The 121,896-nt window shown below is 37.8% G+C and overlaps 3 protein-coding genes across 6 annotated transcripts; 2 read left to right on the forward strand and 1 right to left on the reverse strand.

Annotated features, from left to right (window-relative positions):
- Positions 1–14,223: 14,223 nt before the first annotated feature.
- On the reverse strand, positions 14,224–84,832 carry NAA15 (N-alpha-acetyltransferase 15, NatA auxiliary subunit). Of its 3 annotated transcripts, none has more exons than XM_069557303.1 (20): positions 84,428–84,832; positions 60,830–60,914; positions 58,566–58,670; positions 55,006–55,163; positions 53,593–53,727; positions 52,178–52,331; positions 45,698–45,817; positions 44,268–44,363; positions 44,007–44,113; positions 41,869–41,941; positions 39,139–39,308; positions 37,842–37,994; positions 37,024–37,152; positions 35,629–35,842; positions 30,762–30,955; positions 25,905–26,013; positions 23,899–23,997; positions 19,067–19,210; positions 18,042–18,139; positions 14,224–17,012 (listed from the first exon to the last, which is right to left on the reverse strand). In XM_069557303.1, the coding sequence occupies exons 1-20, from the start codon at positions 84,479–84,481 to the stop codon at positions 16,812–16,814; spliced, it is 2,598 nt and encodes an 865-aa protein (XP_069413404.1). In that variant the 5' UTR covers positions 84,482–84,832; the 3' UTR covers positions 14,224–16,811. The 3 variants fall into 3 exon arrangements, with proteins under 3 accessions (XP_069413404.1, XP_069413403.1, XP_069413405.1); XM_069557302.1 differs by having other exon boundaries at positions 19,067–19,213; XM_069557304.1 differs by lacking the exon at positions 23,899–23,997 and having other exon boundaries at positions 19,067–19,213.
- Positions 84,833–89,278: 4,446 nt separating this feature from the next.
- NDUFC1 (NADH:ubiquinone oxidoreductase subunit C1) lies at positions 89,279–99,187 on the forward strand. 2 transcript variants are annotated; one of them, XR_011249866.1, is made up of 5 exons: positions 89,279–92,695; positions 93,185–93,288; positions 95,147–95,226; positions 96,132–96,210; positions 96,338–99,187. XR_011249866.1 is itself a non-coding variant. In XM_069557306.1 (4 exons), exons 1-3 carry the CDS (start codon positions 92,509–92,511, stop codon positions 95,204–95,206), a joined length of 351 nt encoding a protein of 116 aa, XP_069413407.1. In that variant the 5' UTR covers positions 89,279–92,508; the 3' UTR covers positions 95,207–95,226; positions 96,132–99,187. The 2 variants fall into 2 exon arrangements, 1 of the variants encoding a protein (XP_069413407.1); XM_069557306.1 differs by having other exon boundaries at positions 96,132–99,187.
- A 3,711-nt stretch (positions 99,188–102,898) lies between these two features.
- MGARP (mitochondria localized glutamic acid rich protein) lies at positions 102,899–114,845 on the forward strand. The gene is made up of 4 exons (XM_069557305.1): positions 102,899–103,684; positions 107,540–107,643; positions 112,477–112,570; positions 113,994–114,845. Exons 1-4 carry the CDS (start codon positions 103,456–103,458, stop codon positions 114,434–114,436), a joined length of 870 nt encoding a protein of 289 aa, XP_069413406.1. The 5' UTR covers positions 102,899–103,455; the 3' UTR covers positions 114,437–114,845.
- The last annotated feature ends 7,051 nt before the right edge of the window (positions 114,846–121,896 follow it).

Consider the following 121,896-nt stretch of genomic DNA (forward strand, 5'->3'; position numbering starts at 1 on the left):
TTCAGTTCGTTCAGTAGTGTGCCAACTCTTTGCAACCCCATGGACTGCAGCGTGCCAGGCTTCCCTGCCCATCACCAACTCCCAGAGTTTACCCAAACTCATGTCCATTGAGTCAGTGATGCCATCTAACCATCTTATCCTCTGTCGTCCCCTTCTCCTCCCACCTTCAATCTTTCCAAGCATCGGGGTATTTTCCAATCAGTCAGTTCTTCGCATCAGGTGGCCAAAGTATTGGAGTTTCAGCTTCGGCACCAGTCCTTCCAATGAATATTCAGGACTGATTTCCTTTAGGACTGACTGGTTTGATTTCCTTGTAGTGCAAGGGACTCTCAAGAGTCTTTTCCAACACCACAGTTCAAAAGCATCAATTCTTCGGCTCTCAGCTTACTTTACGGTTCAACTCTCACATCCATACATGATTAATGGAAAAACCATAGTTTTGACTAGATGGAGCTTTGTTGGCAAAGTAATGTCTCTGCTTTTTAATATGCTGTCTAGGTTGGTCATACTTTTTCTTCCAAGAAGCAAGAGTCTTTCAAATTCATGGCTGCAGTCACTATCTGTAGTGATTTTGGAGCCCAAGAAAATAATGTCTGTCACTGTTTCCATTGTTTCCCCCAATTATTTGCCATGAAGTAATGGGACTGGATGCCATGATCTTAGTTTTTTGAATAGACAGCTCTTTTACTCTCCTCTTTCACTTTCATCAAGAGGCCCTTTAGTTCCTCTTCACTTTCTGCCATAATGGGGGTGTCATCTTCATATCTGAGGTTATTGATATTTCTCCCAGCAATCTTGATTCCAGTTTGTGCTTCACCCAGCCTGGCATTTTGCATGATGTACTCAGCATATAAGTTAAATAAACAAGGTAACATTATACAGACTTGATGCACTCCTTTCCCAATTTGGAACCAGTCTGTTGCTCCATGTCCAGTTCTAACTGTTGTTTCTTGACCTGCCTACAGGTTTCTCAGGAGACAGGTAAGATGATGGTCTGGTATTCCCATTTCTTTAAGAATTTTCCACAGTTTGTTGTGATCCACAAAGTCAAAGGCTTTGGCGTAGACAATGAAGCAGAAATAGATGTTTTTTTGGAGCTCTTGCTTTTTCTGTGATCCAACGGATGTTGGCACTACTGTATCATACTCTCTCCAAAAGACTGGCGAATGAAATCTTTTTCAAAAGCAGGAAAAAAGGGAATTGCGTATTATGTAAAGCACAGATACTCATCCTTATACTAGAGAGGGTGCAGTCCTATAAAGAAAGTCCAGGGTCCTGTTCTCTAGAAGATGGGGTGCTGCACACCAGCCAGAGTATGGCAAATCCCTGGCAGCTTGTTTTAAATCACAAGGAAGTCCAGCAGAGACTAGGCCAAATACTTCCACACTTAACCTTCTGCAGAGCAATCCCTGCAAAGCAGTAGCAATTACCACCATACCACACTCCTACAAAGTTAAGGCTAAACACTCCCTGGGACCCTCAGTTAACCAGTTTTGTTCAAAACAACTGGATAAAAAGCTGAGAAACCATAGTTCCATCCCAACTTTTCATTCCTGGTCACTGCTCAAAAGGCAGCCTCCTCACCCATCCATCAGCTTCCTGTCATTTCTCATCTCCTGACTGCTGCGTGCCTGACAGCCTGCCCTCTTGACCCCTCATCTCCACCGTCCCCACAAAACCCTCCCTTGGCCCTTGGTGTGGGCCTTGGCAACCTATTCTGCAATAAGTAAACTCACCTATATCTTTACAGCCTTTTTTGTAGGCTCTTATTTCCTAGACTTCTTTCTCAAAGACACTGTCTCCTTGGCAGTTTCCCCAAGCTGTATGTTCCACAAAGCTCAGAACTGGTATTGCCCTTTTTTGTCCCATAGTCCCTTCTAAAGCATTTCACTTTTCTATAAAAACTTGCATTCTTTTGAAGTTTATGCCATCCAATTTTGCTACTCTTTGCCTTGCTTTTGTCCTTCACATCTTAATCTCCAGGTCATTCTCCAGAATAACATTATACCTGGATCATTTTATTCCTTTAAACTTCAATTCACTGCATGAAACATTTCCTATTTCCATATCTGTGTGGATGGTCTGTTGAACAGCCGAACATCGCAGATCAAGGGCTACTTCAACCTCATTCCGTGGGCCGCAGTCTCTGCTTTGCTATGGAGTAGCTCGGAGTGATTTCAATACCCTTATCCTTCCATCCAAAGTGTCCTCACTATGCCTGATCCACAAGCTCATCAAGACCTTCGTTCCTATAATACTGCCTTTGCTTCCAGGTCATTCTTCATTCCATTTCCTTCCATAACCGGTTTTTACTTGGTGCTTCCAATCCTCCATCATGTGTTCCCTTCCCCGCTCTCTTCCAACACACATTTGTAGAACATCGCTGTATTTTGCTGGGCATGACTGCCCTCAGCCCGCTTCCCTTCATCCTCGTCTTATCTTCTCTGTATCTCATCCAACTCACAGTTCTCGGTCAGTCCTGTAACATGCCTCGTTCTATGAGCCATTCAGCTGAGGTACTAGAAACAATCAGAAAATCACTATACTTTCATGATTTCCAAAATCAATTCAGTGGTTAACACTGTTCACTAATGTTTTTGTCTTTAGTCAGCTGTTTATTCCAAACCATCTCCATCTTCTTTTCAAACCCCTCCCTGGCTTCACTTCCCACTACTCTATGGAAACTGATTTTGCAAAGTTTGTGAAGGACTTCCTAACTACAAAATGTAACAAACATTAGAATTGTGAGTTTATGCTACTTTTCACTAGTGGTAATTTTTTTCTCATTTTATTCAGGAAGAGTCACTCTTTGGTTTGAAGTATAATATTGTAGTTGGTGTGAAAGGACAAAATAGACTCAATTATCTCAGTTTTTAATCATAATACTTTAGCAAGACCGCCTGACAATCTCTAATAATCAATACATCTATACCTTACAGCTCTTGGCCAGGTTACTATGGGTATCTTAGCAACTGCAGTTGTTTCTTTCACTGCATGTAAATTAAGGAATAAATGGTGAGTTGGTAAATGGCCTTAAGGGATCTTAAGGAATAAAGGAGGAGCTGGTAAACGATCTTAAACATAGATCTTCACTATGTTAAAAATTCACTTCCCACTGAGTGGAAATCCAAACATAAAAAGGAGTTATGGGGGAAAAAAGGTTAAGTTTGAAACAAAGCAGTGTCAACATAAAATATGTTGTATAAAGCAAAAAGGAGAAACAAATACTGTACAAAAATGCACAGTTTAGAAAAATATCCATTTTTTTAAATGGCAGCAACTATCTTCTAAGACAGTTCTAAATACCCAAGGCATTTAACCTCAGTAATAGGTCTTCAAGGGGCTTCCCTGGTGGCTCAGAGGTTAAAGCGTCTGCCTGCAATGTAGGAGACCTGAGTTCAATCCCTGGATCAGGAAGACTCCCTGGAGAAGGAAACGGCAACCCACTCCAGTATTCTTGCCTGGACAATCCCAAGGACAGAGGAGCCTGGTGGGCTACAGTCCATGGGGTCGCAAAGAGTCAGACACAACTGAGCGACTTCACTTTCACTTTTAGCTCTTTAAGCAAAATAATGTGATCCAGGAATACTGTGTAGTTTATAGTTTGCCTTGAAAGAAAAACCTGGGCTCAAGTTCTGCTCTAACATCTAATTTCAATGGTAGAAGGAACACAAGGAAAGATGCACACAGGTCCATTGAACCAGCTTTCTACTACTAGCTGGATACTCTTTAGCCAGTCATGTAACGTCTCTGAGACACATCTCTTCATCCATAAAGGAAGGAAAATAATACCTACACATGAGCACTTTGTTCTCGAAGGCCAAACTTGCCTGTTACTCCAGTTATCTCTTGACTTTTGCATTTCAATACCCTATGATGAAAAGGATGGGAAAAAGGCCAGTTTTCACTCCAATCCCAAAAGACAATGCCCAAGAATGTTCAAGCTACCATACAATGGCATTCATTTCACATGCTAACAAGGTCATGCTCAAAATCCTTCAAGCTAGGCTTCAGCATTACGTGAACCTAGAACTTCTGGGTTTAGAAAAGGCAGAGGAACCAGAGATCAAATTGCCAACACTGGTTGAATCAGGGAAAGCAAGGGAATTCCAGAAAAACATCTATTTCTGCTTCATTGACTACGTGAAAGCCTTTGACTGTGTGATCACAACAAACTGCAAAATTCTTAGAGAGAAGAGAATACCAGACCACCTTATCTGTCTCCTGAGAAACCTGTAGGCAGGTCAAGAAGCAACGGTTAGAACTGGACATGGAACAACTGATTGGTTCAAAACTGGAAAAGGAGTACATCAAGGCTATATATTGTCCCTCTGCTTATTTAACTTCTATGCAAAATACATCATGTGAAATGCCAGGCTGGATGAAGCAGAAGCTGGAATCAAGACTGCCAGAAGAAATATCAATAACCTCAGAAACACAGATGATACCACTCTAATGGCAGAAAGCAACAAACTAAAGAGCCTCTTGATAAGGGTGAAAGAGAGAGTGAGAAAGCTGGCTTAGAACTCAATATTCAAAAAACTAAGATCATGGCATCTGGTCCCATCACTTCATGGCAAATGGAGAAAAAGTGAGAACAGTGACAGATTTTATTTCTTTGGGGTCCAAAATCACTGGTGACTACAGGCATGAAAGGAAAAGATGCCTGCTTCTCTGAAGGAAACTATGACAAACCTAGACAGTGTATCAAAAACATCATTTTGCTGACAAAGATCTGTATATTCAAAGTTATGGCTTTTTCAGTAGTCATGTATGGATGTGAGAGTTGGACCATAAAGAAGGCTGAGCAGCAAAGAATTGATGCTTTTGAATTGTGGTGCTGGAGACTTCTGAGAGTCCCGTGGACTGCAAGGAGATCAAACCAGTTCATCCTAAAGGAAATTAACACTGAATATTCATTGGAAGGACTAATGCTGAAGCTCCGATCCTTTGGCCACCTGATGCGAAGAGCTGACTCACTGGAAAAGACCCTGATGCTGGGAAAGACTGAGGGCAGGAGAAGCGGGCAACAGAAGTTGAGATGGTTAGATAGCATCACCAACTCATCGGACATGAGTTTGAGCAAACTCTGGGAGACAGTGAAGCATAGGGAAGTCTGGCACGTTGCAGTCCACACAGTGGCAAAGAGTTGGACATGACTTCAGTTCAGTTCAGTTGCTCAGTCGTGTCCGACTATTTGAGACCCCATGAATCGTAGCACTCCAGGCCTCCCTGTCCATCATCAACTCCCAGAGTTCACTCAGACTCACGTCCATCGAGTCAGTGATGCCATCCAGCCATCTCATCCTCTGTCATCCCCTTCTCCTCCTGCCCCTAATCCCTCCCAGCATCAGAGTCTTTTCCAATGAGTCAACACTTCGCAGGAGGTGGCCAAAGTACTGGAGTTTCAGCTTCAGCATTAATCCTTCCAGTGAAAACCCAGGACTGATCTCTGTTACGATGGACTGGTTGGATCTCCTTGCAGTCCAAGGGACTCTCAAGAGTCTTCTCCAACACCACAGTTCAAAAGCATCAATTCTTCGGTGCTCAGCTTTCTTCACAGTCCAACTCTCACATCCATACATGACCCCTGGAAAAACTATAGCCTTCACTAGATGGACTTTTGTTGGCAAAGTTAATGTCTCAGCTTTCTAATATGCTATCTAGGTTGGTCATAACTTTCCTTCCAAGGAGTAAGGGTCTTTTAATTTCATGGCTGCAATCACCATCTACAGTGATTTTGAATCCCCCAAAATTGAAGTCTGACACTGTTTCCCCTGTTTCCCCATCTATTTCCCATGCAGTGATGGAATCAGATGCCATGATCTTCGTTTTCTGAATGTTGAGCTTTAAGCCAACTTTTTCACTCTCCTCTTTCATCAAGAGGCTTTTTAGTTCCTCTTCACTTTCTGCCATAAGGGTGGTGTCATCTGCATATCTGAGGTTATTGATATTTCTCCTGGCAATCTTGATTCCAGCTTGTGCTTCTTCCAGTCCAGCGTTTCTCATGATGTACTCTGCATAGAAGTTAAATAAGCAGGGTGACAATATACAGCCTTGACGTACTCCTTTTCCTATTTGGAACCAGTCTGCTGTTCAATGTCTAGCTCTAACTGTTGCTTCCTGACCTGCATATAGGTTTCTCAAGAGGCAGGTCAGGTGATCTGATATTCCCATCTCTTTCAGAATTTTCCACAGTTTCTTGTGATCCACACAGTCAAAGGCTTTGGCATAGTCAATAAAGCAGAAATAGAAATGTTTCTGGAATTCTCTTGCTTTTTCCATGATCCACCAGATGTTGGCAATTTGATCTCTGGTTCCTTTTCCTTTTTTAAAACCAGTTTGAACATCTGGAAGTTCACGGTTCATGTATTGCTGAAGCCTGGCTTGGAGAATTTTGAGCATTACTTTACTAGTGTGTGAGATGAGTGCAATTGTGTGGTAGTTTGAGCATTCTTTGGCATTGCCTTTCTTTGGGACTGGAATGAAAACTGACCTTTTCCAGTCCTATGGCCACTGCTGAGTTTTCCAAATTTGCTGGCATACTGAGTGCAGCACTTTCACAGCATCATCTTTCAGGATTTGAAATAGCTCAACTGGAATGCCATCACCTCCACTAGCTTTGTTTGTAGTGATGCTTTCTAAGGCCCACTTGACTTCACATTCCAGGATGTCTGGCTCTAGGTGAGTGATCAAACCATCGTGATTATCTTGTTTGTGAGGATCTTTTTTGTACAGTTCTTCTGTGTATTCTTGCCACCTCTTCTTAATATCTTCTGCTTCTGTTAGGTCCAGACCATTTCTGTCCTTTATCTAGCCCATCTTTGCATAAAATGTTCCCTTGGTATCTCTTTCTTGAAGAGATCTTTAGTCTTTCCCATTCTGTTCCTCTATTTCTTTGCATTGATCGCTGAGGAAGGCTTTCTTATCTCTTCTTGATATTCTTTGGAACTCTGCATTCAGATGCTTATATCTTTCCTTTTCTCCTTTGCTTTTCGCTTCTCTTCTTTTCACAGCTATTTGTAAGGCCTCCCCAGACAGCCATTTGCTTCTCTGCATTTCTTTTCCATGGGAATGGTCTTGATCCCTGTCTCCTGTACAATGTCACGAACCTCAGCAACTATTATTTAGTTGCTAAGTCAGGACATGACTTAGCAACTAAATAATAAATGAGTACTTTGAAAATTACAAAGGGCAATGTTTTAGATATTATTTGAGTCTCTTTTCTTCTGGAAAAATTGTTACACATCCTCCGACTGAGTCTCCCTTGCTGTTTGGGCTTTTCTCTAGTTGTGGCAAGCAGGTGCTTTTCATTGCGGTGGGTTTTCTTATTGCGGAGCACGGGCTCTAGGGCTCGTAGGCTTCAGTCGTTGTGGTTCCCAGGCTGCAGAGCACGGACGGGTCAATAGTTGTAGAGCATGGCTTGGGTGCTCCACAGTCTGTGAGATCTTCCTGGACCAGGGACTGAAACCGTGTCTCCTGCATCGGCAAGTGGATTCCTTACCACTGAGCCACCAGGGAAGCCCCTCATCACTCTTCATTTTGCCATGTTTATCTCAAACATGTTTTTTAGGAAATAAAAACTCAAGGACCCTCACCTTCCCAACATGATTTTCCCTTGTTTAAAGAGAACCACTGTCCTGAATTCTGGACAGTGGTTCTGGACAGTTTAAAATTCCCAAAGCTGTTTTTAAACTTTTACTTTATGTGAATATTCACATAAGCTATACTTAGAATTATCTGGCTTAAAAATTTTAGAAGAAATTTCAAAATTTCTACATATAAGAAATATAATGCCATTTAACTTCTTTTTGCTTTTGGGTCATTCCTGTTTTGGAGAGCAATTCTTGATTCACTTAATGCTAGCTTATTGAATTGTAGAGCATTTCATTAAATGAATATACCACAATTTACTCATTTATGTTACATTTTATTTCCAAGTTTCATTATTATAAACAATATTGCAATGAACATCCTTATACGTATCTCTGGCAAATGTGTGGGAATGTTTACAGGGCATATCTCTATATATCTACAGACACAGAGATCTATATCGAGAGTTAGATCTACAGATACAGGTATCCTATCAGAATAGCTGGTTTATGCACGTTTCATTTTAGTAAATGAATATTGCCCTCATAATGATTATACCAGTCTATACACTCTAAGACAGGATACCTGAGAGTTCCTCTATTGTTTTTCAACATTTTGGCCAACATTTGATATCCAGACTTATTCCAAAATGTTAACAGATAGATGTGAATTATCGGGTCTTGATTTTGAACTTATTGACCCCAATCCTTGAAAACCCTTGATTCCTCAAAACTACTATTTTCAAATTCGAGCTCCTTGACTACTATGTTCTTCTCCTAGCTTCTCTTCCTCTGCCCTTTTTTTATTCTTTTTGAGCAGTCTTGTCAAGTCATACCACTCATGGCTCACCCTTCAAGTCACTTTTCTTGTACGTTTTAGACTCATGTACCTAGCTGCCCACTACACGTTGTTACATGTCTAAAATTCATGTCTGAAAAGACCTTTCTTTTCCCCTCAATTTCTCCTTCTCAATTCTTGACCCTGTTTAATGATGTTAAAGATAGTTGTTTTTTGCCGAAACCCTGCGCATCACTGCTAACTTTGACGCTCGCTGATGGAGGTCCTATCTGCCTAACATTTCTTGTATCCTTGGCTCTCTTCTTCATGTTAATACTCAACTGTTGCTGTCCTCACTTCTTTCCAGTTGTTATACTGATCTGAAGCAAGTACTTTGTTAGACATACCTGGGCCTGAATGCCTATTTTTCTCACTCACAAGCTATGTGACCAGTGGAAAATTATGATTCTCAAGCTGTTAAATGGGAACAATACCTGCCTCTTACTTTTTTAAGGTTTAAATGAGCTAACCAGTACAAAATGCTTACTACATTGCCTGGCACAGGAGTATTAGCTCAGCTTGAGTCTTCTGATTAGCCTTGGCGCCTCCAATCTCACTCCCTACTCCCACCATCACATTGCTAGTGGAATTTTCTCAAATACTTATGCTCCTTCCCAATTCTTCAATAACTGACCTTTGCTTCTGCTGCTGCTAAGTCACTTCAGTCATGTCTGACTGTGTGACCCCATAGAGCCAAATCTAGCCTTTTAGTAGCCATCTAAGTATTGCTAACTTGAGCTCCACCCTTATTTCCCAGATTCTGTTCATACTATTTTACAGTCCCTGAATACATGACCATGCTTCACGTATCTGAACCTTCAGGCACACGCTATCTTTTGTCTGTATATGAAATTCATCTTTATCTCTCCAAGCTCAAGGAACATACTCTGTTAAGCTTCTCCCAGTTCATCCAAACAGAAATGAGTACTGATTCCTAGGGGTTTATATATTGCTGCTGCAATCATTTCTTGATTTGCCCGTCTCCTTCACTAGCCTGTGAAAACTGTGAGAGCAACAGGTATGTCCTATATCCCCAGTATGAAGCATAGTTTCTAGAGGTGGTAGGCCTTTTCTAACTACTGAATGGATGAAAGGAAAGACACTGGGACTGGTGTTATTTTGTATCTTCTAAATAACTATAAAAGCAGCATCAGGAAATCTGCCAAGTTCACTAATACTAGTAAAAGTTTCCATGAATGTCAGAATGATGGGAGGACAGAGGTGTTACTGGTGGTTTTCTCTATTGTATGAAAAGGCAAAGTAATCCAAAGTGCTAGAACATGTAAAGTAAAACACTAGGGGGAAAAAGCATAATTTGAGCTGTTAATATCTACAAAAAGATTATAAACTATTTCCTGAGTATACTGGTCCAGCGTACTACAGGAGATAAACAGAGATAATCAAATAGAACGCTGAAAAGTAAACAGAAGGGAACATCCTTTTGCAAATACTAACACTTAAAATGAATGCTTATAAATAATGCCTATGAATATTTATAATGAATCCATATATGTCAGGCTTTCTGATAACCACATATAAAATATGTTACTTAATCCTTCCAACAACTGTATGAACTAGGAATTCCTAGTATCTTGCCTAAGATACCTGAGCCAGGATTTAAACTTGGTTCTGTCTTAAGGTAAGTTTAACTTAACTTAAACTTAAGATAAAGGAAAACCATCCATATCTATAAACACAAAAATGACAATGAACAGTATTAGCTTGTCTCATGCATCAAAATCTTTAACCAATCAGGAATAAAGTAGATACACATAAGGGCTGGTCTATAAAACAATTGCCATTTCATTACAGAAAACTACTAGGTTGGATAAATTTGGGAGAACTATTCAGAATATTATTTCAACAACTCTCATAAACTAGTTTTTAATTTGATATATGATTCTGTAGCACATAAACCTCCTTACCAGGTTGTATACCAACAAGCCGTATTTTAATTCTGTCTGTCACAGAATCAGGGTTCCTCTCATACCTGAGATCTGTAATAGAAATTCATTCATTTATAGAAATACAGGGACGTGCCCGGTGGTCCAGGGGTTAAGAATCTACCTTTCAATGCAGAGGGCAGAGTTTTGATCCCTGGTCAGGGAACTAAGAGCCCACATACTGCAGGGCAACTAAGACTGCATGCCACAGCTGGAGAGCCCACACACTGCGACTGCTGAGCCAACGCTCTCTAGAGCCCGTGCTCCGCAAGAGAAGCCTGCACGCCGCAACTAGAGAAAGCCCGCTGCCACAACAAAGACCCAGTGTAGCCAAAATTTAAATTTTAAATTAAAATAAAAATTTTTTTAAAGGTAACTTTAAATTAAAAGAAAGAAGGAAAATGTAGTCCTTTATGGAAGAAAAAAAAAACCCTACATATTTGATTGGAGGCTTAGGTTTGTGTATTAGGAGTGTATGAACTCTCAGGGAATAATACCACCACCCATCCTTATTTGAACGACTTTGTGCTTTGCTTTGGTATGCATCCATTAGAAAGCTCCATCATGCATCTACAGGAATTACTGCTTAAATGAAGCCAAGTCACCAGGACATGTAACAAAACTATGCAGAAGTGATTCTTTTTTTCTTCTTCTTTGAATACCAGCATCTCAGAACAGGAAGATTTCCTGGAGTAGAAAATGGCAACCCAATGCAGTATTCGTGACTGGAAAATCCCATGGACACAGGAGCCCGGTAGGCTACACAGTCCAGAGGGTCTCAAACAGACACAACTGAGTGACCAAGTGTCCACACACCTCAGGCAGCAGAGCAGCAGAATGAGGGAAAGAGGCGAAATATACATTCTTCCCCTTAACGTAAGATGGGGGAAAGTTCATCTTTTTGTATCTCTGTAAAATATTTGAACTTCCTCAAAAAAAAAAAACCACAACAGTCTACCTTAAGAATCACTGGGGTAGTCTTGAAAGAAAGAAAATAAAAGACCAATTTCCAGGCCTGGCTCCAGGTCATTTAAATTAGAACTTTGCAGGCGGGCCTGGGCACTGGGGTTTGTGGCTTTTAAATAATCCCCCTGGGATTCTAATATACAACTAGGATTAAGTTTTAAAAGATTCAATTGCCAGCCCTAAGTAGATCAGATCAACTAGACCACAATTCCAGTTGTGACGAACACTGGCTATCTATAGGTCAAGTGTTTAGAAATAACTGCTCCAGACTTCCACCTAGTGTCTCTCCTTACTTGTAATGATTGAAAGTGGAGATACTATGATCCATGTGGTCGCAGAGTCAAACATGACTGAGCAACTGAACTAACTACCACGCAGAAAACAGAGCCTTAAAGGTTAAGTGGTTTGTGTTACGAGCCTCCCTGTACTGTTTGAAAGAAAGAAAAACTACTGAGTGACAATCTTTGAAGTCACTTAATTCCACTGCACATGATCGTTACCTGACTGGCTGGTTGCTAAAGACATGACGGAGGAGTCACTGCCAACTAAAGCCACAATGAACAGGCAACTGAGAAAGAGGATGGTCCTTCAGTCATCTGCTTCCTACAAGGCCAGTCACAACCACTCCTCTGACAAACTATAGGAAGAAAACCAAAAATTAGACGTGAGAAATTCATTCAACATAAAGTAAAATGGATCTGTGGTATTCCGAGGAAATCTCTGAAGACCAACAGACAGGGCCAAAGGGAAGAAAAATGGGAATATTCTAAATCAATAGATTAAAAAAAAACTCTTTCAGCCTTTGCAGCAAATGACCTGAAAGTTAATAGTGCTTTATTGCTATTTTCTACCATCTGTAGGCCAATATTCATAGCAAATTTCACAAAGATTTGAATATCAACTATGTACTGAGTCACTACCCTAAAATGTACCCAGTGTAAATTCTTAAGATTTCATACATCACATTAAAAATGGCTTTACATTAATACTCATTTGACATTGTAATTAGATATTTCTCTAAGAAACAAGCATCCTAGCAGGTCACTAAAAAATACTATGAGAAATGGACGATGTCAGCCAATAGTAGGACTATTCAAAGGCAAATATTAACAGTTCAAAAGAGAGATGAGAGGTGTTTAGCTTAGTTATTCACTATTAAGAAACACTAAGAGTTTTAGAAGAATACTTTAGAAAACCCAGTACCTAGACCAGTCGTGGTAAGGCATCAGTCACTAGACAATGGACTTGATAAACCTGCAGATCAAAGTAAACAAATGGCAGGTTTATCAAAGCTCAATGCTAGAAAACTATGGTAGATTGGAAAGACAGCCAAAAAATGGTATGGAGACTTAAGACAATTCACAGGAACTAAATATAGAAGGCAAATTTAATTATTAGCTGAAGCAGGCCGCGGGATCCAGGATATATTCAAAAACTCTCTCCACTCCTATGTTGTTTCTGAAACATTATACCTATTGAGGCCAAGTTGAGGATTTAAGCAACAGCAGAATTCTTTATAACACAGATAGGAAATTTCCCATCACCATCAATTTTTTTTTTTCTTCAGTTAAAGAGAACTATACCAGTTGTATGAAATAAAACACTCTTTAGACACCAAAAAATGTGTATTAAAAAATGTAAGAACTATAATTACAATCTTATTAGATTGCCAAGTATTACTTTTGTTACAAGAAGCCTTGAAACAAAGTGTATTCTATTTCTTGCACACAGAACCCTAATAGCACTGAGGATTAAAATTCCAAGTTTATCTATAATTGACAGTTCAGTAAGTTCTAATTTAAATAGTACCAATTTTTCTTTCTTTGGCTATAATCCCAAGATGTCATCACTTCAAAGGCCAGCTGGGTAAACCAAGAGGCTGGAAAACTCTCTCCTACAACACACTGCTTCCCTTTCCTTCTGCCCATTGTTCCATCACCATAAGGGAGGGTATGTCCTGATGGAGGCAGCAGTGTTAGGCTGTGTAACCTAAAGTGTGTACCCAATAATCTGCTTCATCAAAGTGAGAGCATTCTTTTCTCCAGAACCTCCTGCACACTACCAACATCCCTCTAGTAGGAGCATACTGAAAGTGCAATTCAACAGAGAATAACCATTTCCAAAAATGTTTTATTGCTACAAGTTGTGAGATTTCCAACCATCAAAACTGGAACAAAACTTGAAAGGTTCAGCCCCCTATGGGGCCGCACGGCCACTTCATGGGAATTTTTCATGTAGATTTGGCAGTGGATTTAGCAAAGTTCAGATGTCAGCAGGATGGTATCAAGAAACCTTGCCTGTAACTTAAGAGGTGGAACACAGGTAGAACAAGACTACCTTCTACTGGAAAGCTCAGTCTTTCCTTGAATTCTTAGCAAGAGTAATTTCAAAGTTTAAGGCTGGTAAATATTAAGACAAATATATACATATCCTGTAAGAAAATCCAACACTTCGCTTTCAAACTTTTCCCGAACAGATGCTACATGTGGTAGCTGAAATATTCCTAGAAATGGTGTATAAGAGACTTCCCTGCATTTATCACAAATTTAGATAAATGATCTAGACCTACCTGATCTAGACCACATTTTCCTGGCCTCTTCTTACAGTCACAGCTTTCATTTCACAGCTCTAACAGCAATATATCGTGGAGTACAAACAACACTGTGAAAAACAAGGGCGTGATAAAACCCACAGGAAAGCTATTCACTAGTATCGGGATTCCTCTCAGTCATGCTATTAGATCACCTTTATTCTTGTGCATAATAAATAGGTACAGAAAAATGCTGAAAATGCGAAAGACTCAACTATCAAATTAAAGCTGAGCAAAACTAACCTGATAGTCAGATTTTAGTTTTTAAATGAGAAATGACAAGAGTAGTAAACATAAAGAAAAACAAAAAGAACTTTACTTCTCCTATGTTAATACAGGTCAAGGGACCCTTTCTTTTCAAAAGGGTTGATAACACCAGTTCTTAGCAATAAACATAAGGCACTTGTTTAGATTACATCATCACTGCATTTCCCCCCCTCCTTTTTTTCCTAACCCTGTTTTCCCCAACAGCATCATTTGGAATAGAATGAATGAGGCAAATGTAAGATGATCCAGTTCATACTATCCAGGGTAAGATAGCACAGTACAATGTTTTAGGGGTGATGTCTGGACATAAAATGAACCTCTGTCAATATCCTCTGAGACCAGATAATGTATCCACTAGCATGTAAACCTGAAAGAAAATAAAATATTTATTTAATAGTTCCAGTAAAATTGGTTTGGAATACAATATACATGTTAGGAATTGAGCTCCTCACGGGTGGCCTCTGCATCAAGAGTTCTTAGTACTTATGAATATTCATTCTAAGACAATCTACATCATTCGAACATTGTCAAGACAAATATAAGAACTTTGTTTCAATATACAGTAGAGTTTAAAACATGATTCACACATACACCCCCTACTTTATGGCTGGTGCCTCCTCCAAACACCTCATTAGTGGCAGAGGTAGCACTAGTGTTCTTTACCAACAAGAAGAACTTCAGTTGCCACTCATAGGAGAAGGTGAAAAAGTTTTGTTTTTGTTTTTGCCATCTGTTAAGATGTTCCTGAGACAGGGCCAGTTGATAAACATAACAAAGCACTAGAGTCCAGTCTGTACTTGTCTTTACACCACTAAATTACTAGACTGGGATGTGGAATGCAGGTCATGTACTATGAAATGCTGAGTTTAGCACAACTGTTCAATCAGTAAAAGGATCAGGTCTCCTGAAAATTCCCTTTAGAATATACTTTCTATAAACTAAAAGTACCACAAAAAGGTCAATTATATATACAATCGATTCATTTTACTTAATATCCTTATTTGCTGAGATCTTGAAAATGCAATGAGAATACAGAGCCTATGGCTAGTTCTCAGTGTTTGGGTTTAAAATTTTAAGGCTCATTTTCTCAAACAAAATAGCAGTTCTCACTTTTCCTTTCAAATTACTAATTATATTCATAGTACCTGCTGCCATCCTAGCCCTCAAGGAAATCTTAATGCAGGAACAGCACTATGCTTGCTTAATGGAATTTCCCTGACACCAACACTAAGTCCATTCCAAAAAGTTCCCATCTGAACTAACCTTACAGCATATTACACTGCCTCTGGCTTGCACCTCTGTTTCCACCTGTGTATTTTCACAGAAGCCCAACACATATTAGTTGAAATATTCACACAACTGTTTTTCAAAACAATTTATTGCATCATATTTGGTACCTTATGTTTGACAACAAAAAGGAAATTACATCTGTAACTGCAGGAAAAAGAAGCTGGTCTGTTATTGAAAAAAAAAAAAAGAAAGAAAGAAAGAAAGAAATCTTGGGCCCTTTAAAAATTACAAAGTCTTGGGCTTGCCTGAAACAACTGAGCAAGAAATATATTCTTAGAAATGTAGGGCTTCAAGTATTACAAACCTGTGACACTGTGGAAAAATTCCAGAGGTATCTAAACTGCAGCACATTTTTTTCTGCATATCGTGAACAAGGCCTGCTGAGGTTTTTAACTATTAGTCTCTTGATCAGTCATAGAATGGTAGTCAGGAGTTCTGCTCTTTAACTTCAAGCCATGGTAGATTTTCTTTTTTCACTCTTGGGTGAAAAGTTCATGCTTGCTAATTGGTTGGTGCCACATCACAGTGCATTTGGTTCTTGCATTACAGTTTTAACAAGTTTGGCCAAAACAATGCTGAAAGGTTCGCATTGTTATTTTAGTTCTTCAAGTTTTAGTTAGAATTGAGATTGTTCCAACTGGTTCCTTCAGTTAAAAACTGTGGTACAAGAACACCAAACTGATCATGTACAGTGAATTTTGGAAACACAACAAGCGTATTGAACACCCTCTAGGTTTTCTTATAATTCTGCTTGGTATCTATATGTCCCCGCTTCTACAACATCAAGCATCTGTTGTAGGTTTCTCTGTAAATAGTGATTCACATTGCATACTTCCTATGGTCATAATCAACCCCGTAACAAAATCAGTTAGATGCTAAAGCCCCAACAACTCTTTGTGCTCAGTGAAAGAATCCAGTGCTAAAACAGCATTTATGCTGTCTGAGATATAGTAAAATCTCACAAGACAAATTTAAAGTAATATTTCTGCCACACACCTGCTTTGTTAGCTGTAACAGCCTCCAGATTTTATATAAATTAGTTTAAAAACATGGGTGGGTAGGTAGGAATAGGATAAGGTATCTTTTTTTAACCCCTCAATTTTAGCAGCTTTTAATTTTTTAAGAAACTGAACCTATATCCTGTAATATGTTAGATATTTTATATATACTTTTTCAGCAGGATAAAAAACGTAAAACACTATTTGAAGGCAAGAACATTTACTCTTCTCATTCTGTGTAAGTTAGAGCAATGCAGCAGGTGCGTGACAAAAATATTATACACTAGATATGGTCCAAAGTCATTCCGTTTGCTTGTTTAATGATGTTCAAATTTCATTGGCCAGTTCTTCAGTTTCTGCAGAACTATCTCCATTAACTGTGATCTTCATATCCTCTTCATATCCAGGAGGCATGAAAGCCAAAGCGTAAGGGAAAAGCTTATGACAATTTGCTCTATAAACTTCAGCAGCTTCTTTACAGTCTCCTAGGCTACCATCACACAAGGCTTCTAATACCTCCATACATGTCTAGAGAAAGAAAAAAGGTCACATTATAATTTGCTTAAAAGAAAAAAAATTTTACTGTGAATTTATTGGACATCTCATTACCAAAAGGTTTTCAAAATGAGAGGCAAAATGTACATATTTAAAGAAAAGTATTTATTCCCGCTATGCATTCCATTAGAATTATTTTCTTCAAAACTGCAAGGTTTACACAAAAGGATGGATATATAAACAGGGTCAGGACTAAGGTGAGCCAAGCAAGGTGTGGGGTGCTACATCCAAAGACTCTCAGCAGGTAACCTCTGGCAATGGTGCCTCAGCCTACCTGGCTCTGTGCGTTAAGTGCTGAAATTTACATGCCGCTGTCAATGACTGTACCTAAGTCTTTAAATTTTTTGGAGGCTCAGAGCCAGACGGCAAAATCAAACGTTATTTTTTAACCTTCTATTAAAATTAAAGAGAACCTTTACGGTATGTCCACTGATGAAGAAGGAAAAAGCGTCTCAGAAACACAAAGCATATACATCCAAGGAAAAATTTTCATGAATACTAGTAATTCTTTCAACCAGACCCTTAAGTCGGTCTGCTTATATTTTTAAATGATTCATGGTGACTTGCATTTCTCATGTTTTCTTTCTTCACCTTTTCACTTGGAAAATACTACGAAGTTTCCAGACATACAGCACCCCACAGACTCTGACTGTTTACAAGGTTCTACTCTAACTGAAAGTGGAAGTGTTAGTTGCTCTGTCCTATGCAACCCCACAGACTGTAGCCAATCAGGCTTCTCTGTCCGTGGAATTTTCCAGGCAATAATACTGGAGTGGACAGTAGCCATTCCCTTCTCCAGGGGATCTTGCTGTATATGTGTGCACACATATACAATCTTAAATAAATTTAAGATAAACTAAGTTTCTGAGATGGAGCCATAATAGTTTGGAGAAGAATATGCATAAATAACAAAAAAAATTAATTGGTGAAAATTATTCTGGTGAAAGTAGAAACAGAAAGAGTCAAGTAACTCTTACAGAGAAATAATGAAAAACTCTTTACCTGGAGGTTTCTGTTAGTGAGGGATTCATCAAGTGTTGTTGCCAACTCTATAGCTCGCTTCTGACTAGAAGAATCTAAATAATATACCATTTTGGCAGCTAAATGAGAGGGGAAAAGAAAATGTTTTATTTCAAGGTAAACCCAGCATTTTTATCTTCTATCCATTCAAATATAAAAAGCAAGATCTATGTGCACACAGTGTGGCACTTTACTAGAAAAATGCAAACAGCCATTTGAAATACTGTTATTTGAAAAAACAAAAAACAAAAACTTGAGTAGACCAGAAACAGTCTAACTGTCCAAACTAAGAGAATGAGTAAGGTAAGAGACTATGAAAAAACACCAATATTTCTAATATTTGTCTTTATGTGGTGGGACCATGGATAGCTTTCTTCTTTCTAAAATGAAGGTAATTTGGGATTAAGGAGAATACTTGTGTGTGTGTTTTGACAGGTAGGGTTGTGTGTGTCTGTGTGTCTGGTGTGACGGAGAGGGGTATGGGAGATACCCAACCCTGACAGGCATGAGTTCACTGCTAAAGCACTACCCATGGGTCCCATCAAGTCCAGACGTTGGCTCATTAGCACAGACTCTTGCCAGATGATCCCTGCTTGTGAGATGGTTTTTAGGTGTGCAGCACTGTCAAGTTTCACAGCTTATATAAGCATGAGAAATGAAAGATGATGGTTGCATCTAAGTGAATTTTAAGAGCATGCTAATGAGAGAGAAAAATAAAGAGATTCTCCTTCAGTGTATGTAATAGATAGCTAAATTCAGTTACACTTGCTTCTTTGTAATGGCTATGCAGAACCAGGAGAAACTACTAACCCTGATTCATAGTAATGATTTTATCTAAAAGATTAAAAAATGTATAGGAGGTTAAGCTGCCTGTTTCATAGGATTCATATGTGACACATACACATTTGCCTCTGCCATACAAAAAGTGTGTAACCTGCCAATGACCCACTATTGTAAAAACTGAAGCTGTTTTAGAGCCCGAGATAAGGAAAAAATAAACTGATTACCTGATAATCTGTGTGGCAATGAATCAGAATTCCTTTTCAGAAAAGTTTCATTAAAGTTCTTTGGATTCGTTGCTCCAAAAAGACGATTCATTTCTTGTTTTAATACTGTTCTAACTGCATCGGGTAAATCTTTACTTTCACACACTGCTGAACAAATTAAAAACAAACTCTTATTAGCAGTTAGATACTGATACAATTTGTGGAATTAAGAAATTATCTACCTGATGAGGTCAATAAAACAAAGCAATTATATATACAAAGACTGGATAAACTTATTAATAATCCAACAATTTTCTAAAGGCTACCAGATATAGTGCAGAAGATTAAAAGAATTTTCCTCACCCTATTCCATCTTCTATATCCAAGTAAACCATTACAAATTTATCAGTTAAAAAAAGCCATGGATCTTTATATTCAGTGATTATGTGAACTTGCTATCACTACATAGTAATTTCCAAACAACCACCAAAGCATTCTCCTGTAAGGAATACACTGTTGTCATCATATGCTTTGGCATTTGGAGATGGAAAAACTGACTCCCAATCTCTCTGGGCGGAATCCTAGTTTGGTATAGAGAGATACCAAACAGACTTGAGTATGATTTGAGTGTGGACAAATCATAACCTCTCTGAACCTATTCCTTGATCTGTAAAACTGAGGTGATATCTAACCCAGAAAGATCACAGTAATAAAAAGCTACAAATAAAATGTTATTGTTTAGTCGCTAAGCCAGGCTCCTCTCTTCATGGAATTTTCCAGGCAAGAATACTGGAGTATATAGCCGTTTCGTGCTCCAGGGGATGGTCCCGACAAAGGGATCAAACTATATCAAGCCTGTGTCTCCTGCACTAGCAGGTGGATTCTTAGAGCTGAGTCATCTGGGAAGCCCCACAAATAAAATAGCTAATGACATAACAGATATTCCATATACTGTAGGTACTATTTTTGTCACAGATTGAAGAAAACATAAATAGATTTTCCTTATGATTAGCAACTAGCGTTGTGGCTTTCAAACTCTTGACTACAACCAAGTATCTGTACTCTGATGAGCATGTTTCCTATAAACATAACTTATTATGGGAAGCAAAAATTTCACAGAACACTGACCCTTACATTGTGCAGCACATTCTTGTATCTTATGCTCTAATTTATTTCTATTTTAAGTTTTCAAATGCTTCCAAATGATAATGACCCACTCAACTTCTTTCATTTTCTCACTAATAGATCACTACCCTAAGTTTAAAAACACTGAACTTTTGAATAGCAAACTTCCAAATGAAATATTCTACATGTAGTCAGTAACTAAATAATTGATATGTGCCCTTTGCTGGTTGAACAGCATTTCTTCTATCATTCTATAGAATTGGTTAACTCAAATAAATGAGCTACTAATTAAAGAATTTAGCTTAATCTCCATTATGCCTGTATTTTCAACTTGGATTTGGCAAATTTATCAATATTTGTCTTGGGGGTGGGGAATGGGCTTAGGAGTACAGAGTGAACTGGAAGGAGAAAATCTGTTAAAATAGGTTATAGCCAATTACAATGAACATTATGTCAACAAACAGGTATCTATACAATTTATTACTCCTACGGGCCTCAGTGGTTTGCCTACAATGCTTTCAGGACACTTTCTATATGCAGACAGGAAAGTAAACTTCTGGCTCATCTCTGGGAACCATACTTTTCATGCTTTTCATCACTTTTATTAACTTGTTTTCCTCAGATTAAAAAAACCTCAGAAAAATAAAAACTGCTATTAAAAAAAGCCCATACAGTTAAAAATACATAAATACATATGTCTTGTGTTTAGGACGTGTCAAAGAGGGAATATTTAAATAACTCCAAAAATCGACTAATAGCTATTTCCCTTTTTTTTGTAGTCATAGTTTATATTAATAAAGCATTCATTTATTTAACAGATTAAAAAAAGAATGTTTCTAAAAACACTTCCTTACTAATTCGAAAATTGTTTCTGGTCAACTAACTCAGTTTTCTCCTCTAATCACCAATCATGTAAACTGGAACTGAAATTTCCAGGAAGATATTACAATCAATCAACCAATCAATTCTACTGTGGCAAAATTTAGAATGTCCTATGGAAGGAGCAGCCTCAAATGTGCCAGATTTATTAAATAATCTTTTATGGGTGAAGAATAATGGAGGCACAGGGAGTCAATCTAAATATTTTGTGACACTGATAAAAAACTAACCAAAAATTACTGACATCTCAAGAAAGTAAAAAATCTCAGATTATCTAATTGTCTTCCATGATACATTAAACCTTTTCCAAGGGGCATATGAGTTGAGTCCTGAGACACCCTAAAATTAAAACAATGTTTGGTTCATGTTATTAGCAGACTGAATAAGTTTAGTCATCACCAACAGTTAAAAGTCACATTAAAGAAGGAGCTGATTCTTAGCAAAAGGAGTTTCCCTGGGTTCCCAGACTAGCCAGCATTTTTTGGTTAAAATTTCGGTAGAAAAGGATATTTTGTGTGAGACAATGATTACTCACTACTAGTTACAGTACAACCTACTAAGTGATTACCACTCAAAACAGCAAAATAAATAAATGACCATATTAATTAAGCAAGGTTTTTTTTTTGAGGAAATACATAAGTACAGATGAGAAATAAGCTGCAGAGAAAAGGAAAAAATGAGTTTGTACAAATGAGAGAGGAAAATAATATAAGATTCATTATAGATTAAGGTGACCAAAACCTACTAATTTTAAAAACATTTAAGGGAACATAAACATGTAAGCAGGTATCAAAACAAATAAATACCTAAGGTCCTATTTCGACTTAGAACTGACCAGAAATATAATAAAAATTGCCTTAAGTTCTATAACTTACAAAAAAAAAAGTGAAAAACTTGGAAGAGATAGTATCATTCTCATAATTAAAGGGGGAAGGGGACATCCTATATAGTAAATGACTTTGGGGACGATTACTACTTACACTGGTAGTGTAATGTTCTGGAGACTTGGAAGATGCTCATAACCATGCTAGAGTGAATATTCACTTAGAGAAGGTTCTACAACTAATAAAGTAAGTGTGGAGCCACTGTTTTTTCTTTATCCTCGTAATTTCTGGAAAGGTGTTATTGTGAGGGTTTCTTTGTAAAGAAATTACTACAATATAACTTAACATGACAAATGTGTTCCTGAAAAGTTACTTCAAGATCAAGTATTTTTCTCAAGACCCAAACATATTAATTAGTAAAAGGAACTCAGGGGGTTTACAGTAACAAAGATGCCTAAATTTAGTCAAAATAAGGATCACTTTGTAAATCTCTTCCTAACAATGATGTCAGATGAATACCTGAAGCAATGACAATAGCTAACATTAACTCCACTCAATTAATTCTAACTTTTAATGTTAGGACCATTCTTTGTTCTTCTAAAGTTCATAAGCATTTAAATTTTCTGAAACAACTGTTTCAAGAAAATGGTTATATGTTCATCAAGCCACACACTCATTACAAGTATATGCTTGTCACTTCCAATTTATATTTCAAACGAATATAACTCTAACTCCATAAACTTTACATGTACTATTTTATTATCTTTCAGGAAAAAACTGACTGTATAAAAATGAAGTATGTATATTGAAAATAGCTTGACTGCATTTCATCCTAACTGAAAATGATTTATGGCTGTTATTTCCAGCCTTAACTTATTGATTCACGATTTCAAAAATTTTTGTTCTTTAATACCAAAAAAAAAAAAGACTAAAAAGAAACTTCCTTATTTTCACTAAATACAGCAATTAGTTCTACTTTCTACAATATGACTACATTATTACTTTCAGAATTTTTTAAAATTGGGGGGAAATTTTCTATAATTTAGCCTCCGTAACAGGAAATCACTTTTTTGACAAGCCTAAATATGATCTAAATAAGGCTTTACCTTTTCTTATAAGTCAAAATAATGTTAACTGGGACAATTTAGCATTTTCAAAAGAATGACTGGGATACTTGGTTTAATCTCATTATTTTTATATAATGCATGGATTCACATGGGGTTGAGTATTTAGCAATGAGACAGCTAATAGTATTTTCAAATTCTGTAGACTGTTCTACTAAACACTGAATTTCTCCTTATCCAGTTACTTAAAAACAAAAACAAAAACTACTACTTGACTACAGAAGTACTTTATTCTAAATTTAAACCCTGGTAGTAGAAAGAACAATATGAAGATCTGAGTCTCATTCCTATTTCATTAATAATTATTGGTGTTATCGTAATTAAGTAATTTAGTGTTTTAGCATCCTAGATTTCTCAACTATGAGAGATAATTGGCATAATATCCCACCTTTCGTTTTCTAAAATTCTGTAGCTTTACTTCACATTAAAACTTACATATGGATCTTACTGACTAAACACTTGAAAAGGACAACAATTTGTTTTAAAGTTACTTTTACCCTACATTTACTGACAAAAATTTTATGATTCAAATCATTATACTAGAGACAGGTAAATGAGATAATTTGTCAATTTCAAAGAGATTTTTAAATTTTACAACAATTAACTACGTCACATAATGAAATACGATTCAAAATTTCAACTTATTAACCTTTAAGAAACAGAAATAAAGATGATTCTCAAATATCTGGACTGAATGATTCTGTGTCAAAATCAGGTAACATTTCTAGCCTTAAAATAAAGACCTTCACCACAAAGAAAAGACTTGTTTTTTCCACAGGCTAATTTAATACACAACAGCTTTCAAATGATTTGAGTTTATGATAAACTTGTATAAATCACTTATTCAGTCACTATCAGCTACTGTAGTCAAATATTTAAGTAACAGAAAATTAAAACATACCAGTACTAAAGAGTCGAATCATACATTCATGAAGCCAGGGATGACTAGAATCAATAGCAAATGCTCTCTTTACTGATTGTAGCATCAAAAGAAACTTTTCTATAAAAAGAAAAAGATATATTTTGATCATTTAATAAAAAGAGATACCCTCCTTTAGAGGACTAATAGTATCTTACAAATAGAAAAACTCATTTAGAGTCAATCACATCTGGAAAGCAACGTATGACTGAAGCAATTGACTTCCTCAGGTTAGCAACATTAGCCAATATTTTCCACACAACATTAAGAAAAATGGTTTTATTAAGTATAAAAAATTTAGATAGAAAACTTTGTTGATTACGCTCGAAAGTACATTGTTTACACCTTTCTTGTGTTTTGCGACATGTGAAATCATTTCCCTTCCACCTCAGTGTTCCTCTCCGGTCAATCCCTGGCTTCTCTTCCCCATCAAAGGTAGAGTATTGACCAAGGTTATGTTTTTAATCACCTTCTAATCTTTCCCAATGCTATCCCTTCTCACCCCATCCCTCATGTTTTCCAAGCTTTAGTAGTGTCTCCACTTATTGGATGGAAAAGTGCACCCAAATACTCACCACAATTCCAAGTCTCATCCACAGCTGTCTTTGTTAAGACTTCTCTAATAGGGTACAACTCTACAAATATCAAAATTTGAAACCCTAGGCTCTTCTGACAATTCCTTTTCCCCTAACTGCTACACTCAGAAAGCTAAAAATACAGCTATGTCCTTTATCATTGCCTATTTCATGCTGTAGCAACAGACTCCAAATGCTGGAGAGTGACTGAGAGGTGGTACATAGCAAAGAAGCCAACTTAGTAGGATTCAGACTGCCTTTCACTACTTACAGCAGAACAGCTTTTGTATTTTAAACTTTGGGGTTCCATGCAAAAATATTTGTTTAAAAAATATTTCCTTAAAAGAGAGCTGTGTTAACTATTAACAAAACTTTTAAATTACTGGACTATTTATTAAACTAATTTTCCCAATTACGACAGGAGCACTGTAGAAAATAGAAAATATAGAAGAAAGTATTTTAATCACTCAAACTCCATCAAGAGAGAGTCTCTTATGTTTTGATCTATTTTCTTCTTAGCTAGTGTTCTATTTTACATACTCATATAAGTATCTTAATAGAGATTAAAATAAACTATAGTTAGTTCTGAACCTTATTTTGAAACAATGTTATACAGTAACCTTTCCCCAGAATTTGATAATCATGATTTTTTGATGGATACTCTACAGAGGTATCATTTTATTCTATCTCTTTTAGCAGGACAGTTACTGTTTAGAGTAGTAACTTTTATCAGATGTTACTAACCAGTTTCTATTTCCGTGAATATGTATCATCCTAGTGATAAAATTTTTTTTCAATGAACCATTTGGATTACATCAATTCAATACCATAAAATCTTAGTATATCTACTACATATAGCTTATAAAAATTCTAAATCTAGGAACCAAAATCCTCCATCTAACCTTTACCTGGCTTAGGCAACAAAGGCAACCTCAACATTATTTATATACACTCGTTTTCTCTTAATAGATATTCTTCCCTTCTATGCATCTTTTCTTTTAGAAGTATGGTCTGTTCTTCAAGACACACCTCAAACATCACACCTTCTATCTGTAACAATGGCTAATGGCTGACATTATTTACTGCTTACTGTTTACCAGACACTATTCTAAGATCTATGTGTATTATTCAGTTACTAATTTTCATTCACATATGAGCATGATAATCACTATATTTCACCTTAATTTTAGTTATATATTGTACATCTATTTTTTATTTTAATGCCCTAGGAGAGATAACCACATCACTGTAATTCCCCATAACATGTTGTAAAAAGCAGGCATTTCTTTGTGAGGAAGCAGCACTTGCATTTGCCAAAATATCCTACAGTGGTGAGGCCATCAGAGTTGGCAACTATATTCTGAGAAATAAAGTGATCAATTTTATCAGAGCCACTATTCTCTAATTGCCTACCTTTCCTAAAGTAAATCTCAAAGGCAAAAAGATGAGTTTCTATCTTGTTCTTCACCAAGTTCTTCAATGGCGTTAAAAATTTAATAGCTTCTTCCAATGGAGTTTCAACCTAACAAAAATAAGAAATATTATATAAATGGAAGCAAGATTTGTGGGGGGGGGGGCGGGTTTCAATTTACTCTATTTATTAAAAACACTTTTTCGGTAAAAACCACTTACCAGTCACCCAGAAATACACTGCCATATTTTACCCTCCCACAATCTAAAGGAAGGTGATTCTGAACACCTCACTCACTGAGGTTATACATTATCTGTGGATAGAAACTATCCAACAAGTAAGGAAGAAGATAGAATAGAATGAGAACCAGGAAAAGAAAGATAGGAAGGAAACAGGTAAGATAGCCAAGGGCGGGAGGGGTGGGGTGGGGTGGAGAAAGGATGTGGAACAGGATGACAAGGGCTAAGAGAACATGAGAGAATGGGTGAAAGTTGAATATAATCAAGCTATTAAAAAATAGTACAATATCCATTCTGTGTTGCTTTGTTCCACTCCGCATTCTACAGAAATCCATATTTATTCAAATGCCATACTACACGTGCGGTGTCATTTGAAAAGTTTTATATTTACAGAATGCTGTCTCTACCACCCTGTGAGTACTGAGACAGGACTAGTCTCTGCAGACTGGGGCTGGGCTAGGGCACAACACTATATTCGCACTTAGCCTCTGGGTCCTTACACCTGCCCTCTCTCATCACTGAGGCAATAACAACGCACCCTCAGTGGAATTCAGATGTGCCATATCTGCCCATACAGTAATCTGTGGTTTCACCAACACAGATTTAGGCGAAGGAAATTATTTAACAGCATTAAAAGCAAAATCAAGTTACACAGTAAGTGGTGTCTATAGGATTTACCCTGTACTAGTATGTAAAACCAGAGAAAGCAATGGCAAGGAAACCCACTCCAGTGCTCTTGCCTGGAAAATCCCATGGACAGAGGAGCCTGGTGGGCTGCAGTCCATGGGGTCGCGAAGAGTGGGACATGACTGAGCAACTTAACTTTCATTTTTCGCTTTCACACACTGGAGAAGGAAATGGCAACCCACTCCAGAGCTCTTGCCTGGAGAATCCCAGGGACGGGGGAGCCTGGTGAGTTGCCATCTATGGGGTCACACAGTCGGACACGACTGAAGCAACTTAGCAGCAGCAGCACCTAGTCATTATTCAAGGATATAAGCTCTAAACCAGAAATCAGTATGTGGCAGTATCACTACTGTAATAGCTGTAGATATCAAGAGACAGAGGAGAAAATAGGGGCCCTCATAAGTATACTTTCCTCACACTGGTGAATTTTCTGCTTCTTCTTCCCATGACTCTTTTTTTTTTTAATTGAAGAGTAATTGCTTTATAGAATTTTGCTGTTTTCTGTCAAACCTCAATAACTCTATGCTTTAATGAGTTAGAATTTGTGGTATACAGGGGAGAAATGGTTACCAGGGAAAGTAGAGAACTGGAAACTGAAATTACCACCCAACTATAGCAACCTTTTCAATTCCTTAAGAAGTACAGACTGAAGTGAACGTCACTACATTGACCAGGATAATTTACTGGAGAAAGACATGGCTGCTATCATTATAAAATAGAAACAAAAAGGATATTGTGAAGTTGAATCATTACAAGCATTGGTAGTGGTGATGAAAGTTGCTCAGTCATGTCTGACTCTTTGAGACCCCCATGGACTATACAGTCCAAGGAATTCTTCAGGCCAGAATACTGGAGTGGGTAGCCTTTCTCTTCTCCAGGGGATCTTCCCAACCCAGGGATCGAACCCAGGTCTCCCACATTGCAGATGGATTCCTTACCAGCTAAGCCACAAAGGAAGCCCATTACAAGCACTACTCTGACTGAAATTGAGTATTTTACTTTAAAAAGAGAAAAGAGAGAAATTAATTCTGTCTGCAACTCTAATAAATGAAAACATATGCCCTCAAAGGAGCTGTGGATTTCTTGTCCCCACATGCTTCTATGGGCCTCTCAAAGGTAAGACTTTGTCAAGTTAACTCTAAATGATAAAATATTATGTACATAACCAAGACAAAGCTAACTACAGTCTACAGCTACATATATATAATACAGTGAAAGTGAAAGTGAAGTCACTCAGTCGTGTCCGGCTCTTTGTGACCCCGTGGACTGTAGCCTACCAAGCTCCTCTGTCCACAGGATTCTCCAGGCAAGAATATTGGAGTGGGTTGCCATTTCCTTCTCCAGGGGATCTTCCCGACCCAGGGATCAAATCCGGTTTCCCGCACTGGAGGCAGACGCTTTACCCTCTGAGCCACCAGGGAAGCCCATACAATACAGTAGAGAGTGACATAAACAAAAGCATATAAATAGGGATGATGTTCTACAACCAGTGCTTTAGGATAAACTACCCTTAAAAATCCCTGAAGGTAAGACACACAGATATAGCTATGAATGTACAGTATCACTAGTCTGTGTCATATGTATGCAAACCATATATTCAAGTATCAAAATCGCGATCACTGTAGTGAGACAGTCATACTCTGGCAGGCATGTAAGAACTGGGATGGCAGTCACACCCCCCCGCATCTCACACTCGGGGGGGTCGGGGGGGGGGGGTGGGCAATGTTCACTGAGACTGAGACTGGGGGACTGCCAGCACTGTGTGTACTCTTTTCTGCCTCTCTCTCAAAAGGGCAGGGGGTACAGATTCAAGATCAGAGTTAAGATCCCACAAGCCTTGCAGCCAAAAGCCCAAAACATAAAGCAGATGCAATAATGCAACAAATTCAATAGAGACTTTAAAAAATGGTCCACATCAAAAAAAAAAAAAAAATCTCTAAAAATATCAGCTAAAAACTGCCTCATGGTAGCTGGATAAGCAAGCAATACATTCCATCAAGCTTTCAGATTTACATTCAGTTAACTCAACATTAAGCTGATAAACCTCTCATTTTCCTTTTCTCTTTCTTAACTAGAATAACTGCTAATTTAACAATGCTTTTATTTAAATTATCTTGATCTGGTGAACTAAATTTATCATTCACTACCTGGAAGAATGATGAAATATAAGATTACCAAAACAAAAAGAAACAAACAAAAAAAGCAACTATAGATTACAGACCCATAATTGGCAGGCAGTTTCTAAAACAGCCTGCGATGCCCCTCCTGATTATGACAGCGTGGTGTAAAATCTGGCCTTGCCACTACTTTGGGGTATGGGTGAGTGGGTATTCTATTAGATGCAGACATCTTGGATGCAGGCATCCTAGAAACAGCAAGGTGTTACATGCGTATCAGGTAAGAACAGTATATACTAAAGAGGAGTCCATGAAACTGGCTGCCTTCCACTAGGCTCCTTCCAAGTAAAGGAGTCAAAAGTACTTTCTATAGTGCTTTTGCTGTGAGACTTTACAACCCTCCAGCTACAAATGACTAGACTGGAACTTGACATCTGGCCCCAAAGCAGCTATCATAGGCTAAGCAAAGAAAATGGAACAGCGTATAAGGAAACCAAGTGCGAGAAATCTGCTATGCAGGGCACTCCTTATCAGACAGCAACTACATACAAACAGAGCCCCTCTTTAAACTATAAAGAAAGACAAAAAGAGTTACAGGAAAAAGAGTCATTAAGTCATGAGACAGAAAATGGAAAGAATGAGAGTGGCAGGCAGTCAGTGATGGTGGTAAAAGTGGTAGTAAGAAAAGAGCGGAGGCATAAAGATGGAAGGCCCCATAAAGTTGGCATTATCCCCAAGGAACTCTGTAGTTCTCCATGGGGCCTGAAAGGTCAATTTTCCATGCTTCTTCAGATCGCTGTATAGTCTTTCAATAAACTCCCAACAACAATAAAAAGGCAGTATCTTTGTTTCTAAAAAGCACAAAATTATTTGTCAATTCAGCTTTGTGAAATCCAACCTACATTTATCAATGGTTCTTAATTAGCAATAATGCTATGAGATATTACTGTCCATCTGCTAGGATATAATTCTAAAAGTATTTTCGAACTCTATTCGTTAGGTATTACAATTTTCCTTAGTTATAAAGCAATCAATGACTTTGAATGTTTAGTTACTAATAAGGCTAAAGCTCAACTCTAGGGTTTTTATTATATTGCTTTAACGTAATAAAGCATGCAGTTACTCGCACATGTAGTAGGAGGGTGTCAAGGGTCAGAAAAAAAGTGCATAGGTATATTACTGATCAAAATGATTTACATGACAATGAATGCCTTGGTTTCAGTCTAACAGTTAAAAATGGCAGATAAGATTTTTGGCTTGGGGCAAATATTTGAGGACTTTAAAGATCTTAGGCACAAATATTTAATAAGTACAATATACTGTAAGTTGACAACACAAGTGAGAGACATAGAATTCACTTTTTAAGAAGCTCAATTTATACTATATAAAAACTTAAATGCTACCATTTATAACAGACTACATTCTATACACGTATATTTTCTCTAGTTCTAACATCTTGTCTAGTAATGATTTTGCCTAGTCACATTTTATAATTGAAAAAACCGTCAGAGAAGTTAGACAAAGTGTCTAAGATATACAGTGACACGTAAGAGCTAATTATGTGGTCCCAGATCAGAATGACTCAAAAGCCATAACTTTCCAATATGCCATACACAGTACTCAGAATCATTACTTCAAGTTTTAAATCTGACATACAGTCAGAAAAGAGAGAAGACAGAAGAGACAGAGGAAAGAAGAAAATGGAAAATAAATCTCTTACTCTAAAATCTATCATCAAATTGGCTGAAAAAGACTATAAAAACAATAGCTGGTCACGAAATTTTACTCAGTTGTGCTAAATACTATTTTTAAGTACCTTGGCCAGTTTCTCCGGAATAAGCTCTTCTTTTGGGCCTCCAATTTCCTCATCGTCATCATCTTTCTTCTTTTTCTGATTTCTCTGCTGCTTTTCTTTTTCTGCATTTTTTTTCTCTTCCTCTATCTGGGCTTTCTTTTGAGCTCTTCTTTGTTTATTACGTAGCTTCTTTAGCTCTTTATCAGACATGTTTGCTGTAAGCAGTGTTAATAAAACCATCAACGTGTTAATCAGATTTATAATGATTATTACTATGTATTAATAATATTCCCAAACTCCCATTAAAAATGTTTCATATTACACACGTTCACGTGCCTTTAATAAGGCTGCATTTGTTAAAGAACATAAACATCTTCAAAAAACTTGTGAAACCAAGAGGAGACCTACTGTGACAACCGCAGCAAAGCACAAAAGCGTGAGTTCCTCCTGCAAATTAGACGACTGGCAGCTCTAAGAATGCAACAAGCGGTTTCAGACCCCCACGGCATTGTATTATGCTTCAGTCAGGCCTTCTCTAAACCTGTCAAACAGTGCTGCCACCATGCCTCAGATATTCTGCTTGTCATGATACTTTGCCTATACCTCTGTTTCTCTTTTAGACTGTGAGCTCCGTGGTGGAAGAGACCTTGTTTTACTCAAAATCTTTGTGCTGTCAAGGCTTAGCAGCATACCAAAACACACAGAAAACATTCAAATATCTGTTGAAGGAAGAATGAATAACTGTATAGTAAATTTAAAATGTGACATGAAAAATTAACAATTATTCTTTGAGGTACAAGCCATAAAATGTCTCTTTAAATAAAGTCTAGAAATCTCTGATATACATGCTATAATACAGTGGGAAAATTGTATTGTGTAGACTTAAAGCAATAAATCTGAAAGCCACATGTTCAACAGGCATTTGAAAAACACTTGTTAATGAAATGAAAAAAGTCATTCTAAAATACTCTACCACTATGGTGATTTTAAAATATGGCCACAAATTCTTCCCTTCAAAAAGTAAAGCCTATTTCTCCTTCCCTTGAATGTGAGCTATACTTAGTGACTAGATTCTAACTAACAGAATGTACTAGAAGTGAGTATGTATGACATCCAAGATTAGGAAATATAAGTACTGTGGATTCCTCTTTGCTTTCCCTAGGATCATTCAGAGGAAGTCAGCTGTCATGATGTGAAGAAACCCAAACCACCTCATACAAATACCCATGTGGCCACGAACAGAACTCTGGCTGTGAGTAAGCCATCCTGGAAGTATATCCTCCAACCCAAGCCAATCCTTTGATGCCTTGGCTGATATCTTGACGTCAAGAAGAGAAAAATGGGTAATAGAAACCTGTGTACTAACATCAATACAACACAGTTTTCAGTATGACTTTATAAAAAGCTTTGGGCTTCCCTGGGGGCTCAGGAGTAAAGAGTCCACCTGCCAAAGCAGGAGATGCGGGTTCAATTCCTGGGATAGGAAGATACCCTGGAGAAGAAAATGGCAACCCACTCCAGTATTCTTGCCTGGAAAATCCCATGGACAGACGAGCTTGGCAGGCTACAGTGCATGGGGTTACAAAGAGTCAGACACGACTTAGCAACTACACAACAACAATAATAAATTTTAATATATGAGAGAACAAGACACCATGCCCACAACCCACCATAATATTTTTCAGAGCTTAGATTATGATAAAAGTGACATTTTAAACTTATGGATGACCTATTCAAATAAGTACTATTTCGAAGTCAGCAGTGTTTTATTTGGGGATAAAAAGGCCACCCTTCACCTTCCATCACATATAAAAATTATCTCCAGATGATCACACAGCCAAATGTAAAAATAACAAAGCAAACATTATGAGAAAACAAAGAAGATATTTATAAATATATTATACATTTTGAAGGAGAAAAGCCTTTCTAAGCCAAGGCCCAGAAGCCATAAAAGACTAAAATAGTTTTGTCTTAGAAAAATTAAAACTTTTCCATAATGAAAGATACCCATCATAAAGAAAGCTAAGACCTAAGCAACAGGAAGAAAACATCTGCAACACATAAATAAGGATTAAAGTCCTGAACACATACAGATAGATCTCCTACAAACCAAGAAGTTTCAAAATAAAATAGGTAAGATATGAACAGGCAATTCACGTAAGAAACCCAAAAGCAGGATTTCCCTGGTGGTCCAGTGATTAAGAATCTGCCTTGCAATTCTTCCCCCTTGCAAGGGACTCAAGATACAGGGAACTAAGATCCCACATGCCTCAGAGCAACTAAGCCTGCAAGCCACAACTACTGGGCTCTGTGTCACAACTACTGAATCCGTGTGCTGCAACAAAAGACCCGTACTATGCAATGAAGATCCTGTGTGTTACAACTAAGACCCAAAGTAGCCAAATAAATAAATGATTATAAATTAGATGTTTTCCCCTAAGTAAATGTAAAGGATGGACAATTTTCAGTGTTAGCAATAAAATAAAAGACAATCTCAATACACTGTTGGTGGCAACAAAAACTTTTATGGAAGGCTATGTAATTCTCATCATCTTTGACCTAGTAATCTCCTCTTCTAACAATCCCTGTTGAATAAATATGTGCACCATGATGACTTACAGGACATTTACTTTAGCACTGTAATGGAGACGAGGGAACCCTCGTTCCCATTAACAACATTTAAAATGTTATAAATTTTAGAACATTGTGAATGATATCATCCCATTTATGGGTTGAAAAAAAACGAACAAAACAACCAAAAGAACAAACCCTGAAACTGTGCAGAACATATGTGCATATGAAACTGAAAATGGTAATTGTGCACAAAAGAAATTGAACACTTAATAGGGACAGCCCTTTGAAAGGAGAAAACCTTCAGGCAGGATAAAAGCGAAGAGGGATTTTCACATCTGCTAGGTGTTTTTCTGAGTTGCTTTAACTTGGTATATTCCAGAGTTAATCGTGTATTGGGACTTCCTTGGTGGTCCAGTGGTTAGTGCTACACACTACCACTGCAAGGGTATGGGTTCAATTCCTGGTTTGGGAACTAAGATCTTGCATGCCACACATGTGGGGGAAAAAAAGAGTTAATTGTATGTTATCTACAGAATTCAAAGAAGATGTGGAAGGCAGGAAGAGTAAATAGGAAAGTAAATAAGCAAAGCCAGAGGATCACTGATATCATCTTCAATTATAAATTGTCCTATAGATTCTCACTAGCATTTTCTTTCCAGCTGAAGCAATAACAACAGAGATTTAAGTGAAATCTGTGCAAGGGTTTCAATATGAGACCTTAGAACCTTCTAAATTGTTCTTGCTGCTGCTGCTAAGTCACTTCAGTTGTGTCTGACTCTGTGTGACCCCATAGATGGTAGCCCACCAGGCTCCCCCATCCCTGGGATTCTCCAAGCAAGAACACTGGAGTGGGTTGCCATTTCCATCTCCAATGCATGAAAGTGAAAAGTGAAAGTGAAGTCGCTCAGTTGTGTCCGACTCTTTGCGACCTCATGGACTGCAGCCTACCAGGCTCCTCCATCCATGGGATTTTCCAGGCAAGAGTACTAGAGTAGGTTGCCATTGCCTCTTAGGTATTTTATAATAACAAATTTAAAAAAGGATGCAAAGGTCTTTAGCAGGAGGAAGAATATAGAAAGTAACCAACCATAACCTCAGAAGAGGAAGGAACTCAGGACTGAGGAAAAAAATTCTGACACAGTTTTTATGCCTCAACTCCCATAACATTTTTGCCCTGAATAAAGTCACAAAATTTGGGGGCAATTAATTATCTTTTTACATGCATAGGTCACTTTTATTCTGAGATCCTTTCCCAAATAATTATTTTAAGGAAGACTTCTTCCTACACATCCTGACATCTTGCTATTAAAATGGCATGTTAAAAATGGTCAAGTGATAAATCACTCAGCAATGTTACTGGCTTAATTTCAATTCTAACCTGGGTATTAACGTTCAAGCAATACCTATCTTTCAGTATGTCATGGCTTGTACTCAGTCGTGCCTCACTGTATTTGCAATCCCTCGAACTGTAGCCCACCAAGCTCCTCTGTCTATGGGATTTTCCCACCAAGAATACTGGAGTGGGTTGCCATTTCCTACTCCAGGGGATCTTCTCAACCCAGGGATCAAACCCACGTCTCCTGCATTGGCAGGCAAATTCTTTACCACAGAGCCACCGTATTAAGTTAAAGTTGATGAAATTCAACTCCTTAAAAGCTAATGATCTATGGCTGATTCATGTTGATATTTGGTTGATAACAAAATTCTGTAGAGCAATTATCCTTCCATTAAAAAATAAATTAATATAAAAAAAGCTAATGATCAGTTACAAATTCTTGCTTAACTTTTAAAGACTATAGTCAATAGTATTTCTCTTTTGTTGCTCAGAGAAATTCACAAAACAGCCATCACCGTTTTCTAAAGCATGGATAACACTGTCCCACAACGTGCAAACAGAAAGCTTAGGAAAGAGGCTTCCCTGGTGGCTCAGTGGTAAAGAATCAACCTGCCAATGCAGGAGACACAGGTTCGATCCCTGATCTGAGATGATTCCACATGCCGTGAAGAGGCCAGGCCTGTGCGCCACAATTACTGGGCTTGTGCTCTACAAAGCCTGTGAGCCCCAGAGCCCTGCTTCACAACAAGAGAAGCCACACGAACAAGAAGCCCATGCAAAGCAACTAGAGAGTGCGGCCCCTCCTCTGCATAACTAGAGAAAAACCCCTGCAGCAATGAAGACCCAGCACAGCCAAAAATAAAATTTTTTTTTAAAAAAATCATCTTTCAAAAAAAAGCTCAGGAAAAATCTGTTACACAAAAATATAAATATACATATATACACACCACATAAAAAATAACTCTTTGAATATGATACCTGTATCAGCTTCATGTTCTTTATTCTCATCTGTAAGAGGGCTGTCGTGAAGCTTCAAATAGATCTCTATAGCAATTCTTGCGGCCTTGAAGTAAAACGGATGCTGTCGAAGTACATCTTCTAGCTTTAGTAAGTCCACGTATGATCTAAGGGTAATCTTCCTCATACAGTATGTATGAAAGTCAAACTGGTCATCAGTGATTTCTATAAAATGCTAACAAAATTATCTTTTTTATTATAGTGAAGTACAGCAACAGCAAAGAAGCTACAAAAATGAAAGCCTTGGAATTCCTTGTTTCCAGGGCATGAAAATAAAAATCAGTAAAATTTTAAAATTACAATAATTGGATTTGAATACTTTACATATCAATTAAGCAAATACAATAGGCCATTACCTAACATAGTTTGTGGCATACATTAGTGACTGAATTATTTATTGAATGAAAGGAAACACAATGCTTTATGTTTTTCTAGTTATTTTATGTTTATTTGATGAATTCACATTTTAGAATATCAATAAATATCTTTTTTTCACAATAATGCTTTAAAATATATTATTCCTTCCTTAATCATATTCAAATAAAGCTACCATCATAAATTCAACATGATTTATTAGCATACATAATGGTGCAGTACAGTAGATTTACACATTAAACATTCAGCTTTTATATTTAGAACAATCTGCAAAGGATTTTAATATGTAGTATTTGGCAATTTTTCCGAGAATACAAATCTGAATCCTATGCAATGAAATGTTGGTATGTGGGAGAGAAATTAGTTAGGAAGTAGGTCAAGCAACCAGAAATTAACACATTTCAACTAACCTCCGGGATTCTCAACTTGTAGTAACAAAAGAAGCATCAATTTATATAAATTATTTATATATATATTAAAAAACATTTTAAAAAGTGAAAGCCAACTACTAGTGATAGAAATGACTAAAAAGTGAAAGGACTAGGAAAAGAACAAATTTATCAGAAAATGAGAAGTTATATAAGTTACAGAAGTACTGTGAAAAGGCTTCAAAGCTTGTATCTAATATCTATCAAGGGCATACAGGACCACCAGCAAACTCACAACCATGAGATTTCTGGCATAGCTTAATGAGCTTTGTATGTATTAATGAAGAAGCAGCATCAATTTGAAAGAAACATCCAAAAATCAATGAAAACATAGTCAAGATACAAACTTTCCATTAAGTTTTTTACAGTGGAGAAGTCTGCTGAATATGTAATCTACATTTATTATAAACTTTGAAAAATGTGAATAGTGATTTTTAGCAATCATTTGTCATGCATTAGAAAGTGAGAGAAAAGAAAAAATTAAGAGGATTTCCCCAAAACTGTCAATGGGTAACAGAATAAAATGAGAAACTTTTATGTATGTACTACTTACTCTTTCGATCTCATGACATTTCTTAAGTGCTTCACCAAATTTATTCATTGCCTTATAAGCTTGGGCACATTCTGTCTGGAACCACATGCACTGCATTTCATTTAAGTTCTCGACCGCTGATGTTCCTTCCTATATGAAAAGCACACATACTCAAAGACGATTTCTTACCAAATACATTATTACACCATGGGATTTAATTGACTGCATTTTCAGAACAAATTTCTATTTTTTTTTAAACCATTCTCAGAGTAAGAGGGAACAGTTAACATGTGAAAGAAATTAGAATTATATTTATAACCACTAAAAAACCCTCATAAATGATCAAAAAGATCTACATAATTTGGGATGGAACAGTAGCACATACTCAATTAATATGAGTATATTCACCCCTAAAAATTTCAATTGAACATATCTCAATATAAATCAGAGTTTAAAAACCCACTATAAACCGTATCAGTCATCTCCACCTCTTTTGTAACACCATGAACTGTAGCCCACCAGCTCCTCGTTCCACAGCATTTTCCAGGCAAGGATACTGGAGTGGGTTGCTATTTCCTGCTCCAGGGGATCTTCCCAACCCGGGGACCGAAGCCTGGTCTCTTCCATCTCCTGCACTGGCAGGCACATTCTTTACCACTAGTGCTACCTGAGAAATAATGTTTTATAGTAATACTGATTTTAATTTTTTTTGTTAAGGCAATTTAATTAAAATCTTGTCTTGACATGAAAAATATCAGAAATAAACTTTGAAAAATAAACAAGTTATACAAGTATGAACTTTTTATTCATAAACAAACAAACAAACTAGCTGTACAAACCCTTGTAAACTTGGAGCACATTTCTTCAGCCTCTTTTATCAAATTGGCTTTTAGCATGTATTTTGCACACTTGGAATTGATAAACCTGTCTGCTGTGTCCAAGGCCTGGGCCTCATCCATCCACCTTGCAGCTTCTTTAATATTCCCAGCATGCTAAAGTAAGAGGGAACAAAAACAAAATAAACCTGTCAGTAATGCTAATTTTACTATGCAGGTAATTTCTTTCCTGTTCATAAGTAACTAAGACACAAATGCTTCCAAAGGTGACCTTCTATCTCTTACAATCCTAATCAACGTGGATGCATACAATCTACTATGAGTTCGGATACCTTTCTAGCTATGTAGACTATGAGCTCTCTGACAGTAAAGATTTCTTTTAAAAATTTTGTCTACTGTTATAACCTCATTGGCTACACACTACAACAGTGCCTGGCATATAGTGAATACTAAAAAATAATGGCAGAATCAAAGAAAATAATCAAAACCTTTAAGTGAGAACAACATAATTCAATGTAAAGGTCATACTACTCTAAGGAATCATGGAAACATTACAATTAGGACCACTAGTGGACATTCCACAACGATCCTCATTCTTAATTCATCTAACTAGTCCATTTGGCAAAGCCACAAAACTAATGAGCATTACCTGGCATTTAAAAACTGCTTTAAAATGTTACTTAATTTCATTATTTTTTGGTAAATAAATTATTGGTTTAGAACTTCTTCCCCAAGAGCTTCTATTATTAAATTTAACTTGTATTAAAATTCTTTAAATGATACTAGAACATATGACTAGAGATTCTCAAGCAAGACACAGAAATTGAAGAGGCAGAGATAACATGTAGAATTCACAGTAGAAATCTCCAGTTTCATATTATTAAGATTATCAGATACTGATACACGATCATATTCAGATGTCAAGAGAAACAAACATTTCACAGCAAATTTAATTACTTTAGATTATCTATCTCCTTTGCTAGTTAAAATCAAGAAAATAACCAGATATGTATGTGTGAATGCATGAGAACATATATTATGAACAATCACATATATGAATAACCACTGTGTATATTTGTATACGTGTGTTGGTGTATATATACAGATACAAATAATTGAGCAAATTAGCATGACCATGAAAAGTCTAAAAAGCAATCATACTGAGAAAAATATTTGTTATTCCATGTGTTCTGAGCTATCCAATACATCATTTTTCTTAGAGCATTTAGAATGTAACATATGTTCTCAAAAATTTATGTCTCATTACCTCGTAAGAAAAAAAGTAGAAAAGATTTTTTACCTTATAGATTTTAGCTTTCACAAGAAAGAGTTCTATCAACGTGGGTGTACTTTCAATAGCAGTATTTATGTATTCCAGAGCAATAGATGGCTGACCAATTTTATCATAATGTTGTGCCAAGTAGTACTGGACCCAAAGTAATGTGGTTGGTGGTTCCTCTTTTCCATCATCTTTAAAGAGTGGGGGAGGAGGTGGAGAAACATTAGTCATTATCTATATTAAAGAGACTAGCCACCTCAAAGTGGCTCTATCTTTATCAATAAAGAAAGTAGGTCAAATCGTGTTATTTATGCATCTAGTTATGAAACTAGCTCTAAATGTATGAGATCTTTGGACAGCACCACACTTTCTGCTCTGTATCATTACAGCTCCTAGCACAATGCCATGCTTATCATAAACATGGTAGATAAATGAGATCAAAGCTATAACAAATTACCTAAAAAGAAAACTGGGGGGTGGGGGATAGAGACAACAAACTGTACTAGAACTATGGTCAGGATGTTATGTATGAGGGGGGAAAACAAGAATACAGAGAAAACTTTCATTAATGTAGGGTTAAAAAAAAAGAAAAAAAGAAAGGCATGACTGCTTAACTGGGTTTCTAGCTAATGTACCAAACTATACATAAATATACTTGTGATGTGGTTATTTTGAGTTCTGCTGGTAAGATTCTTAATATATCTTTATTTTGAATATGCAAAAGTGTATACTTTGGGTTAAACTAAAAATTATACCAAAAAATGAGATAAGTAAAAATACTTATTCTGTATTTTAGTTCAGTTTTATATTTATATACTCACAAGAAAATGTGTAAGTTAAATATACAACCCACACATTAAAAAATGCTTTTTAATACAAATTTCTAAAATCTAAAGAACTGTTATTTGCTTTCAAAGAAAGCAACAGATTGCTTATTTTTATCCTAGAAGAGGTAGGACGGCTCAGTGGACAAACAATAGGAGTGGAACTCACCAACTCCCGATCTGATAGATCTGCAACTAAAGTGCTGCATACTCTTGGGCATGTCACTGAACCTCCTCCACATTTGCAAAATATGTAGGAAAATGCTGATAATCAAAGGAACATCATGATGATTAACCAATGAAACCATGCTAACGCCTTCTAAAAAGTACTATTAAAATTCACCTGAGACCTAGAAACAGTGATCAACTCAATAGCAATAAGCACCCCAGGTCCCATACTGGGTTTTCCCACTGTAGGAAACAGGGCTCCTTGGAAAAAACAACTGATTACAGGTCTGCTATGGGCAAGTATACAAGATGAACTAGAATAGTTCTTCATACGAAACTGCAAGGAAGCTATCAACTACTACCCTAGTATGTGAAGGCTGGAACCATTTGAAACTGCAATGATTTAAAACATCAGATACGTTTAAAGCCATGAATTCAAAATAATATCTTTATAACACCTTTGAAGGATGCTACTGATAGTCAATCTACTATTTTGAAATTCATTAGTTCAAACTGGTAAAGAACAAAAAAGTAGGAAGGCAAAGGAGAAAAAGAAGCATTTATCTTGCTTTTTCTGTATAACCTGAAATGTTACATTAGCAGATATTAATATTACTAGTTTGTAATTTGTAACAGTTCATGTAACACATGAAATAAACACTTCATGCCTCCTGATCAAAGGACAACCACCACTTGTGGAATAATCTTGCTCATCCCTTTGTCTTTAAAACAAAAAGGGGGAAAAAATAAACTTTCATCAAACCTGTAGACAGTCAGACCTGTCCATGTGAAGTTTCTGCAATGATGGAAATGCTGTAGATGTGTCCTGTCCAATATGGTAGGCATTAGATTTACAAAGCTATTGAGCAGCACCTGAAAGTGACTACTGTGACTAATTAAGTTTATTTAATTTAAAAAAATTTAATAGCCCCATGTGACTAATGGCTACCATACTAGACTACATACTCTATATTTAACTTACAATGTATAATAAATCCAGAGGACAGAGAAACAACTTGTTAAGCAACACCATACGGGTATATTCAGCAAAAACTAGACTACAGAAAAACTAAAACAAAAAGAAAACACACACACACACACACACAACTGATTAATAAATAAATTGCAGGAAAGAAGAAAAAAGAGGTGAAACTTACAGATTTATAAAAAAAATTTAAAGAGACATAGTAACAAAACTCAAAAGTACAGACTTCATCTGGCTCTTCATTCAAATAAACTTCAGAAACAAAGAGAAAAACTATTTTTAAGGTACCTGGAAATGTAAGCATGGACATTTTCCTTTGATATTAAGGAAGCATTAATGTTCAAGTATGGTGATGCTATTATGGTTGTGATCTTTAGAATACTAAAATATACATGGATGAAATGATGTGATTTGGGGGATTTGTTTTCTAATAACAAGGGAGTAGAGGGAAACAGGTAAGAAATATAGATGAAATAAGCTTGCCCATGAGGTAAAAATTACTGAAATTGAGTGGTGGGTAAATGGAGGGTCATTATATTATTACATGTAGTTTTGGAGATGTTTTTAAGCTCAACATAAAATTTTCAATAAGCTACTGTTATCTTATCAAATATTTTCACATAATATACATATTAATGCATCTTAAAGGGAAAAATGTTTAAATATACTAAGTTTATTGACCAAATAATGAACAATACTGACCTTTTGATCAAGAATTTCATAATATTGTAAGATTTTTAAGACTTTTTTAAAACATAAAACTTGAGCACTTACCACTGGGGTTAAATAACCGGCAGCTTTTTAGAGAGGTTTCATAACCTACTACTAATTCTTCTATGATTGCCACCTACAGTACAAACACACAAGCACACTTTAGTAAAAAAAAGAAAAAAGAAAAATTATTATATAGTTACTATGCTTGTGCAAAGCATGTTATTTACTATTAGAGGGCTAAATAAATATTCCAAATTCCCTCTCTTCTTCTGATTCCACCCCCAGTCTCTCACATACATACCTTTTTTTAAATCTCTTAACCTATGGATAAAAATCTAAGACCATACACTTTTGAAGGTGTGTTTTAAGGCAAAACTTTTTTAAAAAACTTACTGACAACTCCTTTTCCTGCCATAAAATAAAGCATCAAGCTGAACTAGAAATCAGGAACAGGATGGACAAAAAGAGGTAATGTTATGTATTTTTTTAAAAATCTTGGTTCATTTTTATCTTAAATTACATAAATAATACCCACAGTTAATATTTGCACTTCAGGAATCAAGAATTAAATACTGTGTGAAAAGAGAAATTCCACCAACAGATGACAGCATCAACTCTCAATTTCATCATCGAGGGGAAAACATCAGTAAAACCGAAGCATGGAACAGGAGGTGGGTTTCTGAGATCTAGGAGAGTGAATGGCTGCCCCAGTTCTGTTTTCTCTTGAGTCATGACTATACTACTGACTCCTGGCTTTGTAAGAGATCTGTGAATACTTTTAATTTATAATTCCCTTCTTTGCTTAATCCATCTATAATGAATTTATTACTATAGAAGCTCTCTTAAATAACCTCAACTTAACTGACTCAACATATTAACACCAGCTCTCTCCATTATCTCAGAAAACTGCGGTCACAGTTAGGCTATTCTGAAACATCCATGTTCTTCTGCTCCCATTAAGTGAGCTACATGTTTACGAAGAGTTTTGTTTTCCCAAACCTGTTTGAATTAGTTGCATTCATTATCATCATTGCAGAATTTAATCCAATGTTACATAAACTTAAGAAATGAGAACAAAAGAAAGAATTGTTTCTATAAGTTGAATGGACACTGTGTGTGGAAAGACTCAAAGATAAATTAGGTTGTTTTCTTTTTACCAATCTAGGTTTAAATAAGACAACCATAAAGGGAGAAGCCATAATAATATATACGATTCTACAATCAAGACTGCTTCACAAGCATCACGTTCTCACTCTGCCAAAACTAGAAGAAAAAGACCACATTTTATTAATGTGATTTAAGCAAGGAAAAAAAGAAAAGTGAACAGTCATCAATAAAGCCCATATCCTAGACCTCTCAACAAAAGACTGGCAAATAAGTGCCCTTTCTGTGCACTGGCTTCCCTGGTAGCTCAGCTGGTAAAGAATCCATCTGCAATATGGGAGACCTGGGTTTGATCCCTGGGTTGAGAAGATCCCCTGGAGAAGGGAAAGGCTACCCACTCCAGTATTCTGGCCCGGACAATTCCATGGACTGTATAGTCCATGGGGTGACAGTTGGACACCACTGAGCAACTGACTTTCACTTATGATTTAGACTGTGCTCTAAGTGTTTAGAATGTTTAATCTGTTCCATCTTTGAAGTGTTTTTTTTTAACCCAGCCAACATGTCTTGTTGTCATTGCACTTAAAATAATCTAAATTAAGATTAAAACACACTTTAACAAGCATTTGAATACTGTATTCATAGCTGAAAAAGCAAACTGACTTACTGGGACATTAAACAAACTCTTCTGACAGAATCCTTTTTCTACCAACTAAAAAGGATAAAGATTACTAAGCTAAAACTTAGTTTAGTTTAAAAACAAAAAGTCACTTCTGCCTTTCACCCTGAGGAGGGAATAGAGACAATATTGAAGAAATCACTACTGTACCAACTTTTCATACCTGCACTGATTTACTGAAAAGTACACACCAGAAACAAAAGACAGAAAACAAATAGGTGGTAAATTATTTAGCTAAAGAGAGAAGACAATGAATAGGAAATAAACACAAAGCATTTAAACTCTAAGGGCTAGGAAGGCTGTTAGCAGATTCACAAAGTGTGTACTACATGCACGGGTAATCAAAAACCAATTATCCAAACACTGAGCAAAGAAACCAGTCAAAAAGTAAAACAACCATTGTATTTTGCTTTACCTTTTCTTTATCTTTGTATAACGACCTCAAAGTATTGAAGACTGGTGGACAACCCTTGCTGAAGTTCATCCTTAGGAACTTATCCAAACATTCTTTAAACTTCTCACCTTGGAAGAAAAAAATCTTGTTGATTTACATTTACCCAGACAACTCTAACAAAGCACACCTTACAATCTTAATATGCATACTCATATATTTAAAACCAAGGGCAGATATTGTATACAATATAATTTTCATTCCTTTGCAATTATTCTCACTTACCAGATAAAAAGTTTAATGGCAGTCTTCTTGGCACTAATCCCCTGGGATATTTAGTCCAGGCCTCCTCATAAATTTTTAGTCGTTCTAACATATTAGCTGCAGACCAAAACAAAAGTTTTCCTTATGTAATTATACATTTTGCTAGAGAACTACAAATTTCTGAAAATATATAAAAATTACTATATTAAACAGAAAATTTAAACATGGGAAATAATTATCATAATCTAACCACTTAAATATATCAACAATCATTTTAGAATAATTCCTTCTAAAATTTCCATATTTTAACCCACAATTACATAAAATACATGATTTTCCTTATCCTGTTCTGCTTTAGGTGGCCTTTCAAAATCTGACTCCTCTACTTAGTTCTAAGAAAGGCTCGGTTATCCTGTTTCCATAATTGCTTTTCTAATATTCTCTTCAGCCTCTTGTCTAACGTCTCTCCTTTGATTTATTTTGGAACTTTGATTTATTATCTATCCTCTATCTTGATTTTTTCATAATTCTTTTATATTTTCTTTTACTTTCAGGTGAGAACTTTCCTGGTTCAATCAGTCTTCCACTTCCACTAATTTTCCTCAGATATGGCCTCTCATATTTAATCTATGAAAAATTTTACGTCACATCAGTAAGTAGGTTTTGTCATCTCCCAGATTCCATCAGGTCCTTTCTCATAACTGTCCGTATTTCACCGCCTCTCGTCACCGTGGATTACTCTGTGCTCTCTACTCTCCCTTTCGCCGGCACTCTTGTTTCCATACTAGTGTTACTACAGAGAATGACCATTGTTACAAGGATTCTCACATTTATCAATGTACCAGGAATAGTTTACTATCAGTTGTGTAGGAAATTTTGCTTCAAATTGTATCATCCTGGATGAGACTCTTGACTTTTTGTAGATAGCATGTTTCTGGGACTTGTCCTCACAAGTGGGTCCCATTCATGCAAGAGAATGGTTGGGGGGAAGAGTCTCTGGACCAAGTTTCTTTTCGTCCTTCTTCTCACACAGGAAACAGTGCTTCCCTTTCAGCTTGGTGACATTCACTTGCCCTGGCAGGCCACACTCTGCTATAGCCACAGGTTACCACAGAGTTACGCTTCCTTCTTTCCTTTAGGGAGAACAGCTCCATTTCTGTAAGTAAGCATTTTCCTTTCATATTTCTGACACTGCTATTCATTTGTGAATTTTAAAAACTTGTTTCCAAAACTCTTTTTACAACTATTTCTATGAATTTGTAGTAGAAGAGAGGTTTGAGAAAACACCTTGCCTGCCATATTAAATGGAAGTTCACAAAGGTACTTTTGTATTCAGATTTTGAGCCAATTCTTAACCAGTTTTTCTACTCAGCATTTTCAGTGAATTAACACAATGTATGTTACCAAAAGAAGTAATTAAAGCTTAGAAAGTAAATTTTAATCAATGTTACCTGGCTTGAGTGCCTTTTCCAAGCCTTTGTAATAGGCCCAATTTTCAGGATTTCTCTCTTGCAATCCTCTGTAAACATCAGCTGCATCTTCCAAACGACATAATTGCAACAGAAGATCCCCTGATTAAAAACAAAAAAACTGAATTAACTAAGTATGTTTAACTTTTCCTCAAACTTTATCTTAAAACCTCTTCAATATTGGGAAGTGGGTTCTCAACTCCCTTCAGTAAGACTATTTACAATGTTACAGTATTGTCTCAATGTTATCCTCTTCACATCCTCAATTTATTCAGGTATATGTCTAACTCCAGGCTACTTTCTCAAATTCACTGAACACAGTCACTAAGCCATCATCTACTCAATTACTCCTGACAACATACAATTTCAGAATCTAAATTAATGGCCAGTCCATTACCCTAAACTTATGATGTTTTAACCAGCTATGAAATGATTCTGCTCTAGCAGCCCAAATCATGGCCACATTGTCTCTTTCCAACTACTGAGTTTACTCTTTTTCATCTACCAAATACATATCTTGCTTTAAGCTTAAATGTCTTGACTTTCTTCCTGTCTCACCAATCCTACCCTTCAATATTAGAGAAAAACTGTTCCTGTTTCTTCAGGCCTTTCAGCAACCTTTAAGAAGACACTGCTTGTCTTCCCTGGGCTGTATGATCAGTCTCATCCCTGAATGACATTCAGTTCAGTTCAGTTGCTCAGTCATGTCCAACTCTTTGCAACCCCATGAATCACAGCACGCCAGGCCTCCCTGTCCATCACCAACACCTGAAGTTCACTCAAACTCACATCCATCGAGTCAGTGATGCCATCCAGCCATCTCATCCTCTGTCGTCCCCTTCTCCTCCTGCCCCCAATTCCTCCCAGCTTCAGAGTCTTTTCCAATGAGTCATCTCTTCGCATGAGGTGGCCAAAGTACTGGAGTTTCAGCTTTAGCATCATTCCTTCCAAAGAACACCCAGGACTGATCTCCTTTAGAATGGACTGGCTGGATCTCCTTGCAGTCCAAGGGACTTTCAAGAGTCTTCTCCAACACCACAGTTCAAAAGCATCAATTCTTCGGTGCTCAGATTTCTTCACAGTCCAACTCTCACATCCATACATGACTACTGGAAAAACCATAGCCTTGACTAGACGGATCTTTGTAGGCAAAGTAATGTCTCTGCTTTTGAATATACTATCTAGGTTGTAATAACTTTTCCTCCAAGGAGTAAGCATCTTTTAATTTCACGGCTACAGTCACCATCTGCAGTGACTTTGGAGCCCCCAAAAATAATGTCTGATACTGTTTCCACATCTATTTCCCATGAAGTGATGGGACCGGATGCCATGATCTTCGTTTTCTGAATGTTGAGCTTTAAGCTAACTTTTTCACTCTCCTCTTTCACTTTCATCAAGAGGCTTTTTATTTCCTCTTCATTTTCTGCCATAAGGGTGGTGTCATCTGCATAAGTGAGGTTATTAATATTTCTCCTGGCAATCTTGATTCCAGCTTGTGCTTCTTCCAGTCCAGCGTTTCTCATGATGTACTCTGCATGGAAGTTAAATAAGCAGGGTGACAATATACAGCCTTGATGTTCTCCTTTCCCTATTTGGAACCAGTCTGCTGTTCCATGTCCAGTTCTAACTGTTGCTTCCTGACCTGCATATAGGTTTCTCAAGAGGCAGGTCAGGTGGTGTGGTATTTCCATCTCTTTCAGAATTTTCCACAGTTTCCTGTGATCCACACAGTCAAAGGCTTTGGCATAGTCAAGAAAGCAGAAATAGATGTTTTTCTGGAACTCTCTTGCTTTTTCCATGATCCAGCAGATGTTGGCAATTTGATCTCTGGTTCCTCTGCCTTTTCTAAAACCAGCTTGAACATCTGGAAGTTCACGGTTCACGTATTGCTGAAGCCTGGCTTGGAGAATTTTGAGCATTACTTAAAAGCATGCGAGATGAGTGCAATTGTGCAGTAGTTTGAGCATTCTTTGGCATTGCCTTTCTTTGGGATTGGAATGAAAACTGACCTTTTCCAGTCCTGTGGCCACTGCTGAGTTTTCCAAATTTGCTGGCATACTGAGTGCAGCACTTTCACAGCATCATCTTTCAGGATTTGAAATAGCTTCACTGGAATTCCATCACCTCCACTAGCTTTGTTCATAGTGACACTTTCTAAGGCCCACTTGACTTCACATTCCAGGATTTCTGGCTCTAGATGAGTGATCAAACCATCGTGATTATCTTGGTCATGAACATCTTTTTTGTACAGTTCTGTGTATTCTTGCCACCTCTTCTTAATATCTTCTGCTTCTGTTAGGTCCAGACCATTTCTGTCCTTTATCTAGCCCATCTTTGCATGAAATGTTCCCTTGGTATCTCTCATTTTCTTGAAGAGATCTCTTGTCTTTCCCATTCTGTTCTTTTCCTCTATTTCTTTGCATTGATCACTGAAGAAGGCTTTCTTATCTCTTCTTGCTATTCTTTGGAACTCTGCATTCAGATGCTTATCTTTCCTTTACTCCTTTGCTTTTCACTTCTCTTCTTTTCACAGCTATTTGTAAGGCCTCCCGAGACAGCCATTTTGCTTTTTTGCATTTCTTTTCCATGGGGATGGTCTTGATCCCTGTCTCCTGTACAATGTCAGGAACCTCAGTCCATAGTTCATCAGGCACTCTATCTATCAGATCTAGTACCTTATATCTATTTCTCACTTCTACTGTATAATCATAAGGGATTTGATTTAGGTCATACCTGAATGGTCTAGTGGTTTTCCCCACTTTCTTCAATTTAAGTCTGAATTTGGCAATAAGGAGCTCACGATCAGAGCCACAGTCAGCTCCTGGTCTTATTTTTGCTGACTGTATAGAGCTTCTCCATCTTTGGCTGCAAAGAATAGAATCAATCTGATTTCGGTGTTGACCATCTGGTGATATCCATGTGTAGAGTCCTCTCTTATGTTGTTGGAAGAGAGTGTTTTCTATGACCAGTGCGTTTTCTTGGCAAAACTCTATTAGCCTTTGCCCTGCTTCATTCCGTATTCCAAGGCCAAATTTGCCTGTTACTCCAGGTGTTTCTTGACTTCCTACTTTTGCATTCCAGTCCCCTATAATGAAAAGGACATCTTTTTTGGGTGTTAGTTCTAAAAGGTCTTGTACGTCTTCATAGAACTGTTTAACTTCAGCTACTTCAGCATTACTGGTTGGGGCATAGACTTGGGTTACTGTGATACTGAATGGTTTGCCTTGGAAATGAACAGAGATCATTCTGTCGTTTTTGAGATTGCATCCAAGTACTGCATTTCGGATTCTTTTGTTGACCATGATGGCTACTCCCTTTCTTCTAAGGGATTCCTGCCCACAGTAGTAGATATAATTGTCATCTGAATTAAATTCACCCATTCCAGTCCATTTTAGTTTTCTGATTCCTAGAATGTCAACATTCACTCTTGCCCTCTCCTGTTTGACCACTTCCAATTTGCCTTGATTCATGGACCTGATATTCCAGGTTCCTATGCAATATTGCTCTTTACAGCATCAGACCTTGCTTCTGTCACCAGGCACATCCACAATTGGGTATTGGTTTTGCCCTGGCTCCATCCATTCATTCTTTCTGGAGTTATTTCTCCACTGATCTCCAGTAGCATACTGGGCACCTACTGACCTGGGGAGTTCCTCTTTCAGTATCCTATCATTTGCCTTTTCATACTGTTCATGGGGTTCTTAAGGCAAGAATACTGAAGTGGTTTGCCATTCCCTTGTCCAGTGGACCACATTCTGTCGTTAAAGTCTGTATGACCCCAATTATTCGCTTGCTGCACACCTTCTCATAAAAGAGGCTGCCAGATGAAGGCACTGGAGCACTGGTTTCACTAAAAACATATTAGCTCCAAACTCACATAAGCCTCAAACACTGCTCAAGAACCCTTTACCCTACTTTAATGGGCTCCCATTCATCAAAGGTATTGTTTTCAAGCCAAGACTGCACTCTTGCACCCTTTTGTATTATCAGATAATAAAAATGAACACTTATTGAGTGTGAAAATGAGTTTTCAAATGTTTCACATGCATTAAAACTAATTCAATTCTCAAAGCTCCATGAAATAGGCTACTATTATTTGTATCATTTTTTTTTAAGTTTTTTATTTTTTAAATTTTAAAATCTTTATGTATCATTTTAAAACAAAGAAAATCAGTAAATGTGCCAAGGGTCTCTCAGACAGTTAATTGTTAGAGTCAGGATTTGAACCCAAGCAATTTGGCTAAAGTAACCCATATTCTTAATGTCTCTATCCTGAGTGGTTCTTACCAGGTGCATTTCTGTCATCCAGGAGACATTTAGCAATACCGGAGCCACTTTCGGTGTCACAACAGGGAAGCGGGTGCTACGGTATCAGATATAAGCTACCGATACTGCTAAATATTATGCAACATACAGGAGGCTTCAATCTCCAACATCTAGGTCCCAAGATGTCAACAGTACCAAAGTTAACAGTCCGCTCTACACTGACCAAAAGACTACTTTACTAAAAACATAAATAATATCCTGTAACCTTTCTCCCATAGGCCACACCCATCCATATTTCCTTCTCATGATCTTTACCCACCTTTTCCTTGTAGAAGGAACTGATCGTATTAACAATTAACAATGAAATTTTCTGCCTAACTATGCCACTCACCCACTCCAGGAATTTCCTAAATTATCCTGACCACCTATCACTAATATCAATGCCTTTATTACTGGAATGGCCAATGACTGATGATTCTTTTAGTTCCCTTCTATTCTTTTATATTCCCTGTCCCCACCACCTGATTCACCATAGATATTCAAAACATATTTTGTGGAATGAACTGATAGCTGTTTCCTATTTCACTGGGAAAATGAAAGCAAGACAAACTCCCAAATTATCCACCACACTGACACACCTACTTGCCCATACACTCCATCATCTCTAATTACTGTGGATGAACTATTCATTTTGTTATCTAAGGCTAACCCTTCAATTTATCCACTAGATCACATCCCCTCTACTGCATCAAATACTCCATCTCATTATCCAGTGAGCACAATAAGTACAATCTGCAAAAATCTTTTGATTCTGCAACCCTTCCACCCATCACTACCCTGGATGTCCTTCCTATACAGCAAAACTACTTGGTTGAGTCATTTTTGCATGCTATTCCTCAACTCCTCTACTAAAATCTCATTGAAATCTACTTGACCTGTTTGGGGTTTTACTACCCTCCTCCTTCCAAATGTTCAGAAAGTCCTTTTGGTAAGGTAATCAGTAGCTTCCAAATTGCTAAAATCCATAGGTCAACTCTGAGTCCTCAGTTTGATCTGTCCTTCTTCCTTACTAATAAAGTTATCAAAAGAGTAAAATAAAACAATGTACTTAGAGTATTTTGAACAATGTCATGTATTTCCATAAAGAAACTGAAGCCCAATCTTGCCCCTCATCATATAGCTGGTTGGTAAACAAGGAAGGAACTGAAACTAGTTTTTTTAACCTTATCATCTTTCCAATTAGTCAGAAATCTACTCCTTTATAACTAATAGACCGATCAGGAATGATCAACTCATGTGAAAGTGGCTGTCTTGGATCTAGAGTTCACAAATGAGTTCTGGGTGCCTTGGACTTCCATTTTCTCTCTTGCTAGTAGCATTATTCTTTGCTGAAAAGTTCATCAGGAGAACAATGGCTAAATCCAGTCTGCACACACACACCACACTTCTCCAGTGTTCAACTTCAAAGGCAGTGAGAAATTTGACACCAAAAAATTTCAGCTGCCTGGTCTAACAAAGGCAAAGCAACATTTCAGATGGCAAGTCTTAGAAAGTACTCAATTACTTGTTGTTCTTCTTTTGTTTTCCATAATCAGTTCCTAAACTTTTAAAACTACAGACTCCTTTTTCACACCCTCTAATACATGGTGACACTGGAGATCTTTATTTAAGGATCTACCCATCCTCCCATCATAATCCACACATACAAACCTGAGTTTCTAGTTCATGTTTTCCGTATTCAGAAAGATATTGAGGTAAACCATAAAGAAGCCTAGGAATGTCCCATAAGCACTTTAGTGAAGTCTGATCTAGCAATATATATTACTGACAATAAAGAAGTCTGTTGTACACATTCAGTTTGCTAATAAGCAGTTTCTAAGAAACTTAATCTTGTCTTTCAAAATTGAGCAACTGCTTCCTGTATTTTAATCAAACTGTAATATTTTCAGATCAGATACTTAAATAAACAATACTGCACTGAGTAACTTCATTCAACAACTTATTGTTCACCATTATTTTTTCCTATAACAATATCTACTGTTTAAATGTGTATTTTCCTACATTACAAATTATCTGAAGTGCATGAGTAAGAAATAAATTTTGTCATCAAAGAGCTATGTTATATGCAACAATTTTTCAGTCTCGTTCTTTGTCGTAGTTAAATATCAGAATAAATTGCACTCTTAAAAAAAATACCTTTGGTTTCTTCTACAGCAAGTTTATCACAAATCTGCTTTTCATAGGTACAAAGGTGTTCCAGAGCTTCTCTATAGAGACCTGCTTCCCGAAGAACTTGATTCTGATATAAAAGGAGTTCACTATATTCATAATCCACTTTATCAGGGGATGTCTACATATGGATACAAGGAATACTAACAGTGAGAATTTTATTTTCATATTAAAAAACTTTTCACACTTAAATACATACAAGAAAACAAAGGTTAATATACGGTTGATAAAACTCATTTTTTAAAATTCCTAAATATCTCTCTAGGAAGCAACTAAAACTAACAATATTAACGTAAAACCCACTGAATAAAATAAGAATCCATAAGTCCTTACATATAACAAATAAATAGGGGAGAAAGGAAAGTTTACTAAAAGTAGAATGTCAAATAAATCTAGAAGGAATAAGACAGAAAAATCACCATTTTGCCACTATCATAAGAACAGCTTATCCAGGCAAGAATCATAATCAATGAATTTTGCTAAAACTAGTGGTGAAAGTCTGATGAGGGAGAGACTACTCATAAAGCCTCACATTATTTACTAAATACAAAGAGAAAAAGAAACAACTGGTTTATAGTGAAGAAACTTGACAGTCACCACCTTAACCAAGAAATCAAATGGATGAGACACTACATGGCTTTTAATGTGGTGAGTGGAGGGAGAAGGGCTCAACATCACTTCTGTAGTCTCCTGCCAAAAATGCATAACAGTATCAATACTGAAGAAACATAAAGAAATCCAAATTGATGAATACTCTACAAAAGCACTGCCATGACTCTTCAAAAACAACAGTGTCATGAAATAAAAGAAAGCCTCTGAAACTTCCAGATTAGAAGAGACTATAGAAAAATGATAATTAAATGTAAGGTATGATTCTAAATTGAATCATGGAAATGGAAAAAAGAAAAAGAAAAAGAAAAAATCCCAGAAAGGATATAAATAGGCCTGTTAGTAAATATTGAATATCGGTTGTGGATTAGATACTAACAGCTTATCAATGTTAAATTTCCTAATTTTTTGATAATTTATACAATACTACCTATAAGAGTTGACAACTATAGAGTTTTTCTCAGGAAATACCACACAAAAGCATTTTAGGAGTAAAACAGCATAGTGTCTACAATTACTCTTGAATGTTTTAGGAAAAAATAGCTAAGTACATATAGAGACTATAAACTAAACGCATCAAATATTAACAATTAGTTAATGTGAGTGAACTTCTATTATGTTCTTTGTTCTACTCTTGCAACTGTTCTTTAAGTTTGAAACTATTTCAAATTAAAAGTTAGTAAATCTATACTATTTGAAGATCTATAATCTTCTTTGTTTCAGTTATACTAAGAATCAAACCTAGTTTACTAGGTCTAACTTCTGGTTGTTACCTGCTGTGTTTTCCTAAATTCTTCTAAAATCTTTGCTGCCATTTCATAATCTTCTAATAAATGGTAAGCAATAGCATAACCAATCCATGATGCTCTCTGTGCAGGTCGAAGTTGAAGTAACTGATACCTCGTTTCCTTTAAGGGAAAAAAGAACACTTTTTCTTAGGTATACAAAAAAAGTAAATGCTCCTTAAAGATCATATTAACTCACAACAGTAACATAATGATGGAAATGCTAATAAAAAAGTTTTAAACATCTATATTGTGTAGATTTATGGAAGCATAAAAGTATTTAATAAGCACAATGAAGCTTCCAAGATAATCTTAGAAATAATTTTTTTAAAAGTTAAGACATAAGATAGGGTACCCTTTATCACTTACTCATCTACTTACTCTGAGAAGAAAGAATGGAAAATATAGTGCAAAGATAAAAAGTTTTTTATAAATACAGTGCCCAACTACTGAGTTAAGAAGTACAGAAAGCAACTCAGTAGGCATTTCATGGAAGAAAAAAAAAGAGGAACTAAATAAACCTGATTTAAGAGACTGATTGTTAAGGGTTAAAATATAGCTATAGTGGTGATCATTTTGCAATGTATAAAAATATCAAAACACTATGTTGTGCACCAAGAACTAATATGAGCAGTTAAGGGCAGTTAAACTTAAAAAAAAAAAAAAAAGCCAAATAACCAACTAATGAAACTCACAGAAGAAGAAATCAGATTTGTGATTACCAGAGGTGGGAAGGGGGCAAGATGGAGTACTGCATGAAGGTGATAAAAAGGTACACACATCCAATTCCAAGACAAAATTAAGTTCTAGGGATATAATGTACAAAGTGATTAATATAATTAACATTTCTGTAGGCTATGTGTAAAAACTGCTATGAGAGTAAACCTTAGAAGTTCTCATCACCAGGAAAAAATACTTTTTTTCTTTTTGTATTATTTTATATCTATATAACATGATGCATGTCCACTAAACCTGTTGTGGTAACATTTCATGATGGAAATCAAATCATTATGATGTACACCTAAAATGTATGCAGTACTGTACATTAATTGTATTTGAGTAAAACTGAAAGGAAAAAATCTCCCCTCTCTAATGTAGCTACAAAAACAGAATGTTAGTCTCTATGGAGGTAAAAAGAACAAACGTGTGTGTGTGTGTGTGTGTGTGTGTGTGTTAATTTTTCACTAAATTAACTCAATCTTGTATAGTAATCCAACTGTGCTTCACAGTAAAGTAACTTTTAATCTGCTTAGTCCAGTTACAAACACAACCACTATTGGAGGAAGGAGGCAAATTCAATTAATTTTTTTTAATGGAAAACTGTTATCAAAAAGTACTCAAAAAAGTTTTAAATATGTTAAAAATATTTCTTCATTAGAATAAAAAAAATTCTCTACTTACCCTGTAACCCTCAAGATCTCGCATTTGAATCTGTAATAAAGAAAGGTCCCTTAAGATTTGAAGATTGTCTTTATCCCATTTTAGCGCATTTCTGTAACACTTAATGGCTTCATCATATTTCTTGTCTGACCTCTGGAGAAGGCCATAAACATGCCAACCTAAAGGATTTAGTTAAGGATACAACCTACAAGTCAAGAAATAATATTCCAATAATGTTTTCCAGGAAACTCAGAAAGTTACAGCTATTTATAAAAGTAAAAGCTTAAAAAAGAGAAAGAATATAAAGATAGCAGTAGCTTGATAACTGGAGAAGGCAATGGCACCCCACTCCAGTACTCTTGCCTGGAAAATCCCATGGATGGAGGAGCCTGGTGGGCTGCAGTCCACGGGGTGGCTAAGAGTCGGACACGACTGAGCAACTTCACTTTCACTCTTCACTTTCATGCATTGGAGAAGGAAATGGCAACCCACTCCAGTGTTCTTGCCTGGAGAATCCCAGGGACTGGGGAGCCTGGTGGGCTGCTGTCTATGGGGTCACACAGAGTCGGACACGACTGAAGCAACTTAGCAGCAGCAGCAGCAGTTTGATAACAACGGAAAACAATACAGCTTCTCAAGACAAAGAAAACAGGTCTAGCCTGCCTTACCTTAAATAAGTTAATTTAATCTTACTATGTTTCCTTAATTATAAAATGTAAATAAAGAGAAAGTCCATACAGCATAGGAGTATGGTGACAAAATAGAATAATATGTATAAAGTGCTCAGTGGCCCAAAATAAATGGCTCAATAGATATTGAGAATTATCTATTTTTGAAAGAGAACAGATATCCACAACATAGTATGACATACATTAAAATTTTATAAGTCTAGTAAGGAATACAGGTAAGTAAAATTACAGTAGGTCATACAACTGTACTACAAAGGGAAAAAATATGTACATAATCCTACTCTCCTAATACAGGTCTTTTTTCACTTTAGATTTTTATTATTGCAAATCACCCAACCTCCTGCAGTTTCTCTGCTTTCACTCTCACTTGCCTGAGTAATCTTTCTAAAATACATACAATCAAAAGAAAAAAGTCTATTTCCCTTTCCAGAAAGTTAATATTATTTCTCTCAGATCAGGTTCAAATTTTCCAATCTGACAACTTTTACAACAAGAACCCTTAACAGAGCCAGTAAACAAAGAATGTCTAGGGTGACATGTATAACTAAAAATATATATACAATGTTATAAATTTTATTTGAAAAACGATCTTTGCTTTTATAATGCAAATCTTCTCAGTTGGAACATGGCTTTAAAAGTCTGAGATATACTACCCTTCAAAATCTGGCCCCCATAACCTATTTCCTCATTCAGCCCACCCCCATTTCAACAACAATACCCTATTGTTTGAGGACTTGTTCAACTCTGTTGAGCATTGAAACACCTTTTAACTGCCTCTAATCTTCACCAGTGGCTCAGTGGTAAAGAATCTTCCTGCCAATGCAGGAGACACAGGAGATGTGGAAAGATGCCCAAGAGGAAAAAATGGCAACCCATTCCAGTATTCTCACCTGGCAAATCCCATAGACAGCGAAGCCTGGTGGGCTACAGGCCACAGGGTCACAAAGAGTTGGACATGACTGAACACACAAGCACACACAAATCATCACCTTCTAAAAATCTATCCTGAAATTTATGTTCATCAAGAGGAACAGAATTATATAAAGCATAGTAAGTCAATAGAGAACACTACACCAATATTAAAAATGATGAAAAAATATGTACAACAGCCTTATTAACTAACCCTTTGCTTACCTTTATAGTTTCTGGTTACTCCTAACTCACTTCTGCCTTATTGGATTAGTGATAATTTCTGAACAAGCTGTAACATTTTATGTACTTAGACGTGCTAAGCTTCTATCAAATATCTTCCTGCACTAGGCTGTAAGATCCTTGAGAGCAAAATCCTTTTCTTATTTTATATTATTCCAGGGGTTCAGTTCAGTTCAGTTCAGTCGCTCAGTCGTGTCCGACTCTTTGCAACCCCATGAATCACAGCACGCCAGGCCTCCCTGTCCATCACCAACTCCTGGAGTTCACTCAAACTCATGTCCATCGAGTCGGTGATGCCATCCAGCCATCTCATCCTCTGTCGTCCCCTTCTCCTCCTGCCCCCAATCCCTCCAGCATCGGAGTCTTTTCCAATGAGTCAACTCTTTGCATGAGGTGGCCAAAGTATTGGAGTTTCAGCTTTAGCATCATTCCTTCCAAAGAACATCCAGGACTGATCTCCTTTAGAATGGACTGGCTGGATCTCCTTGCAGTCCAAGGGACTCTCAAGAGTCTTCTCCAACACCAGTTCAAAAGCATCAATTCTTCAGCGCTCAGCTTTCTTTACAGTCCAACTCTCACATCCACACATGACTACTGGAAAAACCAGAGCCTTGACTAGACAGACCTTTGTTGGCAAAGTAATATCTCTGCTTTTGAATATGCTTTCTTGGTTGGTCATAACTTTCCTTCCAAGGAGTAAGTGTCTTTTAATTTCATGGCTGCAATCACCATCTGCAGTGATTTTGGAGCCTAAAAAAATAAAGTCTGACACTGTTTCCACTGTTTCCCCATCTATTTCCCATGAAGTGATGGGACCAGATGCCATGATCTTCATTTTCTCAATGTTGAGCTTTAAGCCAACTTTTTCACTCTCCTCTTTCACTTTCATCAAGAGGCTTTTTAGTTCCTCTTCACTTTCTGCCATAAGGGTGGTGTCGTCTGCATATCTGAGGTTATTGATATTTCTCCTGGCAATCTTGATTCCAGCTTGTGCTTCTTCCAGCCCAGCGTTAATCATGATGTACTCTGCACATAAGTTAACACTTAAAAATTTGTTGTTTCAGCACTTAAAACTGTTAGCCAACAGAACAGGTAAAGAAATATTTGTTTAAAACTATTTAAAAAACAGCAACCCAGAATTTTGTCTCTATCTTCCCTTAGACATTTGTACTTGTTCTGACTCTCACACTTCCCTTAATGAAATAAAATTTATCTCATACAGTACTTAGCATTATCAGGGACTATGTTAAGTATCATCACATCTTTACAAGACCACAGTGAAGTGGGTATGATTATTCTCATCTTACACATGAGGACTATGCCCTAAGATCACAGTTAAAAAGAAGCTGAGCTGAGATTAAAGCCTAAGTGAAGCACACTCCAAACCCTGGGCTTCCTCAGTACGCTATACTTGACTTCTAACATGCCTTATCGTATAGCCTTCTCTAAATTCATGCTATGATGAACCTGGCAGGGTGCCTCTTTTTTAAGTGTGGGAAGAGCTTTCACAGATATTAAAATAGGCAAATCCCATTTATCTGTAAATAGATATGATTTTAGGCCATGGCAGGTATACAAAAATGTTTCCTAAAAGAAAGCAAGTGATGGTACTCAACTGAAGAAAGAATCATCTCTTCTTGAGTTACACAGTAAGAGAGATCTAAAACTTCTGACTCTCAAATTGCTGCCTAAATTCAAGCCATCTCAATTCAACCCTTAAATATATCTCAAAAAGGATACACACATGACTCTTCAAGTCATTTCTCAAACCTCTACGAACCAACTCATAAGCTTCTTCCTTTTTCCCCAAACAGTTCAATGTTAATCCTTTCATAGCCAGGGTTTCTATTTAAAAAAAAAAGAAAGAAGGAACTTAAAGATAACCAACAACAACAAAAAAGGTACGATAATCTCAAAAACAACTGTTACATTATCTTAAGTATTTAAAACTTCAAGGAGATTATTGGGAAAATATCCAGGCTTTTACAGAATTAAAATATTTTTTAAATTGACAAATGAAGTAACTACACATTTCCATAATACAGGCCTCCCTAGAATTGTGTTTTAGATAAACAGATACAGAAACGCATGAATATCTGGTAATGTATATGGTAACAAGACAAAATTATTTTCCATGGGATGACCTAGTTAAACCAATCCTTTAAAGTATGGGAAAGTGAAATCCTGTAACGGACTTTATCTCTGTGAACCCAAGTTACACAGAAATTAAATTCACTGTTCAATGATTAAAATATATGCATCAATTATCTACATTTCTGATTTTTACCATTTAAAAATGATTCTTTGGGATTACTATTAAAAATACAAACTAAAGATGTCAGACATCCACCATTCACAATACAAAGAGTTGAGGAAAATACTAATTTTCAGAAAGGGAAAAAGCAATAGTTCTAATTTTACAATGTATATTCTATGAAGCACAAAGGAGTATAAAATGTTATAGTTAATTTGCCTAACTTTTAGGACTACAAATTTAAATTTATACAAAAATTAATTTGGTATAAATGATAAGGACTAAAGATAGAAAGGAAGAATCAATATTTACAGTAAAATAGAGATAAAGAAATGGAAGCAAAAAAGAAAAAAGTATGTACTAATCATCATAAATCTGTGTAAATTCAAGGAAAAAAGAAGCAAACAAACAAAATATATTTGGCAATTAGCCAAATTAGCAAGGTACCATAGAAAGTAACACTTTGTTGTTAAACAGGTAAAAATCTATTCTTGTAAGAAACCCCTTCAAGTGTTTTAATGAAAATGTAGGTTGTCAGGAAGTTTAGAATAAATCATAACTTACTGCTGCTACAAACTACTGCAATTAAATTATGACACTTCATATGCAACCTGATTTCAGATGTGTTGAAATATGAGGGGAAAGTACACTTTAGAAACAATGAAAGCTGGTTCTATGCTGTACTCAAACTCTATGTTGTCTATTATATTACATTACTGTTATGTATACTTTTAGAAAGAATATAAAACAACCTAATATCCAATTGGCTAGCAAAATTACATATATATATATATATATATATAGACACACACACACACACACATATATATATATATACACACATATATACCATGCGGCATGGATCTCAGTTCCCTGATAAGGGACTGAACCTGTGCCCCCTGCAATGAAAGCATAGAGTCAACCACTGGATGTTCAAGGAAGTCCCAAGCAAAACTATTTTTTAAGAAGGAAACGGAGAGAGAAAATTTTACATAGTTAATATCCACTGCTTTCTGTCTTTAAACAATGTTATTATTATAATGAAAGTATGCAAGAGTACAGAAAGCTAACAGAGAATTATTACTCTCTCTCTTCAACACTAAGAGAACACTATCCAATTAACAAAGAACCATGTTTCCTAACTGTACGAATCAGACCTGTGAAAGTTCACTGTTCCTTTGCCTCTTCAAAAGTTTAGCTACAAGCTCTGCCTTTATCCTACAAACTTCTCACTGTCCAATCTTCTACCCTCACATAGGCTAACGCTACATAAACTTTCAAAGTATGTATAAATCACATCTTAAACATGACTGTCTAAGATACAATGCTCTAAATAAGAAGATGCTGGTTCATGAGCAAAGGCCCAAACAGACACTTTCTGAATAAGTTTACTCTCAGGAATAAAATTTCTTCTGCTCAACCAAAGTTGTCAAGCAAAATTTTCTTGTAACCATTTAAAATAAACTTACTTATTAAACTTAAATTAGCATATTTGTTTTACTAGGTTCTTTTGCCTTTCCTATGGTGCTAATATTCAAAGCAGAAATAAATCAGAACTCAAGTAGATCGTGTTATCATTTTCTCAACAATAAACTCAAACTATTAGTATTAAATATCTTCCCACAGGCATAAGGATAAGGTCCATTCTCTCTGGAAAATAGTCTTGGCATCTGGGAGTAACAGAGCCCAAATAAGTGAAATCAGATAAGCAAGCAGAACCTTACCTACTTATGCTTACATTTACACTTACCTCCATGCTCAGCAAATTTGGGATTAGAGAGGATTTGTTTACAGAATTTCAATCCATTTCTGTACTGTTTATGTTCATAACACCTCTGTCAAAATAAAAAAGAAAAAATTTAAGTTTAGTAAAAATGTAAACAACTTTAAATTTGGTGCTAAACTTCTGATTCTGTTAAACACAACAAAATGATCTCAAGTTACTGCCATTTTCTAAATTCCACAAAAATGCCAATTACACACATACACACACACACACACACACACAGAACTCCCTGGTGGCCTAGTAATTTGGATTTGGCACTTTCACTGCAGTAGCCTGGGTTTAATCCCTGGTTGGGGAACTGAGATCCTACAAGTCACATTCCACATTCAAAACTGAAAAAAAAACTAAAATGCAGCCATACTGAGCAACCAAAATTTTTTTTTAATATAGACAATTCAAATACAGAAAGTAAAAGGTAGACAAAGGGACAAAACACACAGTAGAAAAAATAAGCATTAGTGGACTTCAAAAGGTCCAACAAGTGTTAATATAATGTGAAAATTGGGGTAGGGGGTGTGGAAATTATATTTTTAAATAACATTTTCTTTTTAACTGAAGGAAAGAAGTCTCTGAAGCCACAAAAGGCAAACAAGTGCATGCAAATTAAAGAAGGGGGAGAAAGAGACACACGTTATAATGAAAATTCAAAGCCAAGAAATAAAGGTCCTTAAAAACTGCCAGAGGAAAAAAACCAAGTCACATAAAAAGGATATGTAATCAGAACAGCACTGAAGGTTTACTCTAAAGTAAAAATGGTATACTGCTGAAAGTTATAAAATATCTACACAGAGTCTTCAAAATTCAGAATTTCTTACCCAGCTAAACTGTCAATCAAGTATCTAAGTAAAAGGACATTTTAAGCCTTCTCAGAAAGTTAAAATTTTATCTTTGCACTCTTCCTTAGGAAGTTATTTAAAGAAATCAAAACAAACAAACAAAAAAGACAACGTGGAACTTAGTAAATCAGTACTCTAATGTAGAAAAAAGAACAACCACTCCAAAATGAAACAGGATTCCAGAGGCCACCATGGAATAGGTTTCTAGCAAAGTCAAAAATGGAACCTGAGTACTTCATAACATGGAAAATATTATTTATAAGCACATGACAGAGTACAGGCACATTTGGGGAAAATGACCAATGAGTCTACAGAAACCGAAATGAATAAGTAAGATAGATTTTAACTCCAGGAGAAATAAAGCTTATGTAAGAAATTACGGTCTCAGTGTAATATTTGGCTCAACAATAAATACACACATAATTACAGAAATGTAAATATTTAGTTCTGATTTATCAAAATACTGTGATATAAGCACAATGACAGAATAAGGAAAAGACAAGTGAGCAAATGTGGTAATGAAGTTCCAAGTTCTCCTTTTCTATAAATGTATCAACATGTGCTTTCATAACAGCGATTTTTAAAGCACTGTATTCATTACAGAAAGTCTGTGCACCTTAAAGATATGATAATTTATGTCAGACTTTACTGTCCTAAGTTTAAACAAATTTTAGTCTTCATTTTTGAAACAATAACACTCAAAAATCTGGCTGAGATAGTTAATGCAAATGATAATAAAATCATAGGAGAAAAATGTATAGAAACAAAAATGTAAAATTTTACATTCAGCACCAAGAAATCAACTGGCTAAAGCTCAATGCAAAAGCCAACCACAAAGCTGTTCTACAATCAACTATGTACTCACCATCTTTATTTTATTGTTCACTTCTCAAACCTAATATACAGTCCAAAACACAACTGATTTCCACCCCCAACCCGAGAATCTGTTCTTCACCAAGTCTTTAGCATCTCACTCAAGAGATCCATTTCCTTCAACTCAACCTCATTCAGATGACAAAACAAGAAACCTAATTATCCTCTGTGCTTTCATCCCTGACACTTCCAACCTCTAATAGATTCATCAGTCCTAGTTTCTCTGCAATAGCTTCCTAACTCTCTGATTCTTCCACAGTCAACAAGCAAAGTGATCTGAGGGATACGAGGGAGGGGAGAGCAGCAGCAGTAACTCAACCAGACACAGCCAAAGAAACGTAAGACTAAGCAACTGAATTTAGTGTTCCTATTTACCCAGCAGAAAGCCTAAAGCAACGTTTTTCTTGTAATAATAGTAAAAGGCATTAAAGGAAGCTAATTAAAAGTGACACTCATGACTTCTCACTGTTTTCCAGGAACCACATCAAGGGCTTCCCTGGTAGCTCAGTGGGAAAGAATCCTCCTGTCAATGCGGGAGACAAGGGTTCCATTCCTGGGTTGGGAAGGTCCCTGAAGAAGAAAAGGGCAACCTACTCCAGTATTCTTGCCGGAGAAATCCCATGGTCAGAGGAGGCTCGTGGGCCAATAGCCCATGGGGTCGCAGAAGAGTCGGAAAAGACATAGCAACTAAACAACAACAAAAACATTCATACAAAGAATAATTTAAGTACATTGTTCTTAAAACCTTCAATTAGCTTTCTACAACTTTATTTCTGTAAAAATATAGTAAGGGAAGTTCCACTTTTGGCCACAGTGAAGTGAGGAGAAATGCGTCCTTTTATCTTAAACAACAAAATGAGACAAAATGTATAAGCTAACTGTTGTCAGACACTGAACAACAGGCAGCAGGGGCTGTGAACTGCGGAGGCGGGGGAGGGACACGATACACTGGGTAACCTCACTGCTCTACAGATCACAGCACACGAAGAAGAGTCTCAGGGCACACGACAGTCCACGGAGACGAGCAGACGAAGACTGAATCTCAGGGAGGCTGAGGTCTGCAAGACAGAGCACTGAAAACGACGCAACTATTCAGGAAAAAGACATCCCAAAATCTGCACGGGCTCCTTCGTGCATCTGTTGCCAGAAATTACAAACCAAGTCAGGGGCAAAATACCCAGAGAAGTGCTGGAGGGCTTAACAGTTGAGGCCCTCTCCCAGTCAGTCCTGGTTGAGAGCTCTCTGCACCACATACAGAAATTTTATTAAGTATTATTAAAGCCCAGAGCTGTCATCTTCTAACAGATCTTCCAATCAACAAATTCAACTTTACCTCACCTTTTGCTTCTTTGCTTACTCAGTGCGTGCATAAGTGCATGCGTACCTGCCGGCTAAGTCAATTTGGTTGTGTCCAATTCTGCGTGACCCTATGGACTGTAGCCCGCCGGGCTCCTCTGTCCATGGGATTTCCCAGGTCAGAATACTGGAGTGGGTAGCCATACTGGAAGATCCAGGGGATCTTCCCGACCCAGAGATTGAACCTGTGTCTCCTGCACCGCAGGCCGACTGAGCCACCAGGGAAGCCAAATAGGCAATAAAAATGCCAAAAATAAGGTGACAAAAAAGCACACACATAAAACAACTAACCAACTAGAAAATTCCCCCAAATAACTGAATCTGCCAAATGAAAATCAAAAACCAAACTCTATTTGAATATGAGATGGTACAGTACTTAGCTTTTTATTTTATCACACTTCAGAACAGTAATTATGTTTCAGTTCCTAATGATTATGTTCCCATTAATGAAATTTGGTAGTCTTCTATATTGAAATTATACTCAATGCCACTAACCCAATTATCTTGTCAATGTGACCTATAAAAGTAATTAAAGATGGCATACCCTTCATGTGCATTTAAGGAAACAGACTTCAATCTATTTTTTTTTCCTAAAAAGCACTACTCCTACAACAGGTCACTCATTACAAATAAGAGTAGTAGTTTACTGGAAAAAGTAACAACAGATATTCAACTTACCTTATCCCAGAAAAATTCCTAAAAAATTCTTCATTTGCCCAAGGATAAACTCTAATGGCATACAGGGTTTACAAGAAAAATAGGAAAGAGTGCAACGTATTTCACTCAACAATTTCTTTCCTCCAAACATAAAGCCAGATATATGCATAATTCAGTTTTAATATAAGTGTCTAATCAAAATCCAATCTTATAAAAGCAGTCTTAAAATATATTTAGAAGATATAATCATAAGGTATCCTTTTCTGAACCATTTAAAAGATGTAAATGAATAAAAAAATAGCAATTTGCTTGTTTTTGCAACTCCCATGTAACACTATCACTAAAGTTCATTCTACAGAACCATGGAAATAAATTCACCACAATAAGATTCTTTCTTTTTTTTCATCATAAGGTTCTTAATATTGTTTTAACCAAACTTGTAGACTTAAATTAAATTTTTTAGAAAATGTATTTAGGGAAAAAGAGATAGAAATACTACACAGTATACTGTGAGCAAAGATTTCACATCAGTTCATTTAAAACAAGCTTTGTAAAATGACATAGTGGGCAGACATATTAAGTCTTCACAGTAAAATCATCAAACTAAATAAAAATACATGTCCACAATTCTGTCTCTGAAATTCTTGTATATGGAGAGTTCCTGAAATTTTAGAATTATGAATAAGGGTCTCCCTTAGCATGCAATGAATGCCATATTATTCTATTCTTCACCTGCCTCATATTAATTCAAAATTAAACATAATAGTATCAAAATATTAGAACATTATAGACTGTTAAGTTTTCATTAGCAACTAAAATTTAAAATATCAACACTGCTACAGAAACAGTAAAGCTAAACAGGACATAATTAAAGCAGAATGAACTGTTCAAATCCCATGTGCTAAATGTTGACAACATACGCTGAGACTCCTGCTTCTAAATGTATAGGAATAACTGATACAGTCGACGCTCCTGCCAAGCATGAAACTAGTTAAGTAAATAAATAACTATTTTCAGCCACTGGACAAGGGCCAACACAGGATTGTGCACTTTCTGAAGGGAAACAAGGTAAATCTCAAGAAAATCTTTTTTTTTCTCCCCAGAGGAATTTTCCAGACTGTAGAATAGAGAGGAAGAACAAAAACAAAACATGGCAGTCTTACTGATCTAAGTAGGTATCAGAATTAGAAACTGCCTAAAAAGATGAAATTTATAGAGCAAGGTATCATCAAGAAGAACTGTACAGATATGAAGTTTTAGAAATCTGCACAAGAGTCTTGGTCAAATATTAAATTGGTCAGGTATACTGCAGATTTCTACTCAAGTTGGCAAAGAAAAACTACCAGGTTCAGTTCAATTCAGTCACTCAGTCGTGTCCGACTCTTTGCAATCCCATAAATCACAGCACGCCAGGCCTCCATGAGCTAAACAGCTATTGCTGCTTATATATGGCTGGGAGACATTTGAGTGCCAAACAGTTAGGCTTCATTAAATACTCAAAACCTTAGGAATAAGGATAATCTAGATTCATTTTTATTAAAACTTAAAAATAAGAACAAGCTGATGCACAAGCTAATTAACCACTTGCCAAAACAAAACTTTATTACAAAAGAACAAGATCCAGACACGTAATACCCTAGCATCCATAATATACATTATGAAAAAAGAGGAATCATTAGAAAAGGGAAGAAACAGGAAACTGTGACTCTGACCTACAGAAAAAAAAAAAAAAAACAATCAACAGAAACAAGATTCAGAAATAATGGCAGAAGTTGCAGGCAGACTTTAAAAAGTTTCTGTTATGTATTATTAAAAGACTGAAAGGAAAACCATGAACATAATCAGAAAACAAACAGGAAATCTTAATAGAAAAATGGAATTATTAAGGAATAGAAATTGTATAATAGAAAAATATAGCATCAAAAATGAAAAGTTAACGATATGGGCTTAAAATATTAAACACTGCAGTGAACCTGAAACTGGTGCAGTGAACAAAACCATGACAGAGAACGTAAGTGGCTGCGTGAACCTGAAAAGAACCAATCCAGAATGGAAGACGAAAGAGGAAAATGAGAGACAGAACACAGAACTCCTACCTGTGGCACAATATAAAGCGGTCTAATGGTCTAACACATACATGTAACAGGAGTCAGAGAAGAGGACCGAAAAACTAAAGAGGGAAAAATATCAAAAAACTGCAAATTTGACAAAAACTCTAAACCCACAAATCCAAGAATCTCAACAAACTCCAAGCAGGATGAACTAAAAAAAAAAGAAAGAAAGAAAGAAAAGAGCAAAACAAAACAAAAAGCAAGCAAAAAAATAAAAAGAGGCGCATCACAATCCTAATGCTAAAAATTAAGGACAAAAGAGAAAATTATGAAAGTGATCAGGAAAAAAACCTGTAATCTAAAAGATCTCCAATTATCATCTCAGCTTCTACCTTAAGAAATTAGAAACATAAGAGCAAACTAAACTCAAAGTAAGCAGAGAAAACAAAAGTAAAAAGAACAGAATGAATGAAACAGGAAAAAACAAAAAGGAAACCAGTGAAACCAAATTCTGGTCCTTTGAGAAGATCAATAAAATTGATAAGCTTCTAGCCAAATATGGGCATGATCACAGAAGTATGCAGCAGAGCAAAATAAGGAGAACCTCAGCTTTCTAGTCAGAAGGTGAGACAAGGAGCCAAGGAAACAAAATATCAGAAACATTGCAAAGGAGGTGGAACTGGGGAAAGCAATCTCATAAAGATGTTTATGAATTCCAGGGTTCATAAACATGCATGGATCTGATCACAACACACAAGACTTTGAGAACTGAACCCATAGACAGATCATGCAGGCCTCAGAGCAGCTACTGGATGGCACATAAGCAGGACAGAGCCAACAGAACTACAAAGATTTTAAAACCTGAACTGATGTAAGAACTACAGTCCATAGAAATAGTTGGGGCTTACAGCCTGAATCTAACCAGATTTGCTAAAACAAAATTAACATTCTCCAAAGGCTTTAAAACAAGACCCAAAGTCTGATACTAATATTCAGAACATCCAGGATAAAATCCAAGATTATGTGGCATTTGAAAAAACAGGAAAATCTCAACTTGCATAGAAGAGAAAAAAATCCACAAATACAGAGACTTCTATTCAATACTTTAAATTAGCTATTATGAAAATGTTGGAAGAAGTTAACTAGTGAACCCTTTGCAACATCTTAGAGGAGATGAGGATAGAACTCACTGTATAGACCCAACACTAGAATGGAGATAACTGGAAAGAATCACTGTACAGGAAAAACAGATGTAAAAAAAAAATGTATCTAATCTGGATAACAGAAAAGAATTTTAAAAACTGGTTGATTTAGCCTCTCAGTTGTGTTCAACTCTCGCGACCCCTGGACTATAGCCCACCAGGTTCCTCTGTCCGTGGAATGATTAGAATACAGGGAGTGGGTTGCCCTGCCTTTCTCCAAGGGATCTTCCCAACCCAGGGATCCAAACCTGCTTCTCTTGGATTGCAGGCGGTCTCCTGCACTGCACTGAGCCACCAGGGAAGAGCAGAACCTGCCCAGAAGGGAACCCTCTAGGTGTTCTGGCACTGTCCATCAGCACCTTGGCTCAGCTGAGGCACTGATACCAACAGATCATAGCATCTGAAAGTCACAACTTTAGGATTTTTTTGTCATAATATGGAAAGTATGTCAAGGCTGGGAAAGGAGTACATCAAGGTTGTATATTTAACTTATATGCAGAGTACATCATGCAAAATGCCAGGCTGGATGAAGTTCAAGCTGGAATCAAGACTGCTGGGAGAAATATGAATAACCTCAGATATGAAGATGATATCACCCTTATGGCAGAAAGTAAAGAGGAACTAAAGAGCCTCTTGATGAAGGTTGAAAGAGGAGAGTGAAAAAGCTGGCTCAACATTCAAAAAACTATGGCCATGGCATCCAGTCCCATCACTTCATGGCAAATAAACAGGAATACAATGGAAACTGACAGACTTTATTTTCTTGGGCTCCAAAATCACTGCAGACGGTGACTGCAGCCATGAAATTAAAAGATGCTTGCTTCTTGGAAGAAGAGCTATAACAAACCTAGACAGCATATTAAAATGCAGAGACATTACATTGCTGGCAAAGGTCCATACAGTCAAAGCTATGGTTTTCTAATAGTCATGTATGGATGTGAGAGTTGGAGCATAAAGAAGGCTGAGCACTGAAGAAATGATGCTTTTGAACTATGGTGTTTAAGAAGACTCTTGAGAGTCCTTTGGACTGCAAGGAGATCCAACCAGTCAAATCCTAAAAGAAATCAGTCCTGAATATTCATTGGAAGGACTGAAGCTGAATGTCCAATACTTCAGCCACCTGATGTGAAGGGCCAACTCATTGGAAAAGACTCTGATGCTGGGAAAGACTGAAGGCAGGAGAAGGGGACGACAGAGGATGAGATGGTTGGATGGCATCACTGACTCGATGGACATGAATTTGAGCAAGCTTCGGAAGATGGTGAAGGATAGGGAAGCCTGGTGTGCTACAGTCCAAGGGGTCGCAAAGAGCTGGATGTGACTGAGCGACTGAACAACAACAAGAAAATTATTTCACTGACCCTTGTAAAAACTTATTTCTAATTTTGCTAATAAGAATATGGAGGGTAAGAAATCTCTACAACAGTTGGCTACTCATATACATAAAATAGTTCAATAAGCTGTGAAAAGTCCAGACCTATTGCTGACAGGAAGTTCATCCTTTTTCTCCAAACCCTTGTTAAAGGAAAAAAAGGTTCCCTGCCAAAGAATTGATGCTTTTGAACTGTGGTGTTGGAGAAGACTCTTGAGAGTCCCTTGGACTGCAAGGAGATCCAACCAGTCCATCCTAAAGGAGCTCCGTCCTGGGTGTTCATTGGAAGGACTGATGTTAAAGCTGAAACTCCAATACTTTGGCCACGTCATGCAAAGAGTTGACTCATTGGAAAAGACCCTGATGCTGGGAGGGATTGGGGGCAGGAGGAGAAGGGGACGACAGAGGATGAGATGGCTGGATGGCATCACCAACTCGATGGACATGAGTTTGGGTAAACTTCGGGAATTGGTGAGGGACAGAAAGGCCTGGCATGCTGTAGTTCATGGGGTCACAAAGAGTCGGACACTACTGAGCAACTGAACTGAACTGACTGAAGATGTGTGAATGTGACATGGCAAGTAAAAGAATCTATGGCTATTTATGTTAATAGAAAATAATGATTTAGGTGATTTAAAATAGAAGACTTAAGATTATATGTAACACAAATATATAATATATGCCATTTAGATTTGACATTAACATTACATAGTGCAAATCACTCGGTTGTGTCTGACTCATTGCGACCCCATGGACTATACAAACCATGGAATTCTCCAGGCCAGAATACTGGAGTGGGTAGCCTTTTCTTTCTCCAGGGGCTCTTCCCTCCCCTGGGATTGAACCCAGGTCTCCTGCATGTCAGGCTGATTCTTTACCAGTTGAGCCACAAGGGAAGCATTACATAATGTTAACATTAATCTTCTTTAGTATTAAACATATCTTTTCATTGTTTTCTTCAGTGCAATTGTTTTCAAAATTGATTAAAAGGAATGCAGCCTCAAATCAAGCTAAATGATAAAAGAAAAATTCAGCTTTAAAATGGAGTATTACTCACCTGTTAAAAAGAATTCATTTGAATCAGTTCTGATGAGATGGATGAAACTGGAGCCGATTATACAGAATGAAGTAAGCCAGAAAGAAAAACACCAATACAGTATACTAACACATATATATGGAATTTAGAAAGATGGCAATGACGACCCTGTATGCAAGACAGCAAAAAAGACACAGATGTGTATAACGGACTTTTGGACTCAGAGGGAGAGGGAGAGGGTGGGATGATTTGGGAGAATGGCATTGTAACATGTATACTATCATGTAAGAATCGAATTGCCAGTCTATGTCTGACGCAGGATACAGCATGCTTGGGGCTGGTGCATGGGGATGACCGAGAGAGATGTTATGGGGAGGGAGGTGGGAGGAGGGTGCATGTTTGGGAATGCATGTACACCCGTGGTGGATTCATGTCAATGTATGACAAAACCAATACAGTATTGTAAAGTAAAATAAAGTAAAACAATAAGAAAAAATTAAAAAATAATACTAATAAATTTTTCAAATACTAAAAAAAATAAATAAATAAAAGTCAGCCATTTTGAAACGATGCCTGGGATTTGACAAAATGATCCAGGGGGTAGGGGTCACAGATGAAAAAGAATGCACAGAATCATTGTTTTCATATGCTTGAAATTTTCACAATTAAAAACTTAAAAAGAAAACAAGCCTTAGATATGCTAAGAGTGATTCAGGGAACACTTGTTTATTAGCTTAATAACAGCCTGGCTGTCACCTTGCAGGGCCAGAAATCCGAAAGGGCACCTGCAGTCTATGTGCTCAAGAGCTATGGCTAGTTAACATCTTAATTAGCTAGTATTAAATAAAAGTTTAAAATTTTCAGCAAAGCTCCTCAGCTACGCTAACCACATCTCAGGTGCTCAAATAGCCACACGTGACTAATGGCTAATGTAGTAGTAATTCAGATACAGAACATTTCCACCACAAAAAATTCTATTGGGCAACACTGCTCTACAGTCTAGAGTTCAATTCTTAGCACTTAACAGTTCTGTATCACTGGCTTAATTAAATTCATTAGCGCTTCAACTGTGTCACCTGCAAATGTGGACATTAACAACCTTGCAGGGTTAAGGTGAGAAATACAAATGTATATAAAGAATCTGAGTAAGCACTCAATAAAATGTTTATATAAAGTACAATATCAGTTCTAGCTTACAATAAATACTTAGACCCAACAAAGCTTGATTACAGGGAAACGTGAAAGCAGAAACTGAATTAAAATACACAATCAAGAGGAACAAGGTCTCTATTCTGAGGTGACGTTAATGTTCTATCAACACATCTTAAAAGGGGCATTTAGGCTGTAATGGTTTGTGTTCTGTCAAAACTAAAACAAAAAAAAGTATGCTCAAGACAACTAATAGAACAATACACTTAAAATTCTACGCATTTCACTGTAGGTAAAAGTCACTCAGTCATGTCCAGCTCTTTGTGACCCCATGAACTGTAGCCTGCCAGGCTCCTCTGTCCATGAAATTCTCCAGACAAGAGTACTGGAGTGGGTTGCCATTCCCTCCTCAGGGGATCTTCCCAACATAGGAATCAAACCTGCAGGCAGACTCACTGTAGGGAAGTATACTTTAATTTTTTTTTAATGTTTTTAATCTCTGAAAAACTGCCTTTATTCTCCCTTTCCTTTAATTCTTTTAGTTGGAGCTTCCATTCACAGACAATATGCTACTTTTCATATCCTACAGTTTCTGTCAAACTATTACAATCATGAAAACAAACTTAAGGATGATTTTTTTCCCCTCCTGGTTTTATACTATTTTACAAAATAATCTTGTCCTACTTCTATAATAAATGTCATCTTATACAAGTGGTCACAGAACTCTTGTTGGTACCAGCTCACTCTACTGAAATGTTTTTAGTTGTATTGAGCCAAACTCTATATCCCTCTAATTTCTGTTTGCTGATTCTAGCTCTTAAGAGTTCAGTTTTCTCTCATTCAAGCTAAACATCTTTGTTCTTTTTGCTGTTTCTCACATGAAAGTTTTAAGTCCTTTGACATTTTGTGCCACTCTCTGAGGTGGATACAATATTGTTCCCAAACTTGTATATTTTATTAAAACTAGTACAAAATTTTTTAAACTTAATTTAAATGGGGTAGCTTAATTTAAAAAAAAAAAAAAAAACACTTTTTAAAACTCCATCAGTATTTCACAAAACAAAGCATTTCAAAAATCCAAAGTAGCAAGTACACAGTCTCAGAACAGAATTAAAAGGTCTGTAAAAACGAAGATCATGGCATCCGGTCCCATCACTTCATGGGAAATAGATGGGGAAACAGTGGAAACAGTGTCAGACTTTAATTTTGGGGGCTCCAAAATCACTGCAGATAGTGACTGCAGCCATGAAATTAAAAGACGCTTACTCCTTGGAAGAAAAGTTATGATCAACCTAGACAGCATATTCAAAGGCAGAGATGTTACTTTGCCGACTAAGGTCCGTCTAGTCAAGGCTATGGTTTTTCCAGTGGTCATGTATGGATGTGAGAGTTGGACTGTGAAGAAGGTTGAGTGTCAAAGAACTGATGATTTTGAACTGTTGGAGAAGACTGTTGAGAGTCCCTTGGACTGCAAGGAGATCCAACCAGTCCATTTGGAAGGAGATCAGCCCTGGGATTTCTTTGGAACGAATGATGCTAAAGCTGAAACTCCAGTACTTTGGCCACCTCATGTGAAGAGTTGACTCTTCACTAGATACCATAATCCTGTTAATGCACTGTGAAACATGCCAGACTTCCTTTACCTTTCTTTTTTTCCCCATCAGCATTAAATTATGTCACTTGAGAAAAGAAAATTGAACGAAACTTTAGAATTCCTGCTTAATATGAGTAGAACTCTGCTATGAATGTGGGTGTTTAGGGACAGGACAAAATTCAGTACTAACTCCAGGTACATACATATGATTAAGAGCTAGCTATTTAATTGTTCAGTTGCTAAGTTGTGTCCGACTCTTTGCAATCACAAGAACTGCAGCACACCAGATTTCCCTGTCCTTCAGTATCTCCTGGAGCTTGCTCAAACTCATGTCCATTGTGTCAATGATGCCATCCAACCGTCTCATCTTCTGTTGCCTCCTTCTCCCCTTGCCCTCACTTCTTCCCAGTATCAGGATCTGTTTCAGTGAGTCGACTCCTCACATCAGATGGCCAAAAGCATTGGAGCTTCACCTTCAGCATTGGTCCTTCCAATCAGTATTCAGGGTTGATTCCTTTAGGATTCACTGGTTTGATCTTGCAGTCCAAGGGACTCTCAAGAGTCTTCTCCAGCACCACAGTTCAAAAGCATCAATTAGCACTCAGACTTCTTTACAGTCCAACTCTCACATCCATACACAACTACTGAAAAAACCATAGCTATTTAATAAAATCTAATTATTTCAATGATAAATAATCCCAACGAGCTTAAGGAAAACAATGGAGTGGTCATGGGGACACAGAAAGAGAAGTACAAGCGATTACTCAATTATATAAATGTAAATTATAAATTATTTTAAAGCAAACACTATTATTTTCCAGCATAACACATAAAAACAGAAATGAATTATTTACAGGATAATGACTGGCCCCTAATTTCTAAACATTACAGAAGTCCTCATAAAAAACATACAGACCAAGGAAGAAAGCAAATAAAATCACTCAGAGCATTATAAGAAGATGAGACAACTAAAAGTTAACTTACATATAAGTGTATAAACATTCAGGACCAGAGCTCCAAGTTTCAAAAGGAGACGTCCAAAAGAAGGATATAGCAGGGCCCTAGTAGCCACTGATATGGGTTATATTAACTAGGATTTCACCCAGGTTCACCCAAGTGAACTTTCCAAACTTCCAATAAGCAAAGGTCACTGAAGAATGAAACAGTTGAACTAATATTCAAAACTATAATTACTGACTCAAAGAAAACATCAATCTACAATCTGAAAACACATACCAGGGAAAATTTATCTAGAATAGTCAACACAGAGACATAACTAAGTAAAATAATTCAATTTTACAGATAAAGAAAAACTCACATCTTCAAAAAAGACCACATCATCAACAAAGAAAAGAAAACCAGCTTGGCATCAGCAACATATAAACAAGACAATGGCAGGGCAATCATTTTTAAGAAATCTAAGAATATGTGAGTCAAGCTATCCTTCAAACATCAAGACTGTAGGAACGCACTTTTAACATCTAAGCCCTTAAAAAGGTTTCCACAAGCGCGGCTGAGGAATCTCTACTAGACAGTAAGTTTCATCCAACCAAGAGACAATAAAACTTCAGGAAAATTAATATTAACTCTATTTATAGAATTAAATCTAAAACAAAGGTATTGATGAGAGTAGAATATACATAAAATGGCATATTCTCACAAAGTAATAAAGTCAAAGGAAAAGAGACTAGAAAAAAAACTGAGTAGAGTAAGTTCATTCACACATTAATAAACACAGCATAAAATTCCCTCCCCTCCACACCTCTAAATAAGAAAAAAGAGAACTAAAAGAATTTTTTTTTTTTTGGCCACATCTGCAGCTTGAGGGATCAAACCTGGGCCCAGAGGGTAAAAGAGTCGACTCTGAACTGCCAAGGACTGGAGTCCAGAGTCAGCTGGACTGCCAAGGACTGGAGTCCAGAGTCAGCTGGACTGCCAGGGAATTCCCAGGAATTTTTTAAAGTATAAATATAAAAGCAACTCACTAAAACAAAAATATAAACCTCCTTAGATACCAAAAAGTATACAAAACAAAATAAAAATATTTTTAAAAATTACAAAATAAGTAACATAAAACCAAGATAAGGTCAGTTCAGTGGAAAAGGTAACATCTTTAACAGACTATACCTATATTATACATTTACTAACACATTCTTGATGAAAGTGAAAGTGGAGAGTGAAAAAGTTGGCTTAAAGCTCAACATTCAGAAAACGAAGATCATGGCAACTGGTCCCATCACTTCATGGGAAATAGATGGAGAAACAGTGGAAAGTGTCAGACTATTTTGGGGGGGCTACAAAATCACTGTAGATGGTGACTGCAGCCATGAAATTGAAAGACGCTTACTCCCTGGAAGAAAAGTTATGATCAACCTAGATAGTATATTCAAAAGCAGAGACATTACTTTGCCCACAAAGGTCCATCTAGTCAAAGCTATGGTTTTTTCAGTAGTCATGTATGGATGTGAGAGTTGGACTGTGAAGAAAGCTGAGCGCCAAAGAACTGATGATTTTGAACTGTTGGAGAAGACTGTTGAGAGTCCCTTGGACTGCAAGGAGATCCAACCAGTTCATCCTAAAGGAGATCAGCCCTGGCATTTCTTTGGAAGGAATGATGCTGAAGCTGAAACTCCAGTACTTTGGCCACCTCATGCGAAGAGTTGACTCATTGGAAAAGGCTCTGATGCTGGGAGGGATCGGGGGCAGGAGGAGAAGGGGACAACCGAGGATGAGATGGCTGGATGGCATCACAGACTCGATGGACGTGAGTCTGAGTGAACTCCCGGAGTTGGTGATAGACAGGGAGGCCTGGCGTGCTGCGATTAATGGGGTCGCAAAGAGTCAGACACGACTGAGCGACTGAACTGACTGACTGACGCTTTAGCATTTACCAAGGACTTTTATACATATCTCACTACCTGACCAGTAAAGTAGGACAGAAAAATACTGTTTTTCTCTTTTTACTCAAATTTACAAACTAAGGCTTAAAAGCATAAAAGATAAAGTAAAGCAGTCAGGATTAAAACCCACCATCTTAAAATACAAACTGAAGAAACATGTAATATTTTATTTCCTGCTTTAAAAGTGTTACTTAGCCACCCCTTTTCAAAAATCTTTTAAAGGAATTAGCCTGAAACTTTTGATATTCTGGGTACAAAGCTTCTTCAAACAAAGAAAATGTCTAAAGAAGTTTAAGTCTATTTAATGGCAGTGGCAACTAAGCTGGCAACAAATGTGACACTGTCTCAGGTACTAGATGCAAGAAGTTCTGGTTTAGTAAATGACAAACAGCAGAGTGAAGAAGAGCTACTCAGACCCAGGCTGTGTGATCTCTAAGTTCACGTTCGGCCACTTCCAGTAGAATACTAGTTTTGAAAACACATATTTGCTCCAACACAATTGATACTTCGGGGCATTTTGAGCACACTGAATTTGAAGTTTGCTTCTGTAGGACTTGTCTACCAGAAATACTAGGTGAATCAGAAAACTGCACTCAGCTGAAATGAGCCGAATAGACACGCTCAGCACTGACACACACCTCAGACATCTAAGCGCCCTCAGTTCATCTCCTGGGCTACAAGTCACACCCTACCCACCCCTGGTGTTACAACTTTCTCTGAGATTTAAGGTAACTTTCCTTCCATCACTTCACAGTAATTCACTAGCTGCAATACTTGACACCCACTTCTACAAGTAAACTTCCAAAAGGCAGTATTTGTGTTACAGTATTTACGTATTTGTTAGCCATTTTACATATGTAAAACTGTGCTCTCAGTTTTATTAGGTTCTTACCTTGGTTTCTAATTTGTTTTCAATGAAGTTTTTAATTGTTGTGGCCCAACTCTATTTTTCCCACAACCTCTGTGGGTTATCACCTGATTTTAGTCAGCAATTGCATAATACACTGACTTTCAAGAACTTATGTCCTGATATAGCACGTGACTGTATATAAAGCAATTAGAAATATACTTTAAACAATGCAACCATAAGTATTGTTTACACTTATTACAATTTCCTCAAAAGAGTAAAACAAGGTTTAGATCAGCTAATAAGGGGTTGGGGGGAAGCCTAGTAAAGAATCTAACTCAGAATAGATGAGCAATAAATGCCAGGTTACTACATTTTCCCTTTCTAAAAGATTCTGACTTAGTTCCAGAGCACTGACAACCAAAGGTGAAAAACAGGATACCATATTAACTGAAACCCATTAACATAGGAGAAAATTTTTTTTCTTAAATCAGAACCACCACCATGTATGGAAGTAAACAACCAACTCCAGGGACTTTTTTCCCCCTAGGTCTGTATTCTTAAAAGCAAACTTTCAATTCTCCTTTCACACACTATCAGATAAAACACCTCTTACAGATTACACACAGAAATGTTCAACTATCTCCTCTATTAAAAAAAAAATATTTAAGATTAAAATTATCACCAGCTTCAAACAAGACTGTAATTGTCCCAGGAGGTTTTAGGTGAAATTTCAAAGGATCTCAAGTGAAAATGTGTTCATATTATTTTACTTAGAAAATCTCAGTGGAATACAGCATATAAGGTAACAAAAAACTAACATCACCATCATTTGTTTCTATATTTCAATTTACATTTTACTTTTAAATAGCCAAAAAGATTGCTTTTATTAATCTATAATTGATTAATTCCATAATAATGGAAAAATTTTAGTTTCAAATTAAGTAATGAAAATACAATTCATACCTTACCCACGAGGCGAGGGGTGGGGGGGGGTGGGGGGGGGTGGGGGGGTGGGGGGGTGGGGGGGTGGGGGGGTGGGGGGGTGGGGGGGTGGGGGGGGTGGGGGGGGGAATCACATACAACACATCAAACTAGTTTTGCTTTGTCTTTTAAGTTACAACTTTAATACAAGTTTGTACAGCATGCATCTTAAAACAGCTTAAATGTAAATGCACTGCTGACGTTCCAGGTAAATTCCCAGAAGTGAAGAATAAGGTTTTCCTTCCCTCCATATTCTACTATATACACTAAGAACCATCACTTTTGAATCTCCACTTGTTCTTCTTACCATCAACACCAACAACTGACATTATTTCTGAGATCATTTTTCACTAAAAATCTTAAGTTCTCCTCTTTTCAGTAGGGCTATTGCTTATCAACAGAGAGCAGAGTTGTATTAACATTTAGATGTGAATGCTGACAGTTGGCTACGCTCACTGATTAAATGGCTTGCTCTGCCACACCAGCTTGCCAGCAAGCCTTTCTCAAATTCCAAGAATTCAATTTGATTTTTAAGTTTTCTGAAAAACACCTACAAAGCAACTCTAAATTACTAATGTTCTCCCTTCTAACATTTTATATTCCTGTCTGATAATATCATATACACTGGTCCCTGACTTTATCAGAATCAGTTTTAGAGCTTTATGAAACTACAGATGACTCACCCAACAGGGTCCACATGAAAAACATCCTCATTTAATCCAGGTACCATTTTTCCTCCAATGCTAACGTAACCAAAAAAGAAACAATAAAAATGTTCTCTTATGCTTTTGTGATGGGAGAAAGGCCAGGTAAACAAACCTAATACTATGATTCATTCATAAATATAACTTCCAAGGCTTTACCAAGTAATACAGGTTCTGCCTGATATCCTACAATTACCTCATGTAATACTGTATTCTACAATGCCAAGGCCCAGGTTAACTCCCTTCTCCAAAAACCTTTACGCAAGCACAAAATCCAAAGATAAAGATTTCTCTCTCTTGCCCTGTAGTCACTGTCTTCATGCTCACTTCATGCAAAAATATGTACTGATTAACAAAGTCCCTATTCTCATAAAACCTACATCTTAATTATAGAAGACGTGATAAATTACTTGTATTGATACATCAAATAACGATAAGGAGAAAAATACAGCAAGGAAGAAAATACAGAGATGAGTTGAAGAGTGCTTTTGGTCAAGGAAGGCCGCAATATAACATTTAGAGAATATCTGAGCAGAATTCTATCAATAAAAGAAATAAGAGAAGAAATGAACCATGCAGGTATCTGGAGGACAAAATTCTGAACAAACAGCCTCTGTGTATGATCCCTTCTATAACTTAGCTTTGTATGTCCAAAAGCACTTTTATGAGCAAAGAAAATAAATTTGAATCAATGCTTTCTAAGAAATGCATTATCAGAAGCAGAAATATTAAAGGAAATAAGAATGCACACTAAACAAAGAGATCCCTTCTGTTAAAGCCAGTTGGCCAATAGCTCTCCTGTCCATCAATCAAACAGAGCACCATGTCTGCCTCTGTGGAAACTGCTTTTAACCAGTCTTCAAAGTTAACAGTTGGAATGGCAACTCTTTATCATCAAATAACTTAGTTTGTATAATCCCCAGTAAAGGTTCAAGACTGCAAGGCTTTGAAATACTCACAGAATCGAACATTAAATTCAGGTTCCTATTAGCTTTTGTCTGCTTTTCTACACATATAGTGTTGTCTATTACAATCGAAAACTAAAATGTAGTCATTCGGGTTTTTTTTAACCCAAATACTCTATTCCCAAAATACCTGCACAAATAAATACTGTAACCAACTGTCTTAACCCAAAAGCATCATTTCTTAAATGTTTCATGTTTCTAACACAATAAAGCATTTAAAAATATATATACTTTGTCAATTCACATAAAGACATATACTTATGTGTTTGTTCACCCTACACCCATTCCAGTAAGAATTTACGATAGAAAGTTAAAAGAAAACAAATTAGTAAATTCGCAACATTATCAGTTTCTTCTTCTCATAAGATTTTTTAGACTTTTTATTAAAAGCATTAAAAAAAAACAAAAAACTTTAAAAGTATGTTGTACCTTATAAGAATATAGTGTTTATTAAGAATATAGCTATTTTACATTACAGCAAAACTGCATTTTGTTTCCTAATTCACCTTTAAACAAATCCATTCTAGTTCAAACGTTTGATTACCTACTGTATACAAAAGAAAGGGGACTTCAGAGCAGCTAAAACTTTTTTGTTTTCATTATATTCTAAACATATACAGTACAGGCAAAAGTATATTAAAGCCAATTTCAAGGTTACTATCCACACTCAGTTGCAAAACTATTATTGTCACACAGAAATTAAAGTCAGTTGACCTTCCCATGTGCATATGGAAATCTCCTTGTTAACAATTACTAATTTTAATTTAGTTTATGTGCAACTCAATCCAACCTACATATCATTAACTGTAGAAACAGCACTTTTTCCAAAAGCAATAACTAAAATGAAATAATTTACCTACAATATTTTAGGTACCCACAACATGTGTAGCCACCAACAATTATTAAAACTCCTTTTAACTAATAAAGAACTAGGTGGGTGTGGTATAAGTGTCCTAAAAAAAGTTTCATTCCTTACACTAGCTGTTAACCTTAATCTCAGTGCGTTCCTTAATAAACATGTCCCTATCTTGAGATGCTTTGAGACTAGAGAAGGATTCTACAAGTGCACTGTCCACTGTGGCTATATGAATTTAAATTAATTAAAATTAATAATTCAGTTCCTCAATCACACTAGCCATATTTCAAGTGTACAACAGCCACAAATGGTTAATGGCTATGATAATAGACAGAACAGATATAGAACATTTCTATTATCACAGTAAGTTCCACTGCGTAATACAAAGAGTAAGTTTCCAATAAATTGCAAATATTATCACCATGCTATGCTAACTTCTCTTACCACTTTTCTAGGAAAGAAAAATTTTATCCATTAGACTTTTAACTAACAACATAAATCATTCAGGCTACAGTCCAAAAATAGATTAATGCTGTACATATTTTAAGTACTTCCAACTTAAAAGAGTTTTTTTCTTACAGTTCACACTAACATCTAAAAAGAAGAGAAAATAAAGCAAAGGCACTAACAGTCACCAAACTAGCTTCATTCCAAGGTATGAGGGTATGTCCAACTACTTTTCCAAGTGGGCTAAAATCTAAAAAGGTGTGGACTTCACTCTACCCTAGCAATCTCATTATTCCTAGCTTAAGCTATATCCCAAGAAAGTCTTATAAAGATCTGGTAATGCCCCTCAAACTATTTAGATAAACAAATAGCATCATAGGTAAGCAAACACACATTTGCTAATAACTCAGTTTTCCAAACTGTTAAAATGGTATGTAATCACAACAACAACAAAACACCTCTGGCAAACACAAATAACTCTTCTTTAAACTCCCAGATAATATCACATTAAATTCATCAACTGTTCTTTCTATAGACAAATTAAGACATATTTTGCAGACATTTTGACCAACTCATGGCAAGGCTCAGCATTTCAGAACACAGTAGAGTGAAATGGGGGGGAAAGATGGGCCAAATATGCAACAAAATTGAATTTCAGATACCAACTAGACTAGAACAAGCCAGGAAAATCCACTACAGAAATTCTGAAATTTTTTTACACACCGATGTGTAAACCAGGTTTCTTTTGAAAAATTAAGGCAAAAACATACTTATTTATTTTGAAATCAGTGCTTCAAATATTTAAAAAATATAAACTAATTTCATTCTTATACAACTTCACTACGAACAAGCAGGATACAACTAACAAAGCACTAGCTGAAAACCTGAATGCTAATAGAAGGATTTAACAGTTACTAACCTAGCAACACTTGATTACAAGGTATTAGAGTATGCAAACTTTTGAGGGGGAGGGGAGAGGGGTTGAAATCAAAAGCAGTAACTACTATAAGTACTGAAGAAGCAGAAACAACTTTGTAAGAGCAAATACTAACCATACTTTGGTTAGTAATATTTTCATTTTTAATGTAAGAGAACAATAAGGATATTATATTCCCTTTCATTTAATGATTTTTACATTTTTTTCTGCATACACTTTATAACAAGCCCTTTAGCACCTTGATTTTAGCAATGAATTTAAGGGAGTTCCTCCACTATCACCACCAAATAAATTTTTTTTAAAGTTTAAGATGTTTAATCAAAAACTGTTATGCTATGAATGGTAAAGCAAACTGTGGTACATCCACATGGTAGAATTCGACTCAGCAATTAAAAAGAACAAACTATTGATACACTCAACAATCTGGATGAATCTCAAGGGAATCTGGTTACACACACAAAAAAGGCTAATCCTAAAAAGTCATGTACAGTATGACTCTTTTCAGTAAACATTCTTCAAATGACCAAATTATAAAAACAGAGAACAGATTAATGGTAGTTGCCAGTCTCAGGTTAGAGGAGATGGGAGGAACAGGAGAGAGTGCAGTTCTAAAAGGGCAACAGAGGGATCCTTGTGCTCATGGAACTGTTCTGTATGTTGACTGTAATGATGGTTATGTAATCTACACGTGTGGCAACATTGCAAAGACCTAAATATACACACAAATTAGTACAAGTAAAATGGAGAAATCTAAATAAGACTGGCAGATTGTATCAACGTTACAATATTGAACTATGGCTTTGCAAACCATCAGCAGTGGGGAAAGTGGATAAAGAGTACAAGGTTATCTATTATTTTTTTAAATTATGTGCAACTCTACAGTCCACCTCTAACTAAGGTTTTTAAGTGCTGCCCTAACAATTAGGAAAATTTCATAAACTGGATATTAGACAATACTAGGGAGTGATTATTAATATTACTACGGTTATACAAAACAATATCCTTACTCTAAGAGGATGCTTTGCTGAAGCATGTAGGGATGAAGATCAGGCCAACAATTTCCTTTTAACTCTTGTATATGTGTGAGGACAGAGAAAAAGCAAATCTGGCAAAATGTTAAATGTTTACAGCATCTGCAAGGGCTCCCTGTACTCATCTCAACTTTTCAACTTGAATTTTTTCAAAGTAGAGTTGGGGAGGAAGATTAACGACAAACTACTATCCTAAAACTATGTTACAGTTGAACCTACACACCAATTACTCCTTTAAAATATATAAAAAACAAACTTCTGGTGAAATAGTGATACAGTCCTACATACACTCCATTAGTCTAAAAACCAAAAAACTGCCCATAAGGATTTCAAGGTAACTAAGAGGTACACCGTATTGGATGTGACTTTCTTACATGTGTTTCCATACTTAATGACTAAGTCTATAGGCATATGGATGTTTTTGTAAAATCAAAGTTAGTTCAACACGGGTCTAGAAAACCCGAGTCCTTGGAGTTGTTATACTTTTCAAACAAACGAAATACATTTAAACTGCAAAAGGAAAACACTAACACTTCCGTAACACACACTCCAAATTTTAAGTCTTAAGTTTGGTTGTTGTTGCTCAGTCTCTAAGTCGTGTCCGACTCTGCGACCCCATGGATTTCAGCTCGACAGGCTGCAGTTTGGCAGTTTGGTAAACGTAGTTAATTCTTTCAAAGAAATGTCTCCATGAAAGCGGCAACCCACCCAGCCAAACAAAAGCGTGCTACAGAGTGTTAATTACAGCACCTAAGCTACAAGACATTCTACAACGTAAACAGTCCCTCCAAGCATCATCTTATTAATGCATCAAAAAAACAATGCAAACTGCACATATCTGAAATGCAGGAAATTATCGAGCCTAAGCTACCGTCAAAAAGACCCATTTCAAAAGTTCTTATATTCTCTTTTCTCTGTTAATTTCTTGCATTCGTGTTAACACACTTCAGTCTATAAGAAACCCTTGTCTAGAACTTCTCAACTAAAAGCTCTCAACTTTTCACTTCCTACTGGACCGCCCCCTCGCAGTGGGCCCCACCTCCAAGGAGGGTGATGGGGTGGGGCTGTTTCCCGCTCGGAAACTAAGAAATAAATGTCTCTTTACTACTCCAGAAAAGAGGGAATGAGAGAGGCCGAGAAGCTGGAAACGCAAGCATCCCTACTGACTACCAGGGTAGTCGTTCAGAAAGCTTCCTCTCCTCTTCTGAAGGCCTTTCTTCCTTCCCTCCTCCCAAGTCAATCAGTGACCCCGAGTCGGGCGGGGACAGGTGAATCCCAAGAGGAGAGTAAGAGGGAGGGACGGACCATGGAAGGAGAGCCGCGCTTGGGCAATGAATGAGCGGTGCGGCATCCGCACCACCTGTTCCTTCCAAGGGTGCCACCCTGGCCTGCCGGCAGCGTTCCCACACCAGCCGGGCCGCCGCTCCTGCCCCTGTCGCCCGGTTCCCTGATGAAGGCAGGCCTCTCCTCCCTCCGCTCGGGACGAATGAGGACCGGTCGTCTAGAAGCTGCGAGCAAGGGGCCTACTCCGCAACCACGGCCTTCGGAGCGTGGGGACGGGGAGGAGGAAACCTGTGGTCCCGGGCGCGCGGGCCGAAGAGGGAACCTCAAGGAACGGACGAAGGAGTGCATTCGGCCTGACCAGGAGTACGAAGGCGGGGTCCCGGGCGGGGGTGGCCCGGTGCCCAGCGGGCCGAGGTTAGGGGTGACAGGCCCGTGTACCGGCTAAATCCTCCTCGCTGCCTGCTCGGAGCCTCACACTTACCAGGATCCGCTTGAAGAGCGCGTTCTCCTTGGGCGGGAGGCTCACGGCCGGCATCGTTCCGGCTCCTCCCGCTGCTCCCGCCACCGCCCGGCTCGGTCAGCCTGTTTGTCCGACCGCCGCCGCCGCCGTCGTCCTGGCTGCTTCAGCCTTGATTGCCCGGATCCACCGCCGCCACCAGGCCTCAGGTGTCACCGCGTCGCCCAACCCCGACACCCCCTTCCCCTCGTAGTCTTTTTTTCCTTTCTCACTTAACACTGCCGCCGCCTCCTCCCCCCAACGGGTCTCCGTCGGCGGTTCACGTGGTAACTGAACAGACCGACAGAGGCAGCCAAAATGGCGGACGCCGAGGGCTTTCCCACCCGGGTCACACCTGCTAGCGCGCAGGCGCGATGACCTCCTTTCCCCACCTCCTCTGTCCTGGAGCTTGCTGGGAAACCTGGAGGCCGTCAGGCCCGCGGAGGCCTGAAGGGTCTCGACAGGCCCCGCCCACCCTTTCGGTTTCTTGTCTTGGAGGCGCTGGGGAAGCGTGGGGAAAGTGACCGGCTGCGGTTCCGACCGCCTCAGCATCGCGTCTCCACTGCTAATTGCTAGATTGGCCTTTCATTCATTGGGTACGCTCTCCCAGTCTGTATAATCAGAGTTTGAGCCTGAAGTGCTAAAATGCGGGTGTTCAAGAAGCGCTGTGTTTGATCGTGGACAAAGTGCCTGGTTGAGCAGCAGAGGCGGAGGAGACTTGTAAACTGATACAGAGAGGATGGAGCTTAATGGAGTCTGAAAAGCGTGAAAGAGTTAACCAGTTAAACGGGCCTGGCTGGGGTATCCAGGATCTACTTTGTTACTTTAAGAGGACCCTGCAAAGGTAGTCAGCCAGATCATATTTGCACTGCCAAAGAAACGTCTGAAGGTTAAAGTGTGTTTTCATTTTATCAGCGAGTTCATGCAATGCAGTGTTGGGTCACCTTGGGGTAGTGAAGAATTCAAGGTCACTGACTCCCTTGGAGCTGGCTTCAAGCAAGTGCTTAATACTCTGACTGCCCGTCACTAGAAATCCTTAAATCTTAGGAAGCCGAAGAGTATCTGGCAAGGATACTAGAGAACTGCAGTAAGCAAGGTCAGGCTGGATACCGAATAGAACCTCTTCGAAGTCATTTCACTAAAAATCGACAGTGAAACTATTTTAAAAGTGGCATTCTATCAATGACTACAGATTTTCACATCATATGAACAATTATTATCCTTGATTGCTTTTGATTATCTCTCTCCAGATCCTGAATTCCATCAGTAGTAGCATTTTTTACGTCGAGTCGTTAAATAATACTTCCAGTAGCTTTGATCTTTTAATCATAGTTACACAGATATTTTGCTGGTTTTGGCTTGCTCTTTAATGCGCCATGGAAGGTGTGAGTTGAGTAAGATGTTTTCCTGTGGAAAAATCTGGGACCAATACTTGGGTTTTCTGGCTGTTATCTTGAATGCCCTCTCCTTTTGCCTGGGTCACCAGTAAGATCGTTGAAGTCAAATCCCAGAATTTCTTCAAATTCTGTGATCTCTTTGAAAGTTCCATTAAGAAAATTCTGGGTATAAGAAACAGTGTTTGAGTTTTGAAATATGACCAGTTTTTTAACTTTAGTTTTAAAAGAAAAAAAAAACTAAGAACTAATTTAGAATTCATAAAATACAGTTGTTATTTAGTGATAACCTTCAAACTTCACACCCCCAACAGGTTTTTCAACTATCTGAACTATTAAAAAGTAGAAAAATTGTGTAACTCAAGGTGATAATTTTAGCTTAGCTTCTCATTTGAGTTTCCAAATCTCTAGCTTCATATCCGAAAGTACTTTTAGCAATATTATTTGCTATATTTCTCTAAATTTCTCCTGTAAATAATACTCTGTTTTCACCATGGGGGAAGAAAATTTCTGCTCTTTGAAACAAACAGTAGTTTCCACCAGAAGCTGAATAACTGAATAGATGAGCCAGCAATATAGTTTGGCAAATATGTTCCTTTTGGCTGATGACAAATAACAATATTTAAGACTCAGTGAATACTAGTCTGATTCAACATTTATGTGAATTACATCCTAGTTCAAATGCACCTGATAGTTGGACCACACAGTTCGTAATTTGATAGCCTGAACTCAAGAAAATGTCTACTCTGATAAATCACCACTATTTGACAAGTAGAAATCCCATTTAACAGGTTATACTCTGAGTGACAGCTATGTAGGGAGTTAACATATCCAGGGCTAGATGTGAGGTGGTGATGATGATGATAATGGTTAGTTCATTCATCTTACCCCATGTATTTGCATATCACTGTGATAAATCAACCATTACCAGATGGCTCAGTGGTAAAGAATCTGCCCGCAATGCAAGAGCCGCAGGTTCCATCTCGGGCAGGGAAGATCCCCAAGAAAAGGAAATGGCAACCCACTCCAGTATTTTTGCCTGGGAAATCCCATGGAGAGAGGAGTCTGTTGGGTTCCTGTCCATGGGGTTGCAAGAGTTGGACACAACTTAGTGACTAAAAAACAACCATAAATATATAACTTTGCAAACTCTAAGTCTACAAAAGGGAAATGTAGAGTGAAATTCCTCTGTCTTCAATATGTAAGATGTTCTCTATTGACACTTTTAGATCTTTACATATTTAAATTTTATAGAAGGAAATCTGTATTTGCCACTCAACGTTTACAAAATATTAACATTTCTGTGATTGCTTCCTTCTTTTAAACAAAAGCTTTCAGATACTTCCATCCCTCTCTAGATTCTAAATTTGGTGACTAGTACTCTCATGCTTCATAAATCAATAAACAGTTGTTCGGTCACTAAGTTATGTCTGACTCTTTACAATCCCATGGACTACAGTACACCAGGGTTCCCCGTTCTTCACTATCTCCCGGAGTTTGGTCAAATTTATGTCCATTGAGTGAGTGATGCTATCTAACCATCTCATCCTCTGCCGCCCCTTTCGCCTTTAATCTTTCCCAGGATCAGAGTCTTTTCTTTCTCATTAGGTGGCCAAAGTATTGGAGCTTCAGCTTCAGGATCAGTCCTTCCCATGACGACTGCTCAGGGTTGATTTCCTTTAGGATTGACTGGTTTGATCTTGCTGTCCAGTTCCATTCAGTCATGTCCAACTCTTTGCGACCCCATGGACTGCAGCACACTAGGCCTCCCTGTCCATCACCAACTCCTGGAGTTTACTCAAATGCATGTCCGTTGAGTAGGTGATGCCATCCAACCATCTCATCCTCTGTCGTCTCCTTCTCCCGCCTTTAATCCTTCCCTGCATCAGGGTCTTTCCCAATGAGTCAGTTCTTCACATCAGGTAGCTAAAGGATTGAAGCATCAGCATCCAATAAATATTCAGGACTGATTTCCTTTGGGATTGACTGGTTCGATCTCCTTGCAGTCAAAGGGATTCTCAAGAGTCTCCTCCAACACCACAGTTCAAAAGCATCAATTCTTCGGCTCTCAGCTTTCATCGTAGTCCAACTCTCACGTACATCACTACTGGAAAAACCATAGCTTTGACTAGACAAGCCTTTGTTGGCAAAGTAATGTCTCTGCTTTTTAATATGCTCTCTAGGTGGGTCATAACTTTTCTTCCAAAGAGCAGGCGTCTTTTAATTTCATGACTGCAGTCACCATCTGCAGTGACTTTGGAGCCCCCCAAAATAAAGTCTGTCACTGTTTCCACTGTTTCCCCATCTATTTGCCATGAAGTGATGGGACCAGATGCCATGATTTTAGTTTGCTGAATGCTGAGTTTTAAGCCAAATTTTTCACTCTCCTCTTTCACTTTCATCAAGAGGCTCTTTAGCTCCTCTTTACTTTCTGCTATAAGGATGGTATCATCTTCATATATGAAGTGAAGTGAAGTGAAGTCGCTCAGTCGTATCTGACTCTTTGCGACCCCGTGGACTGTAGCCCACCAGGCTCCTCTGTCCATGGGATTCTCCAGGCAAGAATATTGGAGTGGGTTGCCATTTCCTTCTCCAGGGGATCTTCCCAACCCAGGGATCGAACCCAGGTCTCCTACATTGCAGGCAGATGCTTTAACCTCTGAGCCACCAGGGAAGCACTCTCATATATGAGGTTATTAATATTTCTCCCTGCAATCTTGATTCCAGCTTGAGCTTCATCCAGCCCAGCATTTCACATGATGTACTCTGCAAAGTTAAATAAACAGAGCGACAATATATATACAGCCTTGTCATACTTGTCAGTAAACATGAAGGAAGTACTTTTATTTTTCTATACTGTTTTCAGTTCTTGCTTTACTTTAACCCTCCAAGAAGATGTGAGTTGAGTAAAAAAATCTGGAACTAAAAATTTGGTTTTCCAGCAACACAGATAGACCTGGGGATTATCAGACTAAGTGAAATAAGTCAGACAGAGAAAGACAAATATATGATATTGCTTATATACAGAATCTAAAAGAAAAAAATGATACTAATGAATTTATTTGCAAAGCAGACTCACAGACTTAGAGAATGAAATTATGATTACAAGGGGGAAGTGAGAGGGGAAGGGATAGACAGGCAGTCTGGGACTGACATGTACACATTACTATATTTAAAATAGATAACCAGGGAGGGAGGTTCATGATGGGGAACATGTGTATACCTGTGGCGGATTCATGTTGATGTATGGCAAAACCAATACAATATTGTAAAGTAATTAACTTCCAATTAAAATAAATTTATATTAAAAAATAATAAAATAAAATAGATAACCAACAAGGGCCTACTTTATAGCACAGGAAACTCTGCTAAATAGTCTGTAACAACCTGATAAACAATAGATACATATATATGTAAAAACAAAACAAAATCATGATTTTTTTTTTTTTTTTTAGCTGCTAACTCTAACCCTTCCCCTTTGCCTGGGTCATAAATAAGGTGTTAGCATTCAAATTCTAGAGATGCGTAAATGAATGTCATGTAGCAGCTTCTACCAAAATACAGCTATTAGCTCCTGGATGGAATTGCTTCATCAGGATTCTTTTCAAGATGGAGTTTCACCTACAGCTGCCTACTCCAAGTGTAGGGTTCCATCAGCTCTAACACACTGAGAGAAATGTGCTTATACTTCATCACTTTCCCAAAATATACACTAGTAAAAGGACACGGGGGCAAAAGAAGAAAATGGCCTTTTTCCAATAGCAGTAGTGAAATTTAGTAATTTGCCTAATGGGTATGTATGTGTGTGTGGGTGGGTGTGCTAAGTCACTCAGTCATGGCTCTTTACGCTTTGACTAAATGTGGCTTCTGTTCCAACTTGTTGGAGTCTAGCAAAACCTGTGTTAGGACAAGCTTCCAAGGGATGGTGTAGAAAGGATATACAACTGACAGGTTGCTGAGTGGACAAGAAGCCAAGAAGTTGAGAACCAACAACTGACTCAGCATATTAGTCGGATGGTTTGCTTACTTGAGCATGAGCCCAGGAGGCTCAAACTAGGTTACAAACTATAAAGTGACCTACAGTGTAGCAATCTCTGTAGCCACCAGTTGAATGTAAAAATGAACCAAACATCAAACAACTATTTTTGGTCAATAATTTTTGGTTAAAATTTTTTTCAATAACATTGCTAAAAAATATATAGAAGGAAAAAGAAATTTGCTAACATTTATTTTGCCTTTAACATGAACCTACATGACATTATGTTTAAAAGATAAAAGTATTAAAATTTATTATTTCTTTAGTTAGTTCAGTCACTCAGTCGTGTCTGACTCTTTGCAACCCCATGGACTGCAACGTGCCAGGCTTCCCTGTCCATCACCAACTCCCAGAGCTTGCTCAAACTCATGTCCATTAAGACAATAATGCCATACAACCTTCTCATCCTCTGTCGTCCCTTTCTCCTCCTGCCTTCAATCTTTCCCAGCATCAGGGTCTTTTCCAATGAGTCAGTTCTTCACATCAGGTAGCTAAAGGATTGAAGCTTCAGCTTCAGCATCAGTCCCTCCAATAAATATTCAGGACTGATCTCCTTTAGGATTGACTGGTTGGATCTCCTTGCAGTCAAAGGGATTCTCAAGTCTTCTCCAACACAACAGTTCAAAAGCATGAATTCTTCGGCGCTCAGCCCTCTTTATAGTCCAACTCTCACTTCCATACGTGACCACTGGAAAAATGATAGTTTTGAGTAGACAGACCTTTGTTGGCAAAGTAATGTCTCTGCTTATTAATATACTGTCTAGGTTTGTCATAGCTTTTTGTCCTAGGAGCAAACGTCTTTTAATTTCATGGCTGCAGTCACCATCTGCAGTGATTCTGGAGCCCAAGAAAATAAAGTCTGACACTCTTTCCATTGTTTCCCCATCTATTTGCCATGAAGTGATGCCCTGATCTTAGTTTTTTGAATGTTGAGTTTTAAGCCAGCTTTTTCACTCTCCTCTTTCACTTTCAAGAGGCTCTTCAGTTTCTCTTCGCTTTCTGGCATAAGGGTGGTGTCATCTGCATATCTGACGTTATTGCTATTTCTCCGGGAAATCTTGATTCCTGCTTGTGCTTCATTCAGCCCGGCATTTCTCTGCATATGTACTCTGTATATCAGTTAAATTTTCTACAGTTTGTTGTGATCTACACAAAGGCTTTGGCATAGTCAATAAAGCAAAAGTAGATGTTTTTCTGGAACTCTTGGTTTTTCTATGATCCAATGGATGTTGGCAATTTAATCTCTGGTTTCTCTGCATTTTCTAACTCTTCCTCTGCCTTTTCTAAATTATTTCTTTTACCTGTACATATTTTTACATGGTCTTCAAACAACAGTTTGAATTAAGAGCTAAATGCATTAAAAATTTTGGTTCAAATGTAAAAGATAAAACCTATTGGTCAGTATACTAGGTATCAAAGAAAGTGAGGAGAAGGCAATGGCACCCCACTCCAGTACTCTTGCTTGGAAAATCCCATGGATGGAGGAGCCTGGTAGGCTGCAGTCCATGGGGTCGCTGAGTCTGACACCACTGAGTGACTTCACTTTGCCTTTTCACTTTCATGCATTGGAGAAGGAAATGGCAACCCACTCCAGTGTTCTTGCCTGGAGAATCCCAGAGACGGGGGAGCCTAGTGGGCTGCCGTCTCTGGGGTCGCACAGAGTCGGATACGACTGAAGCGACTTAGCAGCAAAGAAAATGAAGTCACTCAGTCGTGTCCAACTCTTTGCGACCCCATGGACTGTAGGCCTACCAGGCTCCTCCAGCCATGGGATTTTCCAGACAAGAATACTGGAGTGGGTGGCCATAAGAGATCAGCAAAAGCCAGTTGTTTGCAACTACCAGATATGTTCTAAGCTTCCTAGGGACCTATAGCGTAGGTGTTCTGTTACAGATATAAAACTGAGGCATAGAGGTTAATTTGCTTCAAAATCATTTAGAATGACTCTTTGAACTTGGCTCTTTGAGCCTGCTCTGCAGCTCCTGGCCTCAGGGGACTGTTTAAACCTGTTAGGCAGGGTGAGGAGGATAGATCTGGAGTCTAAAATCCTCAGTCTAAGAGTCCTGGTTTCCCCAAAAGTGTGATCTTGAACTGGTCAGGTCACTTCTAAAATATTAGGATTCTCTTTTCCTCACAGGGTTGTGAGGATTTACTATGCTACTGTGTGTAAACAAACTTTGGGAACTGTAAGAGGTCCTCTCAAATGTAACGTATAATAATAGGTCACCTTGGATAAATAGCTTGTCTTCTTTGAGCTTCATCTATAAACTGAGAATAACCACAGCATGTTATGTGACTGTTGTGACGGTGAAATGAGACCATGCATACGTGGGTGCCTATAAATCATATGATGGATTAATGCCCAGTTCCTGGAACACCAAAATCAATCAAACTGATACTATTCAACACACCTTCATTTTCAGTGATCTGGTTCATGTAGGAAGATTTTGGTAAATCCCTAGGGTGGGGATCTGAAATAAACTCTCAGAGGAAAGAGAAGTGGCTAAACTACCTCCTCTCGTACCCCCTCCCGCCTTGCAATCATCCCCTTCCTCACCCTAATTTACAGATTGAGAACTGAGAACAAGGGTCTAAGGGTACCTGGCTTTACCTGGCGTTCTCAGGGTTAGGCGCCCATGCAGCGTGGCCGCCGTACCACGCAGTTCCGCGCCTCCACCCGCCAGGGGGCGCTCGGTCCGACGTCGGCCCCGGGAGCTGCGCGGCTGGAGGAGGCGGAGCCCAGGAAGCCAGGCAAGATGGCGCCGTCCGCCTTTTTGCGCCCATTCTGGAAGCTGCTGGCCCCGGCTAGGTTCCCGAGTGTCTGTAAGTATCCTTCCTCGAGCAGGCCGGCCCGAGCTTCCATCCTGCCGTTCCCAGGGTGAGCCCAGCCCTGCCAGGGCAGGAGGGGACTGCCCCCGGGCTCGTCCTGCGGTGACCTTCGCCGACCCTCGTCCCGGAGCCCACGCCTGCCTCCACCCGCGACTCTCGGCTCCTCATCACCCGCCGCCCACCCTCCTCCCAGTGCCACCGACCTCCCTGGGTCTGTGCGAGTGGACTTAGAGGGGGGAAAGGGGAACCCTTCCGTGGGCGCTTCCGAGTCGTCTGAGGTTCGCAAAAGCCAATATAGAGGGTTTGAAGGCGTCCTGGACGACAGAGGCCACGGTCTCACTCGACCTCTCTGAACCTCTCCGTGGCTGTTTAAATGAGGAAGTAGAAGCGGGGATGAAATGCGATTATGCGCATTTAAATGGCAGGTTTATTCCTACACGGCGGTAAGTTACAGATTTGGAGACCCTTTCTGTCCCCTTTCAGCTTCATCGCGGTCAAAGTTCTACATTCAGGAACCGCCACATGGCAGTCCTAACTGGCTGAAAGTTGGATTGACCTTGGGCACCTCCGCTTTTTTGTGGATCTATGTAAGTACTTACTCCCTTCAATCGTGCCAATCCAACCTATTTCTCCATGAGGGAAATCCTAAGGACTAAAATATGTTAAGATTTCAGAGGCAGGTACACACTACTATATTTAAAATAGGTAACCAGCGAGAATCTACTCTATAGCACGCAGAACTCGGCTCAGTATTCTATAATAACCTACATAGGAAAAGAATTTGAAAAAGAATAGATACTTGTATAACTGAATCACTTTGCTGTACACCTGTAACACATCATTGTTAATCAAATATAAAACAAAATAAAAATTTTTTAAGTGTATCCAGGATGAAACTTATGTCATTGTTCTTTGCATGGTTTTGTGAATGGCAGTTTTACTACATATTATTTATCCTGTATTTCTTAATGAAGATGGAGACAGGTTGAGTTTTATGAAGGCACTTTTTTCAGATGCCACAGGAACAGATCGTAAGTGAAAAAGAAGGGGGCAACAGAAGATGAGTTGACTGTATGGCATCACCAACTTAATGGATTTGAATTTGAGCAAACTCTGGAAGATAGTGAAGGACAGGGGAGCCTGGCATGCTGCGGTCTGTGGGTTCACAAAGAGTCAGACATGACCTAGCAACTGAACAACTAATACAAATTAAATCCCATTAAATTTGTTAGACATTAGATTTTAACAGTGTAAATACACTGTTGGAAATTATACCTTTTTGTTTACTGTATGCCAAATGCTTTACCTGTAAAAACTTACTTAATGTTTTCTAAATACAACACTATGTGGTAGTACTATTATTATTGACCTTTTATGAAGAAAACCCTTGGAGAAGTTAATTTGCTAAACTCAGTTCTCCCTAACTACAGAGCTACACTGTAGACCACTGTGAAATAGCATCTCTCTATAGATGAATTTTTTAAAAGTTGACTTAAAGTATTGATGCTCCGTTAGCATTTAAATTTTTTGTTTTGTGGCTAATGGTTTTGAAACTTTCTCCACTGCTGCCCACCTTCAACTCCTAGACCTGTATTTGGGATTTTTTTTCCTTATAGTGATTCAGCCCTTTGACATAAAAAGGAGTAAAAGATACTGAAAGTCAATTACAAGTTAGTAACTGATCCTTTTTTAATGGGGAAGGAAATGGCAACCCACTCCAGTTTTCTTGCCTAGGAAATGCCATGAACAGAGGAGCCTGGCTGGGCTACAGACCATGGGGTCAGACAGGACTTAGTGACTGAACAACAACAATCCTTTTTAAATAATGTTTGCTATAATGTAATTTTGTATGTTCTTAAAGTTTTCCTAAAAAAGAAACATGTTGCTGAGAGCTCTGATTGGTAATGAATCGTTGCAACAAATGTCACCCTGTATTAAGGCATTGTTCCAGTTGCATAATCTGTCAGACAGTTATTCTAAGAAAGTGGCTGCCCTCCATGACATCTAATTAACACGTATATAATTGGGAAGTGCAGGTTGGTCATTCACTCACAGTATGAAACTTCTAAGGTTAGAAGTATAATACACATCCACCAACCTCATTTAATAACTGAGTTCTGCTTTGTGTTGGTTTGGCCCCTCTGTGGTAAGGCATTCCAGTTCATTAATTACCCACTGAATGAAGTAATTTATTTGCAGAAGTTGGATTTAAACTTTGGAGGGCTGCCTTCTCAAATTAGTATGTCAGATTGTGGTGAACAAGTATATTCATTCATTGTTTTGGGACTTTTTTATCCTTTAACATTTTATTTCTAACTAGAATAGTTGTAATTCTTTTAATGTGTCCTCATTTCTCTTGTGAAATATAAATATCAACTGTTGGTTTCCTTCTTTTAAGTTGCCAGGAAAATTACATTTCTGATTTTAACTGTTACCTACTTCTAGCTCATCAAACAACATAATGAAGATGTTTTAGAGTATAAAAGAAGAAATGGGTTGGAATAAACTTTGGAAATACTAAAACAGTAAGTATACAATTTTATAGGATGAACAGGAGGATGCAGTTTGACCTCTTTAAATGTGTTTTGCTTATTATTTTATCAGGTTTATACTTTTCAGCACCTATATTCCTGTCTTTGAAAAATTTATGAGTTTTTAGTACCTGGTTCAGATATCTCTTAGCATAGTCATTTTCAACCATTATGCTTGAACTGCATTCAAAGGAAGTTGTGCTTAAGAGTGAAACCGAAATCATATTTTCTTAAATCTAATAGTGCTGTACACAGTGCCTTTCTAGCACTTAGGACAAGTTATCATTGCTTGTGTATGACTTTCTTAATATGTCTTTGTCATATACCATACGAGTGTAAGATTCAATGAAAACAGGGCATTCAATTGTTTAAAAAGTTTTAAACTGCATGATGATTTTGTTATGATTGTCACTACAGCTAATACCTAGTTGGACAATTCATAATAAAACCTAGCTATGTATATGGGTGCCATATTTCTGAAAATCCTTTTAAAGCAATCCTGTATTGAGCCTTTTGTAAAGGGAAAAATCACTTTTCTAAATCTCAGCTTCCGTGGATTAGGTTGATTAAACTAGGTAACTTAGATCTGCTGGATAATAAAATAGCAATCACTAATACTTATCACCTTGCCCACCCAAACTGCTTCAGTCAACCAGTCAAGATAAGTATGAAATAGGTATTTAAATTGAAACCAGATGCTTTTGCTACTCCTGTAGTTGGGATGAAAAAAAAAATGCTTTTTGCTAAAACTTAGATAAAAATGAGGAGTTGATATTTTTTTGTGGATTTGGTTTTTAAACTTCCCCTGCTGCTATAAGGTGAATTATTCAAAATGGTGTAATTTTAATATTATTTCTGCTGGTTAATGCTATAGCTTTCTTTTCTTTTTTTCATTATAGGTGTGTTCCATATAGTGATTATAGCAGTTCCTCTGGATTCACGAATCTGTTGAGTTGTAAACGTGAGAGAAAGAATTACGTGTGACCATATGTCAAGTCAGCATTTGTGTTTTCCATAATTAAATTAAAAAATACTTCTGTGTTCGTCAGATTATGTATATTGTGACAGTGTATAGAATGTCAGTTCTAAGGTAAATTATTAAAAGTATTTTAATGTGGAACGTGCCATCTGATAATAGGGTCAATGATAATTAAGGACACATTGGTAACAAAACTTTTTAAGGATATAGATTTTTTAAAAGTCACTGCTGGAGGATTTACTCCTTATATCAACTTTTACTTTCTAATCAAAGCATTTACTCTTTAGTGATCAGGGTGGTAGAGCTACTTCTATTGTCTAAAATACAAGAGAACCCAAATACTGTTTTCTTCTAGAGGAGAAAGTGAAGGTGAATCCTCTTCAAAAAGAGTTTCTTCTGACTCCATTTCCTTGAATTTGGATGATTTTCGTTTGGGTAACAGTTTTTACACCTGTATGGCCACACAGAGTTTGTGGCCTCTTTTTGCTAACATGGATTTTATCCAGTGAATAGCAGACTAATTCAAAAAGTGAGGGAGGCAGGGTTGGTGGAAGTTAATAGACACAAATTAACAAACACATCATTTATCCCTCATCAGAACCCTTTCTTATGAATCAGTTAAAATTTATTTATATGCCATTTCACTCCATTCTGATGTTAAATAGAAAGTTTCATTGACTTCGTGTGTGTCTGGGGCTCTGGCCAGCACTTATTCTGGGAGATTGATTGCTCAATGTCTTTGGAAATTATTTCCAAACATAAATTCACAGTTAAATTATTTCAGAATAAGTGTTTAATCCAAATTCAGTGAAAGACCAAATATAATAGTAACTATTAGCATTTGTCAGTTCAAAGTTTTAGCTGGTAGAAGTGGAAAGGACCTTAGGGGTCATATAGACCAGTTTCATAATTTTACATGTGCAAAAACCAGAGGCAAAAAGTCATTTGCCCAGCATCAGTGGAAAGTAGAATAATGGATCCTTAAAGATGACCATGTCCTATTCCCTGGAGTTTGTGTATATGTTAGGTTTTATGGCAAAGGGGAGTTAAAGTGGCATATAGAATTAAATTTGCTAATCAGACATACAGATAGATTATCCTGGATTATCTGGCTGGGCCCGATGTAATCACAAGGGTCCTTATAAGTGGAAGAGGGAGGCACCAGAGTGTGTCAGAGTAATGTGACTGGAGAAGGATTCAGTCAGCTGTGGCTAGCTTTGAAAAGGGCAGAGAGCCAAGGAATGGAGAAGGCAAAGAACTTCTCCCCCAGAGCCTCCAGAAAGGAACTCAGACTTGCTGACACCTTGATTTTAGCCCAGTGAGACCCATGTTGGATTTCTCACTTACAGAAATATAAGATGATAAATTTTTGTTGTTTTAAACCACTAAGCTTGTTAACAGCAGCAGTAGGAAACTATCATTGTCAAATTGTATTGGACCAAGAAGTCAGGTACCAACTCCCAATTCAAAGAACTTTAAAAGAAACACTTAAAATTCACATCCCTAAAGGAAGCAGAAAACTCTAAGACACTTTAAATTCTGGAAGCTGATAGCCTCAGTTGAAAATAAAATACAGCTTTAATAAGCAAGATCTACTGTACATCAGGCCTTGAAAATATTGCTGCCCTGTGTGGACTTTGATCTTGATTGTACCAGTGTAACCACATGGAAAGCCATCATGAAGACTGGAGCTGTCCAAAAGAATCCTCTGCAGCGATGGAAATGTTCTGTCTGTGCTAACCAATGCAGTAGCCCCTACTTCCACGTGACTATTGAGTGTTTATTTCATTTTAATTCTTTTAAATAGCCACACAGGGCTGTTGGCTGCAGTATTGAACGGTAGAGGTGCAGATTCTGAGTAACACCTCCTAGAGTTGTGCCACATAGGGGCACTGGTAGAAGATGGTTTCTAAACTGTTGAAACCTAACTCAAATTATATTAAACTAACAAAAATTAAGAGGCTACAGGATGACTCTAAGACCCCCTTAACAGGCATGCACCTGTGCCCAGGAATAATTGAGGCCTGGAACTCAAATGTCATCAAGACTTTTGGTCCTGGCTCTGCTGTCTGTATATCTGCTTTATTGCCTTTACACATAGACCGTCTCTTCCCTAATTCACATTCTAAAGAGAAGGCCACAATCAATAGCCCCTGGATTTACACCTCAGTTTAAGAGAGAGCTGAACTGAACAAGAATCATTTTGATACTAAATACCTAAGAGAAACTTGGCCAAATGACAGTTCCTTTAGCAATAACATAAAAGAACTTCCAGAAAAAAAGATGCAGGCAAAATCATATGTCCAATGCTGTCAAGTTTTTTAGGTCAGAATCAGACTTTTTTTTTTTTTTCAGATTTAGTATCTGTGAGATAGTCATTTAAATTATTTTCTTAAGTTGCAGTAGAAAAAAAAAAAAAAGCTTTATGAGCTTAGTTTTAAGAAGTGGTTCATGTTTTGGCCCCAAAAAGATAAGTGAAGTCCTGACCCCCAGTATCTCAGATTGTTACCTTGTTTGGACACAGGAGATTAGCAGATGAGTGCATTGGAGTAGTGTGTGTGCTTAGTTGTATCCGCCAGGCTCCTCTGTCCATGGAAATTTTCAGGCAAGAATACTGGAGTGGTTGCCATTTCCTTCTCTGTGGGACCTTACCTACCAAGGGATTGAACCCACGTTTCCTGTGTCTCCTGCATTGCAGGAGGATCCTTTATCCACTGAGCCATTGGGGAAGCCCTTTGTAAAATGGATCCTTAATCCAATATGACCGATGCATTTCTAAGAAGAAAAGAGGCAGAGAAGATAACCTTAAATGAGGGAGGCAGAGATTGGAGTGATGCGTCTGCAAAGCAAGGAGGACTGGTAAACATCAGGAGCTGGAAGAGGCAAGAGAGGATTCTTGCCTGCAGGTTTCATGCCTTGATTTCAGACTTCTAACCTCCAGAACTGTGAGAGAATAAATTTTGTTGTTTTAAACCATCCAAGTTTGTAGTCATTTGTTTTGGTAGCCTTAGGAAAATAATATGGAAATGGTAGGGAATGTCTTGTTTCTTTTACTGCAGAAGAGAAAGTGGATAGATGAGAGGAGTGCTGAGGAACCTCCAAGAAGAATTACTGTATTGATCACCCTTTGTCCATTTTATTTAAGTATTTTAGGCCATTAAAAGGGTGCTTATCAGCACCTTCTCAATTGCTTGCCAATCTGTCTTCCTAGACACTTCTTTAAAAGCACTTATTTGGCTGCACAGGAGTCTTAGTTGTGGCATGCAGCATCTTTAGTTGGAGCAGGTGAGATCTAGTTCCCTGCCCAGGGATTGAACCCCACCCTCTGCTTTGGGAGCACAGAAGTCCACCATCAGGGAAGTCCCCCTATATTCTAAATTGTTTTACCTTATATCCATATTGATCTGTTGAAAGTACAAGTTATAGCCTAGGGATTTAATATTAAGAAAAACAAAGCTGTTTCTAGCTTTCTATGGAGTCTAGGAAGTCAGTCTTTGAAAATTGCCTTTAATTATATGGAACTTAAGCCTTGAATAAGTATTAATATTGTCAGTAGAGGATTCTTAAAATTTGTTTTCAAAATTAATATTGTCAACAATCACAATTAGGCGGAAATCATTAGACAAACCAATTTAACTCCAACCCTAGATTCTTGTTTTCCCAACAAGACCAAGAAAAATTGTCAAGGATGTGCTCAAGGGCAGCATTATAAACAATGTGACTAACAGCTGGGAAACTTGTCTGAGCCTTACAGAGTCATCTGTAGCAAAGACCTACTGTTAAAATTCTCTTGGGGTTCTGGAGAAACAGCTTGCTATAGAATGAATTTGACAACCCACAGGCATGTCCTCTCTCGGGAAGTATTTCATCAAGATGTGAAAAGAGGCTGGCATCAAAATGGAAAGCCACATATCCTACAAGAGCAGTAGTTCAGTTCAGTTGCTCAGTCGTGTCCGACTCTGCGACCCCATGAATCGCAGCACGCCAGGCCTCCCTGTCCATCACCAACTCCCGGAGTTCACCCAAACTCATGTCCATCGAGTCAGTGATGCCATCCAGCCATCTCATCCTCTGTCGTCCCCTTCTCCTCCTGCCCCCAATCCCTCCCAGCATCAAGAGCAGTAGAGTAGGTAGCAAATTCCCTTTGATCCGAGAGGCACAAGCTTAAAGCTAAGATGAAAAGGGATCTGGAGAAGTAGCACTGTTTATCTCACAGTTCTTGCCTCTCTCAGCTAGGATGGCCACATCCAACATAGAGGACACAATAAACTCCCCACTGGACTTTACCATATGATGAGAGGGTGGAATATAATGGATATTGTCATATGCGCACTGAGCGGCTTCAGAACATTGTAAGGGAAACTTGAGCTTCAGTTTAGGCTGGAAGTCAGAAGCTAGCACTGCCTCCCCCAACTAGCTGAGCACGTTTTATACCTAATGTGCTTTTGCGCTTCCCAAAACCCTGTGAGTAAAGGAATTACCCACATTTTACTCAGACCAGTAAATTAGAACAGGTATGTGACTCCCAAACTAAGACTGTTAACAGTGTTATATTACCTTGATTTTTTTCATGTGTAATACAAGGATAATCAACATTCCTCCGCCTACTCCTTAGGCTTGTATAGAGGATGAAGTACAGATGTGACAACATGTTGGGAAAAATTTTAAAGCCCGATATACATGTGAGTTGGGCTTCCCTAGTAGCTCAGCTGGTAAAGAATCCTCCTGCAATGCAAGAGACCCTGGTTCGATTCCTGGGTGGGGAAGTTTCCCTGAAGACAGGATAGATGACCCACTCCAGTATTCTTGGGCTTCCCTGGTGGCTCAGAGGTTCAAAGAATCTGCCTGCAATGTAGGATACCTGGTTTCAATCCCTGGGTTAGGAAGATACACTGGAGGAGAGCATAGCAATCCACTCCAGTATTCTTGCCTGGAGAATTCCCATGGACGGAGGAGCCTGGCAAGCTACAGTCCATTGGGTTGCAAAGAGACGCGACTGAGCAAAACAGCACATACATGTGAGTTATTTTTGTATTTGAATTAGTTGGTTTGCATTGTTTAAACCAGTTTTGCTCTAACCAGCGCTCTTCTTTTACATTTATTATTGATATCTGGTCAGAGATATCTTTGTCATTGACCCCCATTAATGGGAGGCTTGGCAGCCACTGCTGAGAAAAAAACATTGCTTCCATGTATGTCTCTGTAACCTGAAACTGTGAGCAGTACCAGAAATCATAACTTGTTCCTTGAAGAACGCCCCGGAACGCCAGCGATAAGATACTTGGTAAATATTTGTGAAATAGATTATAAGCAATCCTCAGCATCTAGAACACATATGTTGTAGGCATTCTGATAGATCCTGATAGACAGTGTGAGTGACTGACAGCAGGTGGCTGCTGTGGAACCTGGGGATCCAGAGAAGCTCAGTCTATACTGAGACCCTGAGTCTACATTGGAATTCCGAAGGGAAAGATCTAGAACAGTGTTCTGGGAGCCATTACCATTTACAGGTGTTTACTCAGAGAGAATCCTGTTTTAGGGAAGCTGCCAATACACTAAATACCAGGATAATGTATATACTAGTTCTTTTTCTTTTTTTGACTGTGTCACCCCTCTTGCAATATCTTGGTTCCCTGACCCTAGATTGAACCCAGGCCCCCGACAGTGAAAGAGCCTAGTCCTAACCACTGGACTGCCAGGGAATTCCCTGGCATTCTTTTTTTCCTCCCTAGATTAATTTATTTAAATGCATTTACTGCCTTTGACTATTTCCTCTCCCTGGACACTTTCAAAATTCAGACCTAAGTAGGCCAAAGAAAGAATGAGCTGTAGTGGTAGACAGATTTTTTTTTTTTAATCCAGCAGCACCAAATTGGAAATGGTTGGGAGCTCTCCCCACTGATTTGATTCTATTTGTCAGTCTGTTCTATCTGCTGGCAGTTCATTCTAAGATGTGTGCTTGATGCTGGCCAAAGGTAGCAAGTATACTAATCTGCATTTTGTTGTATTTCAGGACTACCTAACTTCTTGGTAGATGGTCTGGGTCTAGCCCCATCTTCCAGGCTTGGAAGTCTAAATTAGACCTCTCATTAACAGCTTGCCTAATTGCTCTTAAGATTTAGTGGCTAGGAATAGCTCATTATTCTGACCATCAAAAAATAAAAAAAACCAGTTCTGATCATTGACTTGTACTCGTTAAATGAGAGTATATTAAATATTAGAATTGGGTTAAAACTAGAACCTCTGAGGAATGTTTAGTTATTTGCATAGTGAATGAGCAAATATTTTGCCTGTAATATGCCCAGAGAACTTGAAACTAGAAGGACCATGTTCATGTCCTTAAAAAAAAAAGTCACCGCCATTGTTTGTTAAATGGAATAATTGCCACCTTCCTCAGAGGGGTGAAATGAAAATTAAAAGAGAAAATTATGTGAAAGTGCTTTGTAAACTGTCAAATGCCAAACACACATAAGGGGTTATTACAGTAGGAAATGGTCCCTTTCAAAGGTTGATCATTTCAGGGAAGTCCCAAAGATTAATCATTTAAGAAATGTTATAAGCATAAATTACTAGTTTCCGTATTGAAACTATGACAGATTCTTGAAGACATGATGAGGAAAGTAATTGAAATTTGGAGGAAAAGCCTAATTAGTGTTTTTAATTGATTTGGAAATACTAGTTTCACATCCCGGAGAAGGAAATGGCAACCCACTCCAGTATTCTTGCCTGGAGAATCCCGTGGACAAAGAAGCCTGGCGGGCTGCTGTCCATGGGGTCGCACAGAGTCGGACACGACTGAAGCGACTTAGCAGCAGCAGCAGTTTCACATCCCATAGAGGAATATGCAGCACTTTTGGAGATTATATTTTAAAGTCATTGTAATAGTGAATTGCCTAGAGATTCAGCCATTACCTGGGAATTTTCGTAGGATTCTGAGAGCACCCAGAGCACCAGTGGAATGCTGAGGCTGTCTCTCTTTGATTTGTCTTCTGGGAGCTTGCAGCTACCCTTTCCACTCCGAGTGGGTTCCGATTTCATGGGGTATGATCAGTCATGTCTGTCTTATTCCAGATGAGAGGTCCGAAACATTTCCAGTCCACTCCGAGTGGAAGATAAGGCAGTGGGCAGGCAGATGACAGCGACTTCATGTTTCCCTATCCCGATAACTGAGGTGCCGCCCGCCGTCAGCTGAGTTCTCAGGCCCAGGAAAAAGCAACAGAGTCTGGAGATAGATTTGAGGGAGGATGGTGCAGAAGACCAACCCCTATGCACATCCCCAGAGACCGCCGGGGCGGGGCGGGCAGGGGTCGGCGCCCCTCCCCGGGGCGGGGCTCGCAGCCCGCGGCCGGCTCAGGGCCAGAGAGGCTGCTTCGCTGCTAGCAGCTGGCGCGATGTACCTCCGCCGGGCGGTCTCCAAGACCCTGGCGCTCCCACTGAGGGCGCCCCCAGGCCCCTCGCCGCTCCGGAAAGACGGTGAGTCCCAGGTGCCGACCGGGGATCCTCTCCCGGCGTCCAAGCCTGAGGACAGGTGCCTCGCGCACAGATTGCGGGGGCGCCCCCAGTACCCATCTGCCCTTGGTGGGTCAAATCCATCCCCAGGCAGCAGAAGCCTGAAGTTGATGGGCGAGAGATGGGAGAGAATGGCCGGGAAATCTCCCCGAAATTCTTGGAGATCTTGGAAGTAGGGAACCTTTCCAGCGCGGGCTTCTGAATCCGGACTAGATTTCCTGAGTTCGAATCTTGATCTTGGGCAAGTGATTTAACTTCAGTTTTTCTCAACTGGTAAATGGACAACAATTGTTGTTAGTTTTAATGAATTATTATGTAGTTAGAAGCGCTTAGAAAACTGCCTGGCTAACGTAGGCATAGCTTCCCACTGGTATTGACATAACGGACCAAGGCGTTCTCCATCTTTACGAGGATGCAGAGGTATTGGTGGGCAGATGGTCACAGATCTGCGGGCCAGGCGGGTTGCGGGAGGGAGGCAGTGTCGGTCCAGTAGAAATTGGGTAACTGCTTTTGAGAAATAAACTGCAGACTTGGCCAGGACTCGGCCCTCGAGGGCCGTGGCATCCCCGCTGAGGAAGCGGCTTCGTCGCACCTTCTTTGGGGGCTGCACAGAAAACTGGAGCTCACCAGCTGTTCGACTGCGGCGCCCCTGGATCTGTCACCCGTAGATTTTCTAAAACATGGGGAAAGGGACATATTTCCTAGAAGTGAAATGGCAGTGCGACTTGGAAGCTTATTAAATAAAACTTGACACGTACGAAAGCGCCTAGCATAGGGCCTGGGACATCGCAGATGCTTAAGTGTGAGCACTGAGAGCATCTTTCCCCGGCAGCCGGCGACCCTGGATCCAGGTCCGCGCCACCGGAGAACTTCTGCCCCGGCCGGCTCAGTCCTAGTCTCCATACGTCTCCCCCGTCCTTTCTGTCCCTGATTGGGGCGCCGGCTCTTAGACAACCTCATGGGAAATTCTTGGTTCTCCCTTCACTTTGCCTCTCTCCTAAGCATAGATCGTGCTTTGGAGTCGGGGAGAGGGGAAAGAGAAAGACTCCGGCGGAAAATTCCATGGCCTATTTCCACACACCCTCCCCTCACTTTGATTAAGCCTGTGGTGGTGATTAGTGGTAGTGGGAGGGGAGCAAGGTCTGCCTAACTAGCATTATTTTTCCTCTTAAAATGCTCCTGGGAAGAAATTGCCTCCATTAACAGAAATAAGGAGACTTCGTTTTCCTTGATCTTTATGCCGAGTAAGATAGAGCAGGTTTTCCGCTGGTGCAATAAGAGGAAACCATTTATTTGAAATTTCTGAAGATAACGAGGGAGACAGATGAGCCCCCTGACCGTGGCCTTTCGCGTTATCTCACCGCAGCCCTCACCGGCCACCCGGACAAGCATATATATCTTTTAATTTTTTTGGTAGCTACACATATTTCAGATAATTACTTGGGGCAAAAGAAAAGCAGTTTTAAAATTCTAAATAGGTTAGCAATACTGGTTGTAGCAGTACTACAAAAAAAGACCAGTACTTTTTCTCATTTTCACCTAATTTTTTGATTTAAGTATTTTCAGAATTGTTAATTGTCTGAAAATTTCGCTTTGGTCGTGAGCATTAACTTTTTATTGGTTCTTTCAACTTTGATGAAAAATGTAATTGATTCAGTTTACTGAAGGATTAAATTCTTACTGTGCCTCATCAAATTTTGTTCTCTGGTTTTTGCTTAAAAAAATGTAAAATTTTAATGAGTAAATAAATTAGGTTTATAGTAAATCACTGGAAAAACTCAGGGGCAAAATAGAAGTCACTGATAAATCCTATCACTTAGTGAATACCACTGTTTATTTGTATTTTAGTGTGCACAGTGTTCCACACCATTTTTTCTCCCTGCATTTTTTCCTTTTGTACATTGCTTCCACAAATCTGGGATAGTCCTATAAAGATTACTTTCCTGTAACTTTTCACTTAATATATTGTAAATATTTTCTCATATAGTCTTCTGCAAAAATTAAAATATTTATGTTTCATATTATGAATATGCTAAAATTTATCTAATCCTTGCTGAATATTTATTTCTCATTTTACTGCTCATTTGAATATCTTTGTCTTAATTTTCTTTGTATTTGTCTTTACTTAAATGTTTGTAATTTTCTCTATTTCTTCCTGTTAAAAAAAACCTTTATGATATTTATGCCTGGTTGCTGACTATGAAAACTACATATTCCCTATTTAATAACAGATATATTTTTAAACCAACAAAAGCTCCACTAGAAGTCTAAGACATAACTTCTTACCATAGCCTCTCTGGGCAAATGTGTGAAAAAAAAAAATGTTTTTTTCCTAAGCAATGATCATTTATATGCAAACTAAGAACATATATACAAAATCTTTCCAGTTTTGCTACTACAGAGATTTGCAGTTTGTGAAGATGTCTCAAGATTTGCCTTCTGCAAATCAGAGCTTCTTCCCGGTCCCCACACCCTTATTCTCTGTGTCAGGTCACATCAAAATACTTTGCATTTTCCTCATCACACAGGCCTCATGCTTTTGCACACGGTCTGCCTTCTGCCTCCAGCGCCATTTTCCCTCCCCTTATTTATCTGACAAACTCCTCCTTTCCCTCAAAGCTAGGTCATGTCTCTTCAACTGTGACAGTTACACTGAGCCGGCTGGCTGAGTTCTTTCACTGCATTTTCCCGCTGTTGTTGCTTCGGCTTTCATATTTCATCTATTACATCATTTGTCGTACTGCGTTGCAGTTATTTGCCTACAGTAACTTGTCTCTACATCTTTTCCTTCTTTTTTGAGGCTAGGGACCTGCTGTGTTGTGCTTACAGTCATATTTTTGTTAAGATTATTTAATTAATTTATTTATTTTGGCTGTGCCTCAAGGCATGTGGGATTCTAGTTCCCCAATCAGGGATTGAACCCACACTTTATGCATTGCAAGTGCAGAGTCTTAACCATTGGACTGCCAGAGAGGTCCCTTCAGTTATACTCTTAATTCTTCTAACAATGCCAAACACATTACTGTCCAACTGTGTTTGTCAAATGAGTAATAAATGTCTCTACTTTTTTATCTTTAAAATAGAGAATTTTAGCTTTAAGCTTCTTCTAGCTTTGAGTTTATTATAAAAAATTTCAACTCCATAGCATACAGTGTATACAAATTCTAGCACTACACAGTTAATATATTTAAGTAGAGTAGTATAGTACCTTACCTATTTCTATTAGTTTCTACAAAATTGCCCTTCTATTTTAGATATGAACTTATTGGCAACATTTGTCTTTAAAAAGTTTATATCTGCCCATCTTTAAAGGTTTTATATTAGAAGAATTAAAGTTTCTATGTCTGCATTTGTGTTATAGATTTATAGAAACATGTTGTATTTCCACATACATTTTTATTTAACACAAAAATTTTAAGCACAAATTACTTAATTCATTTTAAAAAATAACATTTTCCATTGAATGCTGTGGTATAGTATATATAATAAATGGATTTCTTTTGCTAACCTGTATTTCATTTGACTGTTAAAATTGTTTAGTGCTTTTGTCATTTCTCCTTACTCACGCCTGCATTCCTCCTAAGAAAAGCATGATGCTGAGCATCAAGACGACAGGTTTCATAAGTAATTATCAAATCAGATTGAGAAAAATGTCAAGTGGAATTATTGCCCTACCTTGTAATACTGTATTCCTTTAAGCTAAAATCAGTTGATGTTAATATAGTCTATGCTTACTGAGGGGAAAAAAAAAATTTATGTAATCATTTAAAATAGTTTTGCCCATGGTGGAGCTAACTGTGTTTAAACTTGTTTTCGTAGCATCTCTTCGCTGGATATCATCTAACAAATTCCCTGGATCGTCTGGATCAAATATGATCTATTATCTGGTTGTAGGTGTCACAGTCAGTGCTGGTGGATATTATGTAAGTGATTAAATAACCTTGGGGTTCAGGAACTCATATATTTTACAACCTGTGGTAAAACTCAAAGCAATGTCAAGATCAGGACCTACGAGTAATTGAATATGCAAGATTATGAAAAAGGAATTTAAGTATAAAATGCTTAATACCGCTAAGTATGGATTACTTCCAGTAAAAAACTCGTTATTATAAGTACAAGTTATATATAAATACTAATACGTTATTATAAATACTATACGTTATTATAAATACGAGTAGTACTAATGGCTGACATTTGAGACCATATTTCAGACTCATGATTCATTTAATAATTACAATTCTTTAAGGTAAGTACTATTAATAACATTCACCAAAAACTGTTTTGAGAGAGAAACTTTTTTTTTTTTTTTTCAAAGAGAGAAACTTTTAAAAAACTTAATAGACTTTATTTTAAAGACAAGTTTTAGGTTTACAGAAAAATAAGCAGGAAGTGCAGAGAATTCCCATATTCCCCCCTTAACCCTCTGACCCCCTTTTCCTTATCAACAACCTCCCCTTAGTGAGCTACAGTTTCTTACAACTGATGAGTCAATACTGATACACTGTTATTACCTGAAGTCTGCAATTTACATGAGAGTGCACTCTTAGTGCTGTACATTATATGGATCTTGACAAAGATATAATGACATGTATTCACCATAACGCCTTTCCCGGTGGCTCAGCGGTAAAGAATCTGCTTGCAATGCAGAAGTCTCAGGAGAGGCAGACTCAATCCCTGGGTCTGGAAGATGCCCTGCAGCAGAGCATGGCAACCCACTCCAGTATTCTTGCCTGGAGAATCTCCATGGACAGAGGAGCCTGGTGGGCTCAGTCTGTAGTATCACAAAGAGTCGGACACGACTGAAGCAACTTCGCATGCAAACATACACCTTCACCGTTTCAGCAGCGTACAGTCTCACTGCCCTAAAAATCCTCTGTGCTCCAAGTAGTCATTCTTCCTTCCTTCCCCACAATCTTTTTATTGTCTCCATAGTTTTTATTAGCTTTATATTTTTTTTGTTAAAAAATAGTATTTGTCAATGTTGTTTTAAAAAATTCAAAATACCCACATATATAACATCAAAAGAATGTTTTCCTGCCTGGTTTCCCTTATTCACTCCCTGCCCATAATCACTATAAAACAGTGCTTTTAACAGTGTGATTTTGAAGCTAAAAAAAAACTGAAACAGGGAATTCCCTAGCAGTCCAGTGGTTAGGACTCAGCACTTTCAGAATTGTGGGCACAGTTCAATCCTTGGTCAGGGAACTAAGATCCCAAAAACTGTGCAGTGTGCCCAAAATAATAATAATAAATTCTATTAAATTGAATCATTCCTCATTTTGTCATAAACTTTCTAAATTGAAATTGAATCTTTATTATGAATAAAAGTAGAATAAGTATTATTCTTCAGAAACCATAAGACTACACAATCACTACATTTTGGTTTGACACTACAGAAATTTTTAGTCTTAATTACGAGCAGTTTGTAGGACTATGAAGACAATGAAACCAAAATGCATATTCGAATCTTCAGGAATTTGAAAGCCTCAAGAATCTATAAAGTTCATAGATGTCATTTTTATTATTGTCCTCCTCTAATCTGCTTTCACTCTTACCTAGATTCGTTTGCTTTTACCATCTTTCCGCTGCTTAATATTGAATTCACTGCCCACAGCTACTCTAGTCAGATATAGGCCACTGGATAAAACAGATTAAACTAGGTCATGTGATTATGTGGGAAGCTGGAAGACTGAATTTCATCTGGACATTGCCACATCCCTAATTATGCTTACTAGTGCCAGACATGAAACCTCTCCAGTCCATTAAATCTTTCTTTGCAAAAGCAGGAATAAACTGGACGGTTAGAAACTGGCTACTCGTGAGAGCTCTTTCTGGGCTTGTTCTCTGACAGTGGGAGTGGAAATTGGACAAGGCAATGCTCTCTAAGTCCCTTTCCACCTCTAAGATTATATAGTTTTAATTTTGAATGTTGGAAGCCTTAATTCCCAAGAATCTTAGGCTACTTTCAGGAGGAAATACAGAATGTGAAGCACTCCAAAAACCTGTATTCTTATAATATTATTCTATCATATTAGAATAATATTATCCTAATATAGAATAATAAATTCTATATTAGATTTAATCCAAATTAAATCTACAGATGTTCTGTAGCCAAGAACACTTTTTCATTTCCAAGTAAAACCTACTATGAGAGCCTCTTAAAATCTGAGAATGGCCCAGGTCACTTCAATTTTTTGAGAGTCCAGCTATATTTTTAAAAAATTATTTATTTACTTCTGGCCACCCAAGTGGCATATGGAATCTTAGTTCCTCAACCAGAGATTGAATCTGCACTCCTTGCATTGGAAGCGCAGCATCTTAACCACTGGATCACCAGGGAAGTCCAAGGTCTGGGTATCTTGAAAAACAAAATGCCAGACTGGGTTTTAAAAGCTGTGATAGATTTTAAATGCTCATATTTAATAAATATATAATGTCATTTGGAAATTATTTCCAAAGTCTAACTCTGAGACCCTCTCTTTTAATTGATCTTTCTTCTACTCTGCTTGATTATGTTAGATTTTAAAAAGCTAGGTCCTCTAGGTTACACATGAGTGTGAGTTATTCTTATATCTCTTTGATTCTACTTTAACAGCTCAATTGTGTTTTAGCCCCTTGAACAATAAGACTAACGTCCTTGGGATGTTGCTGCTGGCATGGCCATTTCAGGACCGTGAACTTGGGCACAGGTTCAGCTTTACTGTCCTGAGAACTGACTCAGCATATTAGTCAGGATCTCCCACCCCACTGGGAAAATACTCCTTTCTTTTATACAAAAATGTTGACTCTCTTTCCTGCTGATCTTGTTTGCTCTGTATATTTCAAAGCTAGATGGTTCACGTCAGAATTCACCAAACCCTGAGGGTTACTTAAGGCCCACTCTTGCATCATTTTCACCATGAGCTTATCCATTTTCCATTTTCATAGTCTAATTTTAACATGCCAAGAAATGGTTTGTAACTTGCATAGGAAAACTTCTAATGAGATTAATGATTATGATTATTAGAAATTTAGAAAATGCTACATATACATTTGTTTTTGTTGTTTAGTTGCTCAGACTCTTTTCCAACCCTCCAGGCTCCCCCCGTTCATGGGATTTTCCGAGCAAGAATACTGAAGTGGATTGCCATTTCCTTTTCCAGACAATCTTCCCAGCCCAGGAATCAAACCCATGTCTCCTGCGCTGCAGGCAGATTCTTTACCATTGAGTCACCCGGGAAGCCCCACATATAAATATACAATTTTTAAAATTTATCATCCTACCACTAAGAGAGAAATCTTTACTAACATTTTTTAAGCTGAGATAATACAAACAATATTATCTAACTAGTGAGATTTTCATTTTTAAAATATCATTGTCTAATATGAATACAGGCCAGAGATTACTGCTTGAATTGGAAATGAAAAGATGCCTGTACATTGTATCTAAGGTTAAGATAGCTTTATTCCCAATTCTGTTTTGCAAGTAACCTATGGTAAGTCATATTTCTGCTTCTAATGACTAACCCTAGAAATCTTCACTGGGCTCTACAAATCTGTCATTTTGGAAGATTTTTTGAAAACTTCTTATTGTGAGAGAATTGAGTGGAGTTTCATATGCAGTTATAATAACTAATACCAAGACAGCTTATATACCTTGCACCTCATTTCCCCTGTGCCAACATCTCTCCTAACTGTAATACAGTATCACAGTCAGGAGACTAACACTGATACGATCTATAGACCTTATTCAGGTTCCACGAGCTTTACGTGCACTTGTGCATGTGTTTGCGTGTGTGTGTGTGAACACCTAACTGCATGTATTTAGCCCTAAACAATTTTATCACGTGTGTAGATTCATGTGTTTACCACCACAGTCAAGAGACAAAGCTATTCTTTCATCACAAGGATCTCCAGTGTTGTCTTTTGTAATTGTGCTTCCTTCCCTCCTGCTCTCTTCTCCCTCCCTCCGACTTCCTGGCAACCACTAATCTATTTCTATATTTCTTATCATTTCAAAAATGTTACCCACCCCTCAAATAACATTAAGTAGATGGAGTCTGAAGGTATGTAACCTTTTGAGACTGGCTTTTTTCACTCAGCATGATTTACCTGGAGATTCATCCAAATGGTTTCCTGTACCTATAATTCACTCCTTTTATCTATAGTTTATCCCTTTTATGGCAGAGCAGGATCCCATGACATGGGCGCACCACAGCCCGTGTAACCAACCAGCCTGTGTAGGACTTCTGGACCACTTCCAATTTTTTTGGCTATTACAATTAAAGCTACCATGAATGTGTGTGTGTTCCGGTTTTTGTGTGCACATAAATTTCTGCTGCTCTGAGATGAATGCCAGGGGATATTTTTAAATGCCTATCAGAATATTTTTTACTCTAGAATAATTTATTACTTTCTTCTTTGTCTTTATCTACTTGGTGTGTTTTCAGTTATCTTTGACCTCTCTCACAGCATTTCTTTCTTTTCTTTTTTAAATTTAATTTGGCTGTGAGGCATGTGGATTCTTTGCTCCCCCAGCAGGGATAGAACATACAGCCCCTGCATTGGAAGGGTGGAGCCTTAACCGCTGGACAACCAGGGAAATCCCTCTTTATTTTTAGAAAGCATTCTACTTAATGACAAAGATTTCCAAAGAGGAAATTAAAAAAATAGATGGTGTGTATTGGTTTTTCCTCTTTGAACTGTATGTACCTTTAAACTTGGTGTGGTGAACCTTCTTGCTCAAGAAATAAATTTAAGCACACATTCACTTTCAGACTTACAAGAGAGTCACATCAGGGAAGGCCAAACGCAGCGATCATGTAACAGATTTGAAAGAAAAAACCAAAGCGGAGTTACATCCACCTCAAGGTAAAGTGAATTCACTATTTTCTTTTTCCTTGAGGCACTGATTTTCATCATCATAGTCTAGTGATGAACACTATTTGATTTTGGCTTCTTTACTTAGTCCAGAATGGCTGTGGGTAGGAGTTCATTCAAAAAGGAAAAGTCCAACCAAAGCCTAAAGACATTTTGGATGTGTGTGCTTGGTAAATGAAAACATTATACATTTAAACTGCTGACAAGGATCTTTGACTTCTTTGTGTGATAACATTACTTTTCCCCTACTCAGGTTCCCATTCATGCCTATAAGCTTGACCTTTCATTTCTCTCATTATTTTTTTAAGTTACGAAACTCATTTTGTTTCAGTTTTGGCTAAGACCATCTGTGTGCAGTGACATTAATAGAGTCAGTCATCTCTACTGAGTCCCTCAGTTCAGATGATTGATAAAATGGCAATTAATAAGAAGAGAAACTTCATATTTTCACCCTAATGTATACTTTTTTGCCTTAAAGTGCTTGCTTTATATCATACTTTCTTCCATTTCAGCTATCACGTCATTATTATCAAATACTATGATCACTATTAAGGGACAAGGAAAATAGCTTCTTATGCACCAGTGTTAACCTTTTTGTCATGAGAACAAAAGGAGAATATCATTAATAAACATATTGAATATAATCATGAGATGGTTGACTATAATAATACTAAAATACAGCATTTCCATAGCGTTTCCTTGGTTTTAACCGTTTTCACATATATTACTTTAGTCAATCCTCCCAATAACTCTGTTAGGTAGATATTATTAATATACCCATTTTACAGGAGACAAAAACTGAGGTTGAGGGAGGATTAGTGACTCTTCAAAGTCATCAGTAAGTTGGTTATTTTCCCATGCTATTGCACATGACACATGGCCTGTTTATTTTCATGACCTGTATTTGAATAAATAATACATGTAAATTATTATTTTTTAAAGTTCAAGAGTTTCCAAACAGTTTGCAAAATAGCAGACTCCCCATTTTTCCTCTCCAGAGGCAACCCGTAACACCAATTTCTTTGTGTCCTCCTGGAGAGTCTTTACAAATATAACTATTTAGGTTTCATCTTACCTTCCTTTTGTCCTATCACAAATAGTACCATACATGTACACTGCTCTTTTCCACTTAACAGACCACCTTGAAGACCATTTCATATCGGTACTTATTGATTTGTCTCAGTTTTTAATTTTTATATATTTATTAAAAAAAATTTTTTTGGCGGCAAGGCAGAACATGCAGTACCTTACTTTCCTGACCAGGGATAGAACCCACACCCTTGGTAGTGGAAGTACAGAGCCCTAACCTTTGGGCTGCCAGGGAATTCCCTGACTCAGCTTTTAAGATGACTGTAGAGTGTCCACTGTATTCCCGTGCTCTTTAACACTTTTTTTAATGGACTGAATTTTAAAGGTGAAAAAGAGAACCTTGTGGGTGCTGAGGAAGCCAGTTTAGAAGCCCCTGAAGTATCTTCAACGGAAACTTCTTTGGTGCTTACTGAAGAGATTCCCGATGCTCCAGCGGTGGTCGTAAAAGAGGCTCCCCCCTGTCCAGATGACGCCGAGGCTGCTCCTGCGGAGACCGTGGCGGTCGGTGCGGAACCTAGGCCAGAGATGACAGAAGCGGCGACAGTGGAGACAGCAGAGGTCAGCACTGAAACGACCTCGGAGGTCACGGGCGCAGCTCCGGAGGAAGCTGCTGCCGTGGGTAGTGATGAAGGTACATCAGAGAACGAAAGCCCTGGTGAATGTGCTGAACTGGAAGAAAATTCTCCAGTTGAGTCAGAATCCTCTGCAGGGGAGGATTTACAGGAAGAAGCCTGTGCAGGTTCTGAAGCCGCCTCAGCCCAAGGCTAATCTCATGCTGATTGACACCTCAGCCAAAAACGCCATAGAGGGGCTGATAGGTGTTTTTGTAGTTTTAGTAACCTTAGATTAAAAAAAAAAAAAAAAGCTTCTTTTCTGGAAAATGGTATTGTGCCTTGAGGATTTTTGTTTTTGTTATCTGCTGATCGATTTCAGAATGGAGAAATTTGAGATTTTACATGTCTGAATAGTTTTCTGCTCTCTGGGATCAGAGTATGACATGGCAGTAAAGAGCTTAAAGAATTTCATCTGTGAATTTAAATTTTATGTGACAGAGATTGAGCTATCTTTATAACCTGCATTCACATTAATTTTGCTCTAACTTTACCTTTCTTTAATGTATGTAAATCTAGGTTCTTGAGTTTTAATTTGAACTCTAAATAAATTTGGAAAATCTTTAGTGCTTCTATTATTATTCACTCACATCTATATGTATGAATAGTATATATTAACGTGCACACATATAACATCACATAAACATTACAGTGTTATCAAAGAAAACATAATCTATGGAAAACTCTGTGTATGGCAATATGTATATCCTTTCTCCCATCTATGTTACATGGGGACTGTGCCGATATTTTCCATATTAGCTTAGTTCTCTTTGAGCAGTGTTTATTGAGGACTTACACTTCGTGCTAGGGATCATTCATTCATTCCCATATTCAGCAAGTATTAACTGAGCATGTATATTTACCAGGCACTGTTTAAGTGCTGAGATTTTTTTAAAAAGCAAAAATTCCTGCCCTTCCCAGCTCATGTTCTAGGGTATATATATATTAATAAATACTCTGTGCTATGCTTATTTGTTCAGTCATGTTCCTCTCTTTGTGACCCCATGGATTGTAGCCCACCAGGCTCCTCTGTCCGTGGGGATTCTCTAGGCAAAAATACTGGAGTGGGTTGCCATGCCCTCCTCCAGGGTATCGTCCCAGCCCAGGGATCAAACCCAGGTCAACAGATAATAAATAGTAAGCAAGATAAATAAGAAAACTCTAAACAGATAAATAATAAACAAGATAAATATAGTCTGTTAGATACTGATAAGTATTTGGAAAAAAGTAATGAAAGAAAAGGAATCCTACATGTTGGTTTAGGGGTGGGAGTTGTCGATTTAGGCAGTGCAGCCAGAGAAGCCTTATTGAGAAGCTGTCTTGTGAGTAAAAACCTGAAGGATGTAGAAGGGACCTTGTCATGAGAACATGGGAAGGTAGGGAGCAGCAGAAAAATATTCCAGATGAGAAGACTAAAAGGATCTGAAGTGTGAATGTGTTAAAGAATATGAGGAATTGCAAGGTGGCCAATGTGTGGTTAAGGAGGAATAAAAAAGAGAGTAGTGAAGATGATTTCAGAGAGAAAGAATGGTTATGCAGGAGTGGGCTAGATCACTCAGAATCTAGTACAGTTTTGGCTGCCCGAGTACGTTGGGAAGTTGCAGTGGATGCTGTTGGTGCTCTGACTAGATCCCCTTAACTGGGCCAGTACATACACTCCCTGCTGCTGTGAGTGTTACACACACCCTGCTCAAACCTCGCGCCCAGTGGCTCACAGTGATGACTGACTACCGTGCTGGTACAAAAGGTGGGGCTGACACCATGGGACAACTCAGAGCTCCCCAGGGCTCAGGTTGAAGCTGGTTTCCAGGTGAGATTACATCATTGCTTGGCTATTTCTCCTGTTACATTTTGCTTGCTTCCCTCCTGTTCTCCTGAGAGCACTCCTTTTAATAAATCACCTGCCTCCAAATTCGTGTTTCAAGCTGTTGCCAGGAAATCCACCTAGGATAATTGTACCGAATATCCTAGGAAGCAGACCCTAAGAATAGGGCTCTGAAATTGTATTACTCGCCAGCTAGATAGCAATAAGGACCCCATCACTGGTGGTGGGTGGAGGACCGCTAGTCCCTGGCCTTCCGAAACAGTGTGGTTGCTAAGATGTTCACTCAAGGTAAAGTAGGGTAGACTGCAGGTGGAAGGTGGTATACTGGCTGATTTAATCCCTTTGGAATTTGAGAGGTACCAAGAAATAATAACTAGGGCTTGATCGTTGCAGAGCAACGTTTTATTCTGAAGTACAGAATGTACCTGGATTGGTTTTGAATTTGCCTCAATACCAATTCCGCATTAGACTTGTAAGTCTACGGTCTATGCACAATGAAGGGATGCTGTTTCACTCAATGTTCTGTAAGATGGAGTAGAAATACTACCCAGTACCACTCTTACAACCTCAAAATACACACAAAAATGCATTCTTCTCCACTGTTTTGGTTAGGATGGTTTCTGCTGCAAATAACAGAAACCAACTCAAAACTAAGTAAACAACAGAGATAGTTAACAATCTAACCAGTTCTCCAGAGGTCAGGCAGCTAGCTGCCAGGTTGATTTATTCTGTGGCTCAGTTGTCAAGAACCAGGTTATTTCTATTATTCTGCTCTACTATCAAGAATGTTTTGGCTTTATCCTTTCGGCTTTCCTCATAATCACAGGATAAATCACTGTAATTCTAGGTATTTTATTCAGCCACAATAATGTCCACTCACAGTCTTTCAAAAACAAGAATTTCCTCATCGTAAAAAAAAAGTAGGAGAAAATAATAGCAAATGAAGCAACTGACAAACAACTAATCTCAAAAATATACAAGCAACTTATGCAGCTCAATTCCAGAAAAATAAATGACCCAATCAAAAAATGGGCCAAAGAACTAAATAGACATTTCTCCAAAGAAGACATACGGATGGCTAACAAACACATGAAAAGATGCTCAACATCACTCGTTATTAGAGAAATGCAAATCAAAACCACAATGAGGTACCACTTCACACCAATCAGAATGGCTGCGATCCAAAAATCTGCAAGCAATAAATGCTGGAGAGGGTGTGGAGAAAAGGGAACCCTCCTACACTGTTGGTGGGAATGCAAACTAGTACAGCCACTATGGAGAACAGTGTGGAGATTCCTTAAAAAATTGCAAATAGAACTACCTTATGACCCAGCAATCCCACTTCTGGGCATACACACCGAGGAAACCAGAATTGAAAGAGACACATGTACCCCAATGTTCATCGCAGCACTGTTTATAATAGCCAGGACATGGAAACAACCTAGATGTCCATCAGCAGATGAATGGATAAGAAAGCTGTGGTATATATACACAATGGAGTATTACTCAGCCGTAAAAAAGAATTCATTTGAATCAGTTCTGATGAGATGGATGAAACTGGAGCCAATTATACAGAGTGAAGTAAGCCAGAAAGAAAAACACCAATACAGTATACTAACACATATATATGGAATTTAGGAAGATGGCAATGACGACCCTGTATGCAAGACAGGAAAAAAGACACAGATGTGTATAACGGACTTTTGGATTCAGAGGGAGAGGGAGAGGGTGGGATGATTTGGGAGAATGGGAATTCTAACATGTATACTATCATGTAAGAATTGAATCGCCAGTCCATGTCTGACGTAGGGTGCAGCATGCTTGGGGCTGGTGCATGGGCATGACCCAGAGAGATGTTGTGGGGAGGGAGGTGGGAGGGGGGGTCATGTTTGGGAACACATGTAAGAATTAAAAATTTAAAAATAAATAAATAAATAAAAATTTTAAAAAAATTTTCTTTTTCATGTTATATTGTGGAAATTTTCAGACCAAAAAATGTAGAAAGAGCAGTATAAGAAATCTTCATGTGCTCTCACTCAGAGTTACCAGCTATCAACTCTTGGTAAACTTTATTCATAGTCTCACCCACTTAATCTTCTACCACTACCACTGCCTGTATGTAAAATAATAATAATTATTATTGTTATTAAATAATAACAATAATAACTAATTATCTAATCAGAAAGCAAATTTCCTCAACTGCCTCATAAAGGATTTTCTCCCTACCTTCAGTTTGTTTTTTGGCTGAGAATCTGAAGTCCACAAATTGCAATTGGTTAATATCATGCGAAGAGTTGACTCATTAGAAAAGACTCTGATGCTGGGAGGGATTGGAGGCAGGAGGAGAAGCGGATGACAGAGGATGACATGGCTGGATGGCATCACTGACTCAATGGACGTGAATCTGAGTGAACTCCGGGAGTTGGTGATGGACAGGGAGGCCTGGTGTGCTGCGATTCATGGGGTCGCAAAGAGTCGGATACGACTGAGAGACTGAACTGAACTGAATATATCCTTAAGTCTTTTTTCTATAGGTTCCCCCTCATCTCCCTTTTGTTTCTCTTTGTAATTTTTTTTTAATAAACTTAGTCCTTTAATCTATAGAATGACCAGATGATTCACAGTCTGGGTTTTGCTTATTGCCACTACATGTATGTTTTTGGTTTTATTTTCACATGTTCTTCTTTGTACTGCCTATAAGTTGGTGTTTAGATCTAGAGGTTCGATCAGATTTAGGCTTATTGTTTGGACAGGAATACTTCATAATATTCCTGTATAATACTATTAGGGCTTACAATGTATAATTTTTTTTTCTTTTTGATGAAGTCATCCATTATTGGAATCACCCATTATTTCACTAGCAGTTGTAAAATGGTGATATTGTAATTTTATCATTACATATGAGCAGGACTACTTCTATAATGGAGAACTTCATTCACCAACTCTGATTATACTGAGGTAGATTTCATATAGGAAAGATAGATTAAATACTCGGGTCTTTTTTTAAATTTTTTCAGTGTGGACTATTTTTTAAGTTTTTATTCAATTTGTTACAGTATTGCTTCTGTCATGTTTTGGGGGGGTTTTGGCCCCAGGAATTGTGGGCTCTTAGTTACCTAACCATGGATCTTGAGCCAGCATCCCCTTCACTGGAAGGCGAAGTTTTAACCACTGGACCACCAGGGAAGTCCTTGATCTTTCTTTTTATTTCCAAGTTTCAAAACATGATGGCTCTCCAGCATGCTCCATAAGTGACCAATACATTATTTTTTATGATCATTATGAACTCGGCAATTTAAACATAAATTATATGCTTTAATCAATTGCAGTTATTATCCTTACTAATACTCAGATTTCCCATCCTTGACAAATGGGAGATTCTTAAATGCGCTTCCTGACTCTTTTTGACTTTAAACTAGTAGTCTTAATTAGCTTCTTTGCTTTCTGTATATAGGCTATGAAAATCCTATCCCAAACCTGGAATCAGCTATTTCTTTAAGAAGCCTTGCTTTTTTTTTTTTTTTTAAGAAGCTTTGCATCTTTTTTAATGTGATTGTAGTATTTAAGGATTTAAGTATTGAAACTACAATCTAGGCGACTAAGGGATGTCCTTTGCTACTGGGTTGGTCATTGTATTTAGGCCTTTAAGTAGACATAGTCATGTCATTTCACATTTCCCCAAACAGCACTCTATGTGAATACTTGTTTCCTGTGAGAGTATATTGTCAAATGTTCAGATTTTTGCTCACATGGTGGATAAAAAATATATAAGTTTGGGTTTAATTTGCATTTCCTTTACTAACAGTAAGGTTGAACATTTTTTCATTTGTTTAAGAATCATGTACATTTCTTTCATGCAAACTATTTGTTCATATCTTTAGTATATTTTCTATAGTGTTGTCAATCCTTTTTTTATTTTTAGAAGTTCTTTATGTAACAGAGATAGTAAACTTTTGTCTATGATGTAGACAAAAATATAAATACTTTTTCAAGCTTGTCATTAATCTTCTTCATTTGCTTACAATGTTTTTGTAAAATAAAATATTTTTAGTTTTTATATAATCAAATTGATTAATCTTTTTCTGTATTGTTTCTGAATTTTGAGCTATGATTAGTGTAGCAGATTGGGAAAAAAAAAAGTAGCTACACATTTTTCCCTTGTATGCACACTCCTGTGAAGTGTGACTTTATATCTCTTCCTGTCAAAAGATGGGGACTATTTTTTTACCTCCTTGAATTTAGGCTTGCCTTGTACTTTGCTTGGTAGAATGCTGAGGAAGTGACCTCATGAGAGTTCTCCCCCTCTTGGATCTCTGGGACCACTGAGTGGAAAAGCCTGGACTAGTCGATGAGGATGAGAGACCATGTGGAGAGAGAGGCTGCATCTATCACTGGCGCCAGCCACAGATCTGTGAGTGAGGTCCCCCTAGATCAGCATGCCTGATTGCTGCAATTGTGAGTGACCCAGGCAAGACCAGATAAGAACCACCCAGCTGAACACAGACCAAATTGCTGGTCCTCAAAATTGTGAGCAAAAAAGATGGTTGTGTGTTAAGCCGTGAATTTGGAGCAGTTTAAGCAGAGGTATAGTTAAGATATTAGGAAATAAAATTTTCAATTTGGTGCAGCCCAGCTTTCATATGTTGCATTTCACATTCCTTAACTGGGATGAAGAAAGAACTAGCTGTGCCCAGCGGATACAGAATTGATCTGGCTTAACCTCCTGGCCAGCTGTTGCCTTTTCTGAAATTTTTAAAAAAACTACTAAATGCCAAGCGTGACTGTACACAGAGGATTTTTATTTTCTTTTAAAACTCAATATTTATTGAAAATAATCTTTTCAAGTCTAACATCAACTTATATTTTATTAACTTTTTTTGACTTTAACAAGCAGTGTAATGAAAGCTTAACAATGGTATTCTATAAGCAGCATTTTAACAATCAGACCACCGACTGATTTTAATAGAACAAAAAGATAGATGCATTTAAAGAAAAAGTCAAAATGGGAGAAATATAGAGTGTGGGGCCTAAGATGGAAAACCCATTGCAAAAGATAAAAATTGGCATCAGAATCAGACAACCAAGTTACTTCTCTTTGATGAAGACAGTGATATAAAGGAAGAGTAAGTTTAGGAAAATGTAACACACATTCTAATCAATGACATGCTCATGAAGTTTAAATATTAGTTTAACTGTGGAAAGAAATGTATGGAGCAGTCTTGAACAGTGGATCTGAGGTAACTACTCTGTCCAGTTTTTCAAAATGTGAATTTTCTATTATAGTGTATTCCACAGCCAGCTTTTGAGAGTTGAAGCTGAATTCAAAGATTAGTTTCTGGATGTGTTAGCAGTTTCTGTGCCAAGTATTAGTCCTGTCAGATAGCATCTGTTGACCAGAGGCAACACTGTCCTGTATAATAAAGCACATCATACAATGTTTTCCCTCAGTTAAAAATCCCTCTAAAGAAATTTCTAGAAAAAAAATGTATTTATTTTAACTTTGGGAGTAAGTTTTTAGTGAATACGCTGGAGGAATTTAGAAAGTTAAGCATTATTATTGGACTTTTTCACATGGATATATAACTTTAAATATTCATTGCCCCTATTAGTGATTAAACTTAACCTGAAAAACTTAACCTTTATTTTCTGAGATTAAGTCACATGGAGTGATTTCTGGGTTGTAGGATGAGAATAAAGAGAAAATTGACGTTTAGGAGGAATTCGTTAGTGGTCTAGTGGTTAGGACTCTGAGCTTTCACTGCTGAGGGTGAGTGTTCAGTCCCTGGTTACAG

Source organism: Ovis canadensis, chromosome 17 (genome assembly GCF_042477335.2).
Source record: "Ovis canadensis isolate MfBH-ARS-UI-01 breed Bighorn chromosome 17, ARS-UI_OviCan_v2, whole genome shotgun sequence".
In the NCBI taxonomy this organism is placed as follows: Eukaryota; Metazoa; Chordata; class Mammalia; order Artiodactyla; family Bovidae; genus Ovis; species Ovis canadensis.

Excerpts from the sequence above, each read along its gene's own strand:
- NAA15 (XM_069557302.1), bottom strand. The coding sequence starts at position 84,481 with ATGCCGGCCGTGAGCCTCCCGCCCAAGGAGAACGCGCTCTTCAAGCGG. Across the intron at positions 35,843-37,023 it reads AATGTCATGAGATCGAAAGA|CATTTTATAGAAATCACTGA; the intron begins GTAAGTAGTACA and ends TAATTTTGTTAG. Across the intron at positions 26,014-30,761 it reads TTCCGGAGAAACTGGCCAAG|GTTGAAACTCCATTGGAAGA; the intron begins GTACTTAAAAAT and ends TATTTTTGTTAG.
- NDUFC1 (XM_069557306.1), top strand. The coding sequence starts at position 92,509 with ATGCAGCGTGGCCGCCGTACCACGCAGTTCCGCGCCTCCACCCGCCAG. Across the intron at positions 92,696-93,184 it reads GGCTAGGTTCCCGAGTGTCT|CTTCATCGCGGTCAAAGTTC; the intron begins GTAAGTATCCTT and ends GTCCCCTTTCAG. Across the intron at positions 93,289-95,146 it reads CCGCTTTTTTGTGGATCTAT|CTCATCAAACAACATAATGA; the intron begins GTAAGTACTTAC and ends ACCTACTTCTAG.
- MGARP (XM_069557305.1), top strand. The coding sequence starts at position 103,456 with ATGGTGCAGAAGACCAACCCCTATGCACATCCCCAGAGACCGCCGGGG. Across the intron at positions 107,644-112,476 it reads TCAGTGCTGGTGGATATTAT|ACTTACAAGAGAGTCACATC; the intron begins GTAAGTGATTAA and ends ATTCACTTTCAG. Across the intron at positions 112,571-113,993 it reads GGAGTTACATCCACCTCAAG|GTGAAAAAGAGAACCTTGTG; the intron begins GTAAAGTGAATT and ends TGAATTTTAAAG.